At 38.7% G+C, this 143,136-nt stretch overlaps 8 protein-coding genes, 4 non-coding genes and 3 pseudogenes across 18 annotated transcripts; 10 read left to right on the top strand and 5 right to left on the bottom strand.

Moving 5' to 3' along the window:
- The first annotated feature begins 4,401 nt into the window (after positions 1–4,401).
- On the top strand, positions 4,402–8,093 carry LOC143884276 (8-hydroxygeraniol dehydrogenase-like). Its single transcript, XM_077387750.1, has 5 exons — positions 4,402–4,586; positions 5,652–5,765; positions 6,470–6,983; positions 7,257–7,410; positions 7,710–8,093. Exons 1-5 carry the CDS (start codon positions 4,489–4,491, stop codon positions 7,907–7,909), a joined length of 1,080 nt encoding a protein of 359 aa, XP_077243865.1. The 5' UTR covers positions 4,402–4,488; the 3' UTR covers positions 7,910–8,093.
- Positions 8,094–11,834: 3,741 nt separating this feature from the next.
- On the top strand, positions 11,835–15,036 carry LOC143882680 (8-hydroxygeraniol dehydrogenase-like; annotated as a pseudogene).
- A 6,585-nt stretch (positions 15,037–21,621) lies between these two features.
- On the top strand, positions 21,622–29,097 carry LOC143882679 (putative mannitol dehydrogenase; annotated as a pseudogene).
- A 3,290-nt stretch (positions 29,098–32,387) lies between these two features.
- On the top strand, positions 32,388–32,471 carry LOC143885692 (small nucleolar RNA R11/Z151). The gene has a single exon (XR_013253557.1). It is a non-coding gene; the product is annotated as a small nucleolar RNA R11/Z151 (small nucleolar RNA).
- Positions 32,472–32,832: 361 nt separating this feature from the next.
- Positions 32,833–32,926, top strand: LOC143885694 (small nucleolar RNA Z152/R70/R12). The gene has a single exon (XR_013253559.1). It is a non-coding gene; the product is annotated as a small nucleolar RNA Z152/R70/R12 (small nucleolar RNA).
- Positions 32,927–41,762: 8,836 nt separating this feature from the next.
- On the top strand, positions 41,763–45,477 carry LOC143884275 (8-hydroxygeraniol dehydrogenase-like). The gene is made up of 5 exons (XM_077387748.1): positions 41,763–41,966; positions 43,032–43,145; positions 43,852–44,365; positions 44,639–44,792; positions 45,094–45,477. The coding sequence occupies exons 1-5, from the start codon at positions 41,869–41,871 to the stop codon at positions 45,291–45,293; spliced, it is 1,080 nt and encodes a 359-aa protein (XP_077243863.1). The 5' UTR covers positions 41,763–41,868; the 3' UTR covers positions 45,294–45,477.
- Positions 45,478–49,295: 3,818 nt separating this feature from the next.
- Positions 49,296–52,423, top strand: LOC143882678 (putative mannitol dehydrogenase; annotated as a pseudogene).
- Positions 52,424–55,705: 3,282 nt separating this feature from the next.
- Positions 55,706–55,789, top strand: LOC143885691 (small nucleolar RNA R11/Z151). The gene has a single exon (XR_013253556.1). It is a non-coding gene; the product is annotated as a small nucleolar RNA R11/Z151 (small nucleolar RNA).
- Positions 55,790–56,149: 360 nt separating this feature from the next.
- LOC143885693 (small nucleolar RNA Z152/R70/R12) lies at positions 56,150–56,243 on the top strand. The gene has a single exon (XR_013253558.1). It is a non-coding gene; the product is annotated as a small nucleolar RNA Z152/R70/R12 (small nucleolar RNA).
- A 3,841-nt stretch (positions 56,244–60,084) lies between these two features.
- Positions 60,085–69,275, bottom strand: LOC143884273 (ADP-ribosylation factor GTPase-activating protein AGD12-like). 4 transcript variants are annotated; one of them, XM_077387744.1, is made up of 9 exons: positions 69,124–69,275; positions 68,036–68,127; positions 66,729–66,813; positions 64,197–64,272; positions 62,982–63,145; positions 62,757–62,892; positions 62,421–62,540; positions 62,095–62,190; positions 60,085–60,509 (listed from the first exon to the last, which is right to left on the bottom strand). In XM_077387744.1, the coding sequence occupies exons 2-9, from the start codon at positions 68,073–68,075 to the stop codon at positions 60,228–60,230; spliced, it is 999 nt and encodes a 332-aa protein (XP_077243859.1). In that variant the 5' UTR covers positions 68,076–68,127; positions 69,124–69,275; the 3' UTR covers positions 60,085–60,227. The 4 variants fall into 4 exon arrangements, with proteins under 4 accessions (XP_077243859.1, XP_077243862.1, XP_077243860.1 ...); XM_077387747.1 differs by having other exon boundaries at positions 62,421–62,537; positions 69,124–69,274; XM_077387745.1 differs by having other exon boundaries at positions 69,115–69,247.
- A 5,106-nt stretch (positions 69,276–74,381) lies between these two features.
- Positions 74,382–80,628, bottom strand: LOC143882677 (ferredoxin--NADP reductase, root isozyme, chloroplastic-like). Its single transcript, XM_077386133.1, has 5 exons — positions 80,404–80,628; positions 79,787–79,843; positions 76,619–76,951; positions 75,942–76,161; positions 74,382–75,077 (listed from the first exon to the last, which is right to left on the bottom strand). Exons 1-5 carry the CDS (start codon positions 80,425–80,427, stop codon positions 74,578–74,580), a joined length of 1,134 nt encoding a protein of 377 aa, XP_077242248.1. The 5' UTR covers positions 80,428–80,628; the 3' UTR covers positions 74,382–74,577.
- A 1,550-nt stretch (positions 80,629–82,178) lies between these two features.
- On the bottom strand, positions 82,179–97,541 carry LOC143884272 (30-kDa cleavage and polyadenylation specificity factor 30-like). The gene is made up of 7 exons (XM_077387743.1): positions 96,884–97,541; positions 93,044–93,442; positions 91,906–92,068; positions 91,620–91,730; positions 88,834–88,902; positions 84,538–84,624; positions 82,179–83,490 (listed from the first exon to the last, which is right to left on the bottom strand). Exons 1-7 carry the CDS (start codon positions 97,261–97,263, stop codon positions 82,528–82,530), a joined length of 2,172 nt encoding a protein of 723 aa, XP_077243858.1. The 5' UTR covers positions 97,264–97,541; the 3' UTR covers positions 82,179–82,527.
- A 1,489-nt stretch (positions 97,542–99,030) lies between these two features.
- Positions 99,031–103,540, top strand: LOC143884271 (Small nuclear ribonucleoprotein family protein). 2 transcript variants are annotated; one of them, XM_077387741.1, is made up of 2 exons: positions 99,031–99,213; positions 102,823–103,540. In XM_077387741.1, exon 2 carries the CDS (start codon positions 102,946–102,948, stop codon positions 103,306–103,308), a length of 363 nt encoding a protein of 120 aa, XP_077243856.1. In that variant the 5' UTR covers positions 99,031–99,213; positions 102,823–102,945; the 3' UTR covers positions 103,309–103,540. The 2 variants fall into 2 exon arrangements, with proteins under 2 accessions (XP_077243856.1, XP_077243857.1); XM_077387742.1 differs by lacking the exon at positions 99,031–99,213 and adding an exon at positions 99,215–99,341.
- Positions 103,541–104,843: 1,303 nt separating this feature from the next.
- On the bottom strand, positions 104,844–121,930 carry LOC143884270 (uncharacterized). Its single transcript, XM_077387739.1, has 19 exons — positions 121,528–121,930; positions 118,442–118,545; positions 116,138–116,224; positions 115,956–116,031; positions 115,703–115,777; positions 115,489–115,542; positions 113,554–113,613; positions 113,147–113,263; positions 112,728–112,822; positions 112,400–112,602; positions 111,114–111,211; positions 110,736–110,839; positions 110,489–110,654; positions 109,998–110,120; positions 109,246–109,328; positions 107,662–107,803; positions 106,770–106,799; positions 106,229–106,299; positions 104,844–106,107 (listed from the first exon to the last, which is right to left on the bottom strand). The coding sequence occupies exons 1-19, from the start codon at positions 121,564–121,566 to the stop codon at positions 105,366–105,368; spliced, it is 2,469 nt and encodes an 822-aa protein (XP_077243854.1). The 5' UTR covers positions 121,567–121,930; the 3' UTR covers positions 104,844–105,365.
- A 1,921-nt stretch (positions 121,931–123,851) lies between these two features.
- Positions 123,852–140,150, bottom strand: LOC143884269 (uncharacterized). Of its 3 annotated transcripts, XM_077387737.1 has the most exons (11): positions 139,224–140,150; positions 136,574–136,615; positions 134,210–134,525; positions 133,920–134,036; positions 131,981–132,063; positions 130,439–130,806; positions 129,157–129,332; positions 128,946–129,031; positions 128,203–128,336; positions 125,570–125,890; positions 123,852–124,444 (listed from the first exon to the last, which is right to left on the bottom strand). In XM_077387737.1, exons 3-11 carry the CDS (start codon positions 134,513–134,515, stop codon positions 124,260–124,262), a joined length of 1,776 nt encoding a protein of 591 aa, XP_077243852.1. In that variant the 5' UTR covers positions 134,516–134,525; positions 136,574–136,615; positions 139,224–140,150; the 3' UTR covers positions 123,852–124,259. The 3 variants fall into 3 exon arrangements, with proteins under 3 accessions (XP_077243852.1, XP_077243851.1, XP_077243853.1); XM_077387736.1 differs by lacking the exon at positions 136,574–136,615 and having other exon boundaries at positions 139,224–140,148; XM_077387738.1 differs by lacking the exons at positions 136,574–136,615; positions 139,224–140,150 and having other exon boundaries at positions 131,981–132,058; positions 134,210–134,349.
- Between the last annotated feature and the right edge of the window lie 2,986 nt (positions 140,151–143,136).

Here is a 143,136-nt window from a genome sequence, read left to right as displayed (position 1 = left end):
ACTAATCTTTGAGTTAGGTTTTGAAGATGATAATAAATGGACTGCTCAGGTGAGACTCTCTTGAGGTTCATAAACTTGTCTTTTATTTAAATAAATTGTTTTAGGAAAGAAGGAGATCAGATGACTACTCTATTCGATATTATCGACATGAGTACTGTCTGATCTCAAGGCGGGCTTAGAAATATTATCCTGTGTATTTGTGATATCAGATGATTACTTTAGCATCATCTGATTTCACCCCCATATTGGGGCAGTGGTACTTGTGGTTGGGCATAGAAGTGTTTAATGTTGTTTCTTGCTTTATTAGGCTATCCAGCGGCTGGTCTGGACTAATTAATGTTGTTTACCATTTTATGGTTGATATTCTTACAGATTGTGCACTCTTTAGTTGTAAATCATACTTTGCGGATATTTGTTTGTTTTTATAATAATTGATTGAAAATTTGAGATTATCTGGTAGCCTTTTCTTCTCTCTTTGATAGACTAACACAGTCTTATAGATTTCTGTTAATTTTCTTTAGATACTAGAATCCCCTCTCATTGCGAGGGCGATGAAGGCGCTAGCCCAAGCCCATCCTTAGGGGACTTGCTCAGTCCAAGTAGCATACCCCTCCTTTGTATATAGGAGACTTGCCCAGTCTCATTCTCTTGCTAAACCTCCTCTTTGTGCGTCGTTTGGTTTTGGGAGAACACCCTACTCGGCTTGGCAGCATACCCCTACCCTTATGGGTATTGGGTTGCACATTTGTTGCACCCTAGGGCTAGGTAGCTGTCCGGCCCGGCTGGGTGTTTTACCTTTGCCAAATATGCACAGGGTCTCTTATTCCTTTTTACGTCATTTGTGTCTCGGAGACAAGCTTTGTCTCATGTAGAGAGTTTCCCCTTTAGGAGGCTTACCTAGCCTCATGTTAGAGTGGCCTCCTCTTTTAGAGTGAGTCTCTGACTCGGTAGTGTTATTAGAGAGTCTCTGACTCATTTGTTCTCCCGTCTTTAGTGTTTTTTTTTAGTTAGGAGTTTCTCCTTTAGAGTTGTCGTTATTCCATTTTAATTAGAGACTAACTCAGTCTTATTAGAGCTTTGCTTGTTTGAGATCTTGGATCGTTTTCTCTCTTCTTGGGACGCTATCTTTCTTATTGTGGTTCGTCTCTTTGAGGCGTTAGTTGCTTGTTCGGGGTTTTCCCTTTTGGATTTAGGTCTTTGCCCTAGTTTGTGGTTGTTCTTGCGTGTTCCCTTTAAGATTGAAAACATTTAAAGGTTTAGAGCATTGGAAAAGCTTTAAAATCCAAAAAAATCAGAAATTCGAAACTAAAAAAAACATTTGAAAACTTTAAAAATATCAAAAATATTTGAAAAACATAAAAAACCTTTAAAAAAATCTAAAGTGTTGAGTGTTTCTTTTAGAAGCGTAGTTTGAGAGTTCGTTTCGAACTACGTTGGCTTGATCCTCTTCCACGAGGTACGTAGTGCAGCTTGGGATCTTCATCCCAAGTCCAGCCAAACTTTGTAAATAAAAATGCTTTAACCCTTCAACTTTAAAACCTTGTTTTTAACAAAAATCTTTCTCTAGAGTTAGGAGTTTGTCCTAGATAGAGAGTTTTAGAGTTAGGAGTTCGTCTTTGATTTGTTGTGTGCTTGTTTGTGTTTGTTTTAGAGTTAGGGGTTTGTCCTAGCTAGGAGTGCCTCCGTCCGGTTAGTTGGCGATTCACATCGCTGACTGATGACTAGGTCTTGGATACGTTAGCAATCCTATTATTTTCCTTAGGGCACACAGCCTAGTTACACATAGGTTGTAGGAACCACCTGCATTAGCCTAGGGCTAATCTGCATTTAGCTAGGACATATAGGGTGTCCTAAAATTCACAATTCACTGGAATTTAAATAATCGTACAATAAACTTTAATAACTAGTCCGGTCTTTTAGATCGAGTCTAGGATAGAGGTCTAGGTGTCTTAGGCATCCTAGCTTAGAATAGGTGCGAAGAACTACGTTGCCTTGATTCTCGTGGAGGCGGGGATACGTAGGCTTCTTTGGATGAATACCAGACCATCCGAGGACTCGGGCTAATAATTTAGAGTCTTAGGATTTGTTGTGTAGTTATTGTATTTCTTTTGATGTGTTTTCTTACTTTCTTGTACTGATCTTATACATTTAGCTATAGCTTGCATGTGTTTGCACATCAGAATTTAGACACCCATTAGGTATGTCACTCATAACCTAGCTATGCTTAGGTGACACCTCTTTCATTTATTTTTTGTGTGCTTATTATTTCTATTCTCAAGAAATGCATGCTTAGATAGACGATTCCTGATGATCGTTCCCATTTCACATGATTTTTGCCCAAAACTCTTCGAGGTTAATAATAAATGGCATAAGAGACCAAGTGTTCGCACTCGGGCGAATTGGGGGCGCTCTTCGGACCTTCTCCATTCGTCATCAGGCACGGACCTTTTGTATCTCTGGTTATCCATTGCAAACAGAGCATTTGTTTTGGTTCCATGGCGTGTCCATGGATGGCGACTCTGAGTTATTTTCAGATATATCTTGGTTTCGAGCCCTGGCTCCGGATCAGGATGTATCTCTTTCTTTTTATATCGCCACTCATGCTATGCTGTGAGGGTGGCAACAGTTTCGAGAGTTCCTTGGTAGAGCTCTCCTTCACGTTGTGGAGATCTTTGAGGATTGCTGTGGGGACCTCGCGTCCCTCGGCGCCGTCCTCGGATCGGGGTCCACAGGGTGCAAGTTTGGCCCTTTCAGCCCTGATCCGCCCTGAGCCCGAACAGGGTCAGGGCTGGATTTTCCAACCCTGAGGGCGTGTCAGGGTTCATTTTTGTAGACCCTGACTCAGGTCGGGTCGGGTTCTGGGTTAATGCCTCGGGTACCCTGACCCGGCCCGACCCTAAGTTTTCTATTATAGAATTGACTCATCCATGCATGTTTCTTTTGCTAATGTTTTCTATTATCTTGGATTGATGTTTCTTTAGATTATTATTATTAATTGTCTTTGTTGTCCGTCATGTTGTTGAATTCATATTGTCTTATTTTGTTCCTTTTCTCTGTTTATTGATCATTTTGTTCTATATGATAAGTTGTTCCTTTATTTTTGGCACTCTTAACAAGTATTTGCACTAGGGTCAATTAGGGCTGGCCCGGCCCGGCCCTACCCAATCAAGGCAAATCAGGGCGGGCCAGGGCCAGCACTGAGCCCTGTAGGGCGGGGCCATGGGTTGAGGTTTGTTGGCCCTGACTCAGGGTTAGGGCGGGTCAGGGCCGAGATAATGGGATCCAGGGTTGGGCTAGGTTTTAAAAACCCGACCCTGTTGCTGCCCTACATATATACTTCTAAATGTTTACTTTGGTCGTAAATTGATAGTAACGTTTTCATAAAATCTTATCGTTCCCTAAACTGGGCTTGTTTTTTCAACTGACCCTGTTCCCATCTTCATGTTTTTGTCCTTACTTTTTAAAGATAGAGACACAAGAAGATGTGGAACGTTTTTCATCTCATAGTATTTTATGGATTTGACGGTACAAATTTTCCATGAAAACACAAACCGATGAGTTGCCTGCTTTGAATACGAAGACTTGTTGATTCACTAATACTCTTACAGGGTTGAAAATGGAGAAAGTTTAAAGCTAAAGAGGCTGTTTAAAGAAGCTTCTGTTCTATGTCGGTGTTCAAAAGGGAAGAAGAGTAGAAAGAAAAGAAGGTTGAATCCGAAATCCCCGGTAGAAAAACTAACGTTTTTAGACTACTGATATCCTCATGACCAAGTTTTGATAATGGGACGAACCCACCAGGTTTTACATGTTTTAACCAGCTGTAAAATTGCTTAATACATTCCCAAAATGCCCTCAGCAGCCAATCAGAGACATTTCTTCGTCATCTATGGAACATTCTATGATGTTACTAACGACCCTAACACGTGACTTGTGACTTATGACTTATGACTTAAGATTTACGATAGGGTTTGTCTATCGTTCCCTAAATCTGGCCTTGTTTTTTTTCAACTGACCCCGTTCCCATCTTCATGTGTTTGTCTTAACATTTTCACGATAAAACACAAGAAGAAATCGACCTAATTTCATCGGGAAATAACATCTGCGCTGATATCATTTCCCTTTTTCATCTCATAGTAATTTTATGCATTTGACGGTAAAATTTTCCTCGTAAAATTTGTCACATGAGACAAAATAAGGGGGTGCAAGCGGCAAAATGGGGGGTATTAACAATATGCGAAGGTCATGCATGAATCATGGTCTAAGGATGATTTTGAATTTTCTTAAGCAGCCACCATCCCTATGTTGAATATTAGTTATAATAATACTTGATAATTTTATATATATTTTTGTAATCGGACTGGGTGCGCTACTAGTCAAATCTGGGGTATTATATAGAGGCACCCCATCCTCTCTCCTTTGTATCGTCCATCCCCACCTTCTCCCTTTTGTTGAAGAAGAAGAAAGAAGAGAGGAAAAGAGAGAATTAAGATGTCGAAATCACCAGAAGTTGAACTCCCAACCAAGGCCTTCGGTTGGGCTGCAAAAGATGAGTCTGGGGTCCTCTCTCCATTCAAATTTTCTAGAAGGTATTGCTAATTTTTATTTTATTTTATTGAACAATTAGTTTAATTAAGTTTTTTTTTGTTATTTTTTGGTGATGCCCTTTCATTTCCCTTTACAATCAATTAGTTTTGGGGTTTCGAACGTTGTTCTTTTCGAATTGGTGGTGATTGGAAAATCGTTTTCATCACAATCTCTCTCTCTCTACCATAGTTAGCAAAACTCTGTTTAAAACTCCGTGCGTTTATTGGTGTGCCGTTTAAAACTTTCACAATGAATAAAACTTCGTTTTTTTGGGCCAACTTTCCAGTTTTACCCCCATCATATTTTGTAAATGACAAAATTCTAAACTCATTTCCTCGTGTTTCCATTTTTTTGAACCAGTACCGTATTAAACTCGTATTTTTGCCATCCCATTTTTTTGGCGAATCACGTTTTGCTAACTATGCTCTCTACACGCTACTTTTTATCAGTTATAAGAGATACTTTAGGATGCTTAAGACACCTGTTTGGCAGAGCTTGTGTCACGTGTACGTCATCGGATCCGTTGATCAGGACGGTAATCAAAGGGTGGTTTCATATGTCTAAAAGATCAACGGTCTCGATTGCACATAGAAAACCTTTGGCTTTTTGGAAAATGATATATTTTTGGAAAATTCATTTTTCTTGGAACGGTTAAATTTTCCATGTAAAAAACTTAGAAAAATTCACCTACAGAATGGGAAATTTTCAGATTTTATATATATTTGCCTAACGTGCCCTTGGCCATTGGATTCATTACTAATTATTGTTAATCTTAATACTCAACGCTGTTGATCAAACATTAAAGTTTTGAAAAGTTTAAATGAAGGCGGGCCATTGATTTATTAAAATTTTCAATCTAGTCGCCTCCCATCTCATTTAATAATCTTTTGGAGGGCTTCTATAATAGTTTTATGTGTCTCTATCACCTTAAGGGTAGAAGTAGGACCCACACAAAAATATCCTACGGCAAAGTGCCAAGCAAGTAAGCAACATATATTTTCTCTATTTATTAAATAAATATGACATTATTTGGGATAAAAACTGACGTGGGTTACGATGTTTTGCAGGGCTAATGGCGAGAATGACGTGACGTTGAAGATACTGTTTTGCGGGATATGCCACACGGACCTTCATTTTATCAAGAACGACTTTTTCATGACCCCATACCCTTGTGTCCCCGGGTCAGCCTGCTCTTCTTTAGACTCCCTCTTCTTTTCCCTTTCTTTTACCTTAAAAATCTAACAAAATATTAATAATTCATTTATGGTGGGACCCATATAAATTGGTTTTGGCATCTGCTAGTCAGAGCAGAACGTACCACAATTTCCATAATCTTAAGCTGACAACAATTTTTAGGGGTGCAACTCGGATTGGGTTGGATGAGGATCAGGTTCCTAGCCCATCCCAAGATGGCATTCCCTCAACCCTAACCCGATCCGATCCAATCCAAGCCTCTGGTGAAGGATGGTCAACCCTAAACCAACTTGCCTCTAAATTTCTCAACATTAATGCAACCTGTCTAGCCTGCTTTTTCCAAATCGGGTCAGGTCGGGTTCAGGTTAACCTAGGACCAAATAGAAAAATACAGTAAAAAAAAACATAGTCATGAGAAATCATGATAAAATTAGAGGACGAAGGGTCGGGTTCATGGTGGGTTGCACAAGACCTCACCCTTAACAGAACCCAAAATTAAATCGGGCTGGCTTTTACCAACCCGAGCCAAAATTTGGTTGAGCTTTTGGTGGCTTTTTTGTTTGAAAAACACTACTTTATGGCACCTTATCACAATGGTCTGCTTATCTGGCTGTTTGATTACACCAGAGACCCAACTTGTGCACCCCTACAACTTTTCCCCATGCGACTCACCCAAGTTCTCTCCATGCAGGCACGAGATCACCGGCATAGTGACCGAAGTAGGATGCAAGGTGAAGAAGTTCAAAGTGGGCGACAAGGCCGGAGTTGGGTGCCTTGTCAATTCATGCCGGGAGTGCGATGACTGCACCCAAGACCTAGAGAACTACTGTCCTAAAATGGTGCAAACCTACAGCTACCCTGATCACGATGGGACAATAACCAAAGGAGGATATTCTGATATACTAGTTGTCGACCAGCACTTTGCGGTGAAATTCCCGGAGAAACTACCCATGGACGGAGGCGCTCCACTATTGTGCGCCGGGATTACAGTGTACAGCCCATTGAAATTCTTCGGGCTAAACAAGCCCGGAACGCATCTTGGAGTAGTTGGGCTCGGTGGGCTCGGTCACGTGGCGGTCAAGTTTGCAAAGGCTTTTGGGCTGAAGGTTACAGTGATAAGCACTTCACCTAGCAAGGAGAAGGAGGCAATTGAGAAACTCGGTGCCGACGCGTTCCTGGTCAGCCGTGACCAGGAGAAAATGCAGGTAATGGTGATTAGATTTTTTTATTTCTTTTAATTTCTGAGTCAGTCATTGACTCGTCCGAGTTGACTCACTTATTCCAGTCCGAGTTACTACTTACTACTGTGCCAAAGTCAGCGGAGTAGTCCTTTGATTCTCTAGAGTTGGGATGACTCCATGACTCTCGTATACATGATCTTTTCAATGTGTACGAGCCATTCGATCAAGATCGGACGGATATGAAGTCTCTTAGAGGAAGATTAATTATGTTTTGGATTTGGTGTGGTGTATATATAGGCAGCGATGAGCACAATGGATGGAATCATAGATACAGTGGCTGCACATCACCCTCTGATGCCATTGCTCGGTCTACTCAAGTCTCATGGGAGGCTCATTCTTGTTGGTGCCACCGTACAACCGCTCGAGCTCCCTGTTTTCCCTCTACTCATGGGTATGTATTATACAATTGTGATGCCTCACCTTTGATTCATCCAAACTGTTAATTTGACATGCCTTTCTTTTGGTTCTGCCATCACCCAAAATTTAGGCCAATCATGCAATCCTAACGTCTAAATGTTAGGATTGGATGATTGGCATGGTATAATTTAGCCATAAAGGGTCAAAAGCAAGGCCTACAAAGTAGACAGTCGAGATCAATCAAATGGGAGATTCCATTATAGGCCAATTTCCATTCCTTATCATTAGAAGTTCTTAATCTTGACTTGTGACATTTTAATTCCGATTTTGCAGGGAGGAAGATTGTAGCTGGAACCGCCATCGGAGGAATGAAAGAGACACAAGAGATGATAGATTTTGCAGGGGAACACAATATAACAGCCGATATTGAGCTCGTTCCGATGGACTATGTGAACACGGCCTTGGAGCGCCTTGCGAAAAATGACATCAAATACCGATTTGTCCTCGACATCGGAAACACCTTAAAAGCTTAGCCAATCCAACGGCATCGAAGCATCCCCCTGGCCTAAATCATGATGGTTTATATTTTGTTGTCTGCCGTAGTTAATTATATGTTGATATAAGAATTAGGGTTGCATATTGAGTTTCTCTTTACTGTATTTTCTCCCTTAGCAGTTGGAGTGTTTTGTCTAAATAAACATGCCAGGTTTTTGTCTATTTTGTTTGTTATATAAGAGGTTGTTATACTCTAGTAACTACGCCATCAAATTAAGTTCGCCTCTCTTCTTATTCGACTATTGAGCTCGATTTTGAGTCCAATAATCAGTTTTGGACTCAAAATCAATTCTAAAATTCCAAAACGATTATGGTCGTATGATCATCCAATCACAAAATCCAAAATGAACGGGGCCATAGGAACATCCAATCGCAGAGCAATGTAGGCTACGGAATGGATTGAAGATTCGAAGCAACAACGGGCTGCTAGATCAATTTAGCTAATCACTAAGTAAGTGTTCTGAATGTATGGTCATTAACTTGTGGTACCAGAAATAGTAACACACTCATGATTTCATGTTAATATTCTTGCAATGATAAGTCCGAATTTCCTAAACTAGAGGAATCCATTTGAGAATAATACAGGGAGTTAGGGTTTAAGATTTAGGGATGTTCAAGATAATTGGTGTTGAAATATAAACGATTAAAGAGGGGGTCACACGCTAGGGGTGTTGAAGGACTTATTCATATTATTTTACGTAGCTACGATGAAATTAGCTCCATGGGTACAATGCCCGGGCACACCTATCAGAAAATGGACATAGAGTCCTAATAAAAGTCGTTTGAGCGGCCTAGCAAGCCTTTTCTTCATTGTAATTGACTTACTCGTAAAATGGGACGACTCAAATACGGCATCGGGAGAAAAAGCAACACCATAGTCGTAGTCTTTTACAGCCTCTGGAGGAAATATAAATTTTATGCCATAATAAAATTAGGCGCAAAAAAAATTGTTTACTATGAAGAACAGACACTAACGTAGAGAGAGAGTATTTGATATCCGCAGCGCTGCCAGCCTCCTGGGAGGTAAGATAGAAACTCAATTCGTGGGGGTCAACGAACGAAACGTTTCCATCCCCTCAGGTGGGATTTCAGGCAATTGAGAAGAATTTGGGAAACTCACTTCTTTCTTAGGCTCCTCTGCCTTTACACAGATGGATATGACTTTTGTATGGTACTTCAAGACACCAAATGTGGGGATGCTGATACACACGGAATGTGAACGACGCGTCGACACACACACAATATGTGAATGATTCATGGGAGCCGATGTGTGCAAATTGTAAAGGAAGGCGTTGATGCACGCAAAATATAAATGACTCTGAGGGTCTACAAATCGTCCAACTAACTAACAAAGTGTGTAAAGAAAACACCAGTGCGAGGGATAGGGAATTAAAGAGAAAAACTCACATGGGAAGATGAATTCTTCCCTTCCTTAATTCAATTCAGAACAAGCTACAGCTATAAAAGCTTTATGACAATGCATAAAAGTAAATGACAAAAGATAAATGCCAAGACATGTTTGATTTTAGTTCTGGGACCTTTTATTGGGAGATAAACATCTACTTTTTTAGCTTTATTCAGGTAACCGCTCTCCATCACTCGATGTTCTCAAAGAGAGAAGTTCTGAAAACTGCCTGTTTCAGGCTCCATTACTTGCATGTCCTCCCTCCTTCCAGGTGGTTGTCACCCCCCCTTCCCTTAGGCGACAACTGGCATGTCACTCCTTTGACATAGTCCAATTGGATCATAACTCATTGACTCGGTTCTAATTGATCGATCGAACTCAAGAGCAGGTGTAAACAATAACCCTTTGATAAGATATAAAAGGCAACATTCAACATGCGAGACAGTGAAGGGAAAAATGTCCTCATTAAAGACAACGTGCCGCGAGATATAAACACGTCCTGATGTGGGTTCATAACATCGATATCCTTTCTGAGTGTCACTGTAGCCTAGGAAAACACATGAGAGTGACTTAGGACTCAGTTTGTCACGCTGATATGGCCTGAGATAGGGAAAGCACTGACATCCAAATACACGAAGTAGTCCATAATCTAGACTTTGTCCATAAAGAGTTTCATGAGGAGATTTTCCATGTAGTACAGGTGTAGGCATAGAAAGCCTCAAGCCATAAACGTTTAGGCATGGAAGCCTGAAATAAAAGAGTGGTACCCATCTCATTAATATGTCTAATCTTGCGCTCAGCTACCCTATTTTGTTCAGGAGTATGGGGACAAGATATCCGCAAAATAATACCACATTTATCTAAAAAGTTTTTAAATTCTCCTTTTGTTAACCCATAGGCACCATCACATTGAAAGCACTTAAAAGGAAAATTGCACCTTGCAACGTGAGAAGCTAGCAGAATTCCATTGCATTAAATACAAAGTGTACTGAGCTAGTTTCCTAAATAATAAAGGAAATGTTACAACCGGATCATTCCTAATAAAGAAGTAAAGATTCTAATTGGCAATAGTTGCCATTTCGGCTCCACATGAATTCCATCCATAATGTTACCCATTCAGCCACTGCATTATTTCCTTCCTTTAAATTGCTGTCTATTGCATGTTGCCTTTTATATCTTATCACCCTTTTGGTTTAGTCCTAGCAAGTTTTCATTTGGTGGTTTAGTCTCTCACGACCGAATGTAGGGTTGGATATGGTTCGGGTCCAACCCTAACCGAACCGAACCGGCCTATTTGGTTCGGTTCAGTTTTGAAAATTTTGAAGCCATGGAAAGGAATCTCTAACCCAAATACAATGATCCTTTTAGCCATCGTGAACCATTTGCGACATATTATATACATATATAGTTTTAAATGTTTACTTTGGTCGTAAATTGATAGTAACGTTTTTCTAAAATCTCGCCGTTCCCTAAAAACTGGGCTTGTTTTTCCACTGATCCTGTTCCCATCTTCATGTTTTTGTCTTTACATTTTGAAGATAAAGACACAAGAAGATGTGGACGGTTTTCCATCTCATAGTATTTTATGGATTTGACGGTACAAATTTTCATGGAAAGACAAACCGATTAGGTGCCTGCTTTGAATACGAAGACTTGTTGATTCCCTTATATTTTTACAGGGTTGAAAATGGAGAAAGTTAAAAGTAAGAAGCTTCGGTTCTGTAAAAAAAAAGGAAGAAGAGTAAAAAGAAAGAAGGTCTTGGTCGATTGGTCTTGGTCGCATAATATAAGTAGCCATCACCATCGATTGGTCTTGGTCGCATAATATAGTTTTAAATACTTGTATCGTGGCTTGTTTTTTCAACTGACCCGGAATCTTCATGTTTTTGTCTTTACATTTGGAATTCAAGGTAAAGACAGAAGAAGATGTGTGTACGTACCGTTTTTCATCTCATACTATTTTATGCATTTGACGGTACAAATTTCCCATGAAAAGACAAAGAGACGAGGTGCCTGCTTTGAATACCAAGATTTGTTGATTCTCTTTATACAGGGTTGAAAATGGAGAAAGTTTAAAGTTAATGAGGCGTTTAGAAGAAGCTTCGGTTCCATGTCCGTGTAGAAAACGGAAAAAGAGAAGAAAGAGAAGGCAAAAAAAGAAGGTTTATCCCCACGACCAAGTTTTAATAATGAGGCTTACTCACCTTGTTTTACATGTTTTAACCAGGCCACTGCAATATCCCATGAAGCTCTAAGCCTCTAAGCAGCCAATCAGAGACTTTTCTGGGTCGGATCGTATGAGACTTTTCTTCTCCATATTCAATTTTGATATGGACACCCATCCATCCATTCCAAGACTTCCCACTTGGCATTTCATTCAAGCCGTAGAAGAAAAGTTTTTAGACCGTAGAACCGTAAAGAAAGAGTCAGATATCGAGCCCGTGCTTTCAGACGGTAGAATATCAGATGGGCCGTTGAGATTGAGCCACGTTGCCCAAATACCCGCTTTTCTTCTAGAAACCTCGTGTAATTGAGCCACCTGACTTGACCCATCCGAGAATAGGGGTCGAACATTCCTCTCTTATACACAATGCTATCGTATATATATGGAAAGATAAGAAAAAAAGATGTCCAAATCAGCAGTGGAAGAACACCCTCAGAAGTCAGAAGGTTTTTGGTTGGGCAGCTAATAGAGGAGAGAATGGTATTGCCACCCATAAAGTTTGTTTTTTGCAGGGCTAATGGTGAGGATGATGTTATTATTAAGATATTGTTTTGTGGAATGTGCCATACGGACCTACATTGGGTCATGGATGACTTTGGATTTACCGATTTCCCTGTTGTCCCCGGGTACACGACCACCTCATCTTTTATCTGTCTCTCTCATCTGACGGTTAGGATCATTCCATTACTCTCCTTTTCTTACCTTGCCCATCAACAGTAAAAAAAAAAAAGTGGGTCCCATGAGTTTACTGATAAACGCCCGTTACCCCAAGTTAGCATAAGACAAGGGACGTACCAGGGTACAAAGAGCGTTAGCACTACAGGATATTTGAAACTTATAAAGAAGCATCTAATATTGAACAAAATTCACTCTGTGTTGCACAAATGGAAATGCTTACAAGATTTTTAGGTGATCCTCAGATGAGGAGCTTTCTCTTATTTATAGAGTCCCATAATTGCACTATAATTGTCTGGATTGTGCCATATGGCCCATATGGTAATCATCCCAATGGTCCAAGACCACCCTAGAATCTTCCGGACCTTTAAAAATTATCTATAAAGAGTGCACAAGAATAAACTAGTAACCCCCACTCTGCCACACATATCTACAGTTCTACACAGCTCATCTGGAGCCTTCTCCACAATCCCAATCAGGGGTGCAGGCAAAGACCTTATCTGTAATAATTGAGGCAAGAGTTAGCAGTCCCATGATATCATACACTCTCCGTCTTTGGAAGCGCATCGTCTGGACGATAAGGTGTGCAGTTTCTAGAGATTTGCATTTGAGAGTTGACCCTTTGACTTATCAATTTTGTATTTTGATTTTTGTGCTGATGAAGTTAAGTAATTTTTTAGATTTTAAGTTCTACTTCCTTTATTTTGTACTAGTCTTGAACGAGACAGAGCAGCTAAGTTTTGCTACCGAGTCAAGCCAAGTTGGCCGAGTTTTGAGTTCACTCGCCCAGCTTTAGCATTGTGATTCTATCCCTCCATTAAGCATGGGTTTTCTATTTATTTTTTTTGAAAAATAATGCACATTGGCATAGTTTGTCACTTCACGGTATTATTTTCTTAACCAATATCATGTTGGAATGAAACCAACTTGGATGGAGGGAAATGATATGATTGAAGAAAAGAAAATTGTTCTCTTAATGCCAAACACACAAAGAAAGAAGCCCAAGTTGTTATACTACTTAAGAGACTTAAAATTCCACTAAAATGGCTTACAAAATGAAGAAGATACATGGCCCAAAATATACCCTATACTTCAAATACGAGATTAACTTTTCTTAACTAAACTTAGCTTTCCTAAGTTGCATTAATACATTAACAAATGAAAAGTAAATGACTAACATAATTACAAAAAACAAAACTAAATCCCTAGAACATTAACTCTCAAAAGAGTGATTATCAGTGTGGTCAAGTCAAGGTTGTAAACTCCCAAAGTAGTAGAGTATTGATGAGGGAACATCAATGGTTGCAAGGCAAGTTCCATGCATGGTTTTAAATTTTGACCGAAATTCGAAATTTTGGATTTCAGTCAACAATGAAACCGAAACGCCCAAAATCCGAAATTACTGAAACTTACCAAATTTCGGTCCAAATTTCGGACATTTTTGTCGAAATCTCTTAAATTTCGACAATTTCGGCGAAATTTAAAAATATATATTAATTTTTTATTCCTTTACAAAACCGACACTTTGCGCATCTTTACCGAATTTCGGCCGAAATTTCGAGATTTCAGCTGAAATTTCAGTTTCGGTTAGGTCCCAAATATATGCCGAAACTGAAATTTCAAACCATGGTTCCATGGGCAAGAAACAATTTCTAAGACAATGGAAAATCCAAGACTCAAGTGGTCAAGCTTAGATTTCCAACATATCTAACCTGAGTTGACCCGTTCTTGCAGGCACGAGATTGTTGGAGAGGTCACCGTGGTCGGAAGCAAGGTCGACAAGTTCAAAGTTGGCGACAAAGTGGGCATAGGCTGCTGCCTCGTGGGCTCGTGCCAGACTTGCGACAGTTGTAGGCAGGACTTAGAGAATTATTGTGCTGGAGCCTGGAGGGATTCAAACGTACAGTGGGATTTACCACGATGGAACCAAGACCTACGGAGGTTACTCCGATATGGTGGTGGTCCACCAGTGCTACGTGGTCCGCATACCCAATAACATGCCACTTGACGGAGATGCACCGCTCTTGTGCGCCAGAATTACGGGCTATATATTTCGGCCTGAGTCTATAGGGATTGTCGGGCTCGGTGGGCTCGGCCATGTGGCTGTCAAGTTTGCTAAGGCTTTTGGAATGAAGGTTACCGTCATAAGCATTTCTCCAAGTAAGGAGGAGGAGGCAATTGAACGACTGGTGCTGACTCGTTCCTGGTCAGCCGTAACCAGGAACAAATGCTGGTAAGAATCATATATATTAGCAAATAAATGGGCTTATAATCTGGGATTTATTTTGACATTTTGCGTTTGATCTGGTGTTTAGGCTGCCATGGGTACGTTGGATGGAATCATGGATACAGTGTCGGCCAATCACCCTTTACAGCCGTTGATCCTTCTTTTGAAGCCACATGGGAAGTTGATCGTGGCGGGGGCCACAGAAAATCCATTTGAACTACCCATGATTCCTATGCTCATCGGTAAACATACCTAACATAATTCTTAAAAGTTTTCATTCATTACTTGTTACCAAATGAGCTACCTATCATTCATTTACTCATCCTTCTTTCTCTCTCTTAATTCATTGTAATAACATTTCTAACTTCTCAGGAGGAAACTTGTCGCCGGCAGTGCCATCGGAGGAATGAAAGAAACCCAAGAAATGATCGATTTTGCGGCAGAACACGGCATAATGGCAAATATCGAGGTTGTTCCGATGGATTACGTGAACACTGCTCTAAAACGACTTGCAAAAGCCGACGTCAAATACCGATTTGTAATTGACGTTGCAAACACCTTGAAATCTGCTTAGATGATCTTGGCCTTGAGGCAAGATCACGACCATCTATCTTGGTTTTGTGTCTCATTTGTGAGATTGATATGTGGTTATGGAGTGGATTTGAGAGTGTAGTTTTAAATTTCTTATGGTTAGTGTTTAAGGGTTTGGAGTGTTAGATTAGGTGAAGCATATAAGAAATATTTTCTACTTTATTTGTTGTATAATAAGGTGGGTTGCCATGCCATCCACACTATTTTTCGCCATTTACGGCCCCATGGGAAATGAAGAACACATTTTTATCTCTAGTAAACTTATGATAAATAGGTGTACCTTGGTAGTTCCATCTTCCACGCTGTACAAAATGTGCTAATTAAAAGAATAAATAGAGATGGTATTAATTTTATAATCATCTCTTTGGATGCCTCTACAAATTATTTGTGTGCAGTAATCTTATATACAAATGGTTTTGAAGTAAAATTTGGGTATTTGTAAATCAGAAATTTATAATTATATAAGGGCAAGTTTAGATACCTCAAATTTTTTATTTGGATTTGGAATTGAGTTTGAGTACAAAATGAATAGATCTGGCAGCTCATGTTGAGGGAGACAGAGGGAAAGGGGTGATTCCTGCTGCAGAGGAGAGGTCGAGGAGCCAAGAGAGTGAAGGAAACTGCTAGATCTGTGGATTTCCAATTTCTTATTTCCACAGCTTATTTGGAAATCTGATTTTTTTCACTGTCAGTCGCTGAATTGGAAGATTTGATGGAGATCCAAATGTCAACGCAAAAAGGGCTGCAAATATGAGAATTCCAAATCAAAATCTTTTCGGCATCCAAATGGGCCCTGAAGGGATTTGCTGGGGACCATCGCAGAAGGCATTTTGCAGGATATTTTGTTCTTTTCATTTAATTTATCCGAGGTGAACAGCCAGCCCGCAAAATACCTTCTATGGTAGTCCCCAGCAAATCCATTTATATATCAGCACAACCATATGCTATTACATTTTCCAAAAACCTCTCACAAGCCAATTAAAAAAGAAACGACAGTTGGATTTGGGCAAATATATTATATACGATTGTGCTGATAACATTGCCCTACAAATAATGGCTTCCAAAGAGGCCGACATGTCCGATTTGCAAATAAGATTAAAGTGAAATAATCTTATATTGCAAATAAATACTGATTTTGGTGGCACCCTAAGAGGCCCTTAGACCAAGGCCTTAATAGATTTTTACATTGTGGTTAGGATATGATGCTAACCATTAGACAATGGGGTTCATAAATTTTCACTTCATGATTAGTATATGATTTTAATTCTATCTTAAAATTGCAATTATGATTACAGGGATTTGTAGGCTATTACTCAAAAGGGATTTGCTAGGCAATATAGCAGAAAGCCATTTTGGGGATGACTGTTGCACAAGAGAAGAGCCAGCCTAGATGAATCAAATAAATAAGACAAAATCTGCTAAAAAGGAACACGTGTGGCACTTCTCTCATGCAAAAGTCTGCCTCTTGCTTTCTACTAAATTGCCTAGCGAATCCCCAAAAAAAACAAAGCCATTTCGCGACTCACTTTTAAAGGGGAGATCAACCCCCTCAGATGAATTAAATGAAGAATATAGAATGTGCTGCTAGGTAGCTGTTCTGAAATGGCTTTTTCACAAAATTGCATGGCGAACCCCAACATTTAATTTGGGAGAATAATATCCGCACTACCTATCTTCCCAAGATTAAATTTCGAGTCTAATAATTGGTTTTGGACTCGCAATCGGTTCTCAAAATCCAAAACAAATAGGCCATAATTTTGAGTCCCATGATATCACTTCTTCCCAAACATTTATACAATCCATTCATCATTAAAAGTCGATGAGGAATTAAGAATTTTGTACGCCTGTCCTATTTTCTTCTTTAAACATCAGACTTGGAACTCATGGTCGATCTTAGCGGCCGATCTTAGCTAGGGGTGCAATTTGAGCCGTGTCGGGTTGAGCTTTAGCTAAAATGAATTGGAATCAGCTTGAACCAGACCCAATTTTATAGTAAAACCTCAACCCGAATTCTCAAAAAATTGACCCGAGTTGCACCCTGAATAAGGTCATTTAACCGTAGCGAGAGCATGAAAAATGGAACATTTCTTGTACAACCCTTTTCCGTAGCAGAAGTATTTACCTACGGCCAATTAGTCCAATCTTTTCATGAGATGGCCCATAGGAAGCGATGACAAAGCTTGGAAATGATTGGAACTTGGCATGGCCCAAAGAGGTTTTCATGACGTGCAATCCCTCCAAAGATGTGGAGGCTTAGGATCACCCTATGGAAATGATTTTTTTGGGGCACAAACTATTTAAAATTGTTGGGTATATAATATAACCCATATATGTTCTAATATAAGCCCAATAAGATAATGGACCGTTGTAGTGTGCCTACATGGACCGTTGTAGGAACACAATATAACAGCCGATATTGAGCTCGTTCCGATGGACTATGTGAACACGGCCTTGGAGCGCCTTGCGAAAAATGACATCAAATACCGATTTGTCCTCGACATCGGAAACACCTTAAAAGCTTAGCCAATCCAACGGCATCGAAGCATCCCCCTGGCCTAAATCATGATGGTTTATATTTTGTTGTCTGCCGTAGTTAATTATATGTTGATATAAGAATTAGGGTTGCATATTGAGTTTCTCTTTACTGTATTTTCTCCCTTAGCAGTTGGAGTGTTTTGTCTAAATAAACATGCCAGGTTTTTGTCTATTTTGTTTGTTATATAAGAGGTTGTTATACTCTAGTAACTACGCCATCAAATTAAGTTCGCCTCTCTTCTTATTCGACTATTGAGCTCGATTTTGAGTCCAATAATCAGTTTTGGACTCAAAATCAATTCTAAAATTCCAAAACGATTATGGTCGTATGATCATCCAATCACAAAATCCAAAATGAACGGGGCCATAGGAACATCCAATCGCAGAGCAATGTAGGCTACGGAATGGATTGAAGATTCGAAGCAACAACGGGCTGCTAGATCAATTTAGCTAATCACTAAGTAAGTGTTCTGAATGTATGGTCATTAACTTGTGGTACCAGAAATAGTAACACACTCATGATTTCATGTTAATATTCTTGCAATGATAAGTCCGAATTTCCTAAACTAGAGGAATCCATTTGAGAATAATACAGGGAGTTAGGGTTTAAGATTTAGGGATGTTCAAGATAATTGGTGTTGAAATATAAACGATTAAAGAGGGGGTCACACGCTAGGGGTGTTGAAGGACTTATTCATATTATTTTACGTAGCTACGATGAAATTAGCTCCATGGGTACAATGCCCGGGCACACCTATCAGAAAATGGACATAGAGTCCTAATAAAAGTCGTTTGAGCGGCCTAGCAAGCCTTTTCTTCATTGTAATTGACTTACTCGTAAAATGGGACGACTCAAATACGGCATCGGGAGAAAAAGCAACACCATAGTCGTAGTCTTTTACAGCCTCTGGAGGAAATATAAATTTTATGCCATAATAAAATTAGGCGCAAAAAAAATTGTTTACTATGAAGAACAGACACTAACGTAGAGAGAGAGTATTTGATATCCGCAGCGCTGCCAGCCTCCTGGGAGGTAAGATAGAAACTCAATTCGTGGGGGTCAACGAACGAAACGTTTCCATCCCCTCAGGTGGGATTTCAGGCAATTGAGAAGAATTTGGGAATCTCACTTCTTTCTTAGGCTCCTCTGCCTTTACACAGATGGATATGACTTTTTTATGGTACTTCAAGACACCAAATGTGGGGATGCTGATACACACGGAATGTGAACGACGCGTCGACACACACACAATATGTGAATGATTCATGGGAGCCGATGTGTGCAAATTGTAAAGGAAGGCGTTGATGCACGCAAAATATAAATGACTCTGAGGGTCTACAAATCGTCCAACTAACTAACAAAGTGTGTAAAGAAAACACCAGTGCGAGGGATAGGGAATTAAAGAGAAAAACTCACATGGGAAGATGAATTCTTCCCTTCCTTAATTCAATTCAGAACAAGCTACAGCTATAAAAGCTTTATGACAATGCATAAAAGTAAATGACAAAAGATAAATGCCAAGACATGTTTGATTTTAGTTCTGGGACCTTTTATTGGGAGATAAACATCTACTTTTTTAGCTTTATTCAGGTAACCGCTCTCCATCACTCGATGTTCTCAAAGAGAGAAGTTCTGAAAACTGCCTGTTTCAGGCTCCATTACTTGCATGTCCTCCCTCCTTCCAGGTGGTTGTCACCCCCCCTTCCCTTAGGCGACAACTGGCATGTCACTCCTTTGACATAGTCCAATTGGATCATAACTCATTGACTCGGTTCTAATTGATCGATCGAACTCAAGAGCAGGTGTAAACAATAACCCTTTGATAAGATATAAAAGGCAACATTCAACATGCGAGACAGTGAAGGGAAAAATGTCCTCATTAAAGACAACGTGCCGCGAGATATAAACACGTCCTGATGTGGGTTCATAACATCGATATCCTTTCTGAGTGTCACTGTAGCCTAGGAAAACACATGAGAGTGACTTAGGACTCAGTTTGTCACGCTGATATGGCCTGAGATAGGGAAAGCACTGACATCCAAATACACGAAGTAGTCCATAATCTAGACTTTGTCCATAAAGAGTTTCATGAGGAGATTTTCCATGTAGTACAGGTGTAGGCATAGAAAGCCTCAAGCCATAAACGTTTAGGCATGGAAGCCTGAAATAAAAGAGTGGTACCCATCTCATTAATATGTCTAATCTTGCGCTCAGCTACCCTATTTTGTTCAGGAGTATGGGGACAAGATATCCGCAAAATAATACCACATTTATCTAAAAAGTTTTTAAATTCTCCTTTTGTTAACCCATAGGCACCATCACATTGAAAGCACTTAAAAGGAAAATTGCACCTTGCAACGTGAGAAGCTAGCAGAATTCCATTGCATTAAATACAAAGTGTACTGAGCTAGTTTCCTAAATAATAAAGGAAATGTTACAACCGGATCATTCCTAATAAAGAAGTAAAGATTCTAATTGGCAATAGTTGCCATTTCGGCTCCACATGAATTCCATCCATAATGTTACCCATTCAGCCACTGCATTATTTCCTTCCTTTAAATTGCTGTCTATTGCATGTTGCCTTTTATATCTTATCACCCTTTTGGTTTAGTCCTAGCAAGTTTTCATTTGGTGGTTTAGTCTCTCACGACCGAATGTAGGGTTGGATATGGTTCGGGTCCAAACCTAACCGAACCGAACCGGCCTATTTGGTTCGGTTCGGTTTTGAAAATTTTGAAGCCATGGAAAGGAATCTCTAACCCAAATACAATGATCCTTTTAGCCATCGTGATCCATTTGCGACATATTATATACATATATAGTTTTAAATGTTTACTTTGGTCGTAAATTGATAGTAACGTTTTTCTAAAATCTCGCCGTTCCCTAAAAACTGGGCTTGTTTTTCCACTGATCCTGTTCCCATCTTCATGTTTTTGTCTTTACATTTTGAAGATAAAGACACAAGAAGATGTGGACGGTTTTCCATCTCATAGTATTTTATGGATTTGACGGTACAAATTTTCATGGAAAGACAAACCGATTAGGTGCCTGCTTTGAATACGAAGACTTGTTGATTCCCTTATATTTTTACAGGGTTGAAAATGGAGAAAGTTAAAAGTAAGAAGCTTCGGTTCTGTAAAAAAAAAGGAAGAAGAGTAAAAAGAAAGAAGGTCTTGGTCGATTGGTCTTGGTCGCATAATATAAGTAGCCATCACCATCGATTGGTCTTGGTCGCATAATATAGTTTTAAATACTTGTATCGTGGCTTGTTTTTTCAACTGACCCGGAATCTTCATGTTTTTGTCTTTACATTTGGAATTCAAGGTAAAGACAGAAGAAGATGTGTGTACGTACCGTTTTTCATCTCATACTATTTTATGCATTTGACGGTACAAATTTCCCATGAAAAGACAAAGAGACGAGGTGCCTGCTTTGAATACCAAGATTTGTTGATTCTCTTTATACAGGGTTGAAAATGGAGAAAGTTTAAAGTTAATGAGGCGTTTAGAAGAAGCTTCGGTTCCATGTCCGTGTAGAAAACGGAAAAAGAGAAGGCAAAAAAAGAAGGTTTATCCCCACGACCAAGTTTTGATAATGAGGCTTACTCACCTTGTTTTACATGTTTTAACCAGGCCACTGCAATATCCCATGAAGCTCTAAGCCTCTAAGCAGCCAATCAGAGACTTTTCTGGGTCGGATCGTATGAGACTTTTCTTCTCCATATTCAATTTTGATATGGACACCCATCCATCCATTCCAAGACTTCCCACTTGGCATTTCATTCAAGCCGTAGAAGAAAAGTTTTTAGACCGTAGAACCGTAAAGAAAGAGTCAGATATCGAGCCCGTGCTTTCAGACGGTAGAATATCAGATGGGCCGTTGAGATTGAGCCACGTTGCCCAAATACCCGCTTTTCTTCTAGAAACCTCGTTTAATTGAGCCACCTGACTTGACCCATCCGAGAATAGGGGTCGAACATTCCTCTCTTATACACAATGCTATCGTATATATATGGAAAGATAATAAAAAAAGATGTCCAAATCAGCAGTGGAAGAACACCCTCAGAAGTCAGAAGGTTTTTGGTTGCGCAGCTAATAGAGGAGAGAATGGTATTGCCACCCATAAAGTTTGTTTTTTGCAGGGCTAATGGTGAGGATGATGTTATTATTAAGATATTGTTTTGTGGAATGTGCCATACGGACCTACATTGGGTCATGAATGACTTTGGATTTACCGATTTCCCTGTTGTCCCCGGGTACACGACCACCTCATCTTTTATCTGTCTCTCTCATCTGACGGTTAGGATCATTCCATTACTCTCCTTTTCTTACCTTGCCCATCAACAGTAAAAAAAAAAAAGTGGGTCCCATGAGTTTACTGATAAACGCCCGTTACCCCAAGTTAGCATAAGACAAGGGACGTACCAGGGTACAAAGAGCGTTAGCACTACAGGATATTTGAAACTTATAAAGAAGCATCTAATATTGAACAAAATTCACTCTGTGTTGCACAAATGGAAATGCTTACAAGATTTTTAGGTGATCCTCAGATGAGGAGCTTTCTCTTATTTATAGAGTCCCATAATTGCACTATAATTGTCTGGATTGTGCCATATGGCCCATATGGTAATCATCCCAATGGTCCAAGACCACCCTAGAATCTTCCGGACCTTTAAAAATTATCTATAAAGAGTGCACAAGAATAAACTAGTAACCCCCACTCTGCCACACATATCTACAGTTCTACACAGCTCATCTGGAGCCTTCTCCACAATCCCAATCAGGGGTGTAGGCAAAGACCTTATCTGTAATAATTGAGGCAAGAGTTAGCAGTCCCATGATATCATACACTCTCCATCTTTGGAAGCGCATCGTCTGGACGATAGGGTGTGCAGTTTCTAGAGATTTGCATTTGAGAGTTGACCCTTTGACTTATCAATTTTGTATTTTGATTTTTGTGCTGATAAAGTTAAGTAATTTTTTAGATTTTAAGTTCTACTTCCTTTATTTTGTACTAGTCTTGAACGAGACAGGGCAGCTAAGTTTTGCTACCGAGTCAAGCCAAGTTGGCCGAGTTTTGAGTTCACTCGCCCAGCTTTAGCATTGTGATTCTATCCCTCCATTAAGCATGGGTTTTCTATTTTATTTTTTTGAAAAATAATGCACATTGGCATAGTTTGTCACTTCACGGTATTATTTTCTTAACCAATATCATGTTGGAATGAAACCAACTTGGATGGAGGGAAAGGATATGATTGAAGAGAAGAAAATTGTTCTCTTCAATTTGTTATACTACTCAAGAGACTTAAAATTCCACTAAAACGGCTTACAAAATGAAGAAGATACATGGCCCAAAATATACCCTATACTTCAAATACGAGATTAACTTTTCTTAACTAAACTTAGCTTTCCTAAGTTGCATTAATACATTAACAAATGAAAAGTAAATGACTAACATAATTACAAAACACAAAACTAAATCCCTAGACCATTAACTCTCAAAAGAGTGATTATCAGTGTGGTCAAGTCAAGGTTGCAAACTCCCAAAGTAGTAGAGTTCCAATGAGGGAACATCAATGGTTGCAAGGCAAGTTCCATGCATGGTTTTAAATTTTGACCAAAATTTGAAATTTCGGATTTCAGTCAACAATGAAACCGAAACGCCCAAAATCCGAAATTACTGAAACTTACCAAATTTTGGAAATTTTTGTCCAAATCTCAGAAATTTCGATAATTTCGGCGAAATTTAAAAATATATATATTAATTTTTTATTCCTTTACAAAATTTCAGCCGAAATTGATGAAATTTCAGCCCAAAAAACCGACACTTCGCGCGTCTTTACCGAAATTTCGAGATTTCAGCTGAAATTTCAGTTTCGGTTAGGTCCCAAATATATGCCGAAACCGAAATTTCAAACCATGGTTCCATGGGCAAGAAATAATTTCTAAGACAATGGAAAATCCAAGACTCAAGTGGTCAAGCTTAGATTTCCAACATATCTAACCTTAGTTGACCCGTTCTTGCAGGCACGAGATTGTTGGAGAGGTCACCGTGGTGGGAAGCAAGGTCGACAAGTTCAAAGTTGGCGACAAAGTGGGCATAGGCTGCTGCCTCGTGGGCTCGTGCTAGACTTGCGACAGTTGTAGGCAGGACTTAGAGAATTATTGTGCTGGAGCCTGGAGGGATTCAAACGTACAGTGGGATTTACCACGATGGAACCAAGACCTACGGTGGTTACTCCGATATGGTGGTGGTCCACCAGCGCTACGTGGTCCGCATACCCGATAACATGCCACTTGACGGAGATGCACCGCCCTTGTGCGCCAGAATTACGGGCTATATATTTCGGCCTGAGTCTATAGGCATTGTCGGGCTCGGTGGGCTCGGCCATGTGGCTGTCAAGTTTGCTAAGGCTTTTGGAATGAAGGTTACCGTCATAAGCATTTCTCCTAGTAAGGAGGAGGAGGCAATTGAACGACTGGTGCTGACTCGTTCCTGGTCAGCCGTAACCAGGAACAAATGCTGGTAAGAATCATATATATTAGCAAATAAATGGGCTTATAATCTGGGATTTATTTTGACATTTTGCGTTTGATTTGGTGTTTAGGCTGCCATGGGTACGTTGGATGGAATCATGGATACAGTGTCGGCCAATCACCCTTTACAGCCGTTGATCCTTCTTTTGAAGCCACATGGGAAGTTGATCGTGGCGGGGGTCACAGAAAATCCATTTGAACTACCCATGATTCTGTTAGAGTAATTAGGTCAAGCAAGAGTTTGCTTGAAGCATTACACCCAAGGTATCTAATTTGGAATACCAAGTTTGTTGCCTCCAGCCCCTATATATATTAGATACACTAGGGTTTTAATAGGTTAGTGGGCTCTAGCCCAAATAGGCCCACTACACCGGTCTATTATCTTATTGGGCTTATATTAGAACTTACATGGGTTATATTATATACCCAACAATCTCCTCCTATGTTCTACATATAGCACAATCTATAGTGTAATGTTCAAAACAAAATATTAAATCATCCACATCACCATATGGTCTATATCATAAAAGATCTGTAATCCAAATGAAAACATGAATCCTTTTATGACAAACCAAGAGTTTTAGATATACAACAAGCTAAACTCAACCAAAAGGTAGTTTCACATATAAGTGAACCCCACTGATCTTAGATGAATTCATTCATAAGGTATGATTCTCATCGAGATTCAAAATAAAGTTCCACAAAAAAGTGAACTCTAGCATACTGAAATGTAAGCATAGTCTTTATGACTTTAGAAGATTTACTCATCAAGTAAGTCATCTTCATCAAAGTCCAAATCAAGACAAGCTCCTCCTATTTCGCCAATCCCTGTGAATTACCACATATGAATTCCATGAAAATGAATCCAATCATTTGTGTAAAACACTAAAGTATCTAGTTCTACCTGAAGAACTTAGTACAATTCCATAATTCACGAAAGTATCTAGTTCTACCTGAAGAAGAATTTAGTACAATTCAAAATGGCTGAAAAAGTATCAGTATCACTCTCACCATAAGCATCATTGTCAAGTTTCAATAAAGAACAAGACCTAAACAGCTTCTTTTGCAAATAACCATTCCTAATTGTCAAGTTTCATTAAAGAACAAGACCAAATAGTTTCTTTTGCAAAGAACCATTTCATGTTTCTTTTTGGAATGTTACAGTCATCTTATCCATATTTGAGTTAAACTGTATCATCAAGTTTGGAATGTACAACCTTTCCAAAAAAGGACATGTCATCAAATGTGGAATGACATACAACAACTGTAAACATCATCGAAACATATCAAGTGCCTATCTTGGCCAAAACAAAGGGAGATTCGAAAAATTCAAAATAACATGAATGTAGGTTAAGACATGTCTACACGGTCTTTAACCCCATCTCCCCCACAATTTTGAATATTCGGTCTTTGGTCAGGCCCTGTTGTGAGAGCTTCGGCCTGTTATCCTTCGATTTCGTATCAATCAAAGTGATAATCCCGTGTTCTTGAGATAATTCAGCATATGGCTTGTTGCAGCCTAAGATGTCTCCTCTTACAATTAAAGAGTGAGTTCTTCACAACCATTATTATAGCTTGATTATCACAGAACACACATAAGGAACTAATCCTTAACCCACTAAAGAACTAATCTTTAACCGCGTCAGTGGAATGCCATAACCATAATCAGATTCTTTATCCCGTAGCTGTCATCTATAGCTGAAGTTAGGGCATAAAGTTCCAATTCGACTTCCACACAACAACAATAAATTTGTTGTCCTCTGATTCTGAGACCCATGATACATCAGAATAAACTTCCACAATAAGTGGATGGCCACCATAGTTCAGAGCATACTCTTGAGTACACGAAATGTATCTCATCAGCCTCATAAGGACATTTCTATGCTCATGGCTAGGAGTGCTAGTAAAATGGCTCAGCATGCCAACTATAAAGCCTATGTCTGGCCTAGTGCAACACAAAACATACATGAGACTACCAATCAGTTTAGAATAATCTAACTAACTCACACTGTCTCTTCCTTAGAGATCAGCTTCTTGGTATAATCAAAATGGTGTCTCAATCGGTTGGCACTCACTGCATCCTCAAAAGGAAAGTAGTTTTTCATATAATGGGCTAGGCCAAGGGTGATTCCTTGCCTTTCAAAAATGTACTTTCATATCAAGAATGGTGTTAACAACACCCAGGTCTTTTCATGTCGAATTCTTTATCCAAGGTTAGTTTCACATTACTTACCACAGAGAGAGATTGGAAACAAGAATCAACATCTACATACAAGCAAATAAGCATGACCTTATTTGACACAAAATGATAGTAAAAGCATTTTTTAGAGTAATTGATCAGAAAACCCAAAGCTCTTTACTACTTTGTCAAATTTTTGATGTCACAATTTAGGTGTTTGATTAAGACCATAACAAAATTTTGTATAAGCACATACAAATATCTACTTACAGCCCATAGTTGACTAGCTGTCAAGTTAGATTTTCTAACAGAGAGCTTATTTCATCATTAATGGCTTCTGCCCATAACAAAAAGTCCATAGATCTCATCACTTCCTGATAGGATGATGGATCATTCTCCAAAGGGTAGGTCACAAAATCCTCACCAAAATTCTTGGGTACTCTACCACATATAAATGAAGTGCATGTACCAAAATAATAGTAACTACTTTAACATCTTATAAAGTTAGTTGTTTACCTGAAGAAAGGGACAAGTTCGCAGTACCAGTGTGAGTGACCTCCATGTCTGCTCCACTAGCCACTGTACCAGTCTCCTTTACTTCGATAACACCAGTGAAAATTTTCTTTGAGTTGTAAGCATGACAAATGGCTTCTGTATCCGACCACCAATCTGAGGAAGTACTGGCCTTATCTTTTCCCAACATGGCAGTGAAACTTTTATGCTCGGCCTTATCTACCATTATAGTAGCTTCCTTATATGGTGTGTCCAAACGATTAACGTTTGACCATCTCAAAGGGAATTGCAGTCTTGTCCATTTTAGTCCAATTTACCAAAATAAAATATGGAAAGAGTGCACCTGATTTGTGAAGTGCGATAACCAAATAAGAATAACTTAGTCGCGAACCAAATCCAAACTCGAATCCGAGATATCCAAGATGAAGCCCAACAGCAAGAGATTACCACCAAGGGAAAAAACCCAAACCCAACATATTGGGGTTTACAGGGGGTGAACCAAGAACAAAGAACCAGCCAAGGCGAAACCCGAGACGAGGGTTGTTCAGACTATCCAACTGTCGGCAAAACTAGTTGGCAAGAACCGGTCTAAAACCAATTGCAAATACCAAAACAGATTGGTCTTCTGTATAACTCGCGATTTACAAATCGCGGCACAAACACCAACTGCCGTGAGTAACCCCCAATATGAGCAACAATCCGAGCCATGAGAAAACCCCCAAATTCCTACTGATCTACGGCCGTGAGTTAAACCCCCAAAGAAAAAAAAACGAAAGTTCTTCTCCCTTCAAAATGAGAATACCCACTGGTTGTGCAGAGAGAGATTCGACTCTCGATTATGGGCTACCAGCGGCCGGATATGGGTTGCAACCGGTGGTTGGTTGCACCTCCCAAGGAAGCTCCGATTTCAAACGGTGGAAGTATCTCTTGTAGCAGAAGCTTCAGAATAAAGAACTAGATCTGTGTATAACTAGATCTGTGTTGAGAGAGTTGTCTTTTTCAAATCGTGAAAAAGGAACCCCAAAAAATTCCGTCCGTGATTAGTCTCGCAACCCAAATAGAAAAAGAAGGGAGGTTGAACACCAGAAATTAAACCCACGTACAAATTTGGGCTTTATAGGAGGAAACCCAGACCCAGTCGTTCAATTGATTCAGATGGAACCCTTTTGGTGTCCACAAAAAAAAAAATTAGTAACTGGTCTGAAGAAAATACGTCAATTCGTGAAGACGTTCAAGAAATCCACGAATTTTGAGGCTTCTGTGTGATTCAAAACGAATTTTAGGGATTCAAAAAACCACGGCCAAATTTTGATTCTAATAAGGAATAAAACCCACGCCCAACATGCCACAATTCTAACGTGAGATGAGCCAAGTATCCTCTTCTTGATTCCAACGGAAATAAAAACCCACGATCAAGAAAGATCAGCCGTCTTCTTCTTTTGGGAGTTGAAAACGATGCCAAGAAGATCAAACAATCACGCCCAAATCGTTGTTCCCAGTGAAACTTCAATCAAGGAATCCCATCCCAAAATTAAAACGAAGTCAAAAAAGAGAGATACGCCTCTTTATCTTGATTCTAACAACAGAAATTCCAAACGGTGGATGTATTCGTTGTGTCCACCAAGAATTCCCAAACGATGGAAGAATTGAATTGCTCCAAAAAAAAAAAAAATTTGGAGGCAGACGTCCTCTCTTAGAGGGTAGAGATGTAATGCTTCAAGATTGTTAGAGTAATTAGGTCAAGCAAGAGTTTGCTTGAAGCATTACACCCAAGGTATCTAATTTGGAATACCAAATTTGTTGCCTTCATCCCCTATATATATTAGATACACTAAGGTTTTAATAGGTTAGTGAGCTCTAGCCCAAATAGGCCCACTACACCGGTCTATTATCTTATTGGGCTTATATTAGAACATACATGGGTTATATTAGATTCCTATGCTCATCGGTAAGCATACCTAACATAATTCTTAAAAGTTTTCATTCATTACTTGTTACCAAATGAGCTACCTATCATTCATTTACCTATCCTTCTTTCTCTCTCTTAATTCATTGTAATAACATTTCTAACTTCTCAGGAAGAAACTTGTCGCCGGCAGTGCCATCGGAGGAATGAAAGAAACCCAAGAAATGATCGATTTTGCGGCAGAACACGGCATAATGGCAAATATCGAGGTTGTTCCGATAGATTACGTGAACACTGCTCTAAAACGACTTGCAAAAGCCGACGTCAAATACCGATTTGTAATTGACGTTGCAAACACCTTGAAATCTGCTTAGATGATCTTGGCCTTGAGGCAAGATCACGACCATCTATCTTGGTTTTGTGTCCCATTTATGAGATTGATATATGGTTATGGAGTGGATTTGAGAGTGTAGTTTTAAATTTCTTATGGTTAGTGTTTAAGTGTTTGGAGTGTTAGATTAGGTGAAGCATATAAGAAATATTTTCTATTTTATTTGTTGTATAATAAGGTGGGTTGCCATGCCATCCACACTATTTTTCGCCATTTACGGCCTCATGGGAAATGAAGAACACATTTTTATCTCTAGTAAACTTATGATAAATAGTTGTACCTTGGTAGTTCCATCTTCCACGCTGTACAAAATGTGCTAATTAAAAGAATAAATAGAGATGGTATTAATTTTATAATCATCTCTTTGGATGCCTCTACAAATTATTTGTGTGCAGTAATCTTATATACAAATGGTTTTGAAGTAATATTTGGGTATTTGTAAATCAGAAATTTATAATTATATAAGGGCAAGTTTGGATACCTCAAATTTTTATTTGGATTTGGAATTGAGTTTGAGTACAAAATGAATAGATATGGCAGCTCATGTTGAGGGACACAGAGGGAAAGGGGTGATTCCTGCTGCAGGGGAGAGGTCGAGGAGCCAAGAGAGTGAAGGAAACTGCCAGATCTGTGGATTTCCAATTTCTTATTTCCACAGCTTATTTAGAAATCTGATTTTTTTCACTGTCAGTCGCTGAATTGGAAGATTTGATGGGGATCCAAATGTCAACGCAAAAAGGGCTGCAAATGTGAGAATTCCAAATCAAAATCTTCTAGGCATCCAAATGGGCCCTGAAGGGATTTGCTGGGGACCATCGCAGAAGGCATTTTGCAGGATATTTTGTTCTTTTCATTTAATTTATCCGAGGTGAACAGCCAGCCCGCAAAATGCCTTCTACGGTAGTCCCCAGCAAATCCATTTATATATCAGCACAACCATATGCTATTACATTTTCCAAAAACCTCTCACAAGCCAATTAAAAAAGAAACGACAGTTGGATTTGGGCAAATATATTATATATGATTGTGCTGATAACATTGCCCTACAAATAATGGCTTCCAAAGAGGCCGACATGTCCGATTTGCAAATAAGATTAAATTGAAATAATCTTATATTGCAAATAAATACTGATTTTGGTGGCACCCTAAGAGGCCCTTAGACCAAGGCCTAAATAGATTTTTACATTGTGGTTAGGATATGATGCTAACCATTAGACAATGGGGTTCATAAATTTTCACTTCATGATTAGTATATGATTTTAATTCTATCTTAAAATTGCAATTATGATTACAGGGATTTGTAGGCTATTACTCAAAAGGGATTTGCTAGGCAATTTAGCAGAAAGCCATTTTGGGGATGACTGTTGCACAAGAGAAGAGCCAGCCTAGATGAATCAAATGAATAAGACAAAATCTGCTAAAAGGAGCACGTGTGGCACTTCTCTCATGCAAAAGTCTGCCTCTTGCTTTCTACTAAATTGCCTAGCAAATCCCTCCAAAAAAAAGCCATTTTGCGACTCACTTTTAAAGGGGAGAACAACCCCTTAGATGAATTAAATGAAGAATATAGAATGTGCTGCTAGGTAGCTGTTCTCTATTGAAAAGTGAGCTGCGGAATGGCTTTTTCACAAAATTGCATGGCGAACCCCAACATTAAATTTGGTAGAATAATATCCGCACTACCTATCTTCCCAAGATTAAATTTTGAGTCTAATAATTGGTTTTTTGGACTTGCAATCGGTTCTCAAAATCCAAAACAAATAGGCCATAATTTTGAGTCCGATGATATCACTTCTTCCTAAACATTTATACAATCCATTCATCATTAAAAGTCGATGAGGAATTAAGAACTTTGTACGCTCGTCCTATTTTCTTCTTTAAACATCAGACTTGGAACTCATGGTCGATCTTAGCGGCCGATCTTAGCTAGGGGTGCAATTTGAGCCGTGTCGGGTTGAGCTTTAGCCAAAATGAATTGGAATCAGCTTGAACCAGACCCAATTTTATAGTAAAACCTCAACCCGAATTCTCAAAAAATTGACCCGAGTTGCACCCTGAATAAGATCATTTAACGGTAGCGAGAGCATGAAAAATGGAACATTTCTTGTACAACCCTTCTCCATAGCAGAAGTATTTACCTAGGGCCAATTAGTTCAATCTTTTCATGAGATGGCCCATAGGAAGCAATGACAAAGCTTGGAAATGATTGGAACGTGGCATGGCCCAAAGAGGTTTTCATGACGTGCAATCTCTCCAAAGATGCGGAGGCTTAGGATCACCCTATGGAAATGATTTTTTTGGGGCACAAACTATTTAAAATTATTGGGTATATAATATAACCCATATATGTTCTAATATAAGCCCAATAAGATAATGGACTGTTGTAGTGGGCCTATATGGGCTAGAGTCCATTAACCAATCATTAACTCTAGTGTATCTCTATATAAGGCCTAGAGGCAACAAACTTGGTATTCCAAACTAGATACCTTGGGTGTAATGCTTCAAACAGCCTCTTACTTGACCTAATTACCTTTAACAAAAACATCTATAGATCATTAGATCGGAGGGTTAGGATCTTCTGAAATGATTTTTGGGGCACAACCTATTTAAAACCTCTACAGATCATTAGATCATAGGGTTAGGATCATCCTATGAAAATGATTTTCCAGGACTCAACCTATTTACGTTGTGGCCCAACAAATGAACAGTTTGGATCATCGCATGAAGTGGGCCATACCCTATGTTTTGAAAAATATTATACTATAGGGCCACATAAATTTCTAAATGTAGTAAGGGGATTTGCTACGCGGAATTTCGCAGAAAGCCATTTCGCCCCGACCTATTGCAACAAAATCTGCCAAAAATCAACTTGTGTGTGACTGTTTTATCATGCAAAAGCCAGTCGCGAAATGGCTTTTCGCGAAATTGCCTAGCAAATCATAGTAAGGATTGCAGTTATCAATGCGGATATCAGTCTCCTTTTAGAAAAGCCTCTTTCCTATCAAAGAATAATCAACGGCCTAAAATTATCCGGGGGAGGAATATAAAAAAGAGATCAAAAGACCCATTTCACTTCCCCCCAAACCCTAACCCTAATAAGTCTCTCCCTCTCTATAAGAACCCATCTCTCTCCTTCTCTTTCTCATAAAACCCTTCTCTATTTCTCCCTATTCCATCCCTTTTTATGGTTAATTATATCTTTCAATGTATGGTTTTCTTTTTGCATCATCTTTCACCTTTTTTAGTATTTTTTTTTCTTCTTAGAGATAATAAGGGCTGATGATGATAAATCTATCTTAGCGGATTTCAATGAGACTCATGTCGATGATTTGATTTTTGTTACACACACTGAAGCCTATTTCATCTCTTTCTAATGGATTTTCCTACTTATTTTTTTCTTCATTTCAATGTTCTGGTTTCATAGTTTCCCAAATGTGTTTTCTTTATTACATCCCTCCTTGTGTTTTTTCCCATTTTCCCTCTTTGATTGATTCTTAGTTTTGAGATCTCTTGAGTGATTGGTTGATGGGTATTTTCCATTTGATTTGTTATTTCAAAGATATGATTCCTTTTCATGGATTTTCTTTGGAAAATCATTTTAATTTCATGGATTACCTCTTTTACTCTATCAGGCGTTTTTCTTGTTATTTCATTTTGGGTACGTAGATAATTGGAGCCGTAGGATTGAACGCATTGTAGCAATTGACGGACTGGATTTGTTGCGATGATGAGTTAAACGGTGTTTAGGGCAGTGGCGTTATACATGCCGTGAGCCGTCCACCATTAAACGACTTCTCCTTCCACTGAGCACAAATCCCGTTCAATTAACTTTTTTATTACATTTTCTTTGAAATTTTGGAGACTTCTTTTATACCCCTTGATCAATCTTGACCGTCTATTGCTGTTATTAATCTTGTGTAGCCGTTGTCGCATAATCGATTTGGGAACCATCTACTAACTAATCAAATCTCCGTTAGATAGTAATCTGGACCGTCTATCACAGTTTCCTAAAATTGATGCATGCAAAAAAAATATCTTGAGGGGAGGAGATTTATTAGGAAAATTTGCCAATGGGGGACCCCAAAATACAAGAATTGTGAACTGGGGACACAGTTATGAAAAATTGTTAAAGAGACTTGATAACTCAATTTTAAGAGTTTGATAACCCCATTTAGAGGTTTGATAACCCCCTTTTAGAGACTTGATAACTCCCATTCCGTCCCTCCCTAACAATTTATCAAAGGTGTGTCTCCCGTTCAAAATTCTTCTATTTTGGTGTCACCTAAATGCTTAGTATTTTTCCATCCAAAATAACCACTTATAGAATGATCTAAACAGCCCATATGTGATGCTACAATGTAAATAGTCTGTATCTCATGAATCATCTCCTTACAATGATCCTAACCATAGTTTTAACTTTCAAATGCCTCTTTGGAATTATGGGCTCTCTCGAGTCGAGTACCTCTTACCTTTAGCCACATCCTTGGAAATTTCAGCCCTAATTTGGTATAAAAAAAACAGCAATCGGAAAACATCACAATTTTGACTGAATTTACCAAAATTTAGGACTCCTGCTGAAATTTCGGTTCTGTCCCAATCGAAATCCGAAGTTTCGGAAATTTAAAACCATGACCAAAACTCTTTTTGTAAAACCAGGAATAACTCTTCAGGCGGTGTTAATGTACGTTTGATATTCGGCATTTTTTTCCTCCCAGCGATACCTTTCACGCCAATGAAGTTTATCAAACCCCTGAATCAATGATAAAAGAAGGGGAGTGATAAATAGATCCCCCATAATAATAATAGCGTGCAACTTAGGCGGGCTCAACCCGAACCTGATGGGTTCAACCTGGGAAAAAGTCAGGTTTGGTTGAGTTCGGGTATCAGGTTCAACCTGGGAAAAAGTCAGGTTGGGTTGAGTTCGGGTTGACTGCTTGGGCAACCCGACCCGAGTGAACCTGACATTTTTAATAATTTTTTTAATTTTTTAAGCTAAAAATCTCGGGTTGGGCCGGGTTGAAGTTGGGTTGGATCAGATTAGTAAAAAGGAGGGTAGGGTCGAGTTGTACCTTGTCGGGTTGGAACTTGGGACGGGTTCAGGTTGCCTCAACCTGACCCGAGTTGCACCGCTACCCATATATCCTCCCCTATGTGTCTATTTGCTCTTTCTCTCTCTAATGCGAGGAGAGAGAAAGACACACAGGGTCGATTTATCACTGCCCTAAACGATTCATAGGCCAATTCTTGATTCCCATTCCTACATTCCAAATGTGCCCTTATCAATTGCTGTGATGTATCCTTGACGACAAAATAAACCCTTTAGTTCCCACGTTGGTTCTACGTGGAGGGTAGTATAGATGATTAAATTACACCAACTCTAACACCTTATCAGAGCGAGGATATTAAAATTCAGCACATATGGCCTAACAAAAAAAAAAAGGCCGCACATCAGCCATGTCTGGGGGAGTGGACTATGGTGGGGAAAAAAAAATGCTTTGTTTGGGAGAAAAAAAATCCAAGGAGATTGGTGGGAAAAAAAAAGTCCTAGAAGTATCGCGGTAAAATAAAAATCCAATGCTTGGTTGACCGGACTATGGTGGGAAAAAAAAATGCTTTGTTTGGTTGCTTCAACTGTTGGGAAGAAAAAAAATTCTTCTCAAGCTTATTTTTGGTTCCTGGGAGTATTTCTTTTCCTTCCTGGGGTTTCGTGCGGGGTTATTTTGGTTCCTGGGATTATTTTGGGCCCACCAACCAAACGTGGGTGTCCTGAGGAAATCCCACAAAAGTCCCAAGAAACAAAAAAATTCCGGCAGATTTATAATAATAAGATCAAAGTGTCACCAATGACAATAGGCCGGATTTATGACAACCAACAATATCTTCACACCAATAGTAATCTCAGAGTAATCAATTTTTTTACAAAAATGGCAAAATTTTTATTCCTCGGTTTATATTTTTTGAAAGAGGGCGAGGGAGATCTAGCTCAGCTTAGCTAGAGCTCTATAAATACACCATCTCCATGTTGTTTCAGTCATCCAACCCATTCATTCTATAGGACCTCACATAGATAAGGTGTTCCTAACAAGCCATCTCCATACCTTAATCCTAAACATTCAATCTATAGAAGCACATTTTCGAGCCATCCATTCTAAACCTCCATAAATCATAACCCTTATCATAACCTATAATTCTAACCATAACCCTAATCATAACCTATAAAATGAATGGATTGGATGAGTCAAACAACTATGGGAGTAGTGGTTTCTGAGCTCAAGCTCATAAACCTTTTCCTATTTCTGAAAAACTTGTGTGAAGTTTACAACTAATAACTAATAAGTGAGACACGTCCAAATAGTAAAGTATTAGCATTTTTCCAAAATTTCTCTAACTCTTGCCGTATTTTTTTCAGATTTGGTTTGCCAATTATTTCCCAAGACCACGGATATTGGCACTAGGGCTGCAACTTGGGTCGGGTTTTCCCCGACCCGCATCGACCCGACCCGAAAAAAGCTTGGGTTGGGTTCATGTTTCTCGGGTTTCGGGTCGAGCAGGGTTCGGAGGGGCCCGACCCGAGTTAAGTTATAGTATGTATTGTTTTTTTCTAAAACTTTGTTACTTTAAGAGTGAAAACTTAAGAGTAAAACTCAGCACTGGGTTTCCAGATATAAATACCCAAGTTTTGTGAACTGGGTTTCCAGATATAAATACCCAAGTTTTGTGAACTGGGTTTCCAGTGCGTACCCAAGTTTAAGAACCGGGTTTCCAGTGCGTACCCAAGTTTAAGAACCGGGTTTCCAGTGCGTACCCAAGTTTAAGAACCGGGTTTCCAGTGAGTACCCAAGTTTTGTGAACTGGGTTTCCAGTGCGTACCCAAGTTTAAGAACCGGGTTTCCAGTGAGTACCCAAGTTTTGTGAACTGGGTTTCCAGTGCGTACCCAAGTTTAAGAACCGGGTTTCCAGTGCGTACCCAAGTTTAAGAACCAGGTTTCCAGTTCGTCCCTTACATCGAGTAGTTCGATTAGCAGTGATTCCACTGCATTTTTGCTTTTGAGTGCCATTGCATAGCACTCCCTGGACTGAGGTTGATCTCCTCGAACTTCACCCACACCATTGGGGGTTATGAACTTCATTTTTTGGTGGTAGGCTGAGGCGACTCCACGGATCAAGTTCTGGCCAGGCCGTCCTAAGATAGCGTTGTAGACCGAGGTGGCCTTTACTACCAGAAAGTTGACCATGGCGAATGCTTGACAAGGTGAGTCTCCGACTAGGACAGGGAGCTCGATCTGCCCCACCACTTTCACGACCTCTCCGGAGAAGCCAAATAAATCTGAGTTCGCCGGCTTTAGACGGTCGTCGCCTATCATCATTTTTTCAAAGGCGTGGTAGTATAGAATGTCTGCTGAGCTTCCGTTGTCCACGAGGATTTTCTTCACCTCCCAGTTGGCAACGAGCATGGTTAGAACCAGTGCATCGTCGTGGGGGAGGATAAGGTTGTCCAGATCTGCATCCGAGAAGGAGATCTCATTCTCCGTTCTCGACTTTTTGCTGGTAGTGTGCACGGCGTTAACTCGCCGTGCATATGCTTTGCGAGCGGTAGAGGAGGTGCCCCCAGCGGCAGGCCCACCCATAATTGTACCAATGACCCCCCTTGGCTGAGATCGGGGTGCCTCAGGTTGTGCATTGGGCAGCTGAGGGGTTTTGTCCCGAGCAGGGGGCTGTTGTGATTTCGGAGGGCTACGGCCCTGGGGGCTCTTTCCTCTACGCTCTTGGTTGCGATTGTCAGTCCGGATATACTTTTTCAAATAACCCCGGCTGATGAGCTGCTCAATTTCCTCCTTGAGTTGCCAACAATCATCTGTGTCGTGGCCGTGGTCTTTGTGGAACCGGCAGTACTTCGAAGGATCTCTCCTGTTTCCTTTGGAGATCATTCTAGGTGGCCACTTCACGAACTCCTCCTCACTGATTGCCGCCAGTATGAGCTTTCTGGAGGTATTGAGAGGCGTGAAGTTCTCTTCTCTTCTCTGAGGGGTGGAGACTTCTCTTTTCTGGGAGGTTTATCCTCCCTGCGCTATTTAGGCAGATTCTTCTCTTCAGAGGTTATCCTCCGATTTGAGTTAAGAGCTGCTAGTGTTTCTTCCACCGTTATGTACTCCTCCGCCCCGGCCATGAGATCTGCCAGTGAATGCGGATTTTGTCGAGCCACAGCTCGACGGAAATCGTTGGACCGGGCGCCTGCGAGGAGCGCATTCATTGCTGCTGAGGGATCTAAATTTGGCACTTGAAGTGCCTCCCTGTTGAATCGGCGGACGAACACCTTCAGAGGCTCGTTGTCTTCCTGTCGCAAGGCCATCAGGGAAGCTGTTGTTTTCTTTGGCCTGCGGCTGCTCATGAAGTGGCGGACGAGGTCCTCTCCAAAATCGTCAAAATTGTTGATGGAGTTTGGTTTAATCCTGGAGTACCAGTCTCTTGCCGCGCCAGTTAACGTTGTTGGAAACGCTCTGCAGATGAAGACATCAGAAGCTCCGTGGAGGAGCATCATTGTTCTGAATGTCTCCAAGTGATCCACGGGGTCTGTGGTGCCGTCGTACTGGGGGACGGCTGGCATTTTAAACCCTCTGGGTGCTGGGGCACCCAGAACATCATTAGTGAACGGCGTTCTACTTGAGAACGCCCTGGAGGCGGGCCGGCTCTGGTCCTTCGCCAGTTCCTCTATTTTATGGTCCATGTCCTCCATTCTCTGTAGCAGGGGATCCGTTCTGTGGTCCCGGGACCTGATTCTTCCCACAGATCGGCTTGCCGCGGAGCCGGACTGACTCTCCGGACTCCTACGACGAGGCCGGGACTTTACTTGTGGTGCATGCTCTTCGTGAGCTCGGGGCTTCTGTGCAGAGCGGGACCTCGACCTTTGGCGGCGATGAGGCTCCGTCTGTGCGTGCCTAGCTGCGGAGTGATGAACTTGTCTGGCGGAGTGGTGAGTTCGGCCCTCCCCATGGCGTGATGACTCTCCCCTGTGGACATCTGGCCTTTTCTGGCCAGATCGTAGAGCTTCTGGAGGAGGTTGGGGAGGCGCCTGCAGTAGCTGCTGGTACTGCCCGACGAGGGCTGTCATCTGCTGAAATAGAGCTTGAACTTGCTCCGGAGTAGGCAGAGGGTTAAGATGTTCTGAGCGAGCAGGGCTCTGCTCGGCGGTAGCAGAAGCTGCTACTACCAGCGAGGCAATTCGCTCGCTCCAGGTTCTGCGAGGTAGCACGGCTTGATCAGTCCGTGTAGTAGGGATCCGCGCGCTCTTGCGCCCTGCCATTTTTTGTGAGATGCGTAAGAACAGCTTTTAGTTCTTGGGTCCCACGGATGACGCCAATCTGTTAGACCTAAAATCGGTAACAGGTACAGCAGTGACGTAAGAGCTGAGCTGGATGACCAGAGGAGCTGAGTCCTGGTGAACCAGAGTGAGTGAGTAGCGATGGAGTGGCTGAGTCCTACACAAGGCAAGTGAGGTCAGAAGACCGGACCGGGTTTTACTCCGGACAGGCCCTTCGACACTCAAGTCAGTATGAGCAGGAGTGAAGGGAAATGTCAGAGTTTTTAGGGAGAAGAGGGTTTTTCGTATTACCCGTTTGTCTGAGCCCTGTTTCCCTATTTATAGGGAAAAACGGGTGAGGTGTCCTGGACAGGTGGCGGCCTGTGAGAGGCTGGATCTCACCTACTCTGGGACAGGTGGCAGCCTGTGAGAGGCTGGATCTCACCTACTCTGGGACAGGTGGCAGCCTGTGAGAGGCTGGTGTTTTCACACCCCATCACCTAAATATAAATTTTATGCCAAAACAAAGACCCATAAAATTGGGCGCAAATAAAATTGTTTATTCTGTAGAACAGACCCTAACGTAGAGAAAGAGCATTTGATATGCGCAGCCCTGCCAGCCTCTTTGGAGGTAAGATAGAAACTCAATTCTAGGGCGTCAACGAAAGAAACGTTTCCATCCCCTGGAATGGGATTTCAGGCGATTGAGAAGAAGTTGGGAAAGTCACTTCTTCAGTAGGCTCATTTGCCTTTACATAGATGGAAATGACATTTTTATGGTACGGCAAGATGCCAAATGTGGGGATGCTGATACGCAACGAATGTGAACGCCACGCCGATACACACAGTCTGTGAATGATTCACGGGCGTTGATGTGCGCAAATTGCAAAGGATGGCATTGATGCACGCAAAATATAAATGACTCTCAGGGTCTGTAGATCCTCCAACTAACTAACAAAGTGTCGAAAGAAAATTCCAGCGCGAGGGATAGGAAATTAAAGATAAAGAATCACCTAAGAAGATGAATTTTTCGCTTCCTTAATTCAATTCAGAGCAACCTACAGCTAGAAAAGATAAATGACAATGGATAAAAGTAAATGACAAAAGATAAATGCCAAGACATGTTTGATTTTAATTCTGGGATCTTTTCTTTCGAGACAAACATCTACTTTTATAGGTTTATTCCAATAACCCGCTCCCCATCACTCCATGTTCTCAAAGAGGGAGGTTCCGAAAACTGCCTGTTTCAGGCCCGTTACTTGCATGTCCTCCCTCCTTCTAGGTGGATGTCACCCCACCTTCCCTTCAGTGACAACTGGCGTGTCACTCCTTTGACCTAGTCCAATTGGATCATAGCTCATTGACTTGGTTCCGATTGAGCGATCAAACTCAAGAGCGGGTGTAAACAATAACCCTTTTTGGTTTAGTCTTAGCAAGTCGTCATTTGGTGGTTCAGTCTCTCACGACGGAAAGTTGGGGTGTACATTGTTCGGGTCCAACCCTAACCAAACCGAACCGGCCTATTTGGTTCGATTCGGTTTGGTTTGGTTATGAAAATATAAAGTTCGGTTCTAAAAAATTTGAAGCCTTGGAAAGGAATCTCTAATCCAAATACAATGATCCTTTCCTCCATCATGATCCATTCGTGACATGTTATATACATATATTAATAGGGGTGCAAGTTTGGCCCTTTCAGCCCTGATCCGCCCTAAGCCCGAACAGGGTCAGGGCTGGATTTTCCAACCCTGAGGGCGTGTCAGGGTTCATTTTTTTAGACCCTGACTCTGGTCGGGTCGGGTTCTGGGTTAATGCCTCGGGTACCCTGACCCGGCCCTACCCTAAGTTTTCTATTATAGAATTGAATCATCCATGCATGTTTCTTTTGCTAATGTTTTCTATTATCTTGGATTGATGTTTCTTTAGATTATTATTATTAATTGTCTTTGTTGTTCGTCATGTTGTTGAATTCATATTGTCTTATTTTGTTCCCTTTCTCTGTTTATTGATCATTTTGTTCTATATGATAAGTTGTTGCTTTATTTTTGGCACTCTTAACAGGTATTTGCACTAGAGTCAATTAGGGCTGGCCCGGCCCGGCCCGGCCCGGCCCTACCCAATCAAGGCTAATCAGGGCGGGCCAGGGCCAGCACTGAGCCCTGTAGGGCGGGGCAATGGGTTGAGGTTTGTCGGCCCTGACTCAGGGTTAGGGCGGGTCAGGGCCGAGATAATGGGATCCAGGGCTGGGCTAGGTTTTAAAAACCCGACCCAACCCGACCCTGTTGCTGCCCTACATATATACTTCTAAATGTTTACTTTGGTAGTAAATTGATAGTAACGTTTTCATAAAACCTTACCGTTCAATTCCCTAAAACTGGGCTTGTTTTTTCAACTGACCCTGTTCCCATCTTCATGTTTTTGTCTATACATTTTAAAGATAGAGACACAAGAAGATGTGGAACGTTTTTCATCTCATAGTATTTTATGGATTTGACGGTACAAATTTTCCATGAAAACACAAACCGATGAGTTGCCTGCTTTGAATACGAAGACTTGTTGATTCACTAATACTCTTACAGGGTTGAAAATGGAGAAAGTTTAAAGCTAAAGAGGCTGTTTAAAGAAGCTTCTGTTCTATGTCGGTGTTCAAAAGGGAAGAAGAGTAGAAAGAAAAGAAGGTTGAATCCGAAATCCCCGGTAGAAAAACTAACGTTTTTAGACTACTGATATCCTCATGACCAAGTTTTGATAATGGGACGAACCCACCAGGTTTTACATGTTTTAACCAGCTGTAAAATTGCTTAATACATTCCCAAAATGCCCTCAGCAGCCAATCAGAGACATTTCTTCGTCATCTATGGAACATTCTATGATGTTACTAACGACCCTAACACGTGACTTGTGACTTATGACTTATGACTTAAGATTTACGATAGGGTTTGTCTATCGTTCCCTAAATCTGGCCTTGTTTTTTTTCAACTGACCCCGTTCCCATCTTCATGTGTTTGTCTTAACATTTTCACGATAAAACACAAGAAGAAATCGACCTAATTTCATCGGGAAATAACATCTGCGCTGATATCATTTCCCTTTTTCATCTCATAGTAATTTTATGCATTTGACGGTAAAATTTTCCTCGTAAAATTTGTCACATGAGACAAAATAAGGGGGTGCAAGCGGCAAAATGGGGGGTATTAACAATATGCGAAGGTCATGCATGAATCATGGTCTAAGGATGATTTTGAATTTTCTTAAGCAGCCACCATCCCTATGTTGAATATTAGTTATAATAATACTTGATAATTTTATATATATTTTTGTAATCGGACTGGGTGCGCTACTAGTCAAATCTGGGGTATTATATAGAGGCACCCCATCCTCTCTCCTTTGTATCGTCCATCCCCACCTTCTCCCTTTTGTTGAAGAAGAAGAAAGAAGAGAGGAAAAGAGAGAATTAAGATGTCGAAATCACCAGAAGTTGAACTCCCAACCAAGGCCTTCGGTTGGGCTGCAAAAGATGAGTCTGGGGTCCTCTCTCCATTCAAATTTTCTAGAAGGTATTGCTAATTTTTATTTTATTTTATTGAACAATTAGTTTAATTAAGTTTTTTTTTGTTATTTTTTGGTGATGCCCTTTCATTTCCCTTTACAATCAATTAGTTTTGGGGTTTCGAACGTTGTTCTTTTCGAATTGGTGGTGATTGGAAAATCGTTTTCATCACAATCTCTCTCTCTCTACCATAGTTAGCAAAACTCTGTTTAAAACTCCGTGCGTTTATTGGTGTGCCGTTTAAAACTTTCACAATGAATAAAACTTCGTTTTTTTGGGCCAACTTTCCAGTTTTACCCCCATCATATTTTGTAAATGACAAAATTCTAAACTCATTTCCTCGTGTTTCCATTTTTTTGAACCAGTACCGTATTAAACTCGTATTTTTGCCATCCCGTTTTTTTGGCGAATCACGTTTTGCTAACTATGCTCTCTACACGCTACTTTTTATCAGTTATAAGAGATACTTTAGGGTGCTTAAGACACCTGTTTGGCAGAGCTTGTGTCACGTGTACGTCATCGGATCCGTTGATCAGGACGGTAATCAAAGGGTGGTTTCATATGTCTAAAAGATCAACGGTCTCGATTGCACATAGAAAACCTTTGGCTTTTTGGAAAATGATATATTTTTGGAAAATTCATTTTTCTTGGAACGGTTAAATTTTCCATGTAAAAAACTTAGAAAAATTCACCTACAGAATGGGAAATTTTCAGATTTTATATATATTTGCCTAACGTGCCCTTGGCCATTGGATTCATGACTAATTATTGTTAATCTTAATACTCAACGCTGTCGATCAAACATTAAAGTTTTGAAAAGTTTAAATGAAGGCGGGCCATTGATTTATTAAATTTTTCAATCTAGTCGCCTCCCATCTCATTTAATAATCTTTTGGAGGGCTTCTATAATAGTTTTATGTGTCTCTATCACCTTAAGGGTAGGAGTAGGACCCACACAAAAATATCCTACGGCAAAGTGCCAAGCAAGTAAGCAACATATATTTTCTCTATTTATTAAATAAATATGACATTATTTGGGATAAAAACTGACGTGGGTTACGATGTTTTGCAGGGCTAATGGCGAGAATGACGTGACGTTGAAGATACTGTTTTGCGGGATATGCCACACGGACCTTCATTTTATCAAGAACGACTTTTTCATGACCCCATACCCTTGTGTCCCCGGGTCAGCCTGCTCTTCTTTAGACTCCCTCTTCTTTTCCCTTTCTTTTACCTTAAAAATCCAACAAAATATTAATAATTCATTTATGGTGGGACCCATATAAATTGGTTTTGGCATCTGCTAGTCAGAGCAGAACGTACCACAATTTCCATAATCTTAAGCTGACAACAATTTTTAGGGGTGCAACTCGGATTGGGTTGGATGAGGATCAGGTTCCTAGCCCATCCCAAGATGGCATTCCCTCAACCCTAACCCGATCCGATCCAATCCAAGCCTCTGGTGAAGGATGGTCAACCCTAAACCAACTTGCCTCTAAATTTCTCAACATTAATGCAACCTGTCTAGCCTGCTTTTTCCAAATCGGGCCAGGTTGGGTTCAGGTTAACCTAGGGCCAAATAGAAAAATACAATAAAAAAAAAACATAGTCATGAGAAATCATGATAAAATTAGAGGATGAAAGGTCGGGTTCATGGTGGGTTGCACAAGACCTCAGCCTTAACCCAACCCAAAATTAAATCGGGTTGGCTTTTACCAACCCGACCCAAAATTTGGTTGAGCTTTTGGTGGCTTTTTTTTGTTTGAAAAACACTACTTTATGGCACCTTATCACCATGGGCCGCTTATCTGGCTGTTTGATTACACCAGAGACCCAACTTGTGCACCCCTACAATTTTCCCCATGCGACTCACCCAAGTTCTCTCCATGCAGGCATGAGATCACCGGCATAGTGACCGAAGTAGGGTGCAAGGTGAAGAAGTTCAAAGTGGGCGACAAGGCCGGAGTTGGGTGCCTTGTCAATTCATGCCGGGAGTGCGATGACTGCACCCAAGACCTAGAGAACTACTGTCCTAAAATGGTGCAAACCTACAGCTACCCTGATATCGATGGGACAATAACCAAAGGAGGATATTCTGATATACTAGTTGTCGACCAGCACTTTGCGGTGAAATTCCCGGAGAAACTACCCATGGACGGAGGTGCTCCACTATTGTGCGCCGGGATTACAGTGTACAGCCCGTTGAAATTCTTCGGGCTAACCAAGCCCGGAACACATCTTGGAGTAGTTGGCCTCGGTGGGCTCGGTCACGTGGCGGTCAAGTTTGCAAAGGCTTTTGGGCTGAAGGTTACAGTGATAAGCACTTCACCTAGCAAGGAGAAGGAGGCAATTGAGAAACTCGGTGCCGACGCGTTCCTGGTCAGCCGTGACCAGGAGAAAATGCAGGTAATGGTGATTAGATTTTTTTATTTTTTTAAATTTCTGAGTCAGTCATTGACTCGTCCGAGTTGACTCACTTATTCCAATCCGAGTTACTACTTACTACTGTGCCAAAGTCAGCGGAGTAGTCCTTTGATTCTCTAGAGTTGGGATGACTCCATGACTCTCGTATACATGATCTTTTCAATGTGTACGAGCCATTCGATCAAGATCGGACGGATATGAAGTCTCTTAGAGGAAGATTAATTATGTTTTGAATTTGGTGTGGTGTATATATAGGCAGCGATGAGCACAATGGATGGAATCATAGATACAGTGGCTGCACATCACCCTCTGATGCCATTGCTCGGTCTACTCAAGTCTCATGGGAGGCTCATTCTTGTTGGTGCCACCGTACAACCGCTCGAGCTCCCTGTTTTCCCTCTACTCATGGGTATGTATTATACAATTGTGATGCCTCACCTTTGATTCAACCAAACTGTTAATTTGACATGCCTTTCTTTTGGTTCTGCCATGACCCAAAATTTAGGCCAATCATGCAATCCTAACGTCTAAATGTTAGGATTGGATGATTGGCATGGTATAATTTAGCCATAAAGGGGTCCAGAGCAAGGCCTACAAAGTAGACGGTTGAGATCAATCAAATGGGAGATTCCATTATAGGCAAATTTCCATTCCTTATCATTAAAAGTTCTTAATCTTGATTTGTGACATTTTTAATTCCGACTTTGCAGGAAGGAAGATTGTAGCTGGAACCGCCATCGGAGGAATGAAAGAGACACAAGAGATGATAGATTTTGCAGGGGAACACAATATAACAGCCGATATTGAGCTCGTTCCGATGGACTATGTGAACACGGCCTTGGAGCGCCTTGCGAAAAATGACATCAAATACCGATTTGTCCTCGACATCGGAAACACCTTAAAAGCTTAGCCAATCCAACGGCATCGAAGCATCCGCCTGGCCTAAATCATGATCGTTTATATTTTGTTGTGTGCCGTAGTTAATTATATGTTGATATAAGAATTAGGGTTGCATATTGAGTTTCTCTTTACTGTATTTTCTCCCATAGCAGTTGGAGTGTTTTGTCTAAATAAACATGCCAGGTTTTTGTCTATTTTGTTTGTTATATAAGAGGTTGTTATACTCTAGTAACTACGCCATCAAATTAAGTTCGCCTCTCTTCTTATTCGACTATTGAGCTCGATTTTGAGTCCAATAATCAGTTTTGGACTCAAAATCAATTCTAAAATTCCAAAACGATTATGGTCGTATGATCATCCAATCACAAAATCCAAAATGAACGGGGCCGTAGGAACATCCAATCGCAGAGCAATGTAGGCTACGGAATGGATTGAAGATTCGAAGCAACAACGGGCTGCTAGATCAATTTAGCTAATCACTAAGTAAGTGTTCTGAATGTATGGTCATTAACTTGTGGTACCAGAAATAGTAACACACTCATGATTTCATGTTAATATTCTTGCAATGATAAGTCCGAATTTCCTAAAGTAGAGGAATCCATTTGAGAATAATACATATATGGAGTTAGGGTTTAAGATTTAGGGATGTTCAAGATAATTGGTGTTGAAATATAAACGATTAAAGAGGGGTCACACGCTAGGGGTGTTGAAGGACTTATTCATATTATTTTACGTAGCTACGATGAAATTAGCTCCATGGGTACAATGCCCGGGCACACCTATCAGAAAATGGACATAGAGTCCTAGTAAAAGTCGTTTGAGCGGACTAGCAAGCCTTTTCTTCATTGTAATTGACTTACCCAAAAAATGGGACGACTCAAATACAGCATCGGGAGAAAAAGCAACACCATAGTCGTAGTCTTTTACAGCCTCTGGAGGAATATAAATTTTATGCCAAAATAAAATTAGGCGCAAAAAAAATTGTTTACTATGTAGAACAGACACTAACGTAGAGAGAGAGAGTATTTGATATCCGCAGCGCTGCCAGCCTCCTGGGAGGTAAAATAGAAACTCAATTCGTGGGGGTCAACGAGCGAAACGTTTCCATCCCCTCGGGTGGGATTTCAGGCAATTGAGAAGAATTTGGGAAACTCACTTCTTTCTTAGGCTCCTCTGCCTTTACACAGATGGATATGACTTTTTTATAGTACTTCAAGACACCAAATGTGGGGATGCTGATACACACGGAATGTGAACGACGCGTCGACACACACAATATGTGAATGATTCATGGGAGCCGATGTGTGCAAATTGTAAAGGAAGGCGTCGATGCACGCAAAATATAAATGACTCTTAGGGTCTACAAATCGTCCAACTAACTAACAAAGTGTGTAAAGAAAACACCAGTGCGAGGGATAGGGAATTAAAGAGAAAAACTCACATGGGAAGATGAATTCTTCCCTTCCTTAATTCAATTCAGAACAAGCTACAGCTATAAAAGCTTTATGACAATGCATAAAAGTAAATGACAAAAGATAAATGCCAAGACATGTTTGATTTTAGTTCTGCGACCTTTTATTGGGAGATAAACATATACTTTTTTAGCTTTATTCAGGTAACTGCTCTCCATCACTCCATGTTCTCAAAGAGAGAAGTTCTGAAAACTGCCTGTTTCAGCTCCATTACTTGCATGTCCTCCCTCCTTCCAGGTGGTTGTCACCCCCCCTTCCCTTATGCGACAACTGGCGTGTCACTCCTTTGACATAGTCCAATTGGATCATAACTCATTGACTCGGTTCTAATTGATCGATCGAACTCAAGAGCAGGTGTAAACAATAACCCTTTGATAAGATATAAAAGGCAACATTCAACATGCGAGACAGTGAAGGGAAAAATGTCCTCATTAAAGACAACGTGCCGCGAGATATAAACACGTCCTGATGTGGGTTCATAACATCGATATCCTTTCTGAGTGTCACTGTAGCCTAGGAAAACACATGAGAGTGACTTAGGACTCAGTTTGTCACGCTGATATGGCCTGAGATAGGGAAAGCACTGACATCCAAATACACGAAGTAGTCCATAATCTAGACTTTGTCCATAAAGAGTTTCATGAGGAGATTTTCCATGTAGTACAGGTGTAGGCATAGAAAGCCTCAAGCCATAAACGTTTAGGCATGGAAGCCTGAAATAAAAGAGTGGTACCCATCTCATTAATATGTCTAATCTTGCGCTCAGCTACCCTATTTTGTTCAGGAGTATGGGGACAAGATATCCGCAAAATAATACCACATTTATCTAAAAAGTTTTTAAATTCTCCTTTTGTTAACCCATAGGCACCATCACATTGAAAGCACTTAAAAGGAAAATTGCACCTTGCAACGTGAGAAGCTAGCAGAATTCCATTGCATTAAATACAAAGTGTACTGAGCTAGTTTCCTAAATAATAAAGGAAATGTTACAACCGGATCATTCCTAATAAAGAAGTAAAGATTCTAATTGGCAATAGTTGCCATTTCGGCTCCACATGAATTCCATCCATGATGTTACCCATTCAGCCACTGCATTATTTCCTTCCTTTAAATTGCTGTCTACTGCATGTTGCCTTTTATATCTTATCACCCTTTTGGTTTAGTCCTAGCAAGTTTTCATTTGGTGGTTCAGTCTCTCACGACCGAATGTAGGGTTGGATATGGTTCGGGTCCAACCCTAACCGAACCGAACCGGCCTATTTGGTTCGGTTCAGTTTTGAAAATTTTGAAGCCATGGAAAGGAATCTCTAACCCAAATACAATGATCCTTTTAGCCATCGTGATCCATTTGCGACATATTATATACATATATAGTTTTAAATGTTTACTTTGGTCGTAAATTGATAGTAACGTTTTTCTAAAATCTCGCCGTTCCCTAAAAACTGGGCTTGTTTTTCCACTGATCCTGTTCCCATCTTCATGTTTTTGTCTTTACATTTTGAAGATAAAGACACAAGAAGATGTGGACGGTTTTCCATCTCATAGTATTTTATGGATTTGACGTTACAAATTTTCATGGGAAGACAAACCGATTAGGTGCCTGCATTGAATACGAAGACTTGTTGATTCCCTTATATTTTTACAGGGTTGAAAATGGTGAAAGTTAAAAGTAAGAAGCTTCGGTTCTGTAAAAAAAAAGGAAGAAGAGTAAAAAGAAAGAAGGTCTTGGTCGATTGGTCTTGGTCGCATAATATAAGTAGCCATCACCATCGATTGGTCTTGGTCGCATAATATAGTTTTAAATACTTGTATCGTGGCTTGTTTTTTCAACTGACCCGGAATCTTCATGTTTTTGTCTTTACATTTGGAATTCAAGGTAAAGACAGAAGAAGATGTGTGTACGTACCGTTTTTCATCTCATACTATTTTATGCATTTGACGGTACAAATTTCCCATGAAAAGACAAAGAGACGAGGTGCCTGCTTTGAATACGAAGATTTGTTGATTCTCTTTATACAGGGTTGAAAATGGAGAAAGTTTAAAGTTAATGAGGCGTTTAGAAGAAGCTTCGGTTCCATGTCCGTGTAGAAAACGGAAAAAGAGAAGAGAGAGAAGGCAAAAAAAGAAGGTTTATCCCCACGACCAAGTTTTGATAATGAGGCTTACTCACCTTGTTTTACATGTTTTAACCAGGCCACTGCAATATCCCATGAAGCTCTAAGCCTCTAAGCAGCCAATCAGAGACTTTTCTGGGTCGGATCGTATGAGACTTTTCTTCTCCATATTCAATTTTGATATGGACACCCATCCATCCATTCCAAGACTTCCCACTTGGCATTTCATTCAAGCCGTAGAAGAAAAGTTTTTAGACCGTAGAACCGTAAAGAAAGAGTCAGAGATCGAGCCCGTGCTTTCAGACGGTAGAATATCAGATGGGCCGTTGAGATTGAGCCACGTTACCCAAATACCCGCTTTTCTTCTAGAAACCTCGTTTAATTGAGCCACCTGACTTGACCCATCCGAGAATAGGGGTCGAACATTCCTCTCTTATACACAATGCTATCGTATATATATGGAAAGATAATAAAAAAAGATGTCCAAATCAGCAGTGGAAGAACACCCTCAGAAGTCAGAAGGTTTTTGGTTGCGCAGCTAATAGAGGAGAGAATGGTATTGCCACCCATAAAGTTTGTTTTTTGCAGGGCTAATGGTGAGGATGATGTTACTATTAAGATATTGTTTTGTGGAATGTGCCATAAAGACCTACATTGGGTCATGAATGACTTTGGATTTACCGATTTCCCTGTTGTCCCCGGGTAAACGACCACCTCATCTTTTATCTGTCTTTCTCATCTGACGGTTAGGATCATTCCATTACTCTCCTTTTCTTACCTTGCCCATCAACAGTATAAAAAAAAAAAAAAAAAGTGGGTCCCATGAGTTTACTGATAAACGCCCGTTACCCCAAGTTAGCATAAGACAAGGGACGTACCATGGTACGAAGAGCTTTAGCACCAAAGGATATTTGAAACTTATAAAGAAGCATCTAATATTGAACAAAATTCACTCTGTTGCACAAATGGAAATGCTTACAGATTTTTAGGTGGTCCTCAGATGAGGAGCTTTCTCTTATTTATAGAGTCCCATAATTGCACTATAATTGTCTGGATTGTGCCATATGCCCATATGGTAATCATCCCAATGGCCCAAGACCACCCTAGAATCATCCGGACCTTTAAAAATTATCTATAAAGAGTGCACAAGAATAAACTAGTAACCCCCACTCTGCCACACATATCTACAGTTCTACACATGTGTAGGCTCATCTGGAGCCTTCTCCACAATCCCAATCAGGGGTGCAGGCAAAGACCTTATCTGTAATAATTGAGGCAAGAGTTAGCAGTCCCATGATATCATACACTCTCCATCTTTGGAAGCGCATCGTCTGGACGATAGGGTGTGCAGTTTCTAGAGATTTGCATTTGAGAGTTGACCCTTTGACTTATCAATTTTGTATTTTGATTTTTCTGCTGATAAAGTTAAGTAATTTTTTAGATTTTAAGTTCTACTTCCTTTATTTTGTACTAGTCTTGAACGAGACAGAGCAGCTAAGTTTTGCTACCGAGTCAAGCCAAGTTGGCCGAGTTTTGAGTTCACTCGCCCAGCTTTAGCATTGTGATTCTATCCCTCCATTAAGCATGGGTTTTCTATTTATTTTTTTTGAAAAATAATGCACATTGGCATAGTTTGTCACTTCACGGTATTATTTTCTTAACCAATATCATGTTGGAATGAAACCAACTTGGATGGAGAGAAAGGATATGATTGAAGAGAAGAAAATCGTTCTCTTAATGCCAAACACACAAAGAAAGAAGCCCAAGTTGTTATACTACTCAAGAGACTTAAAATTCCACTAAAATGGCTTACAAAATGAAGAAGATACATGGCCCAAAATATACCCTATACTTCACATACGAGATTAACTTTTCTTAACTAAACTTAGCTTTCCTAAGTTGCATTAATACATTAACAAATGAAAAGTAAATGACTAACATAATTACAAAACACAAAACTAAATCCCTAGAACATTAACTCTCAAAAGAGTGATTATCAGTGTGGTCAAGTCAAGGTTGTAAACTCCCAAAGTAGTAGAGTATTGATGAGGGAACATCAATGGTTGCAAGGCAAGTTCCATGCATGGTTTTAAATTTTGACCGAAATTCAAAATTTTGGATTTCAGTCAACAATGAAACCGAAACGCCCAAAATCCGAAATTACTGAAACTTACCAAATATCGGTCAAAATTTCGGACATTTTTGTCGAAATCTCTTAAATTTCGATAATTTCGGCGAAATTTAAAAAAATATATATTAATTTTTTATTCCTTTTACAAAACCGACACTTTGAGTGTCTTTACCGAAATTTCGAGATTTAAGCTGAAATTTCAGTTTCGGTTAGGTCCCAAATATATGCCGAAACTGAAATTTCAAACCATGGTTCCATGGGCAAGAAACAATTTCTAAGACAATGGAAAATCCAAGACTCAAGTGGTCAAGCTTAGATTTCCAACATATCTAACCTGAGTTGACCCGTTCTTGCAGGCACGAGATTGTTGGAGAGGTCACCGTGGTCGGAAGCAAGGTCGACAAGTTCAAAGTTGGCGACAAAGTGGGCATAGGCTGCTGCCTCGTGGGCTCGTGCCAGACTCGCGACAGTTGTAGGCAGGACTTAGAGAATTATTGTGCTGGAGCCTGGAGGGATTCAAACGTACAGTGGGATTTACCACGATGGAACCAAGACCTACGGTGGTTACTCCGATATGGTGGTGGTCCACCAGCGCTACGTGGTCCGCATACCCAATAACATGCCACTTGACGGAGATGCACCGCTCTTGTGCGCCAGAATTACGGGCTATATATTTCGGCCTGAGTCTATAGGGATTGTCGGGCTCGGTGGGCTAGGCCATGTGGCTGTCAAGTTTGCTAAGGCTTTTGGAATGAAGGTTACCGTCATAAGCATTTCTCCTAGTAAGGAGGAGGAGGCAATTGAACGACTGGTGCTGACTCGTTCCTGGTCAGCCGTAACCAGGAACAAATGCTGGTAAGAATCATATATATTAGCAAATAAATGGGCTTATAATCTGGGATTTATTTTGACATTTTGCGTTTGATCTGGTGTTTAGGCTGCCATGGGTACGTTGGATGGAATCATGGATACAGTGTCGGCCAATCACCCTTTACAGCCGTTGATCCTTCTTTTGAAGCCACATGGGAAGTTGATCGTGGCGGGGGCCACAGAAAATCCATTTGAACTACCCATGATTCCTATGCTCATCGGTAAGCATACCTAACATAATTCTTAAAAGTTTTCATTCATTACTTGTTACCAAATGAGCTACCTATCATTCATTTACTTATCCTTCTTTCTCTCTCTTAATTCATTGTAATAACATTTCTAACTTCTCAGGAGGAAACTTGTCGCCGGCAGTGCCATCGGAGGAATGAAAGAAACCCAAGAAATGTTCGATTTTGCGGCAGAACACGGCATAATGGCAAATATCGAGGTTGTTCCGATGGATTACGTGAACACTGCTCTAAAACGACTTGCAAAAGCCGACGTCAAATACCGATTTGTAATTGACGTTGCAAACACCTTGAAATCTGCTTAGATGATCTTGGCCTTGAGGCAAGATCACGACCATCTATCTTGGTTTTGTGTCCCATTTATGAGATTGATATATGGTTATGGAGTGGATTTGAGAGTGTAGTTTTAAATTTCTTATGGTTAGTGTTGAAGGGTTTGGAGTGTTAGATTAGGTGAAGCATATAAGAAATATTTTCTACTTTATTTGTTGTATAATAAGGTGGGTTGCCATGCCATCCACACTATTTTTCGCCATTTACGGCCCCATGGGAAATGAAGAACACATTTTTATCTCTAGTAAACTTATGATAAATAGGTGTACCTTGGTAGTTCCATCTTCCACGCTGTACAAAATGTGCTAATTAAAAGAATAAATAGAGATGGTATTAATTTTATAGTCATCTCTTTGGATGCCTCTACAAATTATTTGTGTGCAGTAATCTTATATACAAATGGTTTTGAAGTAAAATTTGGGTATTTGTAAATCAGAAATTTATAATTATATAAGGGCAAGTTTAGATACCTCAAATTTTTTATTTGGATTTGGAATTGAGTTTGAGTACAAAATGAATAGATCTGGCAGCTCATGTTGAGGGAGACAGAGGGAAAGGGGTGATTCCTGCTGCAGAGGAGAGGTCGAGGAGCCAAGAGAGTGAAGGAAACTGCTAGATTTGTGGATTTCCAATTTCTTATTTCCACAGCTTATTTGGAAATCTGATTTTTTTCACTGTTAGTCGCTGAATTGGAAGATTTGATGGAGATCCAAATGTCAACGCAAAAATGGTTGCAAATGTGAGAATTCCAAATCAAAATCTTCTCGGCATCCAAATGGGCCCTGAAGGGATTTGCTGGGGACCATCGCAGAAGGCATTTTGCAGGATATTTTGTTCTTTTCATTTAATTTATCCGAGGTGAACAGCCAGCCCGCAAAATACCTTCTATGGTAGTCCCCAGCAAATCCATTTATATATCAGCACAACCATATGCTATTACATTTTCCAAAAACCTCTCACAAGCCAATTAAAAAAGAAACGACAGTTGGATTTGGGCAAATATATTATATATGATTGTGCTGATAACATTGCCCTACAAATAATGGCTTCCAAAGAGGCCGACACGTCCGATTTGCAAATAAGATTAAAGTGAAATAATCTTATATTGCAAATAAATACTGATTTTGGTGGCACCCTAAGAGGCCCTTAGACCAAGGCCTTAATAGATTTTTACATTGTGGTTAGGATATGATGCTAACCATTAGACAATGGGGTTCATAAATTTTCACTTCATGATTAGTATATGATTTTAATTCTATCTTAAAATTGCAATTATGATTACAGGGATTTGTAGGCTATTACTCAAAAGGGATTTGCTAGGCAATTTAGCAGAAAGCCATTTTGGGGATGACTGTTGCACAAGAGAAGAGCCAGCCTAGATGAATCAAATAAATAAGACAAAATCTGCTAAAAAGGAACACGTGTGGCACTTCTCTCATGCAAAAGTCTGCCTCTTGCTTTCTACTAAATTGCCTAGCAAATCCCCAAAAAAAAAAGCCATTTCGCGACTCACTTTTAAAGGGGAGATCAACCCCCTCAGATGAATTAAATGAAGAATATAGAATGTGCTGCTAGGTAGCTGTTCTGAAATGGCTTTTTCACAAAATTGCATGGCGAACCCCAACATTTAATTTGGGAGAATAATATCCGCACTACCTATCTTCCCAAGATTAAATTTCGAGTCTAATAATTGGTTTTGGACTCGCAATCGGTTCTCAAAATCCAAAACAAATAGGCCATAATTTTGAGTCCCATGATATCACTTCTTCCCAAACATTTATACAATCCATTCATCATTAAAAGTCGATGAGGAATTAAGAATTTTGTACGCCTGTCCTATTTTCTTCTTTAAACATCAGACTTGGAACTCATGGTCGATCTTAGCGGCCGATCTTAGCTAGGGGTGCAATTTGAGCCGTGTCGGGTTGAGCTTTAGCTAAAATGAATTGGAATCAGCTTGAACCAGACCCAATTTTATAGTAAAACCTCAACCCGAATTCTCAAAAAATTGACCCGAGTTGCACCCTGAATAAGGTCATTTAACCGTAGCGAGAGCATGAAAAATGGAACATTTCTTGTACAACCCTTTTCCGTAGCAGAAGTATTTACCTACGGCCAATTAGTCCAATCTTTTCATGAGATGGCCCATAGGAAGCGATGACAAAGCTTGGAAATGATTGGAACTTGGCATGGCCCAAAGAGGTTTTCATGACGTGCAATCCCTCCAAAGATGTGGAGGCTTAGGATCACCCTATGGAAATGATTTTTTTGGGGCACAAACTATTTAAAATTATTGGGTATATAATATAACTCATATATGTTCTAATATAAGCCCAATAAGATAATCGACTGTTATAGTGGGCCTATATGGGCTAGAGTCCATTAACCAATCATTAACTCTAGTGTATCTCTATATAAGGGCTAGAGGCAACAAACTTGGTATTCCAAACTAGATACCTTGGGTGTAATGCTTCAAACAACCTCTTACTTGACCTAATTACCTTTAACAAAAACATCTATGGATCATTAGATCGGAGGGCTAGGATCTTCTGAAATGATTTTTGTGGCACAACCTATTTAAAACCTCTACAGATCATTAGATCATAGGGTTAGGATCATCCTATGAAAATGATTTTCCAGGACTCAACCTATTTACGTTGTGGCCCAACAAATGAACAGTTTGGATCATCGCATGAAGTGGGCCATACCCTATGTTTTGAAAAATATTATACTATAGGGCCACATAAATTTCTAAATGTCGTAAGGGGATTTGCTACGCGGAATTTCGCAGAAAGCCATTTCGCCCCGATTGATTGCAACAAAATCTGCCAAAAATCAACTTGTGTGTGACTGTTTTATCATGCAAAAGCCAGTCGCGAAATGGCTTTTCGCGAAATTGCCTAGGAAATCATAGTAAGGAATGCAGTTATCAAAATATGGTAGTGCGGATATCAGTCTCCTTTTAGAAAAGCCTCTTTCCTATCAAAGAATAATCAACGGCCTAAAATTATCCGGGGGAGGAATATAAAAAAGAGATCAAAAGACCCATTTCACTTCCCCCCAAACCCTAACCCTAATAAGTCTCTCCCTCTCTATAAGAACCCATCTCTCTCCTTCTCTTTCTCATAAAACCCTTCTCTATTTCTCCATATTCCAACCCCTTTTATGGTTAATTATATCTTTCAATGTATGGTTTTCTTTTTGCATCATCTTTCACCTTTTTTAGTATTTTTTCTTCTTCTTAGAGATAATAAGGGCTGATGATGATAAATCTATCTTAGCGGATTTCAATGAGACTCATGTCGATGATTTGATTTTTGTTACACACACTGAAGCCTATTTCATCTCTTTCTAATGGATTTTCCTAGTTTTTTTTCCTTCATTTCAATGTTCTGGTTTCATAGTTCCCCAAATGGGTTTTCTTTACTACATCCCTCCTTGTGTTTTTTCCCATTTTCCCTCTTTGATTGATTCTTAGTTTTGAGATCTTTTGAGTGATTGGTTGATGGGTATTTTCCATTTGATTTATTATTTCAAAGATATGATTCCTTTTCATGGATTTTCTTTGGAAAATCATTTTAATTTCATGGATTACCTCTTTTACTCTATCAGGCGTTTTTCTTGTTATTCCATTTTGGGTACCTAGTTAATTGGAGCCGTAGGATTGAACGCATCGTAGCAATTGACGGACTGGATTTGTTGCGATGATGAGTTAAACGGTGTTTAGGGCAGTGGCGTTATACATGCCGTGAGCCTTCCACCATTAAACGACTTCTCCTTCCACTGAGCACAAATCCCGTTCAATTAACTTTTTTATTACATTTTCTTTGAAATTTTGGAGACTTCTTTTATACCCCTTGATCAATCTTGACCGTCTATTGCTGTTATTAACTAATCAAATCTCCGTTAGATATTAATCTGGACCGTCTATCACAGTTTCCTAAAATTGATGCATTCAAAAAAAATATCTTGAGGGGAGGAGATTTATTAGGAAAATTTGCCAACTGGGGACCCCAAAATACAAGAATTGTGAACTGGGGACACAGTTATGAAAAATTGTTAAAGAGACTTGATAACTCAATTTTAAGAGTTTGATAACCCCATTTAGAGGTTTGATAACCCCCTTTAGAGACTTGATAACTCCCATTTCGTCCCTCCCTAACAATTTATCAAAGGTGTGTCTCCCGTTCAAAATTCTTCTATTTTGGTGTCACCTAAATGCTTAGTATTTTTCCAGCCAAAATAACCACTTATAGAATGATCGAAACAGCCCATATGTGATGCTACAATGTAAATAGTCTGTATCTCATGAATCATCTCCTTACAATGATCCTAACCATAGTTTTAACTTTCAAATGCCTCCTTGGAATTATGGGCTCTCTCGAGTCCACTCCCTCTTACCTTTAGCCACATCCTTGGAAATTTCAGCCCTAATTTGGTAAAAAAAAACAGCAATCGGAAAAAAATTTAAAACATCACAATTTTGACTGAATTTACCAAAATTTCGGACTCCTACTGAAATTTCGGTTCTGTCCCAATCGAAATCCGAAGTTTCGGAAATTTAAAACCATGACCAAAACTCTTTTTGTAAAACCAGGAATAACTCTTCAGGCGGTGTTAATATACGTTTGATATTCGGCATTTTTTTCCTCCCAGCGATACCTTTCACGCCAATGAAGTTTAGCAAACCCCTGAATCAATGATAAACGAAGGGGAGTGATAAATAGATCCCCCATAATAATAATAATAATAGGGTGCAACTTAGGCGGGCTCAACCCGAACCCCACGGGTTCAACCTGGGAAAAAGTCAGGTTGGGTTGAGTTCGGGTTGAGTGCTTGGGCAGCCCGACCCGAGTGAACCCGACGTTTTTAATAATTTTTTTAAAATTTTTTAAGCTAAAAATCTTGGGTTGGGCTGGGTTGAAGTCGGGTTGGGTCAGATTCTAGTTGGTAAAAAGGGGGGTAGGGTTGAGTTGAACCTTGTCGGGTTGGAACTTGGGATGGGTTCAGGTTGCCTCAACCCGACCCGAGTTGCACAGCTACCCATATATCCTAAATTGACCCCCTATGTGTCTATTTGCTCTTTCTCTCTCTAATGCAGAGGAGAGAGAAAGACACACAGGGGTCGATTTATCACTGCCCTAAACGATTCATAGGCCAATTCTTGATTCCCATTCCTACATTCCAAATGTGCCCTTATCAATCGCTGTGATGTATCCTTGACGACAAAATAAACCCTTTAGTTCCCACGTTGGTTCTACGTGGAGGGTAGTATAGATGATTAAATTACACCAACTCCAAGACCTCAAGCTTTTGGAGGGGTAGCATAGATGATTAAATTACACCAACTCCAAGACCTCAGAGCGAGGATATTAAAATTCAGCACATATGGCCTAACAAAAAAAAAAAAAAAAAAGCGCACATCAGCCATGTCTGGGGGAGTGGACTATGGTGGGGAAAAAAAATGCTTTGTTTGGGAGAAACAAATCCAAGGAGATTGGTGGGAAAAAAAAAGTCCTAGAAGTATCCCGGTAAAATAAAAATCCCATGCTTGGTTGACCGGACTATGGTGGGAAAAAAAAATGCTTTGTTTGGTTGCTTCAACTGTTGGGAAGAAAAAAAAATTCTTCTCAAGCTTATTTTTGGTTCCTGGGAGTATTTTTTTTCCTTCCTGGGGTTTCGTGCGGGGTTATTTTGGTTCCTGGGATTATTTGGGCCCACCAACCAAACGTGGGTTTCCCGAGGAAATCCCACAAAAGTCCCAAGAAACAAAAAAATTCCGGCAACCAAAGATTTATAATAATAAGATCAAAGTGTCACCAATGACAATAGGCCGGATTTATGACAACCAACAATATCTTCACACCAATAGTAATCTCAGAGTAATCAAATTTTTTAAAAAATGGCAAAAAATTTATTCCTCGGTTTTGCAAAATTTCAAATTAAATGTGAGTTTATTCATATATTTTTTGAAAGAGGGCGAGGTTTGTGAGATCTAGCTCAGCTTGAGCCAGAGCTCTATAAATACAAAATTTCCATTTTGTTTCAGTCATCCAACCCATTCATTCTATAGGACCTCACATAGATAAGGTGTTCTTAACAAGCCATCTCCATACCTTAATCCTAAACATTCAATCTATAGAAGCACATTTTCTAGCCATCCATTCTAAACCTCCATAAATCATAACCCTTATCATAACCTATAATCCTAACCATAACCCTAATCATAACCTATAAAATGAATGGATTGGATGAGTCAAACAACTATGGGAGTAGTGGTTTCTGAGCTCGAGCTCATAAACCTTTTCCTATTTTTGAAAAACTTGTGTGAAGTATACAACTAATAACTAATAAGTGAGACACGTCCAAATAGTAAAGTATTAGCATTTTTCCAAAATTTCTCTAACTCTTGCCGTATTTTTTTCAGATTTGGTTTGCCAATTATTTCCCAAGACCACGGATATTGGCACTAGGGCTGCAACTTGGGTCGGGTTTTCCCCGACCCGCATCGACCCGACCCGAAAAAAGCTTGGGTTGGGTTCATGTTTCTCGGGTTTCGGGTCGAGCAGGGTTCGGAGGGGCCCGACCCGAGTTAAGTTATAGTATGTATTGTTTTTTTCTAAAACTTTGTTACTTTAAGAGTGAAAACTTAAAAGTAAAACTCACGCACCACGCAATCACAGGACTCTTTCCATCTTTTGTTCGTTTCCCCCCCTTTAGCTCTAGGGTTTCAAGTTTCAACTAAATAGTTAATGCACCAAATAGTTTGTTGTTTATCTCATATGAGTATAATAATTTTCATTTGGTAATGCATCAATTTATTCTCTTTGGACTAGTTGTTAGTTAATGCACTAAAGAGTTTGACATGCTTGAATTTTTCTACTTCTATGAGTTGAGTTGCCTTCCCAAACAAGAGTTTTCCTTCAAAAATTGCATCAACGTAAAAAAAAAAAAAAAAAAAACCCAACCCAAATCTACTCGAGACCTTTCCTTCTCCACATTCGACATTCTGAAGCTTGAGGGAAACCTCCTGTTTTACCTTCCCATCAACAACGTTTATAATGCTGTCTTTGATGAGGGCGTTGTCGTTAGACTTCAACCATTTTCCTATCTGCATGTCTGGGAGCATGCCTGTATACTCCTGCACACTCGCAGCCGTGATCAATGGCTGAATATCAATCTCAGCTTTGCCCATGATGTCATCCGGCTGAATATCTCACACTCGCAGCCGTGATCAATGGATGAATATCAGTCTCAGCTTCGCCCATTTATCTGGGGAAGGCCAGGTTTGGGAATCGTGGGTTTCCTGGAAAAAAACCCAACCCGACCCGAGATATTTCTCGGGTAGGGTTGGGTTCTTCAAAACCTGACCCGCCCGACCCGAGTTGCAGCCCTAATTGGCACTATGTTGTATTAATAATCTCATAAACTCAGTTTGTCTAATCTTTTTCCTTCTGTGAGTTTTTTAAAGCTGTTTAAATAATGAAAGGCAAGATGTGTTGTGCAATTATTAAAACACGGTAGTGCCAATATCAATACCTGAATTTGCCTCCGTGAGTAGGCTTAACTTTATAGGAAAACACTTTTACACCACGAAGTCACATGATGTCTTCCTAGCTTTGTAAGATTGATAAGAGATGGAAGAAAGTTGTTGAGATACACCCTACTTTTTGAGTTTTGATATTCACACTCCTCTATTTTAAAGTACATTTAATATTCCAAACAATTAACTGAAAATATTTAAATATTAACACAAACATAATAAAAGTAACAAGATTATTGTTGAAGGGGCATCCATTCCAATTCAAGCTCTAGTTCTCCACATTCGACATTCTGAAGCTTGAGGGAGACCTCCTGTTTTACCTTCCCGTCAACAACGTTTATAATGCTGTCTTTGATGAGGGCGTTGTCGTTAGACTTCAACCATTTTCCTATCTGCATGTCTGGGAGCATGCCTGTATACTCCTGCACACTCGCAGCCGTGATCAATGGCTGAATATCAATCTCAGCTTCGCCCATGATGTCATCCGCCGAGAACATGTCCTTATCATACACTTGCTGCGAAACATCAGAAATTTGAGAATATATTCATGAAATGTCTTTAAAGAAAGAAAAAAAAGGAGAAACATGTGCATCCAATGTAAAAGGAGTTAAAATCAAGGTGATGCAATCCATGAGCCTTATGTCCCCAAAGCAGAATACGATCATGTTTCCTATAATTGGAAATCTAGCCAGAATAAAAATGGAACTCAAATCTATGCTCACCAAGGCAAGACAAAGAAAGTAGATTGCGCCTCATAGCTAGCGCATCCAACCATCTATCAAAATGACATTCTTATTCCCAGGTACACATGATGGTTAGCTGGACTTTATCTCCATCACGTCCACAACACTCTCACATGATCTGGCCACATGGTGGGTCAAGCCAGAATCAACCCAGCAAACACAGTCATAACCTTCTACAATTAGGGACATGGAAACCTCACATACTAGGTTCTTCAATCGTACAATTCCCGCTTATCAAGAACATTCTTTGTTCACATTTTCCTCTGGGGGAGTCATAACATAAGGTACACCCATCTGAGAGCATGAGACAACTAGTAGTTGTCCCTGCATATGTGATGCAAATCATGTAAGACCTTATGTGGGCAATCATTGATTTTAGATCAACAGTCCAGATTGATGAAAGAGATTAATTGTGAAATTATTAGGTTTGTCCATCGACCAAAGTGATGGAGGAGGAGCACAAGGGTAATCAATGCATCTAATCCTATTAAGAAATTGATGTTTAGTGTAGTCCTAAGTTTAACAACATCAGTAATAGTAGTTGAATTTAATTGTTAAGAGTTCTGTTATGGGTAGAACACTAGCGGCTGTTTTTCTGTATACACGAGGGATTATAAGATCTCCCCTACCAGAGATCAGGTCATCCAGAGAGGCAGTAGAAGATACAGCCCAGATCGATCAACTGCTATGGTCAATCGAGAAATGTTTCTGATCTTATTTTGTATTCTAAATTAACGCATGGTTAGATTGGTTTACATTAATTTCAATAGATCTGTAATATTGTTTTGATTAGATCTATTCTGTGTATGATCATGGCATATTCTAGATGTATGTTTGAATGCCTTGATCCTAGTTTTACAGATTATTTATCCAGCGGCTCCTGCCATGCAAAAGTTACAGCATACTACTTTCACTCACTGGTTTGATCGCTCAATCATAGGACTTGAATGTAATCCATTGCTCTAATACTTCTTTTACCTATTTATAGCCCACCAATCAGGCAATTACTGGTGTTATCAGTGTCTCACATAAGCATATCTGGATGGAAACCAACACCTTTGTACCTACTCCCAACTATTCAAGCTAGAATTGAGAAATAAGAAGAAATCGATGCCACTGTATTGCAACAACAAAAGCAGCTGCATGACAAGCACTTCTAGTTCAATGCCGCACCGCACCTAACTAAAACATTTTTAACTAAGTATAGTAGGACTATTTTTTGAATGTACCATACAGAGAGGCAGGTTTTTCATGGAGAGGCAAAAGTATAAACTGTAAAGAAGTATTCATTCATAAAAGACAGTCAACTTAGATTAGTCAGTGCAAAGAAGGTGAGGTGAGAATTAAGCAGACTCACCAATTTCAAGGCCCCATAATTGTGAGGAACTGACAGCATAAGCTCCTCATTCCAAACTGGATTCAAATTGCTGTTAATTACCATGGTTTGTGCTTTCTACAAGAAATAAGAGTACCAGATGTTAACACCGACATGGAAAAGAATTATTGCCTTCAAGTGATCATGCATGGATGGAAAAAAATTCTGAACATTTTATGCCCCATTTTAAACTTAAAAAATCTTGAATAATTCGTTAATTAAAAAAATCTTGCACTTTCTAAATTAAATCTGAAGTTTCCAAAATAAATGAGATAATGACAAGTGAATTTTTCAAGGACATAACTGACCTGTTTACCAATAGCCACCACAACATAAGGATCACTGGTTAGTATATCTCGAACAGCTAGATTAGTGCCTTTTATCACTTTAACCTTCAGCAATCCAATGAATTCTACCATGCCTACCTGCTAACACTCCCAGAACAACACGGTTACAACAGGGTTTTCACCATAATGATCACTAGCCATCAGAACCCATCTTGTAGTGTTCATAATGTTACAACTACCAATACAAAGATGTCCAGGATGTTGCGGATGAGAACAGTGACACTATTTTGTCAAGATTTTCTCACAACAATGGATCAATGAGTAAAAGTTCAAACTAGAGAAGGATGAGAAAAATACCTTTTTTTGTGATATGTTGTTTGAAACCCGAAAACTCCCCAAACTCTTTTGAGATTCACTAGAATAGGGAGTGCTCTTTCCGGAAGTAGTAATCCGCAAGCTTGGTTTCAAAAATTCTTGCAACTCATACTTAGACCTATATAACCATCACAGATGCAACAACATGAACAGTCATCCCATAATGTCACACACAGAGTACAAGTTTGAGTAGCGGCGTATTCCCACCTAATGAAACTCAAACGCTCATCATGACTAGTCTCTGGGCTAGGCTTTTTAATTCCTGTGGGAAGATAGGCCTCATAAATTGCATTGGCAGAAGAATTTCCACCAACCTCAATCATGGAGTCAATTTCATCATCAGACCAATCATCTAATGTCATAGACAAGACCTGAGTGATAATGATAAATAGGCGTTAAGAAAAAATTTATGATTAAAAGGTACAAGAAGAAACTTTGAGAAATTAAAACCATATTCCTTGTTCCAACTCAATCAGATTAGATAATACATTAGATATGTTGCAGTAACATAAAATGAATCACCAGATAGATCTTTTTAATTTATAACGGGGCAAAGAGAGATGAAGATTGCTACTACCTTTTTTTATTGAGATGAGACAATTATATTAGGGATTTAATATAGTGATGAACATTGTAACCATGGTTTTAAATTTCGGCCGACCAAAACTGAAATTTGCCAAAATTTCGAATTTCGGCCGAAATTTGGTAGTGGTCGAAATTTCAAAAAATCAAGGGTCCGAAATCGAAACAGAAACCTAAACCGAAATTTTAAATAATGATTGTAACCATGGTTTTAAATTTTGGCTGAAATTTCGGATTCCAGTTGGGACCGGAAACCGAAATCACCCACTCAAAATTTCGATAATTCCAGCTGAAATTTTGGTACAGTAATGAAATTTGCTTTGATTTTTTACCAAATTTCGGACGAAATTTCGGTATTTTGGCTATGTCTGAAACCGAAACCGAAATTTAAATCCATGTTTGTAACGTGCACTAAATTTCTCAATTGAACAATCTATGTTCCTATAAAACAAGAGACATTTTGATAAAATAAATAAATAAATAGAAAGGAAGAGGAACATGTAGTGCTATAAGCTGCATTAAAAAACAAATGAATAAAGCCATAACCCATAAGGGATCTTGAATCATCATATACACCATGCTTGTGCATGCAATGAATGGCATACGAACTTATTGTAGCAAAAATAGAACAAGAAAACAAATTTTATAAATGAATCATCATATACACCATGCTTGTGCATGCAATGAATGGCATACAAACTTATTGTAGCAAATATAGAACAAGTAAACAAATTTTATAAATTCTTGCAACAGAAAAAACTAGGATTAGAAATGAATGATGATGATTATGACAAAATATTTTAGCAAAGCTAATAGGGAACAGAGTTCCATAAATGCTACCTTTGAGATATGGGAACCAAGACTTCTGTGGGCACCAGAGCATTTTAAGCATATGAATACTCCAATATTTGCTGACCTGAAAGCAATCACGAAGGAATGCTCAATATTCATACTATTATCAGAAAATTGAATATGGCATAATGACGCATCATCAGATGTGCACAAAGCAAGAAACCTGTAATATCTAAACCTACGAATCAAGAAATATCTAACACATTTATAAAAACAATGAAGGGGCTTTTTTTATCAATTCATTGTCATTCAACAGCCTTTACATAATAAAGACAAGCTCTGACACATGATGGGCTTGGAATGAGTTTAAGATGTTTGTGACTTCCATGATGACATGATCTCCTTCTACCGTGCACCTTAAAATTAGCTGCTTCTTCAACACGAAGATATATTTCTTTTACTAGTGCAGTCCTCACTTCATATTCAGCTAATGGTTGTGAAATCCTAAATACAAGAGGATTTTCATCATCAAGAGGTCGTTGAAGGGGTAATGGTCATGGTAGACATCACAACAATCCTCAGCCATATTTAAAATAATTTCTAACAATCATACTTTCAGAAGCCTTCATGACATTCATGCTTTGGAAAAATGCCTTGGGATAGTGGGCTTTTTCTCACTCCACCATATCAGGGAACTAATCATTTTATCCTCACATACTTGCTGGATCAAAAACTCATCATTCTCCATACTTCTTGTCTGGAATAAATCAACCGTCAAATCAGTGGGACAAGGAATCATACAACTATGTAGTGTTATCATCACTTAAATGCTGACTATCAACAGAGTCAACAGACTTTTCCAAATCGTATTGCTGATCCCAATCATCAAAGGAGCTATCACCCTCTTAATTATCTATCGGAATGCTCATGGATATAGTTCCCCAACTAGTTTGGGACAAAGGTTTTGTTGAGTTGAGTTGAGAATGCTCATGGATAGTTGATGTCGGAGGTACAAATGCTATTGTTGATGACTCGGTATACTTTCTTCATTACTTCTTCATATAGGATCAGCATGCATCATTGGGAGAGACAGTTGCTCTTCTCCAATTACTCATATGGTCATGTTAATTTTTTGTACTTTTACAGAGTAGTATTCAAAAGAAATTACTTTATGCATCTCAATTTAAAAACTTGTGTATTTGCGAAGGATCTGCACTCGAGCCAACAGATGCTAAAATTGTCTGACATGTAAACCTCTACATGATCTATTACAAAAATTCAACAGTTGTCTAGTTGGAGCATTCTCAGTTTCTACACCATTAGTTTCCCATGTAGGCACCATAAACTAGCTAATGCTAACTATGGTGTTATTAAGCTTCATACACCTCATTATGCCATAGTTGCTTAGATAAGCACAAAAGGTAACATTGTGATGTTAGTAATATAATTTCCTCTACCAAACTTTTTGAGTTGATTCTTGACGATATTTGGGGGTCCACTCCTGTTGCATCTTTACCTGGATCATGATTAGGGATGACTTTACTAGTTTCAGGTGGATTTATTTTCTAAATAAAAAGTATGATGTTTTAATTGTGTCCTACAGGTATTTCACCATTTTCAACAGCTTTCAACGGCTATTACAATTCCCAAAAACCTCTCACCAGCCAATCATAAAGTGTAAAACAAATTAAGTTCTGCCCATTGTCAAAACAAGGTCGTGCGGGGATATCATTGGCCTATATATTGTCCATTTTGATAATAAAATTACATAGTGAGTTCTACAAACATGATATTCCGATCCAGGCACAAGCTCTTTGGAAGACGTAAGAAATTCTTGAAAGTTCCTCATTGACAATTTAAGTTGAACTGTGGAATATGACTCTCTAAAGACCTAAAAGATGCATGGACTTTCTTCACCAGAAATCGTGTAGTGGAAGATAATCCATAAATTATTAGATGTTCTATACCCCTCTTTAATTGCTCACTGGTATGGTTGTACCACTTCTGTACCTTACTTTTTCCTCGTTGTACATTTATTCATTGATCAATAAGTTCCTACTAAATATCGTAAGGAAAAAATATCATTCAATCAAACAAGAACGAGTCACAAGATTGTAAAACATGGTTTTGGGAAACATAAGATACAGTTGAAAACAGAGAAGCATAACTATGAAAATGTTCACGACAATAACTCACTTATACAGTTAAAGTAAAATAGCATGAGCAATTAAAACATATGCGTATCTTATGAAGCACTTGCTTCTTGGTGGCTCAAATTTTGTTTAAGAATTCGAAGAAACATGAGTATATGAATTGGTGAAGAGACATTTAAAGACATGAACTTGGTGTCAGTAACAAACTCTATACAGTCATAAAAGTGTAAATTTCAAATCATAAGGTTTTATGTGTAAAACATATCAACTTGAAACAATAGTAGCAAGGAACGCTTGTTTATCTGAGAAAGAATTCATCTCAAGGAAAGTGGACATAACATTTAGATACAGATGTCTATCAACTCTTCCAAGAATAATTGAAATTTATGAAATGTAGGATTCTGCAAAAAAAAAAGGGAGCACTTACGCCCACTTAGGATCTGGAGCACCACAATCTGCACAAATGTGATTACCACTTTTAAGCAAGAGCTCTTTTAATCTTTTTAAATTGCCTGTAGCGAAACGGTGCAAGATAATTATTAAAATGTACAAAATTAATGAACTGATCTATAAGTTCTGTTAAAAGCTTATAGTCATACACACTCAGTCGATTAGTTTTATGACAGGATTTTTTTAAAGGGAAAAATATAGATATAGCAATAACAAAGAACTATGCATTTTGAGCGGCACCGTACACTGTTTCTCTATTTTCTTTTTCTTTTTGTATTTTTCTGTATATGCAAAGCATGGAAATCTAATAATTGGGACTTGGGACATAAGACCACCGGGCTACGACACTCGATATATTGTTCCACTCCATCTATGCACTCAAAGCCTATGCTGCATCAGTACGGGTACGAGTGTCTGAACCCAACACAGGTAACGAGGTCAGATTCGGCAAACCTTAGAAAGAAAGAATCGTAGATTCACCAAAATATTTTAATCAATTCTCAAATTTTAATCATAACAAGTAATATATTAAAATTTTAAATAGGTTAAGCAAATATAATATTTAATTTCCATATAAAAACTTACTTTTTAGGATGATGAAAATCAAAACATGTAGTCATTGTAAAGTTATGATAGTAGTATTCAGAAAAACAAATAAAAGAGACCGAAGTGTCGCCGTGAATCATGAAGTATTGGAATCCAAGGCGTGTCCGACATGGGTGTTTCCCTTGTATTTTGTAATGTGTGAGGTCCTTGTATTTGTTTCTCCTTCTATTAATGACATCTTGGTCCAGGAGTTTGTTTTTCTTTGCTTATTCACAATGAAATTTTAGACTGTTTTCTTTCAAAAAATGAAAAAAAATGGGGAAAAGATTATTGGGCCTCAGATGATCAATAATATGAAAGCTTGTCTATCTGAAGCACGAAATTGTCAAATATTTGGAATCTTCCATGTTGAGTGCCCTAGCACTTCGTTAACCAAAAACACTGTATGTTTCTACTTGGTCTCTGATTCGCTGAACTGTCAATGAGAACAGGATTAGCAGCAATGATGGACGGAAGCTTGGTTTCTGTCACTGTCTATTCATCATTATCTGCTCAAAAGATTTTCCCTTTCTTAAATACCCATATCATATTTGATGGGAAATCTTATAATTTAAAAAAAATTGTATTCATGGAGTTAAAAATTAATCACTACCATTGAGAAAATATTCATCAATCAAATGAAACAAACTAATCTTTCAAAATTCTACAGATAACTATTACAGGGTTGTATCTACATACCAGGGGGAGTCTTCCCATAGTTGTTTTGACGGATACTCATTCCTTCACTTATAAGTGGTGATCATCCAACAAAATGCACCTCTACCCGTATCCTGAAAATAATCAATATGAAAACCATTCAGGACAAGCTGGTAACCAAAGTTAAAGCTTACAGCATAAGCACACTCTATGTCTTCCAACGGCAAGATTAAAGCTTATAAGATAAATACAAAGCTTTTAAACAAGTGGGTAGTTGTTGTTGGAACAGTCCAAATAATTTCCAGTAAAATAAAAGGAGAAAAAAAAAGGAATGAAGAAAGATAATCTCACCATTTTCAAATAAAGCAAAAACCACATTTAGAATCATAATATCCCTATTGAATACAGAGAATTTCACATTCAAAATCATCCAACATGAAATCAACCTATTTCAATGCTTCCTAATCGGAAATTCAAACTATAAAGAGCATTGAATACAGAGAATTTCACATTCAAAATCATCCAACATGAAATCAACCTATTTCAATGCTTCCTAATCGGAAATTCAAATTATAAAGAGCAATGATAAAATATAAAGTACACATTCAAAACGACTGACCAGCTTTTTACTAATCGCTTCCTAATTACAAACTTGAACAGGAAATCACAATAACAATATCCAATACGAAAAATACATGTTGAAGAGCATCCGCTTGGCTGATCGATCGTGATTATGAAGATAATAATTAAAAATTCAATTTCTACAATCACATCAGCATCTACACGAATAAATGAGGGCATCTAAATTATCCAGATTGTAAAAACAAAATGATAACGAACAAAAAACAATAAATTTATCACAAATTAATGAACAAAGACAATCACGCCAAAAAAAAAAAAAACAGAATAATGCTAAAATCAAGTCCAAAAGACGCATCTTTGAACGGCAAAGTTTACAAAGATGACTGTCGTTCATTGAAATCAAATAAAAATGCTAGATCGAGGATCCTAACCAAAAGGAAAAAGAGGAAAAAAAAAGGAAGAAGAAGAAGAAAAATAGAGAGGAATCCGAACATGAAAAAAGATTAATCTGGAAGAAATGTAAGATGAGACTGGCTTACGTAATTTACCGGAAAATATTGGAAAGTTCGATAGAATCCAAGCTATGAAATCGAAATCTAAGGCTTCAAACCGAGCGAGGATAGAGACCTTGGCTTTGGCCTTTTTATAAATGTTCTCTTCAAATAAAGCGTCGGGATTTGGTTGAGAGAGAGAGAGAGAGATCGTTTACCACTATTTTGTCCGCATCGCCATTTCGTGATTAGGTCCACCTGTCATTTATTATAGGGCAATGTTATCAGCACTACTGTATTTTGATGAGGGCACTACTCTCTTAATTAAAAGTACGGTATGGCCCCACCATAGGATGATCCAAACCATCCAATAGATGGGCCACAGCCTGTTGTGCCCCAAAAATCATTTCCATAGGTTGATCCTAACCCCCCATCTGAATGTTAGAGGGTTGATCCTAACCCCCTATAGATCGGAGGGTTAGGATCAACCTATGGAAATGATTTTTTGGGCACAACCTATTTAGGCTGTGGCCCATCTAATAGACGGTTTGGATCATCCTATGGGGCGGGCCCACCGAAAACCGAAATTTCGGTCCGAAATTTGGTAATTTGGTTCAAAATTCCGTGACACTTTTAAAAAAAATAAATAATGGCACCTTTAATTGTGTAAAAAGTAAAAACTAAAAGGCGCAGTCATAAATACACTAGGAGGTGGCCCGGGGAAGAAAGGGGCTAAAAATATCACTTCCCCATTATCAGTACCTTCTTTTTGGCGATACTAACCGTCGGATCAATGTCCTTGGAACACAAATTTTAGAGCTCTCTTCCTTTCTTTGGCTGTTCAAATGTGGCATCTTATTTTAGCCAGCCATCTACATGGTGGGCCCACAAGTTGCAAATGGAGGTTTCTTCTTTTCTGTTTCCTCTTCTCTCTTTTTATTTCTTCTAGAACGTTTCAAAATGCCATTTTTTTGGCCGTGTTGACTTACCGACCTAGTTGACAACATGCACATAAAGGTCGCAATAAATGATACCCCTCCTTTTCCAGGAGGGGGAGGGGGTACGGTGGCGCACTAGATTATGGTGGATTCAGGAGTCACTACGGGCATGATTCATCTACAAAAACATGTCACATATAGGGTGATAAGGACCATTAGTCTAGTGCGCCACCCTATCAAACAACCATAGAAAAAATATCTCGCACTTAAACAAATAATGTAGTGAAACCGCAATGGGAGTGGGACCCACATCTACATAGTTGGGATCTTCTTCTTCTTTTTGCTCGACAAGGGACTCTCATCCAGTTGTTACAATAGAATAATGTGAAGGAGCAGAGTTGATACTACAGGGTTTACTGTTGGAAACAAGGGGACTCATACATGAAGTGAATGGTCCAAATATGAACAAAAGAGGGTCCCACATGTTTCCACTAATGGGGCCCATTTATTATCTAATTTCCTACTTGGTGGATTACCAAATTTGACCCTTCAACAGTAGTAAACTAGAAGTGATAGATGAAAGGAACAATTACCAAAGGGGGACAAAAATTAGGCAGAATTATCAACTGGACCCAGGCTTTTTAGAAATTACCAATGGGGGACAAAATCTGTCTTATCATTAAAAGCTGGACGAAAATGCCATTTTCTTAAGCAACATGTTTTGCTTTTCCACTTTTCCCTCTTCTCTCTTCTTTCCCTCTTTTTTTTTTTGCCCTACCAGTCATCTTCTTCATCATTTTAGCCACCACTGGAAGAGGGAAAGCTCGAAAACTTGAAACGTGAGTTCATTCCCATCTCTCTCTATATCTAGGTTTTGTTTTTCATTTGTTTTAGGGTTTTGTATTTCTCCTTCTCCCTTTCAATGGAGGATGAGGAAGATGAATCGTACGGTAGAAAGAAAAAAACGTGAAAATGAACGAGTGAAAAAAAAACAGGAAGTAAAAATGTGTTCATAAGGGACTTGATAAGCCCATTCGGGATTTGGTAACCCCATTTTGATACTGGATAACCCCAACTCCAGATACGTGAAAACCCCCTTCCAAAACTCCAGTACCCTTGGGCAATTTTAAGGGACTTGATAAGCCCATTCGTAAATTGGTAACCCCATTTTGATACTAGATAACCCCAATCCCAAATACTTGAAAACCCATTTCCAAAACTCTAATGCCCTCGGCCAATTTTTAGGGACTTAATATGCCCATTCGGAAATTGGTAACCCCATTTTGATACTTGATAATCCCAATCCTAGAGATTTGAAAACCTCATTCCAAAACTCCAGTACCCTCGGCCAATTTTCAAGGACTTGATAAGCCCATTCAGAAATTGGTAACCCCATTTTTTATACTAGATAACCCCAATCCCATAGACTTGAAAACCCTCTTCCAAAACTCTAGTATCCTTGGCCAATTTTCAAGGACTTGATCACCCCATTCGGAAATTAGTAACCCCATTCCTAGAGACTTGAAAACCCCCTTCCAAAACTCCAGAACTCTCGGCCAATTTTCAAGCACTTGATAAGCCCATTTTGATACTGGATAACCCCAATCCCAAATACTTGAAAACCCCCTTCCAAAACTCTAGTACTCTCAGCCAATTTTCAGGGACTTGATAAGCCCATTCTGAAATTGATAACCCCATTTTGATACCTGATAACCCCAATCCTAGAGACTTGAAAACCCCAATTCCAAAGTCAAAACATGTTGTATATGCCAAAGGGTATTTTCATCCAGCTTTTACTGACAAGACCTCTTTTGTCCCCCGTTGATAATTTTTGAAAAGCATGGGTCATGTTGATAATTTTGCCTAATGTTTGTCCCCCATGGTAATTGGTCCTAGATGAAATTCATGGAAAAAGAATGGGACAGCTGAATTAGCTGCCACCATCTATCTGGTACCGCATGGGTGAAACAACTTCTCCACTACTGAAATGATGAGAACCCACTTTTGTTTTGTGTGGGCCCTTACCAAATGCAACCCTAATCTCTCTCTCTCTCTCTCTCTTCTCGAATAAGTAATAGAGCCAAGAATTCTATCAGATAATCATTTGAAATATAGAGGAAGATTAGATGAAAGCGTGAGCATTTGGAGATCTCTTCAACCATGTAATTAACAGACATCATGACTGCCACGACATCCTAGTTTTCTATCTAGATGCTGATATTTACAACCCCCGTACTATTGGTATTTACACCCACTTTCCATTTTGATAAGCACATTTCTCTTAGCTGTCTTTAGGCAACAAGAAGGGTTATAAAATGCCATGAGTTAGTTGTAAACATTTGTTATCTCTCCAATGACATTTTGAAACTCTGCCAAATGCACTTTAAGATTTTCTTATTAATAGAACGTTCTATTATGTGTTTAAAATTGCGCCACACTGAAATCCTCTTTGAAGCAGTCTTGTCCCCCTTCTTATTCGGTCAAAATTATTTCTAGGGGTTTGCCAACGCGTTAAGCATCAATTGCCCTTCGGATCTCAAAGTATACGCGTAAACTCAAGATCCCAAGGGCAATTAAATGATGCTTAATGCTTTGTTTGGATGCCGGGTTTTTTTTTTACATGGGATTTATGTGGGTAAAGGTAGGAGACAAAAGAGGGGACAAGAATTAATTAGAGAAAGATATTATGATGAGTGGAGAGAGAGGGTAGAGAGAGAAAGAGAGAACACCATTTTCAAGAGAAGATTTTGCTGATGTCAGCAAGAAAAAGCTGATGTGACCACTAAAACTTTACCCACATAAATCCTGGGAACAAAAAAAACCTAGCATCCAAACAGAGCATAAGGAGTGCCCTTATGGCACGTTAGCAAAACCCTTACTCAATTTGTTTTCTTTCATTTGAACAGTACCTTCCCCGTGTGAAGACCGGTGTAGATACGACCGGTCCCGAGTTTTGGAAACCTGAGATCCCAAGGGCAATTAAATGATGCTTAATGCTTTGTTTGGATGCGGGGTTTTTTTTTTACCTGGGATTTATGTGGGTAAAGGTAGGAGACAAAAGAGGGGACAAGAATTAATTAGAGAAAGATATTATGATGAGTGGAGAGAGAGGGTAGAGAGAGAAAGAGAGAACACCATTTTCAAGAGAAGATTTTACTGATGTCAGCAAGAAAAAGCTGATGTGACCACTAAAACTTTACCCACATAAATCCTGGGAACAAAAAAAACCTAGCATCCAAACAGAGCATAAGGAGTGCCCTTATGGCACGTTAGCAAAACCCTTACTCAATTTGTTTTCTTTCATTTGAACAGTACCTTCCCCGTGTGAAGACCGGTGTAGATACGACCGGTCCCGAGTTTTGGAAACCTGAGACCAGGTGGTTTTGGCGGTTTGTGTCGTGATGATTGTAATAATGTGGTGTGGACTTATTCCGGCCCTCTTGGGATTTGTGACGCGACAGAGGCCGAAGTAAAGGCCGTATATTACGGCATTAAAAGACTTGATAAAGAAAGTACGGATCGTTCCATTGTGGGGGGGATTCATTTAATATCATTCGTTGGTTGAGTAGGGCGGTGGTGCCCCCATGGAGATTTTCTTCTATTTTTTATGAAATAGAAGATCTAATATCGGGCTCTGCCATAGTGTTCAATCTTGTGAGGCGATCAGCTAATGGGGAGGCAGATTCGTTGGATGGGGGCGTTAGTCGTTTGGGTTCGGAGTGGTTTGATTTCCTTCCTCCGTAAGAGTTGTATTGCTCATTTTTTTGTTTTGTTTTTATTTTTGTGTCCTTAGTTTCTCTTGCAGTGGTCCTCCTTGGCCCACTTTCATTTTTCATTAAAGATATTACTCTGCCATTTCAAAAAAAACAGATATGATCGGTGCAGACACCCAATCAGTCTTTACTCTTACAGGGGCTGTTTGGACTTTGGATCTGGAGAAAAAAAATCCATGGAAAGAGAAATTCCAGGGTCCAGAGGAATTAAATTTTCCTAGAAAATAGGAAAATTTTGGTTTCAGGAAAAACTCCATGGAAAATGAGTTATCCAATCACGAGAAAACTAGCTCTTCCGCGAAAAAAAATTCTCAGGATTTTTTTTCTCAGGTCGGGTTCAGGCGAACCCTAGCCCAACCTTAGGGCTGAGGTACCATTCCCTCAACCCTAACCTGAACCAACCCGAGCCTCAGGTCTAGGAGGGTAAATCCCTACCCAACCTGTCTAATTTGTTTTATCCAAATTGGGCCAGGTTGGGTTTGGGTTAGGTTGGGCAAAACCAAGAAACTGAGACAAAAAAAAAAAAAAATTTAATGCAAAGATTTTGAAAATTGTGATAAAATTTGGGGGCAGGTTTGGGTCGGGCTGTTACGGTACTCGAACAAACACCAAGCAAAAACTTATACTAACGATAGTCACATACGCAAATCCTCTTTTTTTCCCTCAAAAATTACACTTTGATCTGTCTATCTTAACCAGCATTTGCTGATAAATAGACCGATTGGCATTATACTGTTTAAAGAAAATTAACCAGGTTCATTAAACTGGCAGCTGTGCCGCAAACCAACTAATATCAAATATCAATATACCTCAACATGCCATTGCTTGTTCTTCTTGAGCTGTGAGTGCTTCTCCTCCCAGCTCTCCCCTCGCTGCTCTGCAACTCTCTTTAGTGTATCTTGAATCCCTGGCATCATCCCCTTCAATCCACAGAAGTAAATATGTGCACCTTCATCCAAAAGCTTAAAGATTTCATCGCTGTATTCCTCTATCTTATCCTGAACATACATTTTCCCCCCATTCCTATTATTCTGTTCCCTGCTCAGGGCCCGGTCATATCTGAAGCTTTCCGGATAGTCCTGAAGGTATTTGGTGAATTCCTCGTCATAGAGGAGGCTTTCATTGTTTGCCACCCCGAGGAAGAGCCATGCGAGCCCACCAAACCTGAATGTGGGGACGGATTCCATGAACATGCGGCGGAGGTAACCTCGAAATGGGGCCACGCCGGTTCCTGTGGCAATCATGATGTGGGTGGCATTCGGGTTATCCTCCGGTAGCAACATAACCTTGCCAGAGGGGCCTACATCAATGTTGAAACTCAGTTGTTAAAAGCTTCAGGAAGTGGATTCAGCCATTCAGGACCAGAAATGAGAAGCATAAAATAAGCTAATTTAGGACCCAAAGGCCTTGGAAGTGCAAGAGTCAAAAGTGGGAGCAATACGAACTATAAGATACTCATGAATATGCGGTGAAACAATCTTCAGTGGTTCAAAAGAATTTGCAAAATGAGCATAATGCAGTCAAGTTTTTTAAAAGACTGTTATCAAAGCTTTACTGGGCTTATGAAAATGGTTTTTTTTAATGGTAAGCTTATGAAAATGTTTAGTAGCCCAAAAGACGAATTCACTTCAATACCACCTTGGAAATAAATATATCATTGTCTCAGTTTTTAAAACTGCCACCTTGGAAATAAATATATCATTGTCTCGGTTTTTAAAACTTCAGAACAGTTTCTTCTACTTATCTACACAATATGGATTGTGAAATAGATACAAACAGGTTTTAGTGAACAGAATGAAAAACAGTACTTCAATTGTTTCTGCAAGATCAAAAAGCTGTTAGAAAATTCAATCTTCAAGTTACCAGGCTCCAATAGGAAATTGGCCTTCCAAATTCCAAGTTTGAGTGGCTGAATCAATGAAGAACTCACTGATTTTGTTAATGGTTAGCATACTAGATCATTTATTCAATCAAATTGTTACAAAATTGGGGTTTGAAATTGATATTTTATTATCAGCCAACTGAGTCAGCTGAGCTCCCAGCTTATCAACAAATTTTTGAACATTGAGAAAAACAATAACGAAATCAGGATTCGTTTGGTTATTCTTAAGAATCCAACAATGGGTTGTCTGTTTTATTGTCATTCCAGAGAATAGTCATGTACCTGTGATCTGGACTTTGTCTCCAGGCTTTGAGTTGCAAAGAAAATTGCTGCAGATACCGTTCTTCGATGGATCCTCTTTTCCAGTATCTGGGTCATAATAAACAGCACGGCGAACACATAAACTGGCCGTCTTTCCATCAAAAGAGTCTCCATATCTTGTCGAGGCGATCGAGTAAAGACGAACATTGTGGGGAGTACCTGGTTTCTTAGGATTTTCACCCTGCATGAAGTCAAATAAGAAAAAGCAAAGATCAAAATTTTGAATGAAATCATCATCACTCGATGCTAACAAATTCTGTAGAGAATGAAACCATTATCTGCAAGAAAATATCTGAATAATACCAAAAACAAAAGCGCAAACATAAATCAAGGTTTCGTCATGATGTGTCAATGTGTGCCCAACATGTGAGTTTGGCATGGCATAATAACTTAGTTCAATGGACAATATGCAATAAACTTGGGAATACAAACACAATGACTACACATTCATATCCATGTGTGTATATACATACATATACACATATTTGTACGTATATACAAACATACACATATGCATGTGTATGCACACACGTGTATGTATAAACAAATGTCTGTATATAGATGCAGGGGCTGTTATAGACACCTTTAATATGACAAAGATTTTCACAAAAGAGCATATCGTGAAGAAAATGACTTACAGGAGGAATTACGCCATAACTCTGTCCTTCCCAGTAGGGAACATTCCCACCATGGTCAATTACAATATGGCATGTCTCGCCGGGGGCTTTTGGGCCAACAATCCTTTCGACAGAAACAATTGTCGCAGTGTAAGATTCCTTGGGCTTGTATAAATTGAGAGGAGGTTGATTGGCATCCTCGAGTTCTAAAGGCAAAACTGTGACTTCAGTTCTGCCGGCTTGTTGTACTGACATGGATACTCTGTAATAATGTATTGACGGTGCATTCTTGGTTTTCAGATGCACCGATGGGACTGGTGCCCATGATTTATCCTGAAACCTTAGATTGTGTGCCTGCAATAGAATACATAAGAGTGCACCTCAAAATTGGATAGAAACTTCTGAAACTATAATTTTTTTATCAACAGACGAAACTATTATTACTATAAGAAAATTCCAATGTGAGAACCAAGAGCCTAGTTGGACAGAATCTAACATACTCTTCGCAGACAGATACTGATATAGGTGACATGTAACTCAGAGGGAGTATAAACAAAAGTTTTATAAGGAAATTACATTTTGACTTAGTCGAAAAAATCACGAATGTAAATGTAAAAAGATGGAAGTTCAATCATAAAAAAAAGTTAGCGAAAACAAGACCAAGACCACCAAATCCATAGAGATGCTTTCAAGAATCCACATAGGCAAAAGGCTGCTCACATATCAGCTATTCATCTCAATGGCAATCAACACGCAACTCATACAATCATGAAGACAAAAAGCAGCTTCTTTGTAATGACCAAAGTATAATAGGCACGAAAAAATTCTGCATCCAATGTTTAAAATGCAGCTGAGTAATAGCCTTTCAGTCATATTCATTATTTTTAGTTACTTATGTCATTGATAATTCATCAAAAATTTCAGAAATAAGTTCTAAATTGTCGAGAGGGTCTAAATACAACCCTTATAACGCCACAAAACGGTAGTGTTAAGAAGCAGAGAATCCATTGCAACAATAAACCTAAGTCCCAAAGAGAAGTGATGGGTGCAAATTTATTAAATGGAATAATTCACAGGAAATGAACAAATCAGGCATTTCCAGTTAATTGTAAGCATACATGATTTTTCAAAGAGCTGATGCATGAGGACATCACATGAGATCAGGTCATGTAATGACATCTTACATGGAGGCATGAAGATTTTCAGATGCCCTGTTTACTTGTTGAAGGACATGTTTCTTTGCCCATACCACTAGGGGTGGACATGGTTCCGGTTCAACCCGAAGAACCGAACCGGCCTATTTGGTTCGGTTCCGGTTCCGGGTTCCTGGAACCGTGAGAATGCGGTTTGGTTCTGGGTTTGGGATCCTAAACCGAGTAGGATCGTATCCCCCCCCCCCAATACGGTTCCGTGAGAAAAAAATGCTTTAGACTTTACACTTACTACTTGAGGATAAATCCACCCCCCTTTAACATTTTGCTTTGCCTTTTAAAGTTTTAATCGTAAGTTATTAAAACGAATAAAATCCCAATCATTATGTGGAGAAAATTATAAAATAAAGGTTGGGTAAACCCATAACCGAACCAAACCGATCAAGTTCGGTTCTGGTTCGGTTCGGTTCCAAAGATATATGGTTCGGTTCTGGTTCCAAATTCTGGGAACCGATTGCATATGGTTCGGTTCTGGGTATACCCCGGAACTGAACCGAACCGAACCATGTCCACCCCTACATACCGCAGATAAACAATTAGTAGCCTAATAATATCACAAATTCATATAATCCCGTTTATTCCAAAGATACACGAGATTTGTTTCTGTGCAAACTTTACAAATTTCTGGCTATAACGTTAAACCTGGAAATCAGTATAAAAATTTCAATAAGAAAAAAAATGAAAGTGTCACCGGTAAAACTTGGGAGTGTTTGTAGCCTGTAGTAAAATCAAAGAGGACTGTGAGTGAATCAACTAAAATTGTATTAATTAAAAGTAAATTTGAAAGTTATCTATGCTAATGAAAATGGCAGTTTCAAGAGATCACTTGACAGCTTCACTTTCCAGTTCTTTTATGATGAATGTGTAAAACTTTAAACTTCACATAATTAAATTCCAGTGATTCAGAATTTCAATCTCTTAGCTTACCCATGGAATTTATTTATATGGCATTCTCTTGCTAATTGAAATATAAACTTCTCTAGCCAATTAACAAAGAAAACTGACCAGAATAGAAAATTAAACGAAGAAAAAACTCTGAAAAATATTATCAAAGTATTCTAGTTTACCTCAAACTTAGATTTCTTGTTTATTCACATTTCCTTTCAAAGGGCACTGCACGCGTTCAGATGTACTATTTAATTGAATACAAGAAGCACAAACCACATCAAAGTGTACTGGTTAAGTGTGCATAAGAAAGCTATATCAAAACCAATAAAATGATAGTTCCATAAGATTCAATAAGCTATATCAGTACCAATAAAATGGTAGTTCCATAAGATTCGTATACAGTTATATTGTCCACTTCTTTTCTAATGGATAGTTCAAAGCCCTATTTCAATAAAGTTTTGACGATTACCACCCATGTAATTCTTATTTCGTCCCAGATCCCTTTCCCTACTACCAAACCACAAAATAAAGAAGCTACTGAAATCCACAGGACCATGTTTTGACAATGGGTCGAACCCACATTTCTTTACATCGTTTAACTTTAGCCAGCATTCAAAGGGTATTACAATTCCCAAAAAGCTATCGACATCCAATTAAAATGTCTAAAACAAGGTGAGTTGCTACTAAGATTGTATGGTTGTTACTTTACATTTTACAATTAAAAACTGCTTTGTAGTTTCTCATGTTCGATTCTAATTTTTCATATATAGGCTTCCATGTTTTTGGCCCCACTTTCTTTTACCTAACTTTTGCATTTCTTCTTAACCTGCATTTCACATGCTTCACAGACTGCAAATAAACTAATCACAACCACCACCTTATCAGTGAATATAAGCATAATGTAATCAGCACATTCAATGTATACACACATCAAGACACCAACTAGCATTTTTCTAATCTTTACATACCATAAATAGAGCATACATGAAGTAGAAAAGTAAAGAACGTAAAGAACTACAAATTAAAAACCTAATGTCATCAATCTGTAATGGAGCTCTGAGAATCAAAGTTCTTTAACAATTAAAAATACCTTTATTCCATATCTCCTTGGACATGTATCGGTGCTAGTAGGCATAGATATAGAAGACTGCAAACAAGTCAATTCTCCATTAGAATCAATTCAAAAGAGAATCACTTCAAAAAGAGGAAAAAAGAAAACAAAAAATCTGACCAGAGAGTCGATAACTCCAGCCCTTATATTGGAAAAACAATGGACAAATCAAAACCGGTAAAATCTGAAGCAAAATCATCATATATAAAAAAAACACATTTCAAGGAACAGAATCGTGAACAGAAAATTCAAAATAAGAAAAAAAATGAAATGAGAAAACATATCAAAACCTGCAAGCCATTCCTTTTCGCATTAAAATCAATCCAAAAAAAAACAACAGTGACATGAGATTAAGAAACAGAATTCCTTCAAAATATCCTGAAATCGAGCACATGATCAGGAGAAACAAAAGAGAATATCGAAATCAGAAACAATCCAAAGCAAAACCAGCATGATCATGTCATGAACATCATCATCATCATCATAACAAATGATTTTTACGAAACACGAATATGTACAACGCAGAAAGTAGGATATCAGAAAATTCAGAAAAATAAATAAATCAGAGAAGAGAACAAAACACAGATTCCACTAACCTGAATTACTGATAAATGCGCCATGATCGGATCCAAGAGGTGAGGAAAATCGAATCAAGAAAGCTAGGGTTCTCGACGAGAGAGAGAGAGAGAGAGAGAGAGAGAGAGAGATATTAAGCGCAGAGAAATCTAGGGTTTGCAGATCACATGCAGAGGGGGAAGAAGAAGAGTATCATCAGCAAGGGGCAGGTAAATTACCTCCTAAACTAGTACTCGACCACTTGGCATTGGTTGTTCTAATTTATTTAATTTGTCTGAAGTTACAAAAAAGCCACTGACTTTCTATAGAATTACTAACGCCTTCACTCAAGAAGTCCATGGTTTGAGGGACATTTCCTATTCTCTTGTTCAACTCCGTGTGGCTGTTTCATGGTAAGATGTATTGTCCGGTGTAACTGTGTAAGACAAATTCAGGGATACAAATTGCCCGTTATTTCTCAAACAATTATACATCCAAAAAATAGGGAATTGAGTTAGAATCTAAAGAACTCGTGTTACTTATGAGAAGGCGGATATAAGTGGTGCATGGCTCTCGTTAACTCGTGCTGTTAGTGTTTAAGTCCGCCAATATTGATATCTAAGTACAATGCAGATATATAACGGATTAATCAATCTCGGAGGTGCACGGGCCTCAAGGGGCAGCCGTAGGTGAGAGGAGAGCCCCTTGCAGCCACGGGAAAAGCCCACTTAATACAATGAAGCTTGCCCATAAATAGGTAGTGCCCCATCTTTGATTGATCCAAACTATCTATTTGATAAGCCTCAGTTTTCATATTATATGGCTTCCAGGTCACACCAATCTTGTAATCGTAACATCTAATAATGTGTTTTGCATATACTTACATGCATGGTTTTAAATTTCGATTTTGGTAAAATTTCGGTCCTGGCCGAAACTGAAATTTGAGCCGAAATTTGGTAGAAAGTCATGAAATTTTGATTTTTTGGGCTGAAATTTCGGTTTCCGTACGTTTCGGTTACTGACTTGGCCGAAATCCGACCAAAATTTAAAACCATGTTTACATGTACTTTTTTGACCCCCCATTTTCAACAACAAGATGGTAGGGTTGAATGAGATTGGCCCCACTCCAATGATGCCATCAAGATGCAGACTATTCATCCGGTTGGCCACGACATGGGCAAGCCATAACCTAAAATTTGCCCTCATTAGATAATCCTGACCGTCCAATTAGTGACCTACATGTTGGGAGTTACAAAAGAAAACAGATCAAAGGTCCACATTCGAGTAATCTCATCGCATATGAAGATCCTACAATGGGTACGACTTGGGTTCCAGCAGATGACACGTGGACATGATCACAAAAATACCCAATAAAACCCGGTTTGTAATTTTGTATAGTCTTTTTATCAGTTTTGGGCCATGTGTGACACGTGGACATGATCAGATTCATTGATTTAACGGGCGAACACAAGTGCAGCGTTTTATCCCTTGATCGGAGATCCTCGTGCCCTGGTTTACCAGTCCTTGTTAGGGTTCCGGCAAGAGAAGCTAACCGTTGATTTTGTAGGGCAATCTTACAGATTAGATGCCATTCAGGGTCGGGTCCAGACCATGTCCATCAGCTCATGATGGCCCACCAGCTCCATGGTCTGGATTGCATACACGTGTCTCTAAGTGGGACCCAATATATATTAGGATTGATCCTCCCAGTTATTGTCTGTTTAGTTGGGACTCATGCTGGAAATCCTCACAAAGATGGACCCAAAGCAATAATGTGTGATTTTCCTACCAGCTTTAAAGTTAAACAAAGAGAGAATGAAGAAAGGATGCATTGAATTTGATATAAAGTAATGCATACATGAATAGAAGTGACTTTTTTCTATGTACAGAGGCAGGAGAATCCATTGCAAACTATAAAAAAATCTACTGATTTTCCTTTTCCCGTTAGGTGGTAGTGTAAAAATATATTAATATAACAGCTGAAGAACCTAGACCTAGATGTGAGATCACACCAGATCTTCTTTTTTTAACTCTACCTTTCTAATTTGCATATATTACACTGAAATGGAGCATCCAAAACCCAATTCATGGTCCAAGAAACCAAGGGTAAAAGAGAAAAAAAAAGAGAGGAAAGGGTGAGAAATGGTGCAATACAGTTAATAGCCTCACTGATTATTATGGTGGGCAGTAACTGGCATCTCCCACTGATCAGAGGCACCTTCTCCCTCCGATCCACGCCGCTTCTTCTTGCCCTCCCCTTGCCTTGATCGCCTAGGAGCCTCATCCTCGCTCTCACTTTCATCATTTCTAAAACTATTTCCACCACCAAATGAATCCTCAGGGTGAGGTTTCGAGGCCTGCAAATATTTTGCCTCTTCATCTAGTGCCCCTCTCATCTCCTGACCCTTACTTTGATCTGAATTTGGTGTGTATCTGTCATTCCTATCATTCCCTGAGCTCCTAGGATGATCTCTCTTAGCCGCCCAAGCAGCATTTTGTAGAGGTAGAGGTGGAGGTGGCCGAAATTGTGGTAAGCCCATGGGCCGATTGGGTCGGGCGTGGGCTGCAGCAGCCATCCCCATCCCACCCATGAATGGAGCCCGGCCCGAACCCATCATCATCCCAAGCCCACCACCAGGAAAGACAGCCCCAGGTTGGGAAGGTCGTCCATGAAACATCGTCCCATCCATAGCAGTGAAGCCCATAGCAGAAGCCTGATTCAAGCCAGAGAAGTCACCAAATCTTGGTCCCATGGGACCGTAAGGGGCAAAAGCACGTGGGACTACCCCAAAAAGGCCTGGCATAGCGAACCCATCAGGTGTGACAGCTCCATAACCAAATCCATCAGCCCCCATCATCAAAGGTGGGAAGCCCCTGACCCCAGGAGGGAAATTCCCCCCACGAGCCAGCGGCATGTGCGGGGGCCACATTCCTCCTCGTCCCCTTCCTCTGCCTTGGGCTGTATTGAGAGTCTGGCCATAGCTCTCCTCCTCTTCCTCGCTTTCTTCTTCCTCCTCTTCTTCATTGTCCTCAAAAGGGACAATATCAGGATTCTCGGCCCCATCATCTGGATTAACTCCTTTTGCCTTTTCCTCCTCCCGTTTTGATTCTGCTGCTGCCAAGATGGCCTGAAACAAAACACATTCTGTTAACTATTTCATTTTCTATTCATAAGTATTCAATTAGAAGTCATGTCGTATTTCATTTTCTGTATTTCAGTAAAAAATGAAGTAGAACAGGATGATTCTAAAACATTTAAATCATGCAAGTATGAACAGAAATAATGGCTGCAGATACAAACAGTTTCCGACTCAAATGAAATTAGTAACATATATTTGAAGTTCAGAGAGAAAAACATAGGCAACATTCAGGCACAACCAAGCTTGTTTTTATGGATGATTATACATTATTCAAATCTGGATTCCAAACAAACCATACAAATACAAACCAAGGCAAAGAACCATGATAGTTTGCAGTGCAGAAATAATAAACAATAAAAACAAACTTATCATGATAATTTGCAGAGAAGAAATATGGGAAAAGGTACATGTAGGTGAATAAATGGCATGGACCGTACAAACACAATTGAACCTCCACCTCAGAGGTCTTTAAAGGCATTTTCCATATTCTGAGGGAAACAAGTAAATAGTTAAATTCTCCAACAAGTGCCCTTCACCAAAAGATTATCAAAATATCTTATAAATTTGCATCAAAAGTATAAATAGTGTTCACAATTTATACATATATCTGGCATGATTAAAACGAAGCAATTTGAAATTGCCATGCAGTTCTTTATAAGGGTTTATTTTGATTAACAGCTGCAATTGTAGATATGTCTGGAAAGATTTAGGAGCTGCTACGACATGGAATGAGAAAATGTGAGAAAATCTTGAAGTGCCAAGAACTTTCTCTGAATTTAAAATTAGGGAGATGATATTTTCACTCCCTCTGTTGTACACATTCGCCCCCCTTATAACTTGTAACAGTGGGCAACTTTACCGCTTTTTGATGTCAAATCACATTAAAAGGGGGAAGAATGCGTACTGCGGAGGGGGGGGGGGGGGGGTGAAAATATCATCGCCCTAAAATTATTCATGGAGCTTCCACGTAAGATAACAAGTACAGTTTACCGAAAGTGAAAGGACCAATTACATAAAAGAAAGGGAAGAACAGACCGTGAGTTCACTATCAGGTTCAAGGTATAGTAGAGAAGCCAACTGCTCGCCAATAGAAGGCTCCAACTCTTGGCAGTCCCGACTTATCTGCATTGTACAAACAACACCATCTGAGAACAAAAAAACAAAAAAAAATCATTAAAAAAAACACCATCTAAGAACATGAAAATATTACAGGACGCAAGGAGATTTTCCAACTACTGGGGAACAAGCCTTCCAACCTTTTAAATTCAAATATATTACCCTACATTTCATGGCACAACAATACCCATCCGTAAGTAAATTCCAGTTACCATTCACCATCTCCTTTTTATTATTATAGGTAAATGTAAATAGCAACTAAAGGGGATGCACCAAAGGCTAATCAAAGGAGGAAAAACCAAACAAAAGGCACAAAGACATACAAAATGGAAAACTAGATCTATTTCATAAGTTTAGATGGGTTAGCTCCAAAAGCATCCACTAGAAATCTTCCATCATGGAAATTGATTATCTACTTACTAGTCCCTATGCAGTTGAGAATGTGGATTGACCTATGATGGACATTCCCTGTCTTCCATAGAAATCCAGTACAAACTAGAGTACCCTTACTTGGTCCATATGTTCAGAGACTATGTTTTAAATTCCAAAGAAATAACAGGCCTAGTTGAAGCCTTTCCGCGCTTCTGTTCAGCACTTCTGTGGCTTGCCTTGGAGAAGCTAGTACTGAATATGGAATTACTTCTAACTGAACAAATCTACAAATGCAGTAATACATAGCCATAACTTTCAATCGTAATGCAAGAAATGTGTTGCGACATCCATGAACTCCATGAACTTAGTCCTGTGTAAATAATGGAGTGTTCAAGACAACAAATTTCTATTCATTCCACCAACCAAATTAACTCCAACATCTCAGACGATGACTACAAATTCACATGAAATCAGCTTGAGTTTATCAAGTCAGTGATTACAATAAATGTTGGTCATTTATTATGGAATACTTCAGTTTAGAGTTTAGACTTTTGACTAAATTATGCTTCGGATTGTATAGGAAGGGTAGGAGTCATCCTTAACTGTCCAGTTGTGTCAATGCTCTTAGCATATATTCCTATAACAGTTACCAGAGACTTTTTGGTATCACTAAAAGCACCGAAAATTGTCTTGAGTTGCAAGAGTTGCATCAACTAGCATGCAGTGATTCTAAATATTTAACAATCAAATAGGATTACCAAGCATTTTTTTATGAACTCTTGTTTGTTGACATGTAAAAGTAAGGGAAAACCTATGAAATGATTTCAATAGTGGACCTTGGACATATAATAGTTCCAAATTGAATCTAAGTTTTGGTCCCACAACAAGGTACCCGAAAACAGGTAACGATCTGTCAAGTGCTTTGCGGGACATGATCGCGGGTATTGGAAGCATTTCGCCAAGGGGTCGTTTGGATGCACTGAATATGTATTCAGTGAATTAGTTTCCACAGAAAATGTACCTTACACTGTTTCGATGGCTCATTTTCTGCAGAAAAAGTCTACCAGTGATTAGTTTTAATTGATAAGCCTTGAGTTTGAAGTCCTCGCTAACACACCAGATTTTATCTTTAATTAAAATGAAATCAGATCGGGAGATCTAAAACCTAAGCAAACATTCAAGAAGAGATCTAAAACCTAAGCACTCATTCATGTTCTCTCTTTCACCTCTCTCTTTGAAGTTTGAACAAGTTGACCTATATCCCTGCTCGCTGCAACCACCATCAGGATTTTATCAGTTTGCTAATCTGTTTGCTTGTGGACTACTTGCAGAGCTCTTTTGTAGTGATTTTCCCACCGTTTGCTGTTTTTGAATCTTCATTCTTCAAACGACTTGCTTTTTAGTCTTTTGAGAGGATGATAAATAATAGTAATATGATACTCTACCCATTTTGCCATTCAAAATAAATAGATAATACGCTCCCTGATTTGGAGAGGTTTAAGTGTCTTAATCATGAATTAATATATCATAACTCATGACATTAATGCCTACCATTCAAGATCATGATCATGAACAGCATCATCTTCATCTACTTTGGAATTGCTTGTTATGGTTTTCCCTTCTGAATCATAGGGTTTTAATTGTGTTCTTTACAATGTCGCATTTTATCTTTACAGAATGCAGTATAGAAACCGCCATCATTCTAGGAGGTTGTGCTGCCATGTATTCCATGAATTTCTTTTGCTGAGGAGAGTGTTGGTGGTTGGATTTGCCTTGGACGGTGTTAAGGCATGCTCAACTTCATATAGCAAAAGCACGCATTTGGTCTATTCACCAAGTGCCATCAATGCCCTCATAAAACTTAGATGGTTTTCCTATTTCTTAACAGAGGATAAATATAATAATTGTAAAGGGTGTGGTTCTCTTGTAACGTCTTTTCTCCAAGTAAATACAACTCATTTGGAGATTTTCTTAATTCAATCTCTCTTTCACATTCATCATTCAAATATATCAACCTTACCACTATTCATTAGAAAGAGGTGGCCCACTAGGTCACACATAGTTTGCATAAAATTGAATTTAATGTGGACTATCCATTGGAATAGCCAATTCAATTTTTACTGGTAATTTTCATGAAATTGTTAGCTAAACACCACAAATTAAATTTCCAGGAAATACAAGATGGCATCCGAACAACATAAGTGTGCATCCTTGGAAAATGAAGGTGTCAACAAAACAACATAAATCAATTTTAAGAATTGACTATGCATTTTACACTTGCAATGAAATTGAATCATGCATATCCAACAAGCCCTTAAATAAGGGCAGCTAAAGCCCTAAAACCATTGCTTAGTTGAGTGAGATAATAACAGAGTTTTTTTTTAAGGTTAAACAGAATGACATTTCTGAAACACTATGTACTGTTATTGTACCTACGTGTAACAAACATGTACGTATGTGTGTAATCACAACCAATATCCCTTTTAAACATTAACAAAACAAGTTACAGACTCTATAAGTATCTATTTGTCGTGCATTTTTGCTCAACTAAGGGACATCCACTTCTACCGCTTGAATCAGGCTATTTTGCATGAGGAACCTTCAGCATCAAAATGAGTCACTCAACTATTTTATCAGAAAGATATATGTCTTCAAATATGTACATACAACCTATCTAGGTTAAAGAGTTTATACAATTGGCTTGCTAAGTGGCACATTTAGCTTTGATATAGCTTACTAATGGACATACTCAGCTTAGACACACACGCGCGCACACACAAACGAGAAAAGTGTATCTACTCGATCAAGTAGATAACTTATCTGGCCAGAAACACAGTGGGCCCACATTGTTTGGATGATCCAAACCATTCATTTGATAGGCCCTCACATAGATAGGGTGTGCCCAAAAAATCGAAAGGTTGGGATGATCCTGTGGGGCTGATTTTTTGGGCACACCCTATCTATGTGAGGGCCCATCAAATGAATGGTTTGCATCACCCAACAAACAATGTGGGCCCCCACTGTATTTTAAGCCGACAGAGTAGATAAGTTATCTACGCGATCAAGTAGATAACCTCTCTCTCTCTCTCTCTCTCTCTCTCTCTCTATATATATATATATATATATATATATATATATATATATATATATATATATATATAGAGAGAGAGAGAGAGAGAGAGAGAAAAGTGTAGCTACACATACGTGTAGCTAACTTAGCTACACCGACGGCTTAAAATACAGTGGACCCCACATTGTTTGGGTGATGCAAACCATTCATTTGATGGGCCCTCACATAGATAGGGTGTGCCCAAAAAATCAGCTCCATAGGATCTTCCCAACCCTACGATTTGTGGAGGCAAAAATGAACGTGTAAAAACCTTCACAAATCTATCCATTTTTGCCTCCACAGTTTGAAGGGTTGGGATCATCCAATGGAGCTTATTTTTAGGGCACACCATATCTATGTGAGGGCCTATCAAATGAATGGTTTGGATCACCCAAACAATGTGGGCCCATTGTATTTTAAGCCGTCGGTGTAACTAAGTTAGCTACACGTATGTGTAGCTTCACTTAACTCATATATATATATATATATATATTTGAATGGCAACTTAGATATTGGGAGTGCATTTCTTACAAACAGCATTCACCATATGACTTCTATTGATAATTCTGTCAAATTAATTTCACACAATTTCTCTCTCTTTTATCCTCATCTGCCAATTCCCATTTTTTACAAACCATAAATTATAGCCATGGAAAAAAAAACTAAAGAAAAAACAAAAAAGTAATACAGAAGACGTTAGAATTCAATTTAGAATTCAGAATTGCATTCCATACCTTCACCGGTAAGTTGTCATTGTATGGGTTCCTCAAATGGCGAGTTTTGTGAAAGGATAACTCGCAGAGCTGCAGATAAGAATCATGTTGTGAATCCCTCATATTGGAAGGTTAGACGTATAGACATACAAAATCTGCTGTTATTTTCAGCAAAAAAGGTAAGTACAAAGTATCTCCAATTCACAATATCAAAAAAGCTAATAACCCATATCCTATGTTGCATGTATTCTTTGCCCCCCTATCCCGAATCCGTGTCGACACGCCTCCACACGCTAATCGAACATGGATTCTCGTGGGACACACCCGGATTCTTGTAATAGCCGTATCCCACACGAATCCTGTTTTTTTCGGATGAATCCGACTCATCGGATTCTCTTTTAAAATGCGAATCCTATATATTTCCCCTTTAAATTTTTTCTTCTTCGTAACTTTTTCTATATGAAGGCACAACTTGTACTTTCTTAACAAAAACCCTAGCGCCTCGACCCTGGAAGATCAACTCCCCTTCCTCCTTTGACTCTAAAGTCAAATGCATCGATCCCTCAAAATTTTCATGAATATATATATATATATATATATATATATATATATATATATATATATTTAAATTTATGAATCTACGAATCCTAGTTTTTGGGGTTTGCCGAATCCGACACCTCAAATTCGTGTCGGATCCCGACACGCGAATCCGAATCCATGCAACATAGCCCATATCTTAGATATATAGAACAAGTAAATGTTAGATAAGAAAACATGGTATAGAAGAGGATACAATTCATGAAAGTCTTTAAACTTCTTGCAACCGTTTACTGTTTACCAAGAATAGTTGTATAAATAAAACTATAAGAAAACAATAAATCTCGAAAGTCAACACTGCCATATGTAACTGTCAAGTTGAAATGAGTACTCTGCAACTACCATGCATACAATGAGATGGTTCCTTCTCATAATTAGATTTGATTTTGTTCTAGATATTTGACTCGTTCATGCTTTCGGTCAATAGTCAAAAGAGGCAACTTAGTTGAGTTCCAACTTCATCAACAAGATTAGGAATGTATGTGAAAATCATTTGAATCTCTTGAGCTTTCACAATCCTCTACATATTACTTATGTTTTGGCCAGAGCGTTGTTGGGGCTGATTCTTTGTACGTGGGGCAATCTCTGGCCCCCTTGTAATGTACTTTTCTTTGAGATGGTTCCTTGTCATAATTAGATTTGATTTTGTTCTAGATATATGACTCGTTCATGCTTTCGGTCAATAGTCAAAAGAGGCAACTTAGTTGAGTTTATATGAATTTCCCCAATGAGTACTTGACAACTATCTATGCATACAATGAGATGGTTCCTTCTCATAATTAGATTGGATTTTGGTCTAGATATATAACCCGTTCGCGCTTCGGTCAATAGTCAAAAGAGGTAATTTATTTGAGTTTATATGATATTCCCCAAATCAATTCAATAAAGTTATTAACTTCTTTTTTTTCTCTTTTTCTTTTGCCTCTTCCTCCTCAAAATCTGAAGTTTTGAATTGCGGACGCTTCCCCATCCAAATCCTAAAAAATGGATTCATCATTCCGGAGATATCAAAAGAAAAAAAATGTTCCGTCAAAAAAAGGGGGAATGCTGCTTGAAACATTTCCCAAGTCATTGTTTTACGTCTTTGAGCGTGCATGGATCCTTTGATTAGATCCCGACGAAAATCTGATTGTTGCGAGTAACGTATCAAAGCCACTTCTTCCGCTTGATCACTATCACTATTAGTATTAGTACTAGTATGAACATTGACATTCAGAATTTCCCCCCTTCTCATTCAGTTTTCTTCCTCCTTTTTTTTTTCTTCCTCTTAATCTCATCCTCTACTTCGCTAGTCTTGCTTCTTCTAATTTACTCTCATTCAATATTCTAGATTTATAACAATCTCTAACAACAAAGGAAACAATAGAAGCACCACTGCTCGCCAATGATCAGCCTCAAAGATGGCTGAGCAAATTATGCTGAAAGAAGACATTGTGGCTCTCAATAGAATCAAGCACCATATCCACCACTATTAATAAGCAAAGTCACCTAATAAGCATGTAGTTTAAATTTTAGTTGAATCATTGAATAAAGCATTAGTGGGAGAAGCAATGGTTTAAAATGTAAAGGAAAAGCAGGAACACCTATGGGATTTGAATATAACAATAACATAAAAGTGTCTGAAATATGTGTATATTTTATAAATACAGAAAATAAAATTTTCTTGCATCCTAGATATAGAGAAAAAGGAAGGGCGGCCCAGTGCATGAGGCTCCCGCCATTGCAGGTCTGGGGAGGGCTAGATGTACGCAGCCTTATCCCTGCTTTGCAGAGAGGCTGTTTCCATGACTCGAACCCGTGACCACCAGGTCACAATGGAGCAACCTTACCGTTGCGCCAAGGCTCACCCTCATCCTAGATATAGAGACTTTATTAAAATAAACAAAAGGCATGACCCTGAAATACAAGCAGAAGAAAGGGGGAATAAAAAAAGAACAGACTCAAGTAAAAAAGAACTCAACTAATTTTGTGATTTTATAGAAAAGTTACTCATTTTCTTAATTGCACTTATTGATTGGTAATATCAAGATCCCAAATTATCAAACACATAATACTACAGAATTGCGAGAGTTGAAGGTAGAATTGATGGAGTTATGGTAGCAGTTGCCAGTGGTAGGAGCAAAATGAGGCTTTAAGCAAGTGCGAGGTTCCAGATAATGAGTGTCCACTGGGAAGGAAATCTCTCAATAAAACGTTACACAAATAAGTACCTTTAGCCATTTGGCTGAGAAATTCCGGCCATAATGTGCAGTGCCATGAGCATATTTCCAGTTCCCACCACCAACAAATCCACCAATTTTGGACGTCATCTTTGCACATCCCTAACAAATCGATGATTTCACCGTTTTTGACACATCAGAGAACTCAATGAAGCAAACTTGACCACAGTTGACGTAATAAAACAATAAACAACTTTCTGTGCTATGCAAATTCACAGATTTGAGAACTCTGCCAAAAATTGAGAACTCATACAAGTTAGACCAGGCCCATGCCTACCTGGAAATGGCGAGTTCGGTTGACTGAGAATATCAAAACCACATTCTCTGAGGAGTCAAAAGCTTCATTAAGTTTAGCCTCATTGCTCCTTTGAGTTGCCCACACTCCCTGCTGTACAGATAGTTCCAGATTTTCTCGATTGCAACTTTTAACGATAAAATACCTATTTTTTCATATTTCAGAATTGAGAATAAATAGTTAGAAGTGCATTCTTAGCCAAAACAACCATAACTAAATTTCACAAAAAGCTATGCAACAAGTTGCAAGATACAACAACATAATTAAGACTTGTTACAGGCTTCTACTAGGTGGATCAGAACAATAAAGCTATCATTTTATGTATTTCAAGGGGACAAATAGCTTGAATTAAGTGGTTACGAAGTCAATTCAGCTCTTGGCATCCAAAACTTGGACTGAGACAGCCCAATAAAGCTCGGGCCTGACTCCGGTTCCGGATCCATATTACACATGATATCCAAACAAAGTCAAACCTTCAAACTCTATCCAACCCATGGTACTCAGTTGGAAGTCCTACAATTTTACTTTGGGTCTTCTTCAGGAGCAAAACTGCATCACAATTGGCCAGTGCTCTGTTTCAAAACTTTGAGGCTGCAGATTCTAATCCCCATCTTTTTCTACCAAAAAGAAATGTCGCCTTTACTTTCAAGGGCTACTTTCAAGGGCTTCACATTAGCACGGCCTAATTAAAAACAGCAAGGAACTGATTTATCATTTCTTCATCATCATTCTTCACTCTGTCAAAGTACTTAACCACATCATAAAACATTTTCATTATTTATGCAGATTACTTACATGTAATTTGAAATTTAACATGGAATTGCAACTCTTCGGTGAACTTCTTTCTTCTATTGCTCTTTACAAGCAAAGGCTAAAAGGGAATAGAAAATAACGTGCTAATGAAGGAAAATAAAACCAGGATACCATTTTAAATGGTTAATACCACAATAAGCATCAGATTAGATGCGCGGACACAACTAAAATAACTGATATTGGTTTCAAAGAAGATAAAATACAACACAGACTAAATTCTGATGGGTCTTATTAACCATGCCAATATAATGTTCTACAAGCAAGCCTTTACTTAACCTAATTGAGAATCTAATAACTCTGGACACACCTAGATTGCCCTTGAGGGAGTGCTGATACTGTCGGCCTGTTGACTTGATTCAGAGAACCGTTGGGAAGGTTTTGCATTGGAGTCTGGTTAACCTGCTGGTGTTGAGGTTGTTGAATTTGAGGCGGCTGCTGCTCCATGTTGGTGGACTCAGCGGCTATAGATGGTCTTACTCCCATGCCATGGTTAGCTACACCGGAACCTTGTGTGAACTGGGGTCTTTCTGCTTGTTGGGTATAACCAGAATTCCTGTGTTGAAAAAACCTGTTTGAAGAGCCATAGCTGAATGAACTCAGATGCTGGATCTTCTGAAAGACTTCTTCCACAGGGGGTGGAGGTCCGGGCATCTTGGCATGTCTGTACCGGCAATCAGGACCATTAGGGCAGAAACCCAACTTGTACCTGTAGAGCCAGATGACAGCATCAGACACATCAACCTCACATGCTGTTGAGTGCATGTTATTAAATAGCAAGCATGGATTTTTTTTTGTGAAGGAAGAATTCACAATATATGTCTGATTCATATGACATGAAGTGGAGAGAGAATGAGGTCTCTCTAAAAGGAAGGAAATCTTAACAATATCACAAGTTAATAAGGAAGTAATTAACTTATAAATCTTAACATATCCTTTTTACTGAAAGCTCCTACTATATCAACAAATATTTGGGTCCATATTAGCAGCCTGAAATATGTTTTCAGACAGCACAATTTTTGACAGCACAATCATAATTCAGCCACATTAAAACAATAAAACAAGCAGAAGTTTTCAACAGTAAATGTAGAATTAAACATGTATATAATTTCAGTCGATGTTACAATGACAATTGAGACATTCTGTCAATTAAATTGCCTCTTAAAATGATAAAAAAGAACCTCTACAAAGTTCCTAGTTGTTGGTCAGTTGGGCTTCTACCACTTTTTCCCTTCCTGCCCAAACTCAATTCCATGACCTTTGTTGTCTCCAAAACAGTGTACTTTAATGTCTTCCTGATGCAAACGGTAGTGTGGAGTAGTGATCAGGTCTGCAGTGTCAAGCTCAGGTGGAAATCTACAAACAAGATAACGACCAAAAGGCAAATAGAGATATGCACATGTCAACTAAATAGCCAACTGAACAAGTGAGGAAAGGAGTTACCCAAGTGAGGGGGTAGTGGGTTGTGGGGGTTTGTGTTGTACTACTAGTTCAGAATTTCTGAACTAGGGTGATGGGTATTGTCAGTTGGGAATTCTCTTCCGACTGATATCAAACCTTGCTTCAGCTGATGAAACTTCACCTCCACTGAAATTCAACTTTGATATGGGAAAAACCACGAGATTCAACAACAGATACACCTGTTCCTAGCAGCAGAATTGGGTAGACTGGTTCGTAACCAGTTAGCCAATTGATGAGTTTTATAAGATGGGGGCTGCTGGAACTTTGGAAGAACTACAGAAACTTGAGGTCTCCCAACTCCTTTCGAGACTGTAAAAACTGGAGGTCCTCCCAAATTCAGGGAAAGAGCAGTTCCCTGCTTTCAAGAGCCCAAAGACGTCCATGAGAATTGAATGCGAATGATCTGGTCAGGGTTACTGAACTCGTGCTCTTAAACAAGTTGTAGTAAGGTCATCTAACAAATCTTCATAACCGAGGGTTTTCCACAGGAGTTTAGGGTTCCAGATATTTTTTAAGAGTCCTTGACCACGATAACAGCCGTCATCGACCATGTAAGTGGTCAGCACTTTGAGAACAGAGCTCTGTTCTGTCTAATGCACTCGCTCGGTTTTCTTGAAGACAAGTTGAAATTCCAGGGGATTTATGATCTTCAATAGAGGCTTTCTATCAGCCCTTCATATTGTCATTCATAGGCCTCTTTAGAAGTGGAATTGTGAGAGACAATTCACAAGTCTGGGCGGAGATTTCAGCCAAAGCAACGCCAGTTTAACCGGGCTCAAGGGGTCTGGGGAGCTGATCCGCTTGATATTTTACCTCCACGGCTTCAAAAACCTCTTAGGTTGATCCTCAAGAGACCACTATATCCCAGTAATCCTCGACCTTCTCTGAGTAACAGCTCAAATAAGATCTGGACTGGAAGTTATGAATTACAGATCTGATCGGAGATGACAAATGCAACTCAGTGATCAAATACTAGTTCTGTCCTTTGGGGCAGTTTCTCAATAGTTCCGGAGCTAAGGGAAGGGAAATCATTCCAGATTGACTAAGAAATTTGGGCTCAACAGCAAGATCTAGATGAGAAATCCAAACGAATTCCAGAGTTCCACCGGATACTCCAGAGACCCTATGGAATTTAAACATCCGAGTTTGAGGCCTTACCGGACAGTCAATCTAAGAGGAATTCGCTGAAGAAGCTTTGGAAAAAGTAAAGCATCATCAATGTAGAAAACATGCAGAGTCGATCGGAATAAAATCTGCCTCAATCACAGAAATGAAATCGATCAAATGCCGAAACAGAGTGAGGAGACACCCAGAAATATAGATGAATTGCAGAAACCTTGTAATCACAAGGTTCAAATCACATAAGCACGATAAGAAGCTTACAATCCAAGTTCAGAGATCACCTTCCATTGGACGAGACAAGTTTTCGGCAGCAAATCTCGTTTTTTACAAAACTCCCCAATTCTCCAAACCCTACCTCCATTCAAAACATTCAAAAACCAAGCTTCCTGAAAGAGAAATTAAAAGGGGCTTTTATAATCAAGCCCTAATACAATGTTGATTATCTAATTTACCCCTAATGCAATGAAAGAAGACGTATCATCAGCCCTCTACACTTGTGCAGCTTGCGAAGCCTCTTGGATCCGCAAAGGTTGTTGGGATGCTCAAGAACCCGATGCACTTCTTCGGCTAGCATGACCGCATTGTCGCCATTAGAGGATGCTCCTGCATCACTTACCCCATATCAGAACATGTCTCTCATCATTGAAGCTCCAAATCCAATTTTTGTTGCTACAATGATCTCTCCATCATTCTTGAATTATTGATTGTGTCTTGCGATTTATTTTTATCTCGGTTTCTCTACATGGTCTTTTTGTAAGAGAAGATGTCAAGAAGTTTTACATTCATTCTTCGCCATAATTCTTGAATTATTGATGGCGTCCTGCAATTTATTTTCATCTCGGTTTATTTCCATTGTCTTTATGTAAGAGAACATTGGATATTTGATGCCAAGTAATTTTAAATCTTCCAATTTTTTGTTTAACATTGTTTGGATCATCACACATAAGGGCTATGGAAACCTCTTAGTTACACCACTCACGCACAATGCACAAGGAGGGAGGGGTGTGGGGTGTCGCTCTTCTGCGTTAGTCACTACTCCCCCTAATTCTAGATTAGCAACTCATTGATTTTCAAACCGATCCACTAAATATCTATTATTTGATTTACTAATCCTTTATATTGGGATGAAAAAAGACTCAAATGCTAGATTATAATGTTACAGGAAACACGCTCAACTAATACATCGTCAACTCCTAACTAAATATAGTTCAGTTCAGCCCACTTCCCAACCATCTAAAGTTTCTAATTCAACCAGAAACAAACAAAAAAATAACTACAAAATCAGCTTGAAATTAGCCATAATTAAACATCAATCAATATCAATCCCCATACATTATGCTCAGTCAAAAAATTACAAAACCTAACAATCAAGTATATTCCCCATCCTCACTAAAAAAAACCCAACTCCAAAACACCAATAAAACAACAACAATTACTTCAATTGAGCATGAATTTCCGCAAATCAAACCTCATTCAAAACACAAACATGAATTCTAACACAAACAATCACCAACACAATTAAGAAAACAAAAAGAGAGAGGATTAGTAAATTTTTTATTTTTTTTACATGTTACACTCCTTGATATCCTCATTGGTGTGTTTGTACACGCAGTCCTGCTCGCGGCACTCTCCGTACAATCTGAAGAATCTGCAGACAGGCATTCTCGCCTTGTCGTACTGGTGGAGGAATCCGCAGGCGTCTCCCTTCATGCATAGGCTCCGGAGCCAATGCCGGCAGACCGTCTGCCGGAAACTCCGCCGGCCAAGATGGTTTCCGGCGGTCTGCTCGGTCGTGCCGGAGCCGATAACGGTGGGTGCCGCCGAATTGGTGGAAACCATGGCGGGGGTTTCGTTGGAGAGGAGAGGGACGGAGGCGGAGGGAATTGTGGGCCCGATCTCCAGCCCGCCTTCGAAATCGAAGCTCAAGGCTCCTTCTGGTTCCTCCATTATTATTTTTTGGGTCTATTTCTATGTGTTGAGGAGAGTAAGAGGAAACCCTAATTATTGTTTTGAATAAAGAACTGTGCTTGAAGGAGGATTTATTTGCATGGGAATGGAGGAAGAGAGGTTTGAGAGTTTGGTTTGGTTTTATTTTTGAGAGAAAAAAGAGAGAGGGAGAGATGAAAAGGGTGAACTTTTTGGGGGTGTTATGATGTTATTGGGGAGATTCTTTTAGATCTCCGTCTGAGAATAAAAAACCATGTTTTTAGTGGGATTAATCTCAGCAAGGGGTGTCCCTGGTGATGAAAGGGGTGAAGAAAACTGCCACATCTGTGGATTTCCAATTACTTATTTCCACAACATATTTGGGAATCTGATTTTTTTCACTGTCAGTAGTTAATTTGGAAATCCAAGGATTGATCCGGATCCAAATCACAATACAAAAAGGCTGCAAATGTGAGAAATCCAAATCAAAATTTTCTCGGCATCCAAACGGGCCCTGATATATTTGCCCCCTCTTATTTCCTTGGACCAGCCCCTCTAATGTATTTGTGACCATAGTTTTAAATTTCAGTTTCCGTAAATTTCCGGTCCTAACCGAAACCGAAATCTTGGCCTAAATTTGGGCTGAAATGTCGGCCGAAATTCTGTAAAGAAATAAAAAGGGCATTTTTTTAATTTCAGATTTCAGCCGATTGCGGCTGCCTCTAACACCAGAAGGGATTGGCCCAAGTAAAAATAAGGGGCTAATATATCCTTTCCCATTCTGAATTACCCCACCCAGACAATGAGGCATGGGTATTGGTCCACTCATTTGGGAGTCAGTGTGGCCCACTTGTTGGGCAACCTAAAGACCTGACCTTATGTTTGGATGCACGGCACAAGCTAGGAGAGCATTAGAATAAGAAGTCAACCGAGAGGAGAAAAGCATTGGATTTGTCTGAAGTTACATAAGAGGATAGTGGCAAATAGTGTGCAGTTGCGTGGCATAGACTTTGAGAGAAGGGTAATAAGTAAGGGTGTCATTGCCAATACAGACATTGCGTGCACATACAGAGAGGGAGAACATCATTCCCAAGATTTCAACCAAATTTCCACCTTTTTTTTTAAGTTACAGGGGGGACATGAATGTCACCTCATCGCACATACAGTAATTGCTTACGAAACATGCTAAGGAGTCTCCTGGGAGTTCAATGCAATTTTGACAACCAAATAAGGAATCGAATGAAATTCCTTCAAAATCCCGACGGCTTCGGAGAGTCACTTTTGAAAAAATGATAAAAAAAAAAAAGTTTGGATACTTTGATACTCGGACTTAGGTTTGATAATGGGTGAACTCACCTTGTCTTTTCTATTTTAATTGGGCAGTGAGAACTTTGGGGGAATTGTAATATCATCTGACACTTGGTTAACTAGCAAAAAACAAGGTGAGTTCACCCCATTATCAAAACATGGTAGTGCGGATATCAGTAGCCAAAACTTTGAAACCCCTTACAAAATTTTAACCATAGTTATCTGTGAGTGGTTTAAGCGTTTCCTTCGTAATTTTATCTCACCCCACTAAAGAGCCTTTGTTCAAGGCAGAAACATTACAGACAATATTCTTACTGCGCATTTCATCTTTCGACATTCTAAGCAGGTCACACGGTGTAAGGGCTTACAACAATAAGGCCTTTGTACGGTGGAAGTACCATCCTTGATATATGATCCAACAAGCAACTCCTCAAAATGTGAGCTGCTGTTGGATCAAATGTGAAGGGGCGGTACCCCTAGTCCCTACCTTTCAAAATGTACTGCACAGGCCCCACCATAGGATGATCCAAACCGTCTCTTTGATGGGGCCCAAAAAAATAATATCCATAGGATGATCCTAGCCCTCTATCTATAGAGGGAATTCATATTCCCTCTATTCTCCGTTTCTCAGCCACGGAAACCATACTTTTCTCCTCAGCCAAGGTCTCTCTCTCTCTCTCTCTCTCTCTGGGTTTTTCCCTGTATTGACTGTTCTCTTTTGTTTGAGGCCATCTATCGTGTTACAAGGATCTGTTGTGATTGTTCTCTTTTTGTGTTGATCTCTTTTCTATGTGGGTTTCTATCTATTTTTTTTGTGGTTTTTCTTCAAGATACACACTTTCTACAAAGAAAACCCTTATTTTTGTTTGTGGGTTATCTTCACACTGTGACAGCTATTTGTTTATTTTATTTTTGTTTTCATGATTAAAGCATCTTCATCTGGAATAGCCATAGCTAATTTGCTGAAATTTAATCCATCTTATATATAGATAACTTAGGAAAGAATTTTATGTCTCATAATAACTTATTTGGCTTTCTCCATATCACTTGATTAATATTTCCTTGACTGTAGGCATTAATTTGAATCTAAAAAAACAATCTAATTTCATTTACAAATTGTATCTAATCATTTTAAACTAAGTTTCTTTTTTGTGTTAGATACCACTTCATTTTGTCTGCCCTTAGAATGTTTGATATGGAACTTACTCTGTTTTGGGTGCTTTGCTTGTGGAATTTTGGTTTTTCAATTACTCCAATTTTATCTGCAGATAATCTTTTCTTTTAAACGCCTCTGAATTTTTCATTATTTTTTTAGGCCCCGTTCGTTTAAGATTATGCCAACCGATTCTCAGCCCTAAACCTATTATTGGACTCAAATTTTAATGTAATTTTGAGTCCAATAATTGGTTTTGGACTTACAATCGGTTGTCACAATCTGGAACAAACAGGGCATTAGTTGATTGGTCTGCAAAGTTCTTCCTTTATGAGGAAAAGGCACCAGCAGAGAGTAGATGGTGAACACGGAATCACAAACAATGTTAGCCATTGTTTTTAAGATTGCCAGGTTTCTTTATTTTGTTAATTCTAGAGCTGATACAGTAAATAACAAGCAAGTTAGGGTTGTTCTATTTCTATGAGTTGAAACATCAATATGACTAATCTAAAATATTTGCTAGCAATTTTATGCCAAGCCTAATGTGAACTGTCAAATTCACAGTCTACTTATCAAGAGTATCTTAAATTTTAGCTGTGATTCTGCCTTAGTTTTAAAGGTTATTATCATGGAAATGATCTGCTTTAGCTTAGATTGCTACCTCTTTCAGATTATGTTCAAAGTTCAAACTATGTTGCATAGTGGCGATCTATTATACTTGTCAGTACTTTTTGAGAACTTGTGAAGGCATTTTGTGATCCAAAAAGGCACTTCTCGCCCATGATACTTGGATACTTGTATAGGCTCAACAAACCATGTCCAACACGTTGTGATACCGATACTCAGATACTTGGGTACTTCATGGATATGTCTGTTCGCCAAAATAGCTAGTGTGCTTGAAACATACGTCTCCCTTCGAATTAACTATACTGCTTTTTGCTTCTTAGTGTCACATATTTGCAATTATAATTTTGAACATGTAAGTCTTATAGATGTTATTTTAAAGGGATTTGCTCGGGACCGTTGCAGAAGGCATTTTGCAGGTGGGCTGTTGCATGTGAGAGCATCCACCTCAGATGAATTACATGAATAAGACAAAATCTGCTGAAAAGTGAGCCTATGTGGCTGCTCTCACATGCAACAGCCCAGCCACAAAATGCCTTCTGCGATGGTCCCTAGCAAATCCTTACTATTATTTTCATCATCTTCTAAGTTAAATGCAGTTAAGCTCTATGATATTTTATTTATACATGTCTTTGTGTCTCCAGATCTATATCCTTGCTCTATATTTTGGAAAATGTTGGTTTGTATCTCAGCGTCCGTGTCCATGTCCGTCTATATCCATATTTGCATCGATACATGGGCATCTTTGCTTTTCACTTGCTTTGAGAGATTTCATGCCACCATCACTTCAATAGGCTTCCAACATAGCTCAGCTGATTACCAACATTTCCTCTACTCAGCTTTTGGTTTGGTTACAAGCCTCTCAACTCAACTCAACTCAACTCAACTAAGCTTTTGTCCCAAACTACTTGGGGTCGGCTAATGAATTCGTTAGAAAATTTTCATTGATTGGTTACAAGCCTCTACGTGACTTTTTTTTCAATAATGATATATTGTCTGCAAATGCTGTACCACAAAACTTCCAGTAGCAATTTCAAAATATATTCCCGAATATAGTGTATGGCCGCATAGAGGCTATGTTGACTCTCTGATAGTGTCATTCATGCCCTTATAGCTGAAAATAAACTGCACATGCTATATTAAACCTGAATGCAAGTGCCTTGATCCCCTTTTTGGGATTGAACCTCCAATCTCTTGGTTGAGGAACAAACCTTCTCACCAATGGAGCAAGTCCTTGATACTTTGTTGTATCTGCTTATCGACCTGTCCTAATATTGTCAGCTCATGATTGAATAAGCTCGTTGAAGCAAATAACGTATTGAACTGTGTGTTATTGAAGAATTAGCTGATGGTACCTTTAAAAAAAAAATAGAATTAGCTGTTCGTCAGTGTTCCTGTCATTCAAGGAATGACCTGGGTGCCCACTTGGAAAGCCACATCTAGGTTCTTGATTGCATCTACTCCTCGACCTGTCTTCATAGTTTCACACACATTGGTGTTTGTCAAAGATGTAGTCATCCTAGTTTTCCTCAAAGGCTTTACTGCTTTACTCTCAAAATTGTGTGGTGTGAATGAGAGCAACATCAAGGAACAGTTTCATTTTAACATTATAACGGGCACTATGATTATGAAATATCTGCTAGCATTGTTTCCTTTCCTTTTTCTGTTTAGTGTTTAGTTAGGGTTGAGGTCTTTACAAATTACAACATTATAAAGACCCAGACTAAAAGCATACATGCTCTTGCACGACAAGCCCAGAGAACAAAAAATAAACAGTGGTAGCAAATAAACAATGTAGGAAGCAAAACTGTTATATCTCATGGGCAATAGGATATAGAGGGGAACTTAGATACTCGAATCAATGCTTACAAGGAATGCTTAGGCACTATTGTTACACCCTTCGCATGTTTGGAACTTGGAACTTCGAACGAATTGATCTGCATTTTTCCTACTAGATTGGTTGGGATTGGACACTGCCTCCTTTTGGCATGGGTGAATCAGTTTTGATAGTTTCATTTCATAATGTAACTACTGTTTACTAGTACCAACTTAATACTTTCATGATTATATATGAATACTCATGTTCATCATTTGACGTTTCAGATTTTATTTAATCATTGTTCACATTTATTGGAGACATTGGGGACTCAAAATTACATTTATTCCCAGCATGGTTGTTTGCTATTTTGCTCCTCAGCAGTATTATTTTTCTTTAGGAGCCCAAATCTGAAACAATATTGAGATGTTTTGAACCTGTCTTTTCTCATTTCATGTTATTTCTGTAACAGAAGAAATACTTCACTTGCTCAAATTGTTTTTTTTTTTTTTTTTTTCATTATGAGTAAGATGCAGACATTTGGTCTTGAACGCCGTAAATTTCCACGAGACTTTTCATGGATTATATGTATCATTTTTTCTGTATAGTCTTCTATTCTTTTACACTTAACAAGAGAGTTCTCAACGTAGTTGCAAAAAACCCTGTTAATGCGGTGCAGGCTTCGGTTTGGGTCACTTCCTACACTACGCTAAGCCTATTACACTTTGGCCGGGACCGGCTCCACATCACCTTCTCAGCGAGAAAAGGGAAGGGCCATTTTTCCTTGAAATCTAAGATTCATATGGAGCAACTGGTAGAGTCCTCTTCCGTTCTTCAACTTGAGGATCAGCACTATTCCAGCCAGCTTGGAATGCCAAACAGGAGCTCACCCTTTGTCGGCCAGGTCCAAAAGCTTCTATTCCGCCGAATGCTGGTGGGGGTAAATGATGGCCGCTTCTTTGTAGGTGCCTTCCATTGCATGGACAAACAAGGCAACATAATTCTCCAAGATGCAGTTGAGTATCGCAGCACCCGACGCTCCTCCCCTTCCCCAATGGAGCAACGATGCCTCGGTCTCATTCTCATCCCTTCCTCTTGCCGCTCTTCTTGTCATGTCGATTGCTCCCTCGAAGAACAGTTGTCCCTCTTATCGCTTCAGAAATAACATATAACAAAATCAGCTCTTGCATGTCATTAGCCATACTACAAGACTAGCAGTTTTTTGCTATCTTTCAACTGAAGGAAAGAATAATATGATTGCAGAGGAAGAGGGAAAATATGAGTCATGTTTAGTTTGTAGAACAGACCTTTGTCATTCATGTCTATGTTAATGCTGAACAGTAATCAGCTTCTTTTGAATCTAATGAAATACAAAGAGCCTTTTTGGATGCACAAAAGTTGATCCTTTTAGTCTTATTTGCAAATGGGGTATTAAAGCCTCTTTGGTGTCCAATGACCATAATTTCTAAAACTATTCTAACTACTATGTGTAGGTAATCATGTTCAACTCCAAAACCATTTGCATGTAAGATTAAATATGGAAATAAATTTTGGGGTACGCAAAGAGGCCCCAAGTCAGCAAGTTTCATATATTCAGAATTCTCTCAAGCACTGAATCAATGGACTTTGTCATATTGAATTTTTTACCAAGATAACCGAAAAGTTGAATTATGCTACGTCAATATTTAGGTTCCACAAAACTTTAAAAGGGGAATGATTTTCTGCCCCCCCCCCCCCCACTCAACGTTACTCGTTAAGTTTTAAAGGCAAAGAAAAACATTAAAGGGGTTGAATTTATCCTCAAGCAGGACCAGTCTCACAGATGAAGGCTACCGAGCTCGGTCACGTGAGCTTGTAACCCAAGTGGGGGCTTTAGGGTGGTGCGAACAGTTAGCCCGTGCTCTTTGAGTTGGGTTCAATGTGCAGTCTTCTGACTCGCCCGTTCCAAGTCGAGTAGTTGAATCATGTGACCCGGGCGAAGGCTCAGGTTACATGGTTCTTAGAGAGGAGGGTAATGCGCCAGGCTAACTTCACATAGCAGCGAAAACCTCCCGCTCTTGAACGTGGAAGGACAACAGGTTACTGCGCCTGGTTCCCAACACGCCTTTGGGGCTGGGCTCAATTGAACCACCACTTTTTTGAATTAAACCCGTACAGGTGTGGCTCCTTTTGGCTTAAGTCTTGGGTATGCACCCAGAGAAGAGTGCGAATCCCGATGCACGTGGTTTACGGGTGATTGTGCGCATCTGGAGCGAATTAGTCCCACTCTACAAAGTGGGGTGGGGACACCCTAGGTAAAAAATAATAATAATAAATTAAATTCATCTTGGAAGCGTAGTCATGCATGCACGATATGGGGCTGGCCCAGGGAAGAAAAAGGGGTGAATACATATCGTTTCCCCATTAGTTTTTCTATCTACATCTTTTAACCAGAAGTCACGAGCCAAATAGTCAAATACTAGCGTCTCTAGTGCTTGGAGTCGGTATGTTCCATAATATGAAAGAACTGAGATTGAGAGATCAAAGATCATCATTCAGAGCAGAGAAAAACATCCGATGGTTTTTGTCTGCTTTAATAGGGGCCCTCATTAGATCAATAGCTCTGATAACCATAAGTTTGGGCTCCTGAGAAACAACATTGGAGAAACACTGCAACCCACCACATTTTGATTATGCAACAGTACTAAAAATGCAGCAAAATTGATACAGAAACAGATTCGGAAATTTGAATTATTTCAGATATCGAAAGGTCATCATGTCTACTCTGATGTGAAAAATAATTAGAGCAAAGAGTAATTTATAAAACAGCCCTGCACCTTGCATCCAAACCTGTTAACAATAGCTGTTGTGAAGACACAGATGACGGATAAGTTACCATTTATGAACTATTAAAATGCAGAAAAAAGAAACGAAAGCAAAACACCTAATAAAACAGCGAAATCACCGCTTGGCTCGTGACCAATTAATTGCGCAAGGCATAAGGACTATCATCCTGCCCTTTTCTGTTTCCCCAAGGGCACTCAAATCCAGACATTGCCAAATGTAGACGGAGAAGAATATCATTCTCCAAACAAGCACTTCTTCAAAGATGTACATAGCTCTCAGTTATGCACTATCCAACTGAAAGGAGCAGATGCGTTGACATCTTCTCACAGACAACCCAAGTGCCATTCCAAGCCAGATCACATAGTGGGAGCTTGTGCTGACCACATATATGAACCGTCAGTTTCCGGCTTCGTTTTCGATTGCTTCCTTGTGTTCCTCAATAACCGAATTTCCCTCTCCGTGTTCCACAATCTCCACATCTTCAGATGGAGATGTATCAGAACATGGTTTCCCTTCAACGGTATCAGATGGGTCGGAACTTGGAGTCCCTTCAACGGAGTCGGATGGGTCAGAACTTGGATTCTCTTCGACGGAGTCGGATGGGTCAGAACTTGGATTCTCCTCCACGGAGTCAGGTGGGTCAGAATTCGGATTCTCTTCATTGTCCCCATTTACAACTGCATTGCCAATGTACGAGGAAGGTTCAGTAGAGTCCATGACAACCCCACCACTATCTGTCTGATCTTTTGCATCAACTTCAACCTCTCCATTTGGTATAGTGGGAGGTGGGTCACCAGCCTCTGAATTTTCTCTCCATTCAACCCATTCAGGAGGTTTATCACCTTCTTTGGGACTCTGCTGTCTTGTGTCGTCATTCAATTCTTCATTCAGATCATTTTGTGAAACTCCAGTTCCGAGCTCCTCTGGATTGGACCCTGGTCCTGGCACTTGTGAAGATGTTGCAGTATCAGTGACGTCATCATCTTCATCCACAATAACCTCGTCGTCACTGCTACTGCTCATCTGGCCAGTCTCCTCCGTGCTAGGTGATGGGGAGGCAAGTGAGCCTGACGATCGCTCATTAGCAACTCTGTTATCTTCAAAAGCAAACCAGTTGGAGTTTGTGAACAGAGAACCACTGTAAGAAAATAACAAATTCAGTCAGCATAGTACTACACAAGTTATGGTGTTCAGAATCCAGAAAATAATGAAAAAACAAATGGTGGGGAAATGGAAAGATGAGGAGAGATTGGAGGTACCTGTCCTGGTCATCACCCAGACGCAGAGAAGATATAACAACTTCAGCAGATTCATCATCAAAGTAGACATCCTGCCAAATATCACTCTTGTAAGGGAAGTGTTCTATCAATATCCAGGCATTTTTCATCCTTTGCCTCAAGCAAGTTAAAGCGGAATGTGGAAATATAGCATTGGGTTTGAAGTTTGAACCCAGATTGGGTTCAACTTATAGATTGGATGCATAAAGGGTATAATTATTTAGCTCTCCTATACTTGAAAGGATATTCAAAATGCTCCGGATTTGAAGAAATGACAGGTATGTGTCATTGCTGTAAATGAGTAACAACTCTTTATGAAGTTTTTGACTGTTGCAATCTTCATTCACAAAATTTATCTTCCTCACATAACTAATGTGCACCATTTGTTAAATTCAGAGAATATTCACATATGTAATCTGAGATAATAAATTTTCTTTTCTGAACAATAATCTCACATCATAAATGGTCTAGTGTAAATGTTCAATGATGAGCTAAAATAGAAAAACTTTATCCATAAGCTCACCTCGTCATCTCTTTCAAGTGATCCATGTGCCTGCATGTGGAACCCACCAAAAGGAAGTGAGGTTAATCACTATCTCGGTTAAAGTAAGACTAGAGAAACAAGTACTCTAAGAAATAATTGTTTTTACAAAGATGGGTTTGAAGATTAAAGGCCTCTTTGGATAACAACAAAATCAGACCTTATTTGCAAATGACATTATTTTAAGATTATCTTATCTGCAAATAAGACATTTCCGCCACTTTGGAAGTTATTAACTAAACTAGATATAAAACCAGTTATAAACTTTATTTGCATAGAAAATTATATGAAAATAAGACTACATGCATATAAGATTATATGCAAATAACTTTTAGGAGTATCCAAATAGGACCTAAGCCATTAATCCCAAAGTTTTTAGTTCATGACTTTCAAAATCATCGTAAAAAATCATAGCTATATTCAGCAGAAAATCATAGTACAAACCATAAAGTTAAGTGAATGAAATCGAAGAAATATTGAAAGACGCAGATCAACAGACCTGGGAAGTTTTTTGTTATAGAAAACAAGGGTTCAAGTATGATGACATGCTGATTTTCCAATCAAACGTCATTATCTAGAGAAGTTAAAATCCCCTCCATGAAACTATAAATGACATTTGGTAGAAAGAAACTCAACTCTTTGTTTATCCTGATCTAACAAGTTAACATGGGTTACTTAAGTAATTCTAATAATCAGAAACTTTCTAGTTGATTTCCATTTGGTTACTAATTGATATACCGATATGAAACCCAGAAACTTGCAAGTTGTGTGATATTTTGTTCCTAGTCTTGAGAATATGCTCTGCCCATAGAAGAACATGTAAGCCATAAAGGCATTAGCTTTAGCCAAGACATTAGCGCAACTCAAAAGGTACCTCTTCGATATCCTCATTACTGTAGATGCCATAACGAAATGCCTGGCTCAAGTTATTTGCTAGTGCTGCTACATCATAATCTCTATCTCGGAAGTCCTCATCATCACTATCCCTAGTTCTGTCCTGTAATGCAGTTGGCCGCCTAAAACATATGATAAAAAAAATCATGCTTGGATAATTCATATAAACAAAAAGGTATTCATGGTTGAGAATGCAGACACTTTTTTTTTTTTGTGTAAATGATGTCAACTGCATTAACCCATATAATATACCACATTTTCTTTTTTTGAGAAGAATACAATATAACACATAGCATAACAAACTTGAAAAGGACATGAGGCAACTAAAATATTGACACAAAACTTCAACCATATGAAAAATTGTAGGTTTTTAAAAGGTAGCCCACTAATCTACTATATACCATATGTGTCAAGTGGGAGACTCAGGCTAAACAATGTGGCAGCTGACACAAATATGGTTTTAAACTTTCACTGACATGTTTTGATTTCGATCAACATGTATTGACTTCCGTGGGGGACTAAACTCTAAAGTTTGATTCCTTGATGCACCCGCATAACAAAAAAAAAACCCATATAACCAGAAAATGTTAATGCAAATGCATAACTATATTTAGAATGTACCTTATTGATCCAGACAAGCACGACAATGCATCTCACTAGGTGTTTGATCTTGTTAAATTATCATGGATGACTCTCTTGCTTATGAAATAATTTCTATGTATATATTTGTGCCAATAGACTTCCATAATGTTCCATGAATTTTACAGGAGTTCCATGGACTTCCATAATCTTTCACGGAGTACTTCCACTATGTGGGAGAAAAAGTTCTAACCAAAACCGACGTTTGGACACAAATAAAACCATAAGCCCATAACTCGGCAGCATGCCATGAGAAACTAAATTTATCATTAAAAAAATTCTTGGTTGCCAAACATGGCCTTAGCAGCCTCCCTTCCCATTGATGTTCCCTACATCCCTTTCTGCCTCTTTACCCATATTCCATACAAAAGCCCAAACCCTATTTAAAACCTAGTTGATACTACCTCTTTCTGCAGTAAATTCTGAACAAAAAATTTATATCCCTTTTAAAACCATTAGCTCTTAACCTATCCCCTACAGCTTTAGATATCAGAATCCTTAATCAAATCCTAAATCCTCGCATTGATTGTTTGTTCTATTTTGTGTGAAAGTATTCAATGATAAGTGCTGACTCAAAGATCCTATATCATAATGCTTTAATTTGTTGCCTTTCAATATTTCAACTAAATGTCCATTCTCTTAAAATCCAAACTTATTTAAGCCCCCATTTCACATCTCCAAATAAGAATGTATCAGATAGACTTAAGAATATCATCTAAACAATAAAAAAAACCGGATATGATGACATTTGGAAGAATTCTCATTCCACATCTTCAAATACGGATATATCAGACAAGCATAACAATATCATATGAACAATAAAAAAGCTGGATAACTGGATATGATAACAGATGGAAGATTTCCTTGCAAGAGCAAGGGCGTCACGGCATGTTATTGAAACAACAAAATGTGAAGAAACACCTACCCACAGGCCCATTGATAGACATTTTCTACCGTATTGCGTTTTAGTAGGACGTCCGTATGCCAATTAACCCATTCACTAATTTCCTGTGACACAACAAAATACCACATTAAAACAACCTCTACCAATAATAGAAAATTACATATGGGAAGCACAACTGAAAGATAACCTTGCATTTTATACATTTGAACTACAGTTGCTACATACAAGCCTAGGTATAGGCAAGCATACAAAGCTTAGCAGGGGAGAGGGGCACAGAGAGAGAGAGAGAGAGAGAGAGAGAGAGAGAGAGAGAGGGAGGGAAACCGACAGGTTGGTTCAGTATATGTTTTCAAATCTGATCAAATCACTGTCTACAAAGGAAAACCGACAGGTTGGTTCAGTATTTGTTTTGAAATCTGATCAAACCAGGTTACATTTTATGGATCCACTTCTTATAAAATGCAAATATTTAACAAAACAAACAAATTAATAAGTGTCTGTGTAACACAATTAGAACCAAGAATAAGGAACATGTATATAGACAAAAATCATCAATTTAACATAGTGACAAATTGACAGATGTATTGATTGTTCATCTCCTCTAAATCATATTGCGCACATTCAGTTTCAGTTTCCACTTAAAAATGCTTATCAAGTCAATCAAATTAGGAGATATTTCATGACCTCAGAGTCTCGGACAAATCTTACATTGCAATGTTAGTGAGAGTTGCAAATCATCGAGCAAAAGGAATGTAAATTTATCAGTCAATAACCTGCAAAGATGCCTGTATTTGGCTGTTATTAGTCCCCAGTTGAATGAGCTTGTTAGATATACGTGTCAGATGTCCAATATTCCCAATCCTAGGTGGTGCTCTTCCCTCAGCAGGCACCGTTGGCTACAAACACAATATCCAAAGCTCAGCACTTCTGTTCAGTTATTTTGTAACCCTTGAAAGTGCATTTATTGAGGAATGCTAAACTCGGGGGCACCCCTGAAAAAATGGGATGAAAGGGCGCCCCCATTGGTTGCACATTACCAAAGTGCAATTAATGTGGATTGACTTTTACAGATTATAAATGCACTTTGGAGACAGTAACCAATGGGGGCGCCCTTTCATCCCGTTTTTGCAGGGGCGCCCTTGAGTTTAGCATCCCTATAAATAGAAATATATAACAGAGAAAAAGAATAAGAATCCGGGAATCATATAACACAACTAAGAGAATAAGAAACACAGATAATGTGGTGATAATAGAGAAGTGCGACCTTGTTTGAATCAGTTGGCAATGTGAAATTCTTTTCTGCTTCAAGAATTTTCCCAATGATATCACAATCTTGGAGAACGTGTTCGGCAAGTAGAGCTTTCTTGCTTTCCAAGCATGACACAATAATGTTCTCCACATGATGGTGCAAAAAGTTATTATATGGATACCTACAGCCATCATGAGTAACAATGGTGATGCTTTGTAGTACTGTCATGTTATTCAAAATTCCTCAAACACATGCAACTTACTCAAAAAACAAATCTAGAATACGTTTTAGGGCCCCCAGCTGAATAAGTTCCTTTTCAGCAGCTTCATTACCAGTAGTGAGTAAAACTGAGATGAACTCCACAATCTGAAAAGTTTCAGATTAAAGAACGATCAGAAGAGAGAAATATGCAAAACATATTAGACCCACTGCTTCCCCACAAAAAACTTGGGCTTCCTAAAGGAGAGCTTTATAACAACTAAAGTAAAAAACAAAGAAAGAGCTAACCAGCCACCCATCAAGAAAGCCAAAGACAATCAATTCAAGTAAAAAGAGAACTGAAGAACCTACTAAAAATGCCAAAGATAATTTGCCAAACTTCATGAAACAGCCAAGAAAAGAAAGCAGAATAAAGCTATACCTTCAGACGATGTTTTCCAAGAGGAGGCTGCAGCTTGCCATATGTGGTATGTAAGACAATCTCGGTCGAAGAAACATCCAAAAGCTTGAGCAAATCACCTGCGTAACAGGATATCGAATAAAGGAATCTGCCAGTTGCATTAAAAAGGAAAATGCGTGTGAAACAATAAAGGAAAGCCTAACGGAAAATCAACTTTGGAAGATGTCATTTCTTGAGGATATCAAACAAATTCTCTACAAGCCACATGGTGGAAATATACAAGTATGCACAGTCATTTGATGACAATCCTCGATGGCTGATTCTCTTGCAAGGGAAGGAGTGCAAAAAGAGTCTCTAGCTTTGTTAGACTCTCTTCCTCCCTGAATTCTTTCTGTTGTTTGTATTTTAGCCCATGGGGTGTCTTTTTCTCTTTGTACCTTGACCATCTCGATCTTCTTATCAATGAAATGGCGATTATTCAAAAAAAAAATCCTTGGCATGCATAGTAAAACCGACGCCTCCCGAGCCTCTCAATCAAGATGGTAAAGCTCTAACTGAAACTTATAAAATGGCTTTCCTTTTACTTCTTTGGCCCTTTAGGTCTTAGGAATCTGTGGGGCATAAAATATTTTGAGGGATTTATTCAACCCCATTTGAGAGTTGATTCATTTCCCCCTCTCTAAAGCGCATGGTTTGTGAGGTTTTTCATGATTTCTTTACATAATGAAAGCAAAAGCCACTATTTCCCATGGATTTTTGTCATAAAAGTGTAATGTTATATGCAGTTTTCTTAGTGAACAACCACATCAAGTGATATGTGAGTAGAAAAACCATTTTTTGCAATTTTTATTCTATTATTGCCATGATGCTTATGCCTCGCACCTTTTTGTGCTGATGAAGATTTGGTAGGAAACTAAGAATTTTTCACTTTTCAGTCACCTAAATGGGTTGCTCTTGTCATTATCATAGCAGGCCCATATAGCAGCCCTACTTGCCGTCAGATGGTGAAGGACTCTTCCATGCAAACGCCAGCACAAGTTGACAATGCTTAAAAGGAGGGGAGAGTCCTAACCATAATATTCAGTAGGAATTGCCTCCTCCCAACACTGTCTGTTCTGTCTACAAAGACAGTCAAAGAATCATCTGCTCACTACCCCTTGGCATTTCTTTTCTGATTGCTATATACCCTATATAATGCAATGCACGCAAGGGATCCATAACTATGATAAGAAAGAAAAGTTCTAACATAATGATACTCTGTATTTTTTCAAAACTACATCTACATCCATGGTTTACCAACAACTTACCAAGGCATTCTAGCATGCCTTCAACTGTCTCTGGATTAGCACTTATTGATGAGCCCTGAATCATCTGGCTTCTGAATGAATGATAAGGAGCTGCTGCTAATCTCTTAGGATCTAACAAAGATATGGATATAGACAATGACTGGACTAAAACAGACTTTGGTCTTGAATCTTCCAGTGCAATGCGAAATAATCTTCCCACAAAGCTGCAAAAGTACAGAACCAAAATTCAGTAGAAATAGGGGAAATTGAGGTAACAACAAAGTTTGACGTGCATATTTGAACATCTGATAAAGTTGATATGACATTAAGGAAAAAAGAAGAAGAGTACCTTGGGCTGGATATTTTAGATGCAAGTCCCGAAGGTGCGTATCGAGTTATAGCACAAAGGGTTTCTGCTGCGTTGGCATGTACTTCAGGACAATCCTGTCCAAAAATGTTGAACAGAATGAGTGAGGTGAGTTGCGCAAAAAGTAGAGAATTAGTCATACTCTGCATTTGAATGCATTCAAGAGCAGCACTCAGTTTGGAGAAAAAAAAACCAGCACTAAAAAAATTTCCGAGCTGAAGAAAGTTTAAAAATTGCATTGTAATAGCAATTTTTTTTTAAAAAATGCATTGTGATAGTAGCAGTTTTTTTGCCACTTGGCTAGCAAGAGCATTGGTGATATATCATGTTCTATATAAAAGAAAACAGCAATTGATGAATAAAAGTAATCAGACCCTAAGAGTGCCAGTTTTCACACTCACCGAAGAGCTGAACTTATCAACAATCATCTCAAGCACGTTTGTATCTTCTAGCCATTGCATTGAGTCCATATAGTTGCTATACATATGTTCATCCGCACCAATAAGACGTATTAAAACCTGCTTAACAAGAGACATTAGGACGGAAAATGTTTCTTAGAAACCTTCAACCAGATTGCAGAATCAATGAATGAAGGGCTTTTAACAGTCGGGTCCAAAGAATATCCAGCAGAGAGTTTTAGAAACCTGAAAGGATGTGAACGGATTGGGGATAGCTGAGGTTCAAAAATTTTTACTGATGCACTTCCAATATTACAGAGGAAATGACATTTAACGCAAAAAAATTACACAAACTTTTATCAGAAATCCAATATATTAAAACTGCATATGTGTGGATGATAACTACCAACCTCCATGATGGATGTAATTCCAATCAGATCAACCAGTTGGCGAAAAATTTCTTGATGGCCCTAGATGAGAAATTACAAAAGGTCAGTACAGTATAGCATAGATGCAAATAGACAAATACACAAAATCATCAATAACATATTATATATACGTGTGTGTGCGTGCGTGTGTGTGCGGGCGGGCGCGCATTACAAGCGATAACAACAAGCTAACATGAAAATTTAAAAGTAGGAGAAAACTTTAACAGCAAAGCAGAAAAAGACTGACGTGTGCCATCACAAAAACAACACAGTAAAAGAAAACAGACATATGCAAGACCCAATTGTTCATCCTTTATAACTATAAAATACAACACCACAAGCATGATAATAAGAATGTGGAATGCATTTTCTTTTCTTTTCTTTTTTTGAATAACCCTCCGGATCCGGAAGGCATAATTCAAGTTTTTACTTGAAAGTGGAAACAGAATAAATTTCTGATGTTGTGCGGGAAGAACAATATGAAAGTAACTGAACAAGCATTTGGCGACTTATTCTCTAATAACCCCAATACCATTGCTGAAAAGTGACATAGAAAGTATCCCATTGTTCCTTTTGCATGGATATTTATGTGATGTATTAGAGTTCAACTACCAGGATAGCAGTGCAAATTAGTTTGTGTTAACATGGTATCAGAGCCAAAGGTCTCGAGTTCAAACTTCCCGGATAGCAAAAATCCACATGCGATGGTCGGCCCAAAGTGGGACCACATGTGCCACGTGTTTGCCAAGTGGGCCACACGTGCGGGGGAGTGTTAAAGTATAAAAGATAAATAACGCCCTTCTCCAACAGCTTAAGCTTTTGGAGAAGTTCGTAAGTTAACAGTTTGGAAAGCCATGGCAAACAATACGTGGAGCACACATATTAGATTATTGGAACTGTTGAAATAATCGGTGACGACCAGGTGACACAATTGGCCTCACACTTCAGCTGAATGGGAAATTCCATCTGTGAGATAAAGTTCTGCGAAAGAGCAGAAACTAAACTCTTCTAGGAAAAAGCCCCAAAAGAACAACTTTGAATCACGGGGCTAACATGATCCGATCATTGTGGGACTGGCAGCTATGGCTTGGGTCCATATTGCTTAATCAGATCAACAGATCTGATTACCTGTCAGATTTGTAGACATGGCAGTGGCAAGGTTTTAAATCCAGATCCATAACCCAACTAAAGCCACTACAAAGAGTGGGGAGGAATTACCCTTACCTAAACTACATGGCAGAGTTGCACTCCCCACTAACCGAATCTTACAAAAGGATTGAACCAAGAAGCACCTCCAACTTTCCCCGCACTAGCTCTCTTGGCACACCATGCATACAAGAACTACGCCGAGATTGCAAAAATCAACAAATGATATTCTAGAAGTCCTCAATATTAATGGGGAAATATCTCATCTCCGAGCTTCTAATTATAATCTCTCCCTACCAATAAAAACCCTAAATTTGGAGAATATTGCCAGAGAATACCTACGCAAAAAGAATATCTAATCCAAAGTCATGATGCAACTAATGGTCGCCGGCCCACCGTTCTAAGAGGGACAAAGAAACTCCTACCAAAACTACGCATCGCAGTTGTATGCCCTCACCAACACTTCCATTAAAAAGGATCAAGAGAAGATGCATCCTCAACTCTCGGAATACTTTAGGAAGCATCCAATTCCTCTAGTTTATGTATTTATTTATTGGTCAAGTAAGAAAAGATTTAAAATACACATTCCGAAAGGGCTACTCTATGAATCTGCCATTTCGTGTCAGAAAATTAAATTATTACAATTTATGAAGTCATTTGATAATCTATTTTCTCAAGTATTAACACTCCCACTTGGTAATCATTAAAAAAACTACTGAAAAAGTAAACGATGCCTATCAATCAACGAGAAAAGTAAAGACTTCCACTTACTTGAACAAAATTCATAAAAGGGACTGTCTTCCGCAACATCAGGCATATGACAACCTAAAAAGAAGCAGACAGCACATATAATAATGGTCTCAATTTCCAAGCCAAGCAATGAGCTTTTCAAAAAAGTGGCACACCTTAGTTTCAACAGCTAAGTGATAATGCCATCGAAGATAGAAGAATGCATCTTGCAAAGCAAGAGTAAATGATTTAATACCTTGCTAAAGTAGCCAGCTAGTAAAGTAGCGTGCGAGTGATCGGGTTGCAAGTAGGAGAACAACAAATTCATCAACTGTAAAGAACAAGCAAAATCTATAACTGAGTCAATAATTCATTAATTAATAAGAGCAACAAATACCATTCAGAGAGAGAGAGAGAGAGAGAGAGAAGCAAATAGCATGCTACAGACAAGCAATAAACTTCAAAATCAAAGAAATGGCCAAAAGAAAGCCAAAGCCGGTAGTTCTGACCTCTTCATCCTCTACTAAGGTTTTGAGTATGATATCAACTTCACAGGTAAATATTTCACAAGCAATAAATGGAAACCTGCATGACAGTTCCAGTGGGGCAGACCACCACAAAATACATCAAATTTCACAAAATGATGTGTTACAGGGAAACACAAGTTATTCAACAATCCATGGTAACTTACTTAAAAGTGCGTTTCTTCTCAGCATCCTCAGGCGCTTCTTCCACAATATATTGAACCAATTGCTCCACCTGAGCCCTTTCTCGTAGACTACAAATATAGCAAAGACAAAAAGAATGGAGAAAGGGAACAACATCAACAGAAGGTTATAAGTACTGGAAGAGTTAAAATGCACTCGTTTGCTTCAAATGCAGACAAATAGTGCTGCTGCAAAGACAGGTACTTAAACACTACATATAGGGCATCTTGCGAAAAAAGATTTAATCCGATAAAGACATGGCACATTATCACAGTGAATTGCACAGGTTTCATGTTTATTTTTCACATTTACAACACACAAGGGAACCAGCACCGTGGTTGGGTACAAGTCTACAACATCAACAATTGAATCTGTTTTTTTTTTTCTGAAAAAAAAAAAATCAGAACAACAATTGAATCTATCAGAGCAAAAATTGAATCTGTTATGCTGTATTGTTTATTCACAACTGGCTATAAAAATTCTGCACATAGTTTTCAAAAGTTTTTTGCATTATTTTTCCCAACTAAAAATTTCCAAGAAATAGTTACTATTTAGGATTGATAAATAAAGCAATGTTCAAGTTTCTAAACAGTGGGAGTTCTTATGCCCTCTAGTTGCACCTTATTTTGTGCTTCCTACAGTTTCTAGCTATTATTTACATTGAGAGGTTTCAAATGGGTTATGGTCCCAGTAAGGCCTCCAATGCAAAGGATGCCAGAAACATCACGGAGGTAAAGGCTAAGACAAAGAAATTTGTCTCTGTAGACAAAAAAGACAACACAAAAGATCCATTATTGGAAAAAAATACCCAGAACCAGAGATTCTGGGTTCGATCCCCAGAGGCAGAGTCACCTTATTATTTGTTTACTTGTCCTTTTGATTCAACAAAACTTGATGTTACCACTAAAAAATTGCTAGAGGATTTAGCTAAGGGCACAAACCCATAGTTGCCAACGGAAAACAGAGAGAAGAAGGTGGTGGGATGACAGTGGTAATAGCGACAATGAGAAATCCAACTCCACAGTGACAATGACGTGATGATGGGGAGTAAAAAATGACAATGGGACACAATGATAGTGGAGGAACCCAAAGGCGATGAAGAAGAATCAAAAGAAAGAGAAACATATTGAAAAACATTTCTTATTTGATAGATAGTGTCTTTTTATTAGCAAACTTTTCAATACATTCTTTCATCCAAAAACAGAAGGCATGATCGTATGACTATTTTGCATAAAAAAAAGAGTAGATAATGGAATCCTTGGCATGGGCCATTCAACAACGAGGGCTTGGGATTATCAATGTCCCAGAATCTCTTATTGATTTTATTTTTTTTTGAAATGGCGCAGAATATCTTATTGATAAGACAATCGTAACCTTATGATCAATGTCCTACAAAAATATGATTAGAAGAGGAAACATTGAATCTATTTTTTGCATCACAAACCCATCCACGATAAAAACCCACAAGATGGAAAATGTAAATCGAGGAATAAACCACCCAACCATAGAAAATCAATTAAACCAGATAACAATCTAAAGCAGACCAAGATAAGGAACCGAAATTAATAAAGGACAAACAAAACCAAACCAAATTAACAATGTGGAGCAAGTCAGACTATGATTTCAAGCAAATCAACAAAACTGATCATGGAAGTCGAGAATAACCAATCAAGTTCAACTGAAAGTTACAAATGCAAATTGTGAAACCAAAACTGAACAAAGAAAACATATGAATCTTGACAAGCTTTTTTCTTATTGAAGCATGTTGAGGGGTAATTGGGCACTTCTCGATAGTAAATTTACTATCCACCAATATTCCATTTTCATTTTATCTTTTGAGCTTCTTTGAGTTATAAGATATATGATTGGGTTATTCAAATGCACATAAATTCATACGCAACGAGTTCTGCTTTTAAGTTAATATGCCGAACTTTTGAGAGTTAATGCGGACAAAACCTTAGTAGATCTTTTTACTAGCCGGTTAGATTTTCTTGGTCCAAGAATAGTTAAGAAAATGCCTCCACATAATAGGATTGTAAAAGCTAATACTTTTCAAAATTGTACTGTAATTGCAAACGCAGTACAAGCCTAGGACCACCTCATATCATGAGTCAGTTCTCTTAAAGTTGGAAATCATTATCACATTTGGGACAGCAAAAACTGAACCAACTTACAACCCCTAAGGGATGCGAAAAATGGACTTGCATAAAGATTCAGGCCTAACTAAGGCACCTAAGGGAATAATAAATCATCCAAAAAGATAGCAATGTAGGAAAGAAAGAGATTACAAATTAATAAGGCGGCCATTCAAGGCTTTGCATTCTTGAATTATTTCATCCTCATCAAGAAGCTCTTCCAAAGTATATTTTTCCTTATCTAGAATTGTCTCCACCTGAAATGTACACATAAAAGCAAGAAAAATAAGATATAATAGTGTCAATAATGTTGCCATATGATGAAGCATAAAAGCCATGTCAAAAAAATAAAAATAATGTATAATAGCATGAACATATCCTATCACCACTCCTTAATTGCTATATTAAGATGATAGTGTCAGAAGGGTACTAGCTTTCTTGAAATTCAAAACAGGTGATGCAAATATATCTGATCTTTCAAACTTAAATAGCACAGCCAATGCACAATTCAGACTGAAATAGATGGCATGCACACACAAACAAGTGCATGCACAAACAAGCCCATGCACAAACAAGCCCTGTGGTTTACATGCTATTATAACAAACTGTACCACAAAAGAAAGGGCTATAAGCAATGTATAATGCACTGTACAGGAGTGTTTATCATGGTAACATAACATGGATGCGATGTAGGGGTAGATTACATCACAAATCGATTCATATGTTTGAGTTAGAGTATCACAAAAATATTGGTATCATAAGTCAGAACACGAAAGTTAATCTGTTTGGTTATAATCCCCACAAGCTGAACAGCAATAGATGGTTTTTGGGTTTCTGACAGTATCTTGTGTCAGAAAATTTTCATAAACCTGGCCAAATCTATGGAAACTAGTGCACTAAGCAATTTTTTTACACACGTTTTTAACCACTCAAAACTCACCCTAACCCATCCATAATACCCAAAAGAATCACTTCGTCCCCCTGCGTTATACATTGCATCCTCATAAACCACGTCATAACAGCCTAACCCACAACTATAAATATGCCACTTTAAAAAGAAAACTATAAAAATGCCAATTTCTTTCTTCTAGTAATCATTCTTTTATCCTCCATCATTAATCAAAATGGAGACACCGTGAACCAAGACTACATTTTTTTACCTTTCAAAAAAAAAAAATACTACATTTTTTCAATAAGCAAATCTATATAACAAAGATCAGTGACTAGCTTTTCCTCTTTTTTCCTTTTTCTTTTTAATTAACTTAATTTTTCCGTCATTGTTTCAAAACTCCCTGCATCAATTGTCAACTCGCCCAAAACGACTCCCCTCTTACATTGGCTAAGTTCTTGTCTGAATCTGTGTTTTTCCCCCACCGAGTCAATCGAAACTACTTTGACTGACTCAAGCTATGACCGTGTCAATCGTTGACTCGCCCATCAACTCCTTTTTACCTTGGCCAACTTTTCGTCTACGCCCAGGTTTTGAAACACTGGAAATTGCGATTAGCTTGACTAAGCTGTGTCAATCGAATGATCTGCTGACTCGAGTCGGATGTCCCTTGGCCGTGTTTTGGCCTGCATTCGCATTTTGAAACATTGGTTTCCATTCCATCATATCTTGTTACTGATTTCCCCATTGACTCAACCAAGTCAATGAGTTTTTCATTGATCCAGCCGAGCTGACTAAATCCTTAACCAATTTCAGTTTTAAAAAAATTGTTTTGAGAATTCATGACCAAACTCATAGACACCCAAAACGTACGTGGATAAAGGCAACTATGCTGGGACACAACCTGAGTAAATCCAAATACATTCCAATCTATAACCTCTGTTGGACTTCACGCATTCAACTTGTACACAAAAATTGGATGAAAGGTGATTTCAATGATGGGGTTAAGAAGTTCCAATAATTACAAATTAGGGAAGTAGTGAAGTGAAAAGGTCAAGATAAAGAAAAACTGGAGACACGTACCTGAGGATGCAAAATGGGGGAATGCATGACATAGGTTGATACGAAACATGTATGGGACTATGGGGAACAAAATCTATACATGTGGAGCAACATGGGCGAATTGTGTGAAAAATGGTGGAAAACACTTAGGAGATAAAGACTAACAGAGAACACTTATAATAAGCCTGAAATGTGCTTTCCTTGTTTGTTTCTCCAATTTCGCAGCAAAGACAACACAGATTAGTCACAGAGAAATACAGAAAAGCCCCATTTTGGACTTCCCGGATTATTGAAAAAGCCTCTTAGGTGTTCTGTGAATTTTGAAGTATAGTGTTCTTCTTCTTCTTCTTCTTCTTCTTCTTCTTCTTCTTTTGAATTTTGAGGGATCAGTTCTGAAGCTTTCATTTCCTTTATTACTATCCTTTTTTTCTGACAGGGAAGCTGGGGTTTAACCTTTAGCTGTGGATACAGTTCTCAACCAAAGACACGAATGTAGTGATAACTAAGGAGCCTTTGATGCCTTTCCAATTTAATTTGGGCCTAATCGATCATATTTAACCTCAACCCAATTTAGTGAAAGTACGGTTTTGTAAGACTCCATTTCTTTCGATGTAAAATGGGCGTTAAAAAAAAAAAACTTATGCTCGCGCCTAAAGAGAAAATTTTATCTAATAGAATTTGCCCCAGTTCTAACTAGAACTCATGTGCATCTCATATTGGTGAAGATTTTGTAATAATTTTCTGCATTAATCTAAACAATTGTAGGAAATCCCATTTCAATTATTCCCCATCACATGACACAAAGATTGAATTATTATCCTACTATCTAATACATTTTAGTCTATTGATTGAACTAGTATTCCATTACCAACTCCAGCATAGTCAATTGCAACTATCTACTAAACCCTTATTTTAGTTTCTTTCATTCCACTGTTCGAATTATCCAGCATTAACAGCGGGAAAAGGAAGAACCTAAAACTCAAATCCTCCGTTTGCATTCAAGTCCAATTGTTCAGTACATTGCAAGTATCAGCCACTAAAATTTGAATTATGATCAAATATCAAATATCAAAGACTAAAAAAAAACAAAATTGTCCATCAAATGACAAAAAAATCCAAAAAAAATAAATCCAACAGAATCAAACAAACAGCTCATCAGACGAAAATACTAAAAAAAGCTCGTAAATTGATTAAATTCCGACAAAAACTTCATTTCCAAAACGTGAAAAGAAATTTTCAGAATATTAAGAGAGAGAAAATTAGAGATTGGAGAACTATAGCGACTCACCGGTGAAGCCGTGGACAATCCCGTCATACGCCAGAACATCTTTACAGGCGCAATTTAACTGCCGAAAACCCTAGAAACCTCAGATCTGCTAATCCAAAGCCAGGAAACGTAAGAGATGTGGAGAAACCCTAAAATATATGAAGAAACAGGAGGAACGAGAAGAGAAACCCTAGAACTTTGTCTTCGCAGAGGATTTCTAGAAAATTTGGATACGAAGAAGGAGGAGGTTTTTTATAAAATTGGTTTTTTTTTTTCAGTTTTGTGTGGTGGGTGGATTGGATCGAAGCGGAACAACCCAACCCTGGAATCGCGGGATGGTGAGTGTTCGGGGAGAAGGAAGAAATGTCGTATTTATAGTAACATTTTTTTTTCAGGAAGATGATTTTTTTCACCCCCAAAGTAGGATTATGCCCCAAAGTAGGATTATGCAACCCCACCTTTTTAACGTCATTTGACATAAAAAAAATTTCCGCCACAATTCAGGTTACCAGTGGGGCGCATGATCCTACAGGGGGGGGGTGCAAAAATCATCGCCCTTTTTTTTATCAGGAAAAAAAATGTAAATCTCTCTCCCTTCTCACATCTCTCTCCCTTCTCACACTTACTTTCTAAGTGCGGTTTTGGCAACTTGTTGCCCATATTTGAAGGCGATTTATGGTTTTGCTACTTCTCTATCCTTTTCTCTCTTCTAATTTTTTTTTTTGAAAAATGCTAAAACGTGGCTTTTAGGCCCATTCCTTGTTCCGGGTTGGATGCAACTTGGGTCGGGTTCAACCCAAACCCGACGGGTTCAACCTGATTTTGGCTCAGGTTGGGTTGGCATTTTCCCAGGCCGGGGTTTTGTTGGGCTACAGTAAGGGTTTCAAGTTAGGTTAGGGTTGAGGCCTTGGGCAACCCAAACATAAACCAAATACCTGACGTCCGTCTTCTAATTCCATTGTGATTTCTTAAGGTTATGTTTTTTTTATGTATTTTTCTGTTTGGCCCTAGGTTACCCCAAACCCAAACCGACCCGATTTGGAAAAAACAAAAGAGATTATACAGGTTGGGTTAGGGTTGAGAGATTTTGAGGCGGGTTGCGTTGGGTTAAGCTTGCATCCTCGACTCGAGGCTCGGTTCGGGTCTGATTAGGGTTGAGGGAATGCTATCTCGGGTTGGGCTAGGGTTGGCCTCAACCCAACCCAAGTTGCACCATTGTTTGTTTATTGGGCTCCATTTTATTTACTGATCAGGTCCGTCAATCCGAAAGGTAATCATAAGTCCCGGCAAATGCCATTTCGAACAACTTGATAGGATATTATGAGGCACTTGGACTAAATCCTCAATTTGGTTACTTGTATGGTGGGCCCAAGGGAGGGATTTTTCGGATCAGGTGGGCCAACTAATTGTAGTGCCAAGTTGTGTCAACTGTACTTGTATGGTTATTCCATTAGTGGGATTTTTCGTGGGCCCACTACATGTAGTGCCGAGTCGTGTCAACCAAATAAGCTGACTAATTTATGATACACATGTTTCCATTGGTGGGACGGATGGGAAATCAGGGACCACAAGCCTTTTTGGTGATAGGACTAGAACTGATTGGCTGATTTTCCTGAATAAGATTTATTCCAAGATATGAGATACCTATGTTTTGGTCACAAATCAAAGGGTCAGGATCATCGAGTAGTCCATAGGGAGGACTACTTTTTGGGGAACCACCCCTCCATAGTGGGGCCCAACAAATAAATAATTTGGAAATCACAACCTCTAGAGGTGGCCCACCAGATCGACAGCACCAATCACCCAATAGATGTTGCATATGAGGTGCACCCACTATGACGTAGTGGGTCCCACCTTTGATTCATCTGAACCGTCCTCTCCATAGGCCTTGCACTGGATCTCATGTGGCTCAAAATTCACGCAGAGTCATGAAATCCCCTACATCCACAAATGCCTATCTTTCTGTAATAATTTTTTAGACAACTAATCAAAATCATTGAAAGAATTCAATTTCTGGGCCATAGGGATCCAAAACAAGACATGTCGAATGAACGGCTCCGATCAAGCAAGGATGGGACCCACTATGCCGCAACTCTTTGTATTTCTATGCGGCCGCACCCCTCTGAAGCATTGCTCTGCCAAGCATCTTGTGGGACCGACAACAATAGCAAACCTAAAAAAACCACAGCAATTTTCATAGTACAAATAAAGAAGAAGAAGAAGAAGAAGAAGAAGAATTCAAAGGCATATATGCATCCAACCAACCTAATAAACCACAACCACAACATTAGAAAAAAGGACGTTTAGTAACTTATAAACCATAATATAAACTTCCTACATATTCATAGAGGGAACCCATCTCTCATATTGTCTCTTTAATAAATTTTCCACCATTCAAAAAAAACACCTCTCTCATATTTACATCAAGTAACCAACAGCAGCCGGATATGTAACTATATATAGGCATAAAATAGTAAAATACACTGCGAATAACCATGTTGTATATGATCACATAATTCTAATGGCAGTATCTAATTTATACTAACCTCATGCCCATATATGTAACATGTATATGGGAAAGGAAAGAATTATACCTGTAACTGTAACATATATATGGTATCATAGAAAAAATACCAATCCATAACTTCCCATAAGAAAACCAATTGCTTCAAGAGAACATCAATTGCTCATTGGTCTTTATCGATTTTCGTTCTCTCCATTTTCCTTTATCAGTCAGTAGAGAGTTCAATCTTTCAGCTAGTTCTATTCAAATTTTCAAGCAGCTTCAAAGAATTATCCAAATGGATCTGCAACAATAGGAACCTGTCTTCATCTCCATTCTTTTTTAGAACCGTATAAACACTGTTGGCGTATTCAAACTCAGGTCCATATAGGTGGGATGCACACGAGGCCTTGAAAGTTAAGAGGTCCCACTCACCTGTTGCAGTGAAATCAGACTGATTAGTTCTGAGGCACTTTGAAATAGGGCATACAATCTCATAGGATAAATATCTAATAGACTAGGGGTGGAGAAAGAGGAAAAGCAGCTAAAATTTTAGTTCCAAAGCAATTTGAATGGGGCAAAGAATCTCATGTGTAATCACAATGAACAGTAAACTGAGATATGAAGAAATCAGAAATGAAGAACCATTCTTGTGTGGAGAAGACTAGTGTCTGTTTTAGATAATTGTTTGATAAAGCTTTGGTGTGGCTTAGAGTTAAAAAACATGCCAAGTCTACCTAGTTAGCCAGGTTGACTTTGAACGAAACACCAAAAAAGAACACCCATAAAGTTACATGTCTCTTCTGAAATCAAAACAAACAAGAGGAAAACAAGATCTACGTTCAAAGTGACCATTTTCAGTATTTGAAGGAGTAAACAGGATCGACAGACGTCTTATCAAATGAATGTCTTGGATATTTCAAAAAATCTGGGCCCCCATAGTTTTTCAAGGGCAGCGCAGATAAGTAGCCTGTGTTATTATTAGGGAATTGCTAGCATCCATCGCAAAATGCATTTCGCAGACGGTCTGTCGCATTTCAGACCAGCACCTCGTGAATGGAGACAAAGTTGTTCTCCATTCACGAGGTGGCTGGTCTGACATGCGACAGTCCTGCTGCGAAATGCCTTTTGCGATGGACCCTAGCAAATCCCTTATTATTAAAACATGGTAGTGCAAATATCAGTAGCCTATATATATGCAGCAAATTAGACGTCCGAGTTTTCATTTTCCACAAACTTTTTTAATTAATTTAATTGAATTATCTAACTTGACTGAGTCAACTCGGCTATACATCTGGGCCAGCCTCGACTAAAAACCGCTTTTTCAACATTGTTTTAACAGAACAAGCTCCAAAAAGTACATCTGATGATCAAGGCAACAATAACATCACATAATGTTTATCATGCATCAAAATTTTAGGCCTATAACAGACACACAGACCCCGCAATGGCGGGAGCCTCGTGCACTGGACCGCCCTTTTAACATAGACACAGAGGAAATATGAATTCCAAACACAAAATAAAATAGCATATAACATTCTCTGTAGAATGCCAACATACCTGCTTGCATCCCTAAGACAAAAGCATTCTTGCTGAAGTGGCGTGGAGACCACCATCTACAACGGAGCCACCACGACCTTCTTGCTTCACCCCTCGTAAATACTCCCGGAATTGTATTGGACGAAGTAAATTTTGCTTGCATGGCACCATTGTCATTTGTATGGTCAGCTGTTGACATTTGATCCTCGTCATATTGGGACTTCATCAGGCTTTGAAGTTTAAGGAAACATGAAGCAAACTCCTCCCATATATCACATGTTGCATAGGTGGCATCAAGATGCAAAGCTATCATCTCCAATAGTGGTTCAACACAATAACTTCCTAGGAAAATCATAAAAATACGACAGGAAAAAAATCAAACAGGATTTTCATTAACATAAATTTTAGAGGATAGAAAAAGAAAATATTGTGGAGAACTGGTTGTTGGATCTTGTAATTCTAGTGCATTTTCACCAGACGAATAAGGGTGATCAATTGTGAGGTAGAAGAGAGTACGGCACAACAAAATGATAGATCTATGGAAAAAACTAACAATGCGAATTATATGTGCAAATCTCGGATAGCAAGATATCCGTAGTAGTATGCAGAAAACAAGTACACAGACATAAGAATCAAAAGTCAAAACCCACTTATGACACTTAGTAATGAGTATTACAGATCAAAAAATACGGAAGCAATTGTCATCTAGAAATTAAATGAAAAGTTGCAACTATATATGTAGACACATAATCTATGGATGCCATAAACTATTAAGTTCAAAAATGTTCCTAGAGAATATGAAGAGGATTGTCTGACTAGATGGCATGGTTATAAATTTCAAATCTGGCTAACAAATCTACAATGAATCAGGAGATTGTCAACAAACTCGGTATCAACAATGCAAAGAGCATAGAGATTGACAATGATTTTCTAGATATGATCAACAGTGAGGAGCTTACTGAAGCAAGCACTCCAACAAAAAACTTTAACTCTTTGAGAAGCCTTAGAAACAAAAAACTTTAACTCTTTCAGAACCCTTAGAAATCCACGTTTTCCTAGCGGGAGATGGCCAGGTTAAACTTTAAATCTTTGAGGAGCCTTAGAAATCCATGCTTTCCTAGCGAGAGATGGCCAAGGCTTGTCTGATTAGATGGCATGGTTTTAAATTTCCCCGAAAAATAGAAATGTTTCCATTTAAATCCCCATTGAAACGAAATTTACATGATTTCCTTTCACGTCATTATTTCCACAAAATTTTGACCGAAATTCGACCGAAATAGTCCGAACGACAAAAAAATGGAAAGATGTCATTATTTGTGTTTCATTTCACTTCATTACTGTAGAGAATGATATTTGGTAAGCAACATCATTGAATTGCACAGCAAAGTAACTATATGTTATGCATGGGATCAATAATACCTTGTAACTCTATGTGGTATTGACATAGAGTTGGCGTCCTTAGGGGGAGACTGGTCATTGTACTTTCCTATACTTCATTACATTGTACTTCTTTATTGACTTTACTATTCTAGACATGTGCGAGAACGCATGTCACTAGGTGTTCGATGTGATTAAGCTATTATGAATGGTTTTGTTCCTTACGTGATGGTTTCTAAGTATGTATCTGTGCTTATTCTAGCATTTCCTAAAGTTTCATCTCAAAATTTCATCATTTGCATATGTTTTTTAAGAATAAAAAATTTCATCATTTGCATATGCTTCCATATGTTTCTGTGATTCTACAAGATTTCCACCTAAACTTCCACCGAAACCAAAAATGTTTCCGTTTCCCTGCCGATCGAAACCGAAACCGAAACTGAAATTTAAAACCTTAATAGAATAAAAGAATGAAGAAAGCTCCGGTTGAATCCCATTTCCATATTCTCTGATCCGAGCCATGTCACCTAATGTAGACTGAATTGATTCTAAGGACAGAGGCGACCGAATCCACCTCCCAGTCGGAAAAAAAATCCGATGAAACCTCACGGTCCATTCCATTTTCCCATTAACTCCGCTAAAGGAGTCAGTGCTGCTGACATCCTCAGTAGGGGTCATCCAAAAAGCATGGGGAAATCCACCCTCAGAGGGCTGCCACCACACCATTTATCCATCCAAAATCTTATCTTCTCCCCGTTATCCACTCTAAATTGAATTCACACTTGGAAAAGGAATCTAATCTTCTTGATGTCTCGCTAGACCCAAGTATCTTCTACTCTGAGTTCATCCTTCGACTTCCAGAGACGGCTCATTAAGTGCTACTTTGCAGAAGTCACCAGGTCATGCTTAGATACTTACATTACACTGTACAGCCCTCACAATGAATCTACATTGTCAGTTCAATTGTGAATAATAGGAATTTGTGCTTCTAAGATTCCAGAGCTTATGCTGGAAAGATTGATTAACATATTTCACTTTGAAGGGCCATAAGGAGACACCTAAATTTAGATACGAAAACTATTATGCTGCCAAAGTCATTAACAAATCTCAAAAGCTAAGGTAGTTAATCAGGTGAATGATAGGCACAACATGCTTCAAAAGTAATGTAAAGATAATGCCAGAAAACATGCAAATTACAGTGATGCAATAGACCAAATTATAAGCGCAAAAGCTCCATGGACCATTGTATTAAACTAAGTTTCAAGATTGGCTCAAACCATTCTTATACATTCTGATAAGCACTGATAATGAGTAGTTACATGTTGGGTCCTTCTTCAGGATATCCTCATAGCAGGTAGAAAGCACAGTGGGGTTCTTCCTGCTGAAACATTCAAGAAGACGAGCCCTTAATCTGCAAAACAGATCAATAATAGACCTCACCAAATTTAGTCCATTGTGCCATGGGCCTACAAAATTCGCAGCTTACAAAGAAAATTATAGCGACATGAAATATGCAATAAATTTTCAAATAGGAAAAACAACTATTTTCGGTTAAGAATAATAAGATCGGAAAAGTAGATTAACTTTTGATAATGAATATTTCCATCTCATCCTACAAATGGAAAGAAATACATAGATTACATATTGGATTCTTTTCTTGAGAGAATAAAAGGCATTATTCAAAGAGAAAAAAAGATACAAACACGAGTATAACTCCTATTAATATAAAAGTACAACAAAAAATAATGAGGATCAACCATGAGAAGATTGAAAGAAAGAAGAGAAGAAAGAAGGCATGAGAAAGAAGAAGGTAGAAAAAGAAGTTGGGGTTCAAAAAAGTAAGCCCATGACATAGTTTCTCTTTATATATTATATAAATAATATGTGTGTGTGCGCGCGCAGAAAACAAAATTTGTTGAGAATTCTAAATTTAAGACATGAGTCCATGGCTTATAATATTCCATTAGCACTAGAACAAGTAGGGGAAAAAACAGGGAGCATAGGAGTCAGCTTCAAGGACCTGTAAGGTAGCACAGCATTTGAGTTACAACAGAACTTCTTGAGCTCCTCCAGTGCCTCTTCAATTTGATCACCAAGCAGCAACAGCTGAAATAAATAAGAAACCTCAAATATGTAGAGAAATATACCTTAAAACAATAAGAGAAACCTAGGCTCCAAAACTTATATAGCAACTTGCTAAAATGTTTATGGAAACGGTATATTCAGATTACCTGTATCAGAGGAAGTAAAGCTGCCAATAAGGGTGGAGTTGAATAAAGAGCAAGCCTTAAATGCTTCACAGCATTAATATAATGCTCTTTAACCATTTCCCTTTGTAAATAGAGGGAGTACTCCGTATGTGGTATTGATTGTTGCAATTGTATGGGTAACAAACAAGTCTCCAAGCCTTGCATATAAAATAAATAAATTACTACGCACACATCCACATCAAATCAAAGATATTAAGGTAAGCATCTCTGTAATGAACATTTACAAGAAGGCAAACTAAAAGCTACATGACTCTTGAAAAGAAGGAATATACCAGAAAGCTAATGCCAAGCCAACTAGAAGCCAAAATCAAAGTTGTCTACTAAGCAAATCAAAACCATGTGCAGATAATAGGTTCAGATGATTAACCTGATGTTGATCATTTGGTATGAGCAGCCCCTTAAAACTAATGAAATTTTTAAAAGGAATAGAAGGCAGAAGAATATATTAATATCTTTTTTCCATGACTACATGATTAGCATGATGTTCACCCTTAAAAAGAAGCTTTTTGCTGGAAAGTTTCCCCTTGAAAAGATATTAACATTTTCTTCTGGAAAGGTACTACAACTCCCTGAATTTGTCTACCAATTCTGCATCCACCACACATCGAACAATAGTTGGGAATAATCCGTCACAGTGGATAGGAGGGTCGCAATCATCTAATGGGAGTGGATTTTGCTCCATGGCCCATCCAAATCAATGCCCAGGAAATATATGGTTTGGATAATTGAGCAAGTGGGACCCACTTGTACTTTTTCCCGCCAATGCACATTCATTATATAAGAAGTTAAGAACCATATTTATGCGGGTTTGTTAAGCCAATATATTTGTCTGTATGAGATTTAAGTATGTGAATATCAATGACCCTCATTTTTCAAATATCCCTTGATATGCAGGGCAGATAGCTCATATCAGAAAAACATGTTGAAATCGACTGTACCGAACCAAAACTTACACATTGAAACTGAAAAATTGAACAAATAGAAGGCTTGCCAGTGCTCAAATGACAATGGTTATAAAATAGTAGTTAAATGATAAAATAGCAAAACCCATGTGCTAGTATGTTATAGTGATACGAACAAGTGCATCCGTGAAATAAACAACAAAGGCCAACAGAAGTATATTCTTGTGATTTTAGTTCACTCCTATAAAAAGGCAATATTGGGGATAAATACATGAATAATGCAACATATAATCAAGAAAATAGAAACAAAAAAGCAGATAATGAAAGAAAGCCAAACTTACCATATGGGAAAGAAATTGAAGAATATATGACGTTGTCATCACGATCAAAAGAAGCTTTCTGATCATGCAATTCAGTATCAATAGACATCTTTTTTATATCAGCAATGGATCTGCCTGAAGTAGATAGAGCAAAAGGCTTCACGTCTTGAATATTAACTGTGCTATGATTGTCTGAGTATTCCACCTGCTCAGGTTTTAAATGAAAAACAACACCAGGTTCCATTTGATGGGCCTCTGACTGCATGTTTGTGTCAACATTCCTTAACTGAATTTCTTTGGGAATACCCAAATACCAGAGCTGATACAATATCAACCCCGCCATCATGTTTACAACTGGATCAGATCCGGAGGCACGCTCTTGAGTAAGGCTGAAAAGAAACACGTCATGACTGGTTAGGATGATACCTCAACTCAACTAAGCCTTTGTCCCAAACTAGTTGGAGTTAGGATGATACCTGTTTCAAAAAAAAAATGCCACCAACCAAAGAAGAAAAGAAAAAATCTTGATACTTGCACAAATTTGATGAAATGCATTTTGTAAACACTTGTAGTAAATTGCTTATCCCTCTGTCCAAACGAAAGTGTCCACAAGACAAAAATTCATGCTAAACTCAAATCCTAAGATTAATGAGATAAGTATCAAGTAGCAAGTTCGTCCCATTAGATTAGATCTCAAAGACGAAGTTTATCTGTAAAAATAAATCATCTGAATCCACTGAAGTTAAGCATTAGATTAGATCTCGTGTAGAATTGGCCAGCATATAATATAATTGTCATTCAATTCTCACCTTTTGGCCACAATACTGGTGGCATGTCTATGGGACCAACCAGGCTGTTCAATGCATCAACCACTATGGTACCACGTACGGTATCTGAACTCTGAACCAACATTGAATTGCTTATCCTAATGCAAGGATTAAATGCCTGTGAAATCAATGATCGGGAAGCCTAAAAGTGTCCCTAGATGTGGGTCAGGATCACTCATTTGGCAGGGGATTGGACTGTATCTCCCATGTTGAACAGCCAGATAAACGGCCCAGATCACCCATGTGTATGCCAGATGCAACAGTGGTTGGAAAGAGAGACTGGAAGAATGAAAAAGGTGGATGTAGAAATCCTATAGGAAGAAAACATTACGAAAAATATCCGGTCCTATATTGTAATATCTATTTAGCAAGTCGAGAGTGATGGCTCAATTGTACATCGAGTGATGGCTCAATTGTATAGTGTGAAGTCTGTCAATTGGCTAAACATTGTAGATCATCTTATCCTGCAAGTACGAATAGAAGTTTACATTCATTTGATGATATACATTTTGATGTGTGTGGCCCTCTCCCATCTCTGTGGATGGGTGGGTGGGTGGATGGATGGATATCAATAGAAGTTTACAACAAACAAAAAGATGACATGATCGCATGCATCAGTAAATGGTTATCAATCATGTAACAAATGGCAACAGTGATGCCTGAAATGAAAAGAAATACTCTTTCTTATTCCAGGGAAACAGGAAAATAAGCAAAAATGGCGAGAGAAGAACCATACAATTTGATAGAGTTGTGTGCTTCTTCTATGTTCCCTTGGGTAAGATGGAAAAGGGCAAACTCCAGCTGAATCAGATATCTTTTCTGCACAATAGCTGACACTTTTTAGAGGGATATAAATGATGACAAAAGTAGTTAATTGTTGCTAGTTCCATTTCTTAAGTATTCTAACCGTAAAGTAACCAGATTTTCTACAAACACCAAACTTTAAGTTCTACGATCTGTTCAAGATGAGACAGAGGAGCAAGTATGAAATCAATACTGTAAATCACAATTCACAAGATACCACCACATGGATGGATAGATTTAATGACATTGTCTGCCAGGTCATCATGATATAGTATAGAGTCAAATGCAAATGAGAAAAGAACAAAAAAAATCATATCAGCATTCAGGAAAAACCAGTCCTGGGCTGCAATTGTTTGACCAGGATGACCCCAGGAGTTCTATATATTCCAACGATGTCATAATATATGTATATATCCATATAAGGAAAGAATATCTAACTCCCATTTAACTCTTTTCTGAATGGCTGCTGATAGATTTTGAGGAATCGTAACATCTATTGACAGCTAATTAGAGAAGTGAAAGGCAAAGAGAGAAGTACCATTATTTAAACAAGGGAGTGTGGCTATCATTTTTTAGAAAAAAATAAAGGTACACAATAATAACAAGAAAACAGAACACACTAACACACTGTGCAAACATGATTCGTGAAAAATAATGTGCTTTCATGCATAAGTTTTATGACGTAAAAAAACAAGGGAGTGTGGCTATCATTTTTTAGAAAAAAATAAAGGTACACAATAATAACAAGAAAACAGAACACACTAACACACACTGTGCGAACATGATTCGTGAAAAATAATGTGCTTTCATGCATAAGTTTTATGACGTAAAAAAGAGGGAGACGGTAAAATTGAGAGCTTAAATGATAATTGTCAATATATGAGTTCATATGATTTATGCGAAAAAATAGATGCTTTCGTGCCTAAGTTTTTTTTGAGGCAAAAATAGAGACAGCAAAAATCAAGAGCTTAAATGATAATTGTCAATATATGAGTCCATTGATACGATGATGTACGCATATATGCATGGAGCCTAAACCCACCTATCTTTGTTTACCTTTTTTTCATTTTTTCTATTTTTCCGTGTAACAAAAAATCCTAGGATTTGGTTTGTAGGGTAGTTAGGTTTCCAATTTGTAACATTATATAGCCAAGTTTTCTTCTTTTGGGAGAGAGGCCATAGAAAGAGATTAAGAGAATAAACCTTAGAGAGGCCATAGCAAGAGAATAAATCTTAGAGACACCATCCGCCTGGGCATAGCAAGAGCCTAAACCCACCCTATCAGCTGAGGATCCAAGAGAATAGGGCAGTATATCATATAAAACCGAATAAATCATACGATAAATGATATGATTTACGATCCGATATGATTCAAACCCAATTACAATTTATGATTTGACTCTGATACAAAACAGTGTTTCTAATAACCTTTTGCACAAGATAAATAAGCACGAGATCGGAAGTCAATAACAATAATATGAACCTAAAATGGTATAACCCACAAAATGCTTTCATTAACTATTAGCCTCATTGGTGGGACATTGTTGTACAGTATTGGATGTAAGTCCAAGGCCTCCAATTGTCGGCACAACGAATAGATTTGCACCATGGCTAAATTGAATTCTTTGGCAGAAGCCTGAACTGGATACCCTCATCAACGACAGCAACTTTTGAGTTCTGAATTTATGGAAAGGGATAGACTTGTGGTGTGGGGTCAAAACTTGTTAAACTACTTTTTCAATAAATGGGTCAAATATACCAATCCATGTTGCGATATTTTTTATGCAACAAGCCATAGCCAATGAACCAAACTATCAAACACACTAGACTTGATAATGCCAAAAGGTGAATCAGAACGGGGTCAAAGATACCTCCATTGTGTCCTTCCTCCTCCATCCATGCTTACTCATCCAAATTTCATAGATCCGCTTAATCTTTAATGTGTTGATGGAAATGCTCCCATTCCAACTGAGAATCTCCATAGCAGCCTAACCAAAAATGCAATTGTAGACAGCTAAAATGCATCAGCAAAGGAATTCGTTGAAATTTACTAATAAAGGCAAAGATGACATACTCTGTTAGGTAGTAGCTTTTATTCTAGCAACATTCTCAGATCGCAAATAATAATAATGCAAATGGGTCAACACCAGCTTACGCATACCCAGTATTTCCTCCGATTCTCCATCGGACAGCTCTTCATACATGTTCCTTGCAACAAGATGCTCAAAATGCCACTTGCTTCCTTCAGATTGTGCTCTCTCAGCAGTTTTCTAAGAAGATGACTTAGTATACACCTATGTTGGTGTAATAAAAAAGGCAAGATTTCTGTTTTACGTGGCCTTGTCGAGGGAAAACAAATTCTCTTAGCGCGTTTGTCAGATAAATCATTACAACCACCATCAGAGACTTGGTCGAACTTTCTCTTTCTGTTATCCCCATCCTCCATCCTTTCATCACTTTCCTCCATCCTATCAGCCCTGCATTTGTACAAGTAACTCACAAGTCATGAAGATAACATGCACACATGCATATATATATATATATATATATATATATATATATATATATAGACACGCGCACACACACACACACACATTTGCAGACATATATACACATATACGCATGTATATTATATCTATATATGTGTGTATGTATACACTGAATGATCACAAAGGCACACCCATACGTATATATATATATATATATATGTTTGCATGTGTGGGTATGTGGGTGTGTGTGTTTGTGTGTAAGAGGTTTAATGGGAAACAATCATTGTCATGATGGTCATGGACAAGCACAACCCGCTACACGCGGGGAGCAAGCATTTGGTGAATGGTCCACTGCAACAAAGTGGATCCAGGTCCCATTCAAAAGGAACCAAAAGTTCAAGCCTTGCAAACAATTAATGGTTAAATTTTTCGTAAAAGAACAATTTTCCCGATTTTCATAATCCTTTATGAAAGTAATACCATCATCTTTTTCTTTTTTTTGAAATGGTAAGTAATACAATCATCTAGTCATAACTTGATCATCTCTAATAGACCAACTTGTGATAGCCAACAAGATCAATAAACCTATTGGCTATCATTTTCAAAAAAGATCAATGAATCTAATCTTTGTCCTCCTGGCAGCAAGCCAAGTCCATAACGATGCCCATCCAAATTAATATGGACCAGCACCATCCTTAAGCTGTCATTTATCTGTAGGGAACAATTACGAAAACTTTTTGTTCCATGGAAAAGAATCCAGGTTCTAGTAGAGTTGCAAATTCGCTAAAAAACAAGGAAAATATTCAATTTTGGGAAAAAATCCATCAATTTTGGGAAAAAATCCATGAGGATGGGAGGGGGATAGTAAGACAATAGTAGAAGAAGGGTTTAGTTTTGGAGCAGTAGATGCTTTTTGGATCAATGGAGGAGGTTTTGGTTACGCTGTGGTAATTTTCGATTTGGTTTCAAATTGGAAGAGGTGTTTTGGGATTTGATTTTTGTTTGTGAGGACTGAGGAGAGAGGAGAGAATCTGGAGGGAAGGAATTTGTGTGTTTTTAGCATATTTAACAAGAGAGAATATGGTGCTCATGATGTAGGGAAATGAAATTTCTACCCCTTTTGTTTAAAAAGGACTGCATATCCACCCTTCAGTTTATTTTTTCCAGAAAATGAAGCAATTTTCAAATACCATTTCCTGTTGCCGTCGCAGCAGAAGTATTTTAGCTTTGTATTTTTATTTTATTTTTTAATCTTAAATTTTAGTTTTGTATTGACCTTTCAAAAAGACGCGGAGACGGAGAAGTAGAGCAACCAAAGCTCCGATAGAGAAAAAAAAAAGCGGGGCGAGGGGATGAGGTGAAAACAAGAGCATGCATAAAATGATGGAGAGAATAAGTGGTGGAGAAATGGAATCAAGGCCATCATCACTATAATATTTTTTACACATAAATATATGTACATTTGGATCTTATTTTGAAGAAAGCACCATGGCTTCTTTGATGAGTGATTATTCATGGCTAATGGAGTAGAGAGATCAAGTCTCTTGCCGCAATGTAAAATGATATGGTGTAGTGCCAGATGCATGAAAACAAAGCATGCATATATTTAGTTTATGAAAATAAAAACACCAAATGTATAAAAGATCAAATAGCTTCATATGCATGCATGTAAAATGAAAACAGAAAAGCAAAAAGTAATCAAAGCAACAAGTAATCAATACAACACAATAAAATTCAAAGGAATAGGGCAAGAATGTCCACATTGTCAGATACAAGAGAAAGAAAAGCAACAAGTCTAATTTATTAAAAATCTACTTATTTTCATTTAATAAAAAGTCTAATTTGTAGAGTAACTCCTTTTTTTGAAGTTCATATCTTTTGTATAGGACAGGTCTGACGATTTCTACGTATGACTTTTGTTTAATAGAAGCTATACAAGAGGGCACACTGCACAAGGAAAAAACAGAAGAAAATTTTGAGCCTCTGGATCTTAACATCAAAAAATCACCATGAGAGGCACTTCTTGATGGTTATACCTTGTACTTGGCTCCAAATGCTGCACATTAACCAAAAGCTCCCTACAAATTTGATGAGAAAAATGCATGATAAAATGAGACCCAAAAGAAAACTTCCTCTGTAACAAATTCTAATAATAATAAACATTCATACCAGCTGAGAAATGAGTGTGAATGATCCAAAAACCATATAACAGCAGACTAAAGTTGAAGAGTACAAGAAAAAACATTTATTTGCATCTCAGGAGAGGAGTAAAACTAAGTAGAGAGTACAAGTAAGTACAATGTCTTTCCAAAGAACAAGAACACGAACTCAAACCATATTAGAGAAGTAAAATCAGAAACCCCTGTTAACAGGTCTTTAGGTCTTTATTGTAATGCCCAAGGGCATACTTGTCTTTGTACTTCACTCTTTATTATTTATATTACATGAGTGAGGGGGAGAACCCTAACTCAATCTTTTCTCTCACTCTTTACTTTCTCTCTTTTCCCTACCTCTCTCAACATGGTATCAGAGCTCTAGGGCATAGATGTCTAGGGCCATTTTCTTTTCTTTTCTTTTCTTTCCTTCTTTTTTCCCTAACCCTAACCTTAACATCCACCTCCATCTTCTCCATCCCTAACCCTAACCATAACCCCTCCATTCTTTGCTACAGTACCCACTACAGTGAATCGCTACAGTACTGCCATCCTAATCTAGCCATCGGCTCGACTAAGTGTCTAGCCGACCACGACTTGAGGCCTCCTAACTCAAGGGACACTCACTCGACAAGACACACAAATCATCCACATATCATAACAGACTCCTAACTCTATGGGAAGATCTTTTTCGAAAGCTGTTTGCAATATTTGCTTAAAGAATTTTTGTATTTTTGGAAGATTTGGAAATGTTTATTTTGAAGGTTTGAAAGATTTTTTAGAAAAGTTTGACTGCACTTGGGACGTCGATCCCAAGCTACCTACGTACCCTATGAAAAGGGATCAAGCCAACGTAGTTCGAAAACAGCTTTTTCGAAAAACGTTCATTGGTGTTTTTGGATTTTTGGTTATTTGATTTTTATGAGTTTTTGTTTATCCTTTTGATTGAAATGGGCTTTTGGCTCATGAGGTCGCCGTCCATCTTCGCCTAAACCCGACAAAGTGTTCCTAAAATCGATGGGACCTCGAAATGCAAAGAGAATCCCGAGGAACGTGTGAAAAGGAAAACCCGAAAAAGATAGAACCCCTAAACCCCATGGGCAGCAATGGTTCTGAAGAAGATGGAATCTCTAAACCCTCTAGAAAATCCTACGGCAAGAAACGGGACAAGAAGGGTAAGGGAGGTGACAAACATGCACTTATCAAAGGTTTTACATGGAGATCACAACAAGATGTCTTTTTACCCAACACCTATGAATTACAGCCCGCTAACAAAACTGCCCCTAAACTCAAAACACGGAAAAGGATAGCTAGAATTTAACATTTAACAAACTTGTCTCATCTTCTTGATTATAATCGCCACAACCTGATGTTAAACTAGACCCATGCTGAAACTTTGCACCTCATCTTCAAGCTCAAGAGACTTCTATGGAATATTACAATCTGTTGACAAATCTTTTCTAAAAGACCAGAAAACTGGTGAAATCATTAAACGCGATTGTGCTAATATCCAGCGCGAGGAATCAATGCCCACACTATAACATTTCAATAAACAACACAGTTAAAGGTCAGCACACACCTTCAAACCGAACATGGATTGTATAGATGTAACCTGTATTTTAGAAATGACAGTCAAGATTAATTACCCAAGTATGAAGCTATAGCATTGTGCCATTATTGAAGTGTAGCAGCGAGGCATCAGCTCCTTATAATGGTGCTGTGGAAATGATATTAGCTCAAACATTTTCCCATGATTACACTAACACCTTATGTCCTTTATTAAGGCAGCCAAAACTGCTATTATCCTGACAGGAACAAAGGCTGGGAAGTCCACCAAGATAGCAAAGACACGTTGATTTGTTGCAACTATTAACACTTGGCAGTGTTGTTGTCAAGAGTTTGAACTGAGCTACTGATGTGAGGACTATCTTACTTCAAGAGATGTACAAGACTCACTTCAAGTTTCGCTATAGACACACACATTATAGCTTGTTACTGTATCACAAAAAAAAAATCTAAGATGCCAATTGGAGTTGAGAAGACAAGCACAGATTATGTAACCATTGAACATGATTGAGCTGATGTCATTTTATATGCAAAGCAATCTTGATCTTGGCATGTTTTCAAACATGGTTATACCCATTTCGTCTCTCAAAAGAATGAAAAATAACCAACGATGGGGCTCTTGAATTACTTATGGGTAGAAACTCAGGGACTAAAAATACAGTAATACGACCAACCCCTTTGCTTGAAACTGAAACCAAACAAAACTGGCCATATATGTTGTTATGCTTCAATTTTTGCACCAAATTCCGTTACCTCCTTCACTCGACACAACCACGAAAAATCATCACGATTTCTAACAAGAACGGATTAGGAAAAATCCAAGATGAGAAGCTAATTGACCAAATAAATCTGATAAAATAAAGGGATACAAACAGGTAATCAACCAAGAAAATTACATATCATAAACTTACCTAATCACTTTGATTTGCATCCCAAAGACAAATTAAACAATGAGGAAGAGGATTACCTGGACTCGATTTGAAGTTATGGCTAGATTTCTCTTCTTCTTCTTCTAGTCTTTTGCTGAAATTTTCGTTTTCCTCTTTGGCAATCTTAATGATCGAAACGTTCTAAACTCATTTCTTGAACTCTTTTTTCTTTTGCAGCCCCAAACCAGAGAGAATCGAGGGTGAGAAAGAGATGAAATGGGCGATGGATTTTGGGTTTTTGGGTCGAGGAAATGGGAACCGATGTACTTGTCGAGTGGCTGGAATTGATGATGATGAAGGGCTTGTCTCAAGTGAAAGTGAGATGGGTTTAGAGCATTTCAGATGAAGGAGAAAGAGGTTGATGAAAAGGATGGTTGGGTCTGAGATGGGGGAAGAGAGATGGAAATGGGTTTGAAGAAGTGGGTATGGTGGTGAATCTGAAAATGGGTTTAGTTTGGATCTTTGGGGAAATGGGGTTGGATAAGAGAATGAGCTTCGAAGCTGCTGTTGGGGTGATGAAAATGATGGTGGTGGAGGATGAGATGGCCGGATGGGGCGACGAGATTTGGTCGGAGAAGGTGATCGGTGGAAAATGGAGGGTCGGGATGGGTTTCGTAGCTGGAAAACAGGGTAATGTTTAGGGTTCTTGGGGTTATAAGAAAGAGATGGAGATGGAGATGGTGGTTCAGGTCTATGGTGGTGGTAGAGACGATGGGGAGATGTGGGTATGGCCGGTGGGGAAGTAATGGAGAAGAAGATGGGGTGATGGCCGGAGAAGAAGGTTTGAATCCGATGGGGTTGCCCGGAAAAAATGGCCGAAGACCCACCCTCTCTCTCTCTCTCTCTCTCTCTCTCTCTCTCTCTCTCTCTCCTCCTCCTCCTCTTAGCTCTCTCACTCTACTGGAAAAAACAATGAAGAAAAACCCCCCTTTCTCAAGCCCAAATTCGATTGCTTGCAAAACTAGCAAAAATGGTAAATTTAGTCCGCCTCCTTGCTCCCTGGACAGCCACGCTCAAGGTATATGTATGACTACTCTTTACACACAAGAGGGGGTGGCTCGGCTAGGAAAAAGGGGTACATTCAATTCTTGTCTCTTGTTCTTTTTTCCTTTTTTTTTCGCATATGAAACTGGTATTGGCACACACATGTTTGATGTTTCACCCCTGCTGATTTAAGCAGAAGAAAATGATATCAACACCACCATGTTTTGATATTTGTACTAGAAGACAAGATGGGTTGATGCGAATACCGAAATATGATTAAGCTAGTATCATTGGAACTTGGAAGTTCAAGTAGGAGAGTGTCAATACCAAAAACTCGGGGGTATTTTGTAATACTTCGTTTTTTTTTTTTTTTTCGTAAAAATGAAGGAAGATACTGGGGCAACTAAATGAAGGGGCCTAATGGGGTTTGGCCGTTTGGGGGATCATCCGGATTTCAAAAGACTTCAAAAATGATCTGCAAATGGGTACTTTAGGGTTCTTCTAACATTTGGGGCCCACTTCTTCGGGAATTTGGCGATTTGGTTCCGGACTTCAACTCATCTTCAGAATTTGACGAGTGACTTTAGGGTCCTATTCAATTTCAGGATTTTATTCCAACTTTGGGGAAAAGGGTCCGGTCAAAATGGAGTGTCTAGAGACGGTTGTTGATTATCCGTTTTATAACTGCTCATCCTTCCACCAAAAAATAGGAAACAACTGCATGTTAACAAAGCAGAGAATATAAGAATAGAATAGAAGAAGAGATTAGAGAAGGACAGAAAAAATTTGAAAGAGGCAAACCCTAATTCGGTATGTTGCAGAGATTAGAGACGGCCATAGTTGATGGATAAGAAGATAATGAGAGAGAGAGAGAGAGAGAGAGAGAGAGAGAGAGAGACATGTGGTTGTGGTCGTAATCGGTGGCTGGTTCGAGGCAGACGAGGGAACCCTAGAATGCTCTTCCAAATCAAGTGAAGATCTGGTAAGGATTTTAGTACTTAATTTTGTTAAATGGGACGCTAGCAATTCCCGTGTTACATTGAGCTTTAGGAAACATATCGTTTCAATGAAACCCCTGCAGGGTCTATTTGGATGTAAATATTGACCGTGTAGTTTAGTGGCACGAGTAGTCAACAGTGAGGAGACAAACATTTGATAAGTAGTGTTTGTTTGCCAATCCAAAAAAAATTAAGGGAAAAATACACTTAGACCCCTTGTGGTTTATGACACATTAAACTTAACCCCTAATGTTTAAAAAATTACAAGTAGATCTCCTGTGGTTTCAATTTGTATAAGGTAGGCCCCCTCAGTTGATGGGTTGTCCACAGATTGAAGGATTAGGATGATCTGGTGGAGCTGATTTTTTGGGCACATCCTATCTATGTCATGGCCCATCAAATGAACGCTTTGGATCATCCAAACAATGTGGGCCCATACCCGAATCCAAACACTACCAAAAACACAGTGGACCCACATTGTTTGAATGATCCAAAGTGTTCATTTGATGGGCCCTAACATAGATAGGGTGTGCCTAAAAAATCAGTTCCATCGGATCATCCTAGCCCTTCAATCTGTGGACGAACCGTCAGCTGAGGGGGTTTATCTTACACAAATTGAAACTACAGGGGATCTACTTGTAACTTTTTAAACATTAGGGGTTCAGTTGAATGTGTCAGAACCACAGGGGTCTAGGTGTATTTTTCCCTAAAAATTAATGAGAGGGGTGTGATAACCAATACAGAGGGAGAAGGGAGAGGCGGGAGAGGCGGGCAAGATAGAGAAACAATGATGTTCTACTTGAAAATTTTTTCAAATTGGAGAAATTCTTCATGGAAGGTTCAGGGAGAAACCATGGGTGGGTGTAACCTGAAAAGCTTTAACGGCCTGTCGTTTGTGGGTCATTCTTGTCTGGTAGTTTTTATGGATTATGATGCTAATTTGGCCTTTGTCCCAAGCCAAATGGGGTCAGCTTGTGGAGAACAAGATAAACGAAAAAACAAAAATCTGTAACAGCTTGTCCGGCAATCGTTACCCATGAAGTCCGTTTCCGCCCTTTCTATTCTTTACACCACTAAATGATGAGATTTTGCATAGAGACTCAGAGTCACTTCTGCTGATTCTCATCAATCTGTTTTCATCCGATTTTTCGGGAGAGGAGAAGAAGTCTTGGTGAACATGACCTACATTACCAAACGTGGAAAATTTCACTTTCCATAGAACAAATTTCCCATGCATCCAAACAAATGTCTGTATCACTTGATCAAGTGGTTGGGAACATTTGTTTTGTGTGGGACAGAGTATTTTTGTTTTAGGGAAAATATAAGGAATTTTTCCACGAATAATATTCCATTTAAAAATGAGGAAAGTGTTTCTGAGCTCGAGCTCGGATAAGCTTATGTGAGCTTAGGCTTAAAAACTCATGTGGGCCCACATTTTTGGGGTGATCCAAAGCATTCATTCGAAAGGCCCTTTCGTAGATAGGGCGTGTACAAAAAAAGCAGTGGTTAGGATCATCCTAACCCTTCCATTCGTAGGGGGAAAAATTGGGTAGATCCGTGGAGAATCGGTGTCTGCCCAAGTTTTCCATCCACTTTTAGATGGGTGAGATGATCCTAACAACTTGATTTTTGGTTCACACCCTATCCATGTATGGCCTTTTGAATGAGTGCTTTGGATCACCCTAAAAATGTGGCCCCACATGAGTTTTTGAGCTCGAGCTCATAAATTCCTCTTTAAAATTTCTAGGTTATAATAAGATTGAAAATTTTCATGAAAATAAGTAAAATTTTGATTTTGGATAAAAATCCATGGAAAATACTTCACCAATTAAGGTTGAAAAATTCACTTCCTATAGAAAAATTTTACAATAATAATTTTCCATGCTTCCAATCAAATGTCGGCATCAGTTGATCAAGTGGTTATGAAGACTTGTTTTGTGTAGGGCCCATCATAATGGCAGCCAAGAAC

This window comes from Tasmannia lanceolata, unplaced genomic scaffold (assembly GCF_043159265.1).
Source record: "Tasmannia lanceolata isolate RefF3 unplaced genomic scaffold, GAP_Taslan_0.1 ptg000008l, whole genome shotgun sequence".
Classification (NCBI taxonomy): Eukaryota; Viridiplantae; Streptophyta; class Magnoliopsida; order Canellales; family Winteraceae; genus Tasmannia; species Tasmannia lanceolata.
Note: the sequence above shows the minus strand (reverse complement) of the source record. Positions and strands in the feature narration are given on the sequence as shown.

What these genes read in the sequence shown, in the direction of transcription:
- LOC143884271 (XM_077387741.1), top strand. Translation starts at nt 102,946, where the DNA reads ATGGAGCAACTGGTAGAGTCCTCTTCCGTTCTTCAACTTGAGGATCAG.
- LOC143884276 (XM_077387750.1), top strand. Translation starts at nt 4,489, where the DNA reads ATGTCGAAATCACCAGAAGTTGAACTCCCAACCAAGGCCTTCGGTTGG. An exon ending in GTGACCAGGAGAAAATGCAG is followed by an intron (nt 6,984 to 7,256) that starts GTAATGGTGATT and finishes GTGTATATATAG; the next exon opens with GCAGCGATGAGCACAATGGA. An exon ending in TGTTTTCCCTCTACTCATGG is followed by an intron (nt 7,411 to 7,709) that starts GTATGTATTATA and finishes CCGATTTTGCAG; the next exon opens with GGAGGAAGATTGTAGCTGGA.
- LOC143884270 (XM_077387739.1), bottom strand. Translation starts at nt 121,566, where the DNA reads ATGTTCTGGCGTATGACGGGATTGTCCACGGCTTCACCG. An exon ending in CCTTAGTAGAGGATGAAGAG is followed by an intron (nt 115,778 to 115,955) that starts GTCAGAACTACC and finishes TGTTCTTTACAG; the next exon opens with TTGATGAATTTGTTGTTCTC. An exon ending in AGGCATGCTAGAATGCCTTG is followed by an intron (nt 111,212 to 112,399) that starts GTAAGTTGTTGG and finishes CCTGTTACGCAG; the next exon opens with GTGATTTGCTCAAGCTTTTG.
- LOC143882677 (XM_077386133.1), bottom strand. Translation starts at nt 80,427, where the DNA reads ATGGCGCATTTATCAGTAATTCAG. An exon ending in CAAGGAGATATGGAATAAAG is followed by an intron (nt 76,952 to 79,786) that starts GTATTTTTAATT and finishes ATTCTATTGCAG; the next exon opens with GCACACAATCTAAGGTTTCA. An exon ending in GTTATGGCGTAATTCCTCCT is followed by an intron (nt 76,162 to 76,618) that starts GTAAGTCATTTT and finishes GACTTCATGCAG; the next exon opens with GGTGAAAATCCTAAGAAACC.
- LOC143884272 (XM_077387743.1), bottom strand. Translation starts at nt 97,263, where the DNA reads ATGGAGGAACCAGAAGGAGCCTTGAGCTTCGATTTCGAAGGCGGGCTG. An exon ending in ACCGAACTCGCCATTTCCAG is followed by an intron (nt 91,731 to 91,905) that starts GTAGGCATGGGC and finishes TCGATTTGTTAG; the next exon opens with GGATGTGCAAAGATGACGTC. An exon ending in TCTCAGCCAAATGGCTAAAG is followed by an intron (nt 88,903 to 91,619) that starts GTACTTATTTGT and finishes TCTTATCTGCAG; the next exon opens with CTCTGCGAGTTATCCTTTCA.
- LOC143884275 (XM_077387748.1), top strand. Translation starts at nt 41,869, where the DNA reads ATGTCGAAATCACCAGAAGTTGAACTCCCAACCAAGGCCTTCGGTTGG. An exon ending in CCATTCAAATTTTCTAGAAG is followed by an intron (nt 41,967 to 43,031) that starts GTATTGCTAATT and finishes GATGTTTTGCAG; the next exon opens with GGCTAATGGCGAGAATGACG. An exon ending in CCATACCCTTGTGTCCCCGG is followed by an intron (nt 43,146 to 43,851) that starts GTCAGCCTGCTC and finishes CTCTCCATGCAG; the next exon opens with GCATGAGATCACCGGCATAG.
- LOC143884269 (XM_077387737.1), bottom strand. Translation starts at nt 134,515, where the DNA reads ATGGAGGAAAGTGATGAAAGGATGGAGGATGGGGATAACAGAAAGAGA. An exon ending in AATGCTGTGCTACCTTACAG is followed by an intron (nt 128,337 to 128,945) that starts GTCCTTGAAGCT and finishes TCTGTTTTGCAG; the next exon opens with ATTAAGGGCTCGTCTTCTTG. An exon ending in TATCAGAATGTATAAGAATG is followed by an intron (nt 125,891 to 128,202) that starts GTTTGAGCCAAT and finishes TGATTTTCCTAG; the next exon opens with GAAGTTATTGTGTTGAACCA.
- LOC143884273 (XM_077387744.1), bottom strand. Translation starts at nt 68,075, where the DNA reads ATGAGTATCCGTCAAAACAACTATGGGAAGACTCCCCCTG. An exon ending in CTATGGGAAGACTCCCCCTG is followed by an intron (nt 66,814 to 68,035) that starts GTATGTAGATAC and finishes GTTTCGCTACAG; the next exon opens with GCAATTTAAAAAGATTAAAA. An exon ending in GCTCCAGATCCTAAGTGGGC is followed by an intron (nt 64,273 to 66,728) that starts GTAAGTGCTCCC and finishes GATTGCTTTCAG; the next exon opens with GTCAGCAAATATTGGAGTAT.